This window comes from Amblyomma mixtum, chromosome 5 (assembly GCF_055824585.1).
Source record: "Amblyomma mixtum isolate Tamu chromosome 5, ASM5582458v1, whole genome shotgun sequence".
NCBI classification, from domain to species: Eukaryota; Metazoa; Arthropoda; class Arachnida; order Ixodida; family Ixodidae; genus Amblyomma; species Amblyomma mixtum.
The window spans coordinates 2,728,586-2,867,092 of NC_143016.1; the positions used below are offsets into that span (position 1 = coordinate 2,728,586).

The following is a 138,507-nucleotide window of genomic DNA, read 5'->3' on the forward strand; positions in this document are numbered from 1 at the left end:
TGAGAAAGCACAGAAGAAATTACAAGTGGATAAATCTAAAGTATGTTTACTTTTCCAGAAAAAAAAACGCGAGGTCTACAGGCCTAAAAAAAAAAGCAATAGAATCGGACTGTACCTTATAGCGGACGCCCGAGACAGAAAGGATCTGTCGTCATTTATCCTTGTCTTCCTTCGCAGGAGACCAGGCTCGCTTCCTTTACACATTAAATAGCTCCATATTTTATTCCGCTAGTTTTTCCATTCGCCAAAGCACAGCACCAGCGCTCGCCTTTTTGTGGTGCGCGAGCCCTGAAGTAAAAGAAAAGGCCCTGGGGTTTCATTCCAACGTCTTAAATGTTCCAGCCGGGAGAGCTATACCCCACTGATCACTCACGTTCTCATTCGTAAGTTTTTATTTGAGCTCACGCTTCTATGACAAATGACCACGGAGCCTTAACAACGTTTATTATTTTCCTCGCGAAGGGCTTACTTTTTCAGAAGTCAAGTGATCTCTTGAAATGCGGCAGCCTGCTTGTATTGAAGCTCTATGCGACGCGCACCAAACAGCCCAGTCTCGGCACTGTGACAGCCAATCTACGTTACGAAGGCTAAGCATATATATCTCCACTTTATTCTACTCAGAAACAACAGAAAGACCCGAGGAATTGTCTTTACCTCTACCATACTTCCTGCCTGGGCTGAATGCCGTCAGGAAAGTAATGGCGAGCAATAACGTCTGCGCTAAAACTTCATGGCGTTCCCGACATAGCGATGTAGAATACGCAGCCCACAGTCGACGAATCACACATCACGGTCATAAACATATCAGATCCGACTCGGTTCCAGCACTGCTCTATAGAACACTTAGTTGAAGGAATGATAGAGCTAACAGTCTCTCTTATCATCAACAGCAAGACTTGACGACCGCCTTAAATAGTTTTTCCCTCCTGGGAAAGTGTCATCTTACAATTGAATTAAGGGCATGGCTGCTAGGCAGGATGCACAACATAGATTTACTATTCAATGTTTTTGTTTTCATTTTTTAACGCGAAAGCCTTTAATGCCTCATCGTTGTCGACAGGAGGTTGTCAGCAGAGGTTTCACGTTTTTCTGGTCAGACCAGGAAGAAATCATTGTGCACGATGGGATTCGAACCACCATCCCTCTGTTCCGCAGCCGATCGTGCTAATGGCTACGCTACTTCCTTCCAACGCAAATGTAGTTCTCCTTGTCTAGGACGCTGGAGAGTGTTTGCAGAAAGGCATCAAATCAGACGGATGCCTCCCAAACGCCCTCCAGTGTCTCCAGCATTTAAGATTTACAAACAATTGTGTACTTAATTAACATCTTAACCACACATCAGTGACACAAGCAGTAACACCGCGATTCAGGCTTTCGCCTCACCGCACTTTAGGTAAACAAAGTGCCCCCCTGAATTTTTTTAGGTTTTTGTAATCAGTGGCGTTTCGGCATGCGCACTGTTCCGCCTGAATAAAAGCCTGTTTTCTGCAAACATTGCAGAAGTGTTCCAACGAAAAGGCCGCTGTCCGACTGAAGCCTTTTTCGGAACGACATACGAACTCGGTGCACCGAGCGGAAAGCAACGCTAAACTAACACAGAGCCCGTCGTGTCTGCGACCGAGCGTCCGCTGCGCGATACGCCTTTTCCGATGACGCATGCCGCGGCGTCTGCGCTGGTTTCCTACTGTTCTTTTTTTCCTGCCTCCGCGTGCGTATCTCGCTCGTCCTGTCGGCGAGCCCCGCGACCAATCTTCGCTATCCGCGCTCAGAAAGAAACAAGGCCGTCCAATGGCGTGGTTGTTTACGCGCAACCATTGAAGACAAGGCGACCGAGTTTCACGCCGCTCCCCGTCCGTGGAGTAAACACTTGGTGAGGGAGAAGGCGCCTGAAATGTTGCAACTTAAAACTCAACTTGAGCCGACTTCTATGGGGGCCTCAAAAAAATGTTCCTAGAGCGCAGGTTTACTTAAGCGTAGTGCGTATGAAACAGTCTGTAAACATCCAGATAAGTATAAGAGCGTTAAGTAATAACACACGGACTTGTTTTCGACACCACTCGCATGTTTACGTACGTTTCGCAACATGCAAAAAAAAAGAGATAATGATCTGCTGCTGCACTTGTGAATTCACTACAACAGATGTTGGGAATTGTGTGAACGTTTCATGACTCTCGTACACTTTATGACGTATTTTCTGTTTTTTTTTTTTTTTGCTCTAAGCAGAGGCTTTTTCGTTTGTATGCCGCTAGCAGTTTGCTCAAAAAAGCGCCCAATCGTAGCACTGCGCACTCATTTCAAAATCAATAGCAGCAAATGCACATCTCTGCTGCGTGTGATTGGGCGCACTCATTTCACAATCGATAGCAGCAAATGCTCCTCTCTGCTCCGTGTGATTGGCTTTAGGCAATAGGCACAGCCTTTGTGAAAAGCCCACGGAGGTGCCATGGAACGCACAGTTAGCAAAAGATGCCCAGTTAGTACATTTCTTAGAAAGCCAATATCTGCACAACTAGACGGCGAACAGCTCGCCCTCTCTTCTCAATTTGTGTAGTCAAGTTCGCGATATTCGCTCATCGTACAGTGGGCCGTGGTTATTACAGCACGCGCCGTTTACGAATCAACACTTGTGCCGCATAATTTATGAAACGACGTGGGAAAGCTAACACAACACCAGGAAAAGGTTTTCAGAACAAAAATTCGTGCTTTACTTATTTTCCTTGAAATAGAGGTCATTATCGCAGACGGCAGCGGCAACAACACTTTATCGCTCATTCAAGTTACGTCCGCTCAAGTGCATTTCACTGTACCAGGATACAACTAAAGCATATGTGGTATGTGGGGTTTATCATCCCGAATCTGTAGGTGGCCTTTACGAGAGACAACATTGTGTGAGAATCCAGACTAATTTCGATCCCGCGAAGTTCTTTAACGTGGGCTGACGTTGCACAGTAGATGAACTTTGCACGCAGCCTCCACCGAAATGCAGCTAATACGCTTGGACTCAGCAGCCGCGTATAGCGTCGAATGATCCCAGCTTTCGCGCTTAGGACATGCCTGGTGCCGATTTGTTTAATGAAAGTGGCAATCACTTTCTTTTTTCTATCAGCGCTCCGAGGATTAATGCGAGGCCTTTCAGCTCTTCCACGTCCCGTCAGCAGCGGCAGAACCTCTTCGCTGAGGGATCATTAGCGGTCCGCAGGCGTCGCTTACTTTACACAGACAAATAAGCTTGCGCGATGGTCAGTGGCCTGTGGAGTATGCGAGAGACAAGGCTCAGAAATCGGCGAGAGACATGTATTATAGTAATCTATTTAAGCACACTTAAGGTCATTGTGATATTGTTCATCACGGAAGGGTTGATGCCAATGCGGAAGCAGCACGCCAAAAAGATAGTGTGTATCTGATACCAACAGCAAAAAACAACTGCAGCAGTTGATATACGGCGACATCGCCGCCGGCATGCGCAGGGTAAATAAAAAGCTCAGAAAGAAAAGAAAACAATGATTGGAACCGAACGAACTTCCACCTCTCAAGCGAAATAAACACCTTTGCCAAGCGCTCTAAACACGAATAAGCCGTTATGGGAGTAAAAAAGAAAGTAAGCTCTCCTCTAGCATACACTTTCTTAGAGGCAGGGTATGTTGCCAAAGCGACGAAGTAGATTTCGATCACTAAATATACGGAATGCTGACTCCTACTAATAGCAACGGAGCCATATCTCCACCGCAAAGCGTAGTATCATGATATAGTTACCAATGGGAGGCGGCTTTTAAAAACGGCACAGGTGGTTTTGAGGTCCGCGAAACCTTGGTTAAACACTCCCTAACTCACTGAATTTCGCAAGTATTAAAGATGAAATTTGTTTCCGCTGCTAGCCGTAATTATTCTGCATTTTAACAGATTGAAATCTACATACCCCAGGACTTGGCCAGAATACCCTGCCCCCTATAAGTTAGTACGCTAGAGAGCAGCTTACTCCCTTTTTTACTCTCGTACAGTCAAATTCGTGTTTAAAGCGAGCACTGAGAAATTCAGTATTCCAAAAAATCCGTCTTCAACGTGAAACCAAAGAAAACCTTGTGAAACCATATGAAAGCGCGAAGGAATCACGTGGTTCCACAGGTGCAATTTATGTCGAGTAAACGTAATGGCGATATATGGCTGACTGACTGGCTTAATCTCATAATGTGTACGAAAAGTTTCCATTATCTCCGTTTTGCCTCTATCATCATCAGCAGCAGCCCTAGTAGCACAGCTCCATCCTTTGCGCTGACCTGCACTTAAACCTGTCTTACGATATTTGCGTGCACCCTGGCCCTCAAAAGCTTCCTAATGTCGTCTGCCAACCTATCTGTCTGCTTACACGTCGTATATGCTTACCAGCGCTTGGAATTAATTCCGTTATACCTTGAAGGACAGTCGGTTATCTTCCCTTACGGTCACAGGCCCTCTTCCTGATTTCGGCCGGGACAACATTAAACTCGCGTTTGTTCCCTGACCCACACTGCTCTCTTCCTGTCTTTTAATGTCACTTTTGTAATTTACTTCGTCATAACTCGCTGTGTTTTGTGCAAATTGCTTACAATGTTTTTCGTTAGCTCCAAAGTGTCTGCGACACAGTGCAGTGCTGGAGCATGAACTTCGTAGTGAGGTGGCCGTCTGTTCGGGTGCACGAAACGAACCTTACAACTGCATTCGTGCAGAAGTTACAGTGTCGTAACAATGGAGTAGTTTATGGCCACTTTTGGATTCGTCAAGCGCAATACTAAGTCCTTTGCTTTTTTGCTGCCCAGTGTTAAAACTTCGTTTTCTTTTCATGTTTATCCTCTGTGTCCCTTGTATGTCATTTTCTTAAGTCCGCTTGGCGAGACGAAACCCAGACACCTCTCGCTTGTCTATGGTCAGCTGCGGCTCCCCTCTGCCGACGGGATTCTGGGAACTCGAGGGAGAGGGGCCATAGGTTGAGACATGCGGAGAGCTCCTCCGTCTGGACGGGCAAGGGAAAAGGGCAGAACGAGCGGAGAGCCCCAACGATGAGCATGTAATTTTTGAAGCTCTTGCTCCCCTCCTAACGAATGGTTTGATTGTTTATTGTTTCTTGCAATATACGAAGTTACGTGAACGATAACAGTCTACTGTCACCAATATCGAACTAAATCAGTTAGTTTCTACACAGTGAAGTAGCAATAAAATGATCGGAAGTTAGAGCTTAATAAACAAATCCTAGAAACCGCTACGGCGCTGCTATAGACGATATTGGGATCCTGACGTCGCTGCAGCCTAATCTGGGAGCCAAACCATGTCGCTCATCTATTTTCTCCCTTAAAAAAAATGCGAGCAAGTCATGGCTTGAGTTGCCAGCACGCGAAAGGTTGGCGCGCGACGGTCGTCAGAAGGACAAGAAATGGCAGGAAGTGAAAGGTCCGAAAATGACAGAGCTGTGGTCAGCAAAGAAGCGATAAAAATCCGCGCAGCGTCAAACGAGAAGCGTCAAGAGACATCTGCGATGCGGGTAGTGAAGCGCGGGTCTCAACGGGGCGCAGAGGGCGGGCGCGCCGTTAATCGCGCTTATCGCATCTTCGACTCGTAGCGGCGGCAGAATCATCGAGCGCCTTCGAGCAGCGAGCATTTCTAAGGCGCACTCCTCAAGCGGCTTCAGTTTACGACAGACTGACTCTAAGGGTCTCGTTAAGTTTCGTAACGAACGCAACAACCATTCGGTCTTTCGTTAGTCTTCTGCGTAATTCTCGCTGGAACATGGCTTCTTTAGCGGCACGAGCTTCCGGTGCTTATTAAAAGCCGGAGGTCTGCTGGATCCCGCGGAAACGTCAGTGCTTTTACTCTTTGCGACAAACAACAGATTTCGCTTTCGACTAAAGTGCCGAAGCTTAACGAGCGCCCTACAGACTACGCTCAGTGGGCCATTATTTTCTAGGAAGCCGTGCGAGCCATTTTCGAACGCGTTTTACAGGACGCGCTGCTGCATGCCTGCATATCCTCTCATAGAGGTCGGTACGCTCCGCCAATAGCAACTGCAGGCCCGCATGGGGAGAATTCGGAATTACCACGGGGATAGTAGTTGAGTTAAGTTGGGTTTTATGGCGCATAAGCGACTAAGGCTATCATGCGGCAACCAACAGGGCAGAATTTGTTTGGTATACAAGAAACCTCTAAAATGTATTTATAATCTCATAGTTCGTTAAGGAGCTTGGCTGATTCTAGAAATGTAAAAACACAAGACATGTACACAAGTGCATTTTCTCCTAGGAGTAAACAAGGCCGAAAAGGCATATTTCAGAATAAAACAGCGGGAAATGTTTCTTCCTCAGTTTGTTCAGCTTTTCGCGTAAATATATACTCACTTCTCCACACAGCTCGCACTTTGGTGTCTCTTCTTTTGCAAGAATAAAACTGTGTGTAAGGTGTGTGTGTGTGTCCAATGTGAAGGCGGCATAAAATTCTTTCAACGAATATCATTCTTGGCGTGAGCATGACTATCATTCTGTTATGACAGGTTTTACTAGATGTAGCTTATTTACTTCAGTGTGCCATTTAGGCTGCCATTTATTGCTCAGCTTAGAGAGCACGAACTTCATGCCATCTTTTAGTAAATGTTTACTTTTTTGATTTCTTAGTTCCGAACTTGGGAAGCTTTCTAACTGCCACTGACTCTGATGTGGCTCTGAACCCAGCAAGATGTTGTATCGTGTCCCTGTGTTGTGGCTTTTGTTATGTTCTGTGTGATGATGCCAATTAGTGCATAACTAATATTTCTATGGTGAAGTGAGGTGAATATGCTTATAGAATCAGTGTAAATGTTACCGTTCCCAATGTTCTCATTTATTATTTTTTCTACAGCCACAGAGACTGCGTAACACTCTGCAATGAATATAGATGCACAATGAGGTAGCCGTGCCTTTTTTTCCAAAATGTTTGTACCAGGGCACTTCTAACGTAGCGAGATGATTTTGAACCATCGGTATAAAATGCTGTGTATTGCCTGTATTTATCGTTCAGTGCTAAGTATTCTAGAAATATATGTTCATGAGCTGTTTGTTTTTTCTGATAATGTGAAGCCGCATACAGAGGGAAGGCAGTAACAGTTGATCAAGTTTCTTGGCAATACTAGACAATGTGTCCTTTACGTCTATTCTTGGCATTTCTCTTCAAATTTGAGAACGAGTGGTCTGATTGCTTGGGATTTATTAGCCTAGATTGCTAGAGATGGGCACCTTGTAATTATTGGGTAACAGATAAGTTTTGGCATTGAACGGTTGTTCAGAATATATGAGGATGTGAGCATGGTTCTTCTGTCTGCAAGTGGTGGTTCATTGGTTTATCATGCAGACTCTCGGTGGACGACATCCTGTGCACCCCTGTTGAAAGACACAAACCTATATTATGTACTGGGTCTTGTTGTTTCAAGTATGACGGCTTTGCTGAACCATACACTATACAACCTTAGTCTTAGCTGGAGAGTACAATAGAGCGATAAATTTGTAGAAGGCGTGTCCTATCAGAACCCCAGTGTTTGAGTGAAAGAACTTTTATGTTCATGAATCGGGAAGGTTTCTTTTTGAGCACGTTTATGTGAGGCAGGAAAGTGAGTTTTTGTCAAAAGGTACGTCTAGAAATCTGTGGTTATTTTTTACAGGTAGTTTGGTTTATCCAGGTGTAGAGTAGGATCTATCTGCAAGCCTCATTTGGATGAGAAAAGAATGGCAACTGTTTTCTGTGAAGAAAACTGGAAGCCACTTCTGTGAGCCAATGTTGCCAGTTTATTCATTGTAAAATGTGCTTGTATTTCGCATGTAGATATGTTGCACGATATGCACGCTATTTGAAGACCATCAACATGGACTGAATCCATACCATATGGGCCTTAGGATTATTTTCCTAATAGAATTCACTTTTACAAAAAAAAAAAAGAGTGCTGAGCTTGAAATACATCCTTGAGGCACTCCATATTCCTGAATGAAATTCCTAAAAAAGTTGAGCCTAGGCTTACGTGGAATGAACGGTTAGAGAATAAGTCTTTTAGGCGGTTCAAAATCCTGCAGCGGATGCCCAGCTAAGCCAGACCCCAAAGAATCCCCAACTTCCACGTTGTGTCATGTGCCTTCTCGAAATAAAAAACATGTACAAGATAGTGTTGTTTGTGAAAAAGCTTATCGGGCAGTATTTTAAAGGCGAACTAGATGGTCGGTTATGGAGCTTGCCTTTTTAAAACCACATTGATGGATGTCAAGAAGTTCACGGGATTCAACGACAAAAGATATTCAACAAAGGATTTGGCGAGGCAACTGGTAAGGGCTATGGCCTACAGCTGCTAGGTTGGTGGCTTCCCGGGTATAAGAAACGGTACAATAATAGCTTCTTTTCTTGCTTCGGGCATTTTCCCTGGCACCTAGACTTTGTTAAAAACTTGTAAAAGTGCCTCTACGGCATCTTCAGAGCTTCAAACGTCGTGGTTTCGTTGGGATGACGTCCAGTGAAGATAACGAGCTGATCAGTACAGGTAGATGATCACTTCCATATGGGTTGCCTAAGACGTCTCATTTAAAATCTGTGAAAATAGAGAATGAACACAAAGGTAAATCTATACAACTCGTTTTTACTTGTCTAGAACAACAGGTTGGTTTACCGGTGTTTAATAGCCAAATGTTATAACACACTATAAAATCCTCAATAACATGGCCTCTAGAGTCGGTTCTCTCACTACCCCAAAAGCTGGAGTGTACGTTAACATATCCGACTATCAAATACGGTTCTGGAGTTGCTCTGAAGGCCATGGTTGATTATTTTAAGATGCTGCTCTAGATATACGCAGCGCACTGTAATTGTTTCAAATGTGTGTAGTACGTGTGTCCCAGAGATACTAATCTCATTTTAAGCTGATGTTCTCGAGGTGCAGCACCATTTTGAAATACGCGTATGTTCGCAACGCCACCCGAGAGCCGGGCTCGTCTGCTCTCAGTTGCGGCGGAAGACCTTATATAGTCTAAATGCGAAAACACTTTTTCACGAGGTCTAACCGGCCCATCCAGTTTGTGTGAGGCTTGGCATTGAAGGTGACCCTGGCAAAACGTGTCATAGCAACAGCCCATGCAGAAATTAAATAAGTATCGCCGCGACTGAATTTCGAACCTGCGGCGGCGTGAACAGATCAGCTTCGCCGGCCACTGCAAATTTCAATGCAATTTCAATGCAATTTCAGTGACATCCTACAACACTATCGTTCCAACAGACAGATATACGCACCTCCTCACCCTTCGCTATCAACCACGCAATCAACCAACTTTCTGGCGCAGGCTTCAAACTCGCACACTCCCATACCCGATAGTCATGCACGGACGCTTCCCTGACCTATTCTCCTCCTCCTGTCGACTATGTGGCAAACCAGGCGACTTTCTGCATGTTCTGCTAACCTGTTCCACTTACCCGCACCCCCCTCCCCCAGAGGTGGCACTCACTTACTGGGAACAGCTGATGTCCAGTTCAGCACTCCAAGACCAACGACTCGCCATCACCAGTGCCTCTAACAGGCTGGCCCTCCAGGGTCTGGCACACCATTTGTAAGGGAGGAACCCACTGTGTGGGCCACTCCCGCAGGCCATGAGGGGGGCTGTGCCCCCCACCTGTAATTTGTCGTGGCCAATAAAGTTTACACCACCACCCACCCGGCCACTGCACGAGGACTCGATGCTGTCGTTGCAGCCGATCACGCCTCGTGTTAAATTGCAACACTCTCTCGCTCATCGCACTGCACACCGTCGTCTTCATCAAGTCCCATCTGCGGGGCGAACGGATCATATCAGCTTAACTTCGATCAGAGCTTAACATGAGCTTAATATCGTCGCCAGACGTACCGACGACCCAGCAAAGCAAAACCATGAGCCAACCAGGCTAAACGCATGCTTTCGCACGTCTACTCGGTTTAGCTATGTTAAAACCCCACCACTTTTTTTTAGAATGTCTTAGTGTTTGTCTTAAGTTTGTCTCTTGAAACACAGGGCCTCAGGTGAGAGTGTGGCTAGTATTGATTTTATGGCATTTAGTCTATATAAAAGTAAGTCCTCTGCAGTTTCAGTGTACGAAAGCCATCGGACATTATATGTGCGTACAGAAAAAAAAAAAAGCTAGGTTTTGTTTCAGGCCCCGGGGTTTGGGGGGTTCTTTTGTGTCGATGCGAGGAGCCCCGCCATCCATCCGACGTCGACGCAGCAGAGTTCCTTCACTTGCGTCCATCGCACCGTCTGATCGCTGGACGTCAGTGCAGAACAGCAGAACGCACAGGTGTGTTTGTGTTGGGTCTCGCCGTGTAGGGAGAGGCCTTGGGGCCCGCTGACCTGGAGGTCCGTGCAGCCAGTTTTTTGGGTGGCAAGGCAGCGCTAGCTACTGCCTCATAGGACACTGGTGGCTTTGCTCCGGGCTCACTATGTGTGACCTGGGCAGGCGCCGAAATCTGTCGCGATGCTGTGTCCTGTTGCACCGCAACGGAGTAGCTGTAGGTTTTGTGCATCAACAAAACTCGTTTCCACGCTTCTCTTAAAGTTTTGTTTTCTTTTACTTTGATTGCAATAACCTCCTCCGCTTGTCTCCAAACTGGGCATGCGCGCGAACACATATGATGGCTGCCTTCTCAGTTTAAACACAGGTGTGGTTCAACTTCATTTTTCTCAGAGTCATGTTCACGAGGAGCACGCTTTACACATGTTAGTTCGCCCCGGCAGCTCTGAGAGCTGTGGCCGTACCATTGTCACTTGAAGCAGCGTCGTAGATTCAGTATATATTGCCAAGTTGGAGTTTTATGTAGCCAATTCTACGGAGTCTGGAAACAAGCCTGATGCGCATGTAAGGACAGTGTGTTTTGTGGGTATTTCGTTAGTCTCGTCTCATTCGTATTCTACACACGTTGGCCACTTTCTGATTCTTTAGGGCTTCTCGAAGTACTTAAGATCATCATCCGAGATCTCATACCCTTCTCCTATGGCATTTCTCAAAGTCCTAGTAACAATGAACGGTGATACGAGTCGAGCGGTCTTCTCTGCGTGTTCGCTGTGAATGGGAAGAATTTAGATGCCTCGGTGCGCCCTTTTTTGCGAGGGAGGTCAGTGTGAAAGAAAAAAGAAGACATAAAATGAGCTTGATGTGCGGTAATGGCGCCAGCCACCCACCACGGAGCCCAATATGGGGACTGGACAGGAATTAAAAAAAAAAGCCCTGCCCACGCCAGCTCTACACCACTGCTACAACCGAGTACGGCGTAACACAGGTTTGTCAGCCACACAAGGTCAGCCGCAGCCATAAGGAAATAAAGAAAAAAACAACAAAATTAGCAGATAGGACAGTTCTGACAATGATAGGGAAGTGAAGGATGGGGGGAAGAGAGGAAAAGGCGACTGCCGATTTCCCCAGGGTGGGTCAGTCCGGAGGCGCCGTCTGCAGGAAACCGTAGGCAAAGCGGTTTGTTGCCTTCGCCGAGGGGCCTTACAGGCCCAAACGCTCGGCGTCGGTTCAAATGCCAGGATCTCCTCTACCCCGGTCACGGCTATGCCACGCACGGCTAGCTTGGGTGCTCAGGGTCCGTGGTGTCGCACAGTACACACAAACATCTGCTTTAACAAATGCCTCTTGCAGAGACGGGAATAGTAGCTTCGAGCGCATTGAGTGGTTACTCCCAAATAATGAGGGCAGTTTCCTGGTGTATTTGAAAACAGACAAAACGCGCAAGTAATCGATACATTTCGCCATTTACCATCTGTGGAACAGGAATTAAGGTGCGTAAAAGGTGGCTTGAAATGAGAACGGGAAATTGTCGGCGTTATGTTACCAAAAAATAAGGACAGAAACTTGTTTTTGAGGACGAAATTGGTTGGACGACAGGGGAAACACCACAGAAGTTCCGGTATACATAAAAATCATGACGTGCATAACCATGTAGCCATCAGACTTTATCAAAATTCCATGGCATTCTGTGCACTTCGCTGCCTTCAGAATGGGTTTCTGCACAGAGTTTAGACCCATTTTTGTCGAAAGTTGCAACTTTGCTCCCTTATCTATGGCGAGTGCAGGTAGTGCGCGGTGTAGGAAGCTCGTTTCACGCTTACGATTTTTTTGGTCTAGGAAATGAAAAAGTAATAATCGCCTCCCGGAAGTAGAACCGCGCGCTCTCGATGGGTACCATGTATTGCACGCGTAGACTCCATTCCTAAGAACACCAGAACCAGATGATGGCTGTTGTTCCCTGACAACAGCCATCATCATCTTTATCACAACGAGGGCAGTCCACCGACTTGGAGCAATTATTCGTGCAGATAAACCCCGCATAGGCGAATCAAAAAGTGAGCGATGTTCAGCTTTGTTTTTTACCAGCGAAACAGTCGTAAGGCAGCCCCCGTGTATAGCCCTGATCTGGTACTCTCGCTGAAATTGAGGGCAGCGCATCTTTCAGGCTCGTCGCTCCTTCGAAGCTATCCAGCACGCGATGCAGCAGCCACTAGTGCCTAAATTTCTTAATTCTATTTGCTAGCGTACAAACGGGTCCTTTGGTGATAGATAAATGTCAATTTAGCTAGAAAGTGGCGTCAGAGAAGCATTTTTCTCTTAGAACAGTAATTGGATGCAGGGGTCCTCACTTTCCGTTTAGGACCGAAGAGAGACTTCATCACGATTCGTGTACAGCTGCACAGCATCCTGCCGAGAGGACGAATTTATCGCAGTAATTTCAGCAGTGCTTGGTCAGCCATCAGCAGGTATACTTGGCCGTTTAGGCGGTGACATTGTGGAGCTGTCTTCAGTCATCCACGATGATAAGTGATAAATCCGCTTGGGCGAGACACACAGCGTGGCGCGAGCAGACACCGAGCAACCGCCATTTACCGTAATACGAACCTCGTGTTCAGTCAGCATCGTCATCGTGCTTCCCAGGCCGCATAAAGTCTCGGGAACGTGGACACGGTGACTCGGATCCCATTAGCAGAGCATGCTCGCCCGCGGATTCACGTCCCAGTGCACAGCGCAGCACCAGATCCGGGAAGTTTATTGAAAGCGGGGCATCCGTGTCTCGCGCCGAGCAAAGTGGTTCACGAAGCCTCTGCTCCCTCTGCCCGCAGGGCCCGATATCGGTGCCCAACGCTTAAGTGTTCCTCAGCCGAGTTATTGGAGTCCCGCGCTGGGCGGCTGACCCGAAAGCGCTCTCGCGTTTCGAGAGGACGCCGCTTTCTGTTTATCTGCCGCCTTTACTTTTGTTTTCTTTCCCTCCCACGCATTGGGCCCTTGCGATGCCGCAGCGGGCTCGTCCTCCGGGCTGGCCTTCTCGTGTTGGGATCGATGGGTGCGAGACCCATGTCTCAATCTGGCGCATATACTACGCGGCGGGCCACGCCTCGTCTGACGCCGTTCGCCGGTACTTTCGGTTGCTGCCTTATTGCTTCGTGCTTTTACTTCCATGTCCGGCGCGGATGACAGTCACTTCGCGTGTCGGCCGCCAGGAACAACACACCGGAAAGAAGGGTTCCTGGAAAGCCACCACGGTGAGGTGGAGGGGAGAGAGATAGATAGATAGATAGATAGATAGATAGAGAGAGAGAGAGAGAGAGAGATATAGAGAGAGAGGTTCGTGCCGTCTCTGACTTCGTTTATTAATGGAGGTGAAGAAGTTTTGGGTCAAGTACTTCGTCGTCTTATTTCTGCGTGTATTGATCATACTGTGCTCCCCGATATGAAGCGGGAGAAGTAACAGTCGCCATTAATCTATCATTACGGATACCAAGAACGGCAGGAGGCGTCCTTGCCGATATTATCCGTAGTACAGGCTAAGAAGTTATCGTACCTTCGTAAGCCAACGATTAGCGGCGCTAAAATAGTTTTCACGCAACGTAACCATATTTCACCATAAGTTTCTAAGTTATGCGCCATTAATAACACTTTAAAGAGTGTGCGCAAAACTGCAGTATGACAAGGAAACGCAGCGCAAGCAGTGCAAGAGATTCGAGCAGCACAGTGTTATTTGCCTTAGGCACTAAAATAAAGAAACATTGACCCATGTGGGGTGTCTTCTGCCAAAAATGGTGTGGACTTCACTGCACGTATGCAGACTGCAAGTGGGGCTCCAGAAGAGAGCTCAGGCCGCCTTTCATCCGGCAATTTGTGGCGCTCAGGATGAATGGAGCAGCAAGAAGGATGTTTACTGATTTCGCTGTCAAAGAAGAGTTTGTGTCAAAGGTCGCTTAATTCTAAGCTTTAAAAAATGTCGCAGACACGCGATGATTTGTAGCGGCTCGGCAGCACACCCTTGCATAGATTTCCGGCAGGTTGAAAAAGAAAACTCGCATAAAGAGAGGGAACGCTGGCAGGCGACAACACTGGGTGATGTCTTTTTGCGGCTTTTTTGTTCCGCCAACTAGCCTGCAGCTATGCCCTCCTAAGCTACTGGTACTCCCTGCTTACGCCCACACAACAAACAACTAGTCCCGCCCTCAATATAAACGCTGGAAATCTAACCCCTGCATACGCACGCTTCCTGCGCCCTAATTTAAAGCGTATTAAAGCCCTTATCTCACCTCGCATAATTTCGTTGTTAAAAAGCAGAAACGTATTTGTTTAGTGTCCGAGCTCTAAAACCCTAAGATTTCGCCGGCGTTTGTCTGTCCGAAGCCTCTCTCCGTGACCTTCAGGTTGCTTAGAAAAAGCTAAATGGGCCTCAAAAGACCTACCCGTGGCAGCACCTGCTATCGCAGGGCGTGGCTCATCGCATAACCGCTGCAATACTCCGCCAGGAGTGGCATGAGAGCTACCAGGTACCTATGAATGTAAAGTAGAGGATGACCAATTGCGAGTTTAGGGGCATTAAACCACTAGCCTGAGTCGCTTTGGGACGTTAAACCCCACTAAGCCATAAACCGTAACCACTAACGCTATCGTGTCATTATGCCTTCCAAAGATACTCTGTACTCACTGCTAAAGCCAACTCTCCGTGTCATGATTCAGCACATTCCTCAGAAACCCTACATCTTTCGGGGATCTTAAGTGTTAATTACGCTTAATTGCCCATTTTCCATCTAATTTGACACGCATCCGACGTTTTCCCGACCATTCTGTGACAATTTTCACTATGCCATGACGACTTGCGGTGGATGTGACGTCACACCGTTCCCGTGGCTATATCGACGTCTGCGCTATTTCGACACAATTTCGACATTTTTGCCTATAATTAATTAACTAATTACTCTACAGTCTTAAAACTTAGCTTCTAGGTTCATTTTTTCCTCCTCTATCTGAAGCGACCATTGGTTTTCTTCTATATTTTTTAGTTCCCGAGTTAAACGCGTGCCACACGATTTGTTAACGGACGGACGACAGCATGAGCCATTAAAGGCTTTCGCCTTAAAACGGTATTACGCGGCGGAGAGCCCTCTTCACTTGACCGCGCTCGTAGCCTAGCTTGCCGCTTTTACCCCTTCGCGTTGCTTCGCGTTCTGACCACTCCTTCACTAAAACATTCTTCCTATTGCAGGGCCGCAGCGTGCGGGCTGATAGGACCGCTTGTGATGAGATTAAAAATACAGACGCGCAGAAAGGCAAAGAGAAGGATGACTGAAGCGTCAAGAGATAAGAAGAGAGCAGCAAGAAATATAAAAGCAAAGAAAGTTGACCATACCCTCATTGAAATCTAGAGTGAATTTAGGTGGGATATGTCACCTGTAAAGCGAATGAACAAGGATATGATATATCAAAGGGAAGGAAGGGAGAAGCTATCAAGGAGTCGTCGGCGATGGCGCAATAACTGGTGCTGCAGTTGTGAGGCTTAACAATTATTTGTTTATTTTACATGTTTACCAAATACTGCAGGCCCTTACATGGGCCCCAGCAGGAGGGGCAAGAAGAACAGAATACTGCACAATATGAAATCATCTCAACGAGAGCCAGAAACATAAGTAACAAGTCATCTGGAATGGGACATGTCGAACAGTAACAGGAGAAAATTTATACAAATGCGAAACATCACTGTGTGTAAGAAGTAATCAATTTGTCAATTGAGCAAAGGGTCATAATCTTATCAGAAGGTAGCTTGTTCCATTCTTCAATTGTGCGCGAAAAAAAAAACGACTGTTTAAAGGCGTATTTTTTTTTTTTTTGCACGGTATAGAGTTAGAGATTCAGCGTGATGATACCTTGTGTGTCGAGTAGTAAGGGCAGAGATAATATTGAGGACTTATTCTCTAAGATACGGTGACTCCGGCTGTAGCCTAGTTAGCAGAAACTCCCTATGAAAAACCCCTGTCATGTAGTGCATTTAAGTCGTGGCGGTTGACCAGCCTGAAGTTGTAATCCACAGCCCATGACTATATCATCGCTTAGACCCACAACTACTTTTTAACTTCTTCATGAAAGAAATGGGGACTGGACAAAGATGTCATTCTGACTTTTCTGAACAGTGTGCAATTACACATTATTCGATCCCACATTATGCCTGTGAAGGGCGTTTTTGGCTAGCTTCAAATTTCAGATTGTACGCAGGCCATTATAACGATTTTCAACAAACCAGCTTTATCGTAGCCGACCGTAGAAAAACTTAAGTTTGATACCTTCGTGCTTTCACCTAATTCTAGCTTCAAGTCTACTATGAGCCCCAAAACACATAACAGGATCCGCCGATTCGATGAGACAGTGGATTGACTAACAAATCGCATAATGGACTTTCTCTGAGATATGTATCACGGAAATCACGTCTGTGACATCATTGGAACTGTTGGTGTTGCGAGCCTCTTTAAGAGAGGTTCATAGAACGTGCGTGCGTCTAATTTCAGAAGAGTGACTACTCAGATTGGTCTCTGCCCGTCATTCGGTAAGTAATTCAACATATCGTTTTTTCTCAAAGCATGCAGGTAGCTTTTTTCTGAGTTTAAATGCACCATATGTTACCGCAATTCCTTAGCTACAAGACCCCATTTTTCACAATCTCCGTTCAAGTCTGTCGCCTTACGCCACCTGTCTGGGAGAGATTGCATGCCTTTATGGGACCACTCTACTGGTCTGTGTCTAGCCAACGTCTTACTTCATCAATAACAACTTCCTAGTCGTTGCTGTGGTGCTTGCCGCAGAGTCCATTTTTCAGTGGGCCGAAGAGATGGAAGCCCGAAAGTGCGAGATCTGGGCTGCAGGGTGAATGAAGTAGAAGAGGCTACTGAACCCTTGTGATCTCCTTTATGTGTTTTCTTGCGTTGTTATAACGAAGAAAAAGTTCGTTCACATTTGTATGCCGAAGAATGCGCATGAATCGTTTCTTCAGTTTTGGAAAGTCTTACAGTTGACTTTGGACTTTATAGCTTCATGAGGGAGTACGTCGATCAAAATAACCCCTCTAGAGTCTCAGAAAACTGAACATCAATTTGCCAGTGCAGGGTACAGTTTTAACTTCTTGTTGCGAGGGCGGTTTCGGTTTTATGGGGTTTAGAGTCCCAGAGCGGCTCAGGCTATGAGGGACACCGTAGTGAAGGACTTCGGACAAGTTAGACTCCCTGGGGATGTACACGTGTACATCGGACAGTATACGTGTCTCTAGAATTCCTACCGCCGAAGCCGGGGATCGAGCCGGCGTCTTTCGGGTCAGCAGCCGAGCACCATAACCGCTGAGCCACTGCAGCAGCCTCGTTGCGAGCAGACGTTGTGTGGTACCACTTCTTGAATTGTGTTTTTCTTTTCTAAGGCTCGAAGCAATAAACCCATGTTTCATCGCCTGTCAGAATTTTTTGCAAGAATGGGCACTTTGAGGCTCATGACGGGCATGTAAATCAGCATAGGCGCTCTTTTGGTCTTTGCAATCCCCTGTTTTGCTTAATGGAACCCGGATGGCACGAACTTTTTTGGATACCCTAACTATTGGAGTAATTATGTTGCCAACTTGTCCAGCGAGTTGTTTCCTTGTCGATCACTTCGAATAAGAATGTGCGCAAGTTGCAAAGGGGAAGGCTTCGCAGTTGTGCGCACATGGCCGGCTATCGGGAGATCAGATTTCCTTGTCCTGATACACGCTTCGCCCATTGGCTCTCCGCGCTTTTGTTCTCAGCCAGGTCTCCGCAGACATTCTGTAAGCGCCTGTATATATTTGGGATGACTTCGTTTTCTGCCAAAAGAAATTGAACCACAGCTCTCTGGAACGTACCGCCGTTACAGACGCCATTTTGAAAGCTGATTACAGCACTGCCATCTCGAAAGTTATTCCAAATTCATGAGGTGATCCCGTAATGTTCAAAAGATGTCTAGCACAAATTTTCAAAAGTTTTGAGCGAAAATCGGTAGAGAGCAAAATGTGTTGCACTCCTTATTGAATGCTTTACATAGTTTCCAAAGGAAGGAAGCGGCACGTCAGAAACAGGACGTTGCAAGAAAAACCCGACGCGTGCGCTATTGCGTTCTTTTCCCAACGCCCTGTTTATGTCACGCATTCCTTCCTGTGCATCTAATGTACTGTAAAGAAAGGCTGAGCGGTGCCTGCTGCATAAACTCGATGCAAGCGTTTTCTACGCCCTGATTCCCGTGACGTTTTAGCCAGTTTGGTTTCCCCAGAGAGGAATACCTCTTTAATGCAAAAGCATTACTAGTCCCATTATGAGAAAAGCCGGCGGCGTGTGTGTGTGTGTGTGTGTGTGTGTGTGTGTGTGTGTGTGTGTGTGTGTGTGTGTGCGCGTGTGCGTGTGCGTGTGCGTGTGCGTGTGTGTGTGTGTGTGTGTGTGTGTGTGTGTGTGTGTGTGTGTGTGTGTGTGTGTGTGTGTGTGTGTGTGTGTGTGTGTGTGTGTGTGTGTACTCGGATATGGTACAGAAAATCCCAGTGATGGTAAGAAAAATAGGGTGGCGTCAACAAGCAGCCATACGACGCACACAGCAAGCCGAACACCGCTACTTCAGGCAATCCTGTACATGTAGTTTATGTACCTATACAAGCTCCGCCGCGGTGGCTCAGAGGTTACGGCGCTAGGCTGCTGACCAGAAAGACGTGGGAAAAACGAAATTCTAGAGGACCCTATACTGTGCGATGTCAGTGCACGTTAAAGAACCCCAGGTGGTCGAAATTTCCGGAGCCCTTCACTACGGCGTCCCTCATTGCCTGAGTCGCTTTGGGGCGTTAAACCCCAATAAACGAAACCAATAAACCAAACCTATACTCGCCACGGGCCGACCTCCACGCGGCGCCAGTTTTCCCGGCTACATTCGTACCAAAACTGTGACGCAACCGTTTGTCGTACCGCGTTTCGGGGGGTGTCATGCGATTTCTCGTTCAATATAGCTTACATGCGCCGGTCAAGTTGGAGGCTAGCTTGAGACAGGTATTCGAATCGATGACATATGCACCTTCATATGTACGCCTTCCCAGACTTTCATATCAAAACTGTGATGCAACAGTTCGCCGTGTAGATTTCCGGATGGTGTCATACGCACCCAGGAGCGGATAATAGGTTGAGGTAAAGGAGAAGCCTCGCCCGCACCACTGATGATGCGCCCAGGGACAGTAATGATTTCGGATTCCCACACACAAGCAGTCTTCAGTGTCGCTGACGAATTTGGTTATTTTTCGAATATGCAGAAAACAACACGCTATAAAATAGTGGGCTTCCATGTGCTTCCAGGTAGGCCGTAAATGCTATTAGATGCGATCATACAAATACGAACCTCCTGATTATATAACAATGGACTGTGAATAGCTTTTTCTCGCTGTTTATCACCTTATCATAAAAGTTCATGAGCCACTTGAGCACCAGGCACACTGCGAACAATCAAATGAGACTAAAGGTGCTCATTAACACCTCATGCAGGCAGTTGGCCCATGAGAACACTCATAACTTGCATCAGCCCACTGTGAATAAGGTGCATGTAAATTTCATTAAAACACCGAGCGTGTCAATTATTTCACGTGAATGAATGTCGATCAAAGGGTGCCAAAGATTACGAGTGCGTCTGCGACGATAACGTCAGCAGTGTTCGGTGTTTCCTCTCATCGTACTATTGCATCTTGGTTTTTGATGTGGTGCTTGTGAAGGATGGCAAAAATACTCCCTAGCTTTTGCATTCAAAGTCGAAACAAGCGCAACCTTTGAAAACAATAATATATTATCAGGTGCAAGAACTGGTCCCATTATCAAGGGTATATGTAAACAAGTTCTGAGGATTATTAAACGGGCTTGAATTTTATCTCCAACGTTCTTTGCATACAAGATTTCCACTGCAGGCAAAAATAACAATCAACCGCGACATGTATACTTCTGTAAAGGGCGTCACTCGTACGTTGCCCCTCGGCGCGATAGTATCGGGTTTCCCAGCAAGATTACAACCAACACATCACACTCATGGCAGAGCCTCACGTGCTACGTAACAAGTCGTGCACGCCGGAGCAACAACGAAAGCGCCTGTCGGGGCTGCTGTGGAAAGTCCTTGCGCCCTCCGACCTCCCCCTTTCGGAGCTTCCTTATCTTGCTCTCTTGTGCGAGGAGACCTTCGTCGCGGATGAAATAAACCTCGTCTGCGCATCTGTGCCGCTCTAAGAACCCCGTCTACGAGACTTGTTGATGTGGACGCGAGGTTCTCCCCCTTAGAATACATGTGGCGAGCACGCGAACAGTCGTGGAGAGAGCTGGAAAGAAGGAAGAGACGAGACAAGGCACGCACTTCAGCTGCAATTTCGCCGTTAAGACAAATGAAATGCGTCAGAAACAGCGCGACCAAGTGCGCACAATACATAAGCGAATGGCCATCGCGCCATTCCCGACCATGCTGCTGTGTACGATCAAGATACAGGAAGTCTTTTTTCGACGCTGGGAGGGAGGGGTTGACCCTGCTCTGATGTATTTATAACTTGTTTTCTTTTGCAATGCGGGAGGAGACGCTTGTGTTCTCAAATTCAAGAGTTCACAAGCACTGGCGGCATTTGTCGTCTATTAGGCCACCAGTGCTTCTTTACTGTGCTCAGGGCTCCCGTAATCTTCACTTATGCACCGTCCTGTCTGTCCGATGCAGAGTGCGCAGCAAACGAGCGATCTTCAGTACACGACAGCGCATTACAGGTGACGAACTCGTCAGTGTGCTTTTTGTGCATTCATTTCATTTGTCCGCGTTCCATATGTTACCCATCCCAGCAAGTTTTTTGGCCAACGTAAAGGCGGCGATTGGGATGAAACATTTTCGAGCGACATTGTAAAGATTGTAGGACGCCTGGCAAAAGGACGGAATGGCCACCGGTCCCATCCAGTGAAGTTTGCGGTCTCTCCGGCGATGCTAAGGTACGCACTGGGAGTCGTTGGTGAGGCCTTCAACCACTGAGGCAACCATTTCGTAGGCCTACACTAGGCAGGCCAACCTTTGCAAATGGAAGAGCACTTTGTAGCACATTTCATGTTGAGAATTAGTTTCCAGAGCACCATTTCTTTAGTGGTGCTCTTTGAATGAAAGAAAGTGAAACTCTGCCGCTTAAAATGAAAGGACATACGCCATCGTCGCCACTGGCGACACTATTGGCGACACTACTGTTGCAACTGTTGTGGGTGCTGTTTTCCTTTTTGCTTTGTCCTTCGTACATAGAGGGCTGTTATTTTTTTATCGATACGAATAGTTTTCAACCCACTAAACCGCAGCCTTTGGTGCAAAAAATTCAGGGGGGCACTTAATTGACCTAAAGACGCGGTGAGGAGAAAGTCTTTAGCGCGGTGTTGCTACTTGTGCCACTGATGTGTGGTTAAGATGTTAAGTACACAATTGCTTGTGAATCTTAAATGCTAGAGGCACTGGAGGGCATTTGGGAGGCATCCATCTGATTGTACGCCTTTCTGCAAACACTCTCCAGCGTCCTAGACAATTCTAACTATATACGCGTTGGCATGAAGTAGCGTAGCCATTAGCACGCTCGGCTACGGAACGGAAGAATGGTGGTTCGAATCCCATCGTGCACAAAGGTTTTTTTCTGGTCTGACTAGAAGAAGCGTGACACCTCTGCTGACAACCTTCTGTCGACAACGATGAGGCAGTGAAGGCTTTCCCCTTAAAATTGCTCTACATCATTCTCGCATAAAGAAGCTCATTTCGGGCTGCCGTAGTGCAAGAACACTGCTTGTGCAGTGGTGTCTAAAGCTTGCTTCAAAGAGGTCGCTGGACGTTGCGCTAAGGAGTGCTGGCGTCAGCCCGTCAGAGGCTGAGCTGAAGAACCCGTTCGCTCGTAAGAACATTCGTTTACCGGTCCGCGCCATTGCACACGCCGTTCATGGCAGCCGATAATGCGACGCCGCAAGGTGGCGGCCAGTCAGGAAAAGGCATTGAACGCGAATAAGAGCGCACTTGATGATTCATCCGCTCGCTCATTCGCCACTGGCCGCAAACGCCTGTGACGTAAAGGCTGACTGCTGGCCAGCACCGTGTATCGCCGGCTTGCTATTGATGGCGATTCTGACTGGTTGCAAAAAGAGCAAAATAATAATTAGGGAAAAGCACTGCTGCAAAGCATCGCCTTTAGGTTTTTATTTAATTATGCATCTGATTATCTGGTGGTCGCTGTATACTCGCAGAACTCTGCACGGCCCCCCTGAGACAGGAGTGTTGGTTTGCTATTGCAACCTGACCAGCGAAAGTAAACAGATAGACCACGAAACGTGAGAACGTTCAACGTGAGGGAGTGAATCGCTATAGCCCACAATGCGAACGGCTACCGCGGGTATAATTTTGCGTTGTACATCATGGCTCGTATTCGCCATAAAGCTGGTTCTATGTTCGAAACCTCTAACGGATTACTTCAGGGCAGTTAATTTATATTACAAGTCATATATATATATATATACTGGATACAATTGAATCATTGTTGCGCTCCTCGACATTATCTCCACGTTTCTTTGGAGTACAATCCTCTCCCTCTTTTTTTCCCTCCCAGGAGCCGCAAAGAAAGAATTAGTCTTTCTTGATATCACCCTCGGATTTGTGAAGTCAAGAGTGACATTTATTCTTCAACAGCCAACAGCGCGGGAACACAGAAATACGAAGAACACACAAAACAAGCCCTGATTACCTTAATTAATGCTGCGGATTGGGAAATTTGGCGCTTATTAATGTTTTAACAGGCAGAAGAATGCCACTTCATCAAGCGCTTGTTTGGCTGTTGCCCGTATTGTCGTGCCTTTGCGCACTGTTGAAACATGAATCAGTACCAACTTGCACAGATCGCAGCCTCAGTTAGGGTGAGATTTGTAGGGCCTGCCTTTTACCCATCTTCAATCCACGCACCCCTTCGCGCACTCGTCCCGCTCATCCCAAGCTGCCCCACGAAGTTAAAGAGAAGGACGACGTGTCGTCAGTACCGTGCTAACTAGTCTATGGGGAACCAGATCACGTACAAGGCGTTCGCGCTCTTCTGCTTTTAAAATATATTTCCTTCGTGCGAAAACTTCTTCTCGTAGCATGAAGTTAATTTTTTTCAACACTGAGGTCTAGCCCAATTAAGAGCCCTAGATCTACTCTATCCTTCCGTCTCTTCGGCAGCGACCGTCTATGCGTGTATCCCTGCCCTTCTCAATCCCGTCATCCTTCTTCCCAAGTGCAGGGTATGCAGCCACAACACCCTTCTGGTTAACATCCCTGCCTTCCGTCTTCCTCTTTATCTCTCTCTCTTTTCTAGTCGCTTCAACCTGCCGCGCATCGCATGCCTGTACTCATTTCCCACCTACCACTACTACTTGCCCTACGACGTCACCTCGCGGCCTGGAGCTCTTCCACCTTCCTACGATCACGGAACACGCATCTGCCTGATCCTCCGGTCGGAAGCATGGAGCCAAGTCTGCTTTTTAGAAGGCTGTCTGCCTAGCATGCCACCACGGTGCTCCGCCTGGATCTGCAAGCCGTCGCTTGGAAATGGAACTACGCGCAGCATCCCGAACTGGTGAATTCCTGTGGAAGGACCACACAATCCTTTTTGCCCAAGAAGAGGCCGCCGGTCACTGCCAGGCACAACGATCACGCCATCGGTAGCGTTGTGGTTCCTGAGGAAGCCATGGGCACCTTAGAGTTAGGGCCAAAATTTTGCACCCAACCACAGCCTAACAAAGCCGAGCTATACTATAGCGCTTGTCAGGAAAACCACTTCAAAAGCCAGCTCCGAGGACATTAAAACAGAAATTTCAGAAGACGTCGACGCCCTTCGAACTACGGAAAACAGCGCCAACAGCGTCAACACCCGCAAGGCTGTAGGTTCGCTGAGGCAAGCTGAGCTGAACCTTCTGTTGTCAGACAAAGAGGGTGGCTTCTCGCTCTTCTTGGCAGGGGAATACAATCTCAGGTCTCAAAAAGCTATGTTTGACAACTTTCGGATTCTGAAAGCCGCACGGCCAGCGGAGATTAAATAGGACGCAGTCAAGTTGTGCTATTCCATGGGGTTGACCAAAATGGCCTCACCTGTGAAGGACAGCCTTGACTTAAGCCTGCAAATGTTTTTTGTGCAAAAAAAAAAAAGCGCTCGTGTCGTTCCTCCTGTTCTCGCCCCGCTTTTTGCGCTAATTTTCAGTTGATGCAATATTTTTTTGAAAGCCAGTCATCATATACTGCTTCACATCAAAGTTGACAGTTCCTTTAAATAAGCCGGCAGTTTTAGTCACGCCGTTCTTATCCTGCTTTGGTTGTTTTCCTCGGCATGCGTCCACAGGCATACGTTCCAAAAATACTATTTGGCCTTCCTTTTTCACTCTATAGCTGGTGTTTGTTTTTTGTGGCTTGCACTAAGTGATCCGGAAGAAAAAAAATATAGGAAGCCAAGAAGCAATGCTCATAAGGGCAACATGCATTGAGGTAACGTCGAATGTAACGTGGAATGTAATGTAACGTTGAAGCGCCCGACCTACATCGGAGAACCGCTGTCCGAAGCGGACTGGGATTTGAGAACTTCCCTGAGATTCCCGTAATAAAATCAAACGTTCTCATGCCGAGCGAGTGTGGCAGGTTGGATGAAGTGCTGCTTTCTTGCCATTGCCGGTATAGTACAGAGAAAAAAGGACTTAAAGTGACGGAAGAGCAGGCATGGAGTTGAGTGCTTGCAAATTCATGAAGAGCACTATGGAAGATTCTGAGTCCGTAGCCAAGGCTTGTGTCAGAGCTTGTGCGAAATGCTACCGACTGCAAGGGGACTGTAGGAAGTTATTTTAACATCACGGTAACGAAAGGAAATATTACATTCCCCACTTTGCTGCGACGAGAACGTATGCCAACAATTTACCGAGAATACATGTGAGGAAGTGTTTTTTTAGCAAAGTTCCATTTGAGTGCAGTGAAGTCGCATTCCTCTCTTTGTTTGTGACAAGCCTCAAGAAAAAACAAATGCGTGATATTCTGCGTTAAGAATGTGATGTAAGACATCAGTGAACGCAGTGGGGGGGGGGGGGGGGGGGACCAATCTAGTACATTTAGAACAATACTCAACACGCCTACAGACATTTATTGTCCACTTAAAAGCGAAGTACTAAAAAGCAATTGACAATGCGTTAGCACTACATTTATAATGAGCGTTGGGAAATAATGGCGACAGCGAAATCAAGGCCGAGTGCTGCCGTGGCCAATTCGTCGCTGGTGAAGGGTTTCTAAGTTGCACCCCGTTCATTTTTCCACCTTTAATGCAGTACTCGTTTTAGAAATTCCAATTCCTCCGCGTCATTCTTGGTGCAAACAACTGTTCGGCTCTTCTGTTCTTATGTCAACCGTGAAGCCGCCCCATCAGGAGCGGCCCGGGGCGTTTCCAGAAGTGTTTATATACATCAATGGCAATCTACCTACACTCGGAAAATAGTTATTTGCAATGCTTCTGTTATGGCTGAAACCTTTTAGAGGTTCTTTCTTAAAGAACGCGCTATTGTTAGTCCACCCTTTAGCGGCTCTTCAAAGGTGCCAGGACTGGAGCGCTGGCTCAAACCGTTCGTCGTTACGAAAGAGTACAAACAGCGTACTGCCATTGCTCGCAAAAATATCACTTTTGTTTGCGCACGATAGCGCGTCGCCAACCAACGCTGGAAATAGCCTTGGTTCCAGGTCATGTCTCGGCGTCCTGACATGTATTTTTCGTTTCCCTTTTCTTGTTATCTCTATTATTATGTATCAAATGCCAGTGAGAAAGTTGCTTTTTTCCCTACTTTTTAACAACCTAGCTCCTCTGCTCAACATCTACAGAAGCATGAATAACTTCATACTGCGAATGAGATTCTCGCCGCATATGCTAAATTCGCATGTACGCACTCAAAAAACTCGGATTTTGAAAGAAAAAAAAAACACCAAACGGGAAGAAATCGCTCGCAAATGCTCATTGTGCATAATTTAATATATTTTTCTGTATGCAGATATTGTTCCCCCATGGCTACGGCTCGGTGTTAAATATTTCTGGAAAGAAAGGCATTTTCAAACAAACATAAAAGGCCGCCGTTTGAAGCATTTGTAGCTTATTAGGGAAGCCTCGGTCTTCGCGTGGAGGCCACAGGACCTACTACACCCACATCTTTATTGTTTCGATCATCTTTTGCCGATGAATATTCGGGCCTGTGAGCGTTTACGCCATCGCACTGTGTTCGCACGAAAAGGCGAAGAGAGACCAACTGATATCACACTACCTGCCACACGCAACGCACCTCGTTGAAGTGGGGCAGAGCGAGGAAGCGTTCAGGTCGCGGGGTGTCATCTCTGGCAAAGCGTGACAGCCCGCTCGCGCATGGTCACGTGACCGCGTGTCGGTTTGGCAACACGGAACCATCGCCGCCGCCCCGCGCCGAGCAATGCGCAGGAGGCGCAATCAGCATGGGGACTCGGCGCGGCACACATCCCTGCGTGACTCCGAAGGCCCGAACACGGCCACTGCGGCCTCCGAGAGTGACAGTGGGCGGAGGTGACGCAAGGCGGCGAAAACAGCGCTCCCCGCGATAACAGCGGAGGAGGAGGACAAGCAGAGCGGAAGAGGGACGCACTCACCCCAAGCGGCGCCGATGACTCGTCGTGGACCTCGTCGTACAAGGGCAACATTTCGGAAAGCGGATTGCTGCGGCGGCCTCCGTCGCGCTCGTGCCGTACTGGAAGCGAGCATGCGCCGGCGCCGCGGGTAACGCGCGCCAGCCTCCTCGCTCAATCATAAAATAGCGTCCGGCGATAAGCGGACGTCCGCGGCGGGAGCACGCCTGGGCTGGGGGATGCGAAGAGACGCGGCGGGGAGAGGGGGCCACGGCGGCGTCCACGACTTGCGCCGCCACTCGACGACGACGACGATGGGCGAGGCGGCCGCTTGTCCCTCGATTCGTCTCGAAGACGCGGACCATCTGGAGCATGGGGAGAGCCAAATCGAGCGGCGTTCACCGGCGTCTGGCCGAGGGAACCGTTCGCTGCCGCGTTGGCCTCGGGCACTGCTTCGGGGGCCTCGAGAGGATCGGGACACTCGGAACGAGAATGCAAGGCTGTAACCACAATGTCATGTCACGTACCCACGCGACAACGCGGCTTAAAACTACGGATACCCGGTGGACTTGAAGACAGGAACGAAAGTACGTCCTGTCTCCTGTATGGAAAGATGGACAAGAGGCGGCGAAATCTGAAACAGCCGGCCTTAAGTGCGGCGCAGTTGGAAGTTAAGATACCTCACGGCTTTCGTGTGTACAAAGGGTGTTCAGATATACCAGATCTTCAAATAGAGATGACAAGTCTATGAACTGTGGCGTATTTATGTGTCTCGTTCAGTCTCGGCGAAAGTCACTCTGCTTCGAACACTAGACTGCCAAGTCCCCGACTCTAGGACAGACTCGCACCGCTAAACGACCTCCAGCTTCCCCCAGTCGAAATATTGCACCCAAGTAGGTGCCTGTTGAAAAGAAGGAAAAATTCTTGAGGGATCGTCCTGATAATAACCATTGTGAATGGCGACTCCAAATACACGTCCATGAATGGCGTTATTGAGTCTCGCGGCAAACGGATGCAGCTGCTGCAGTTATTTTAAGGAGCACTGCGATTTTTCGACGTAGTCTTCCAGGGCATTGCCTTTAACAGACTGACTCAGCCGCAAGAGCAATTCGTTTTCATAACCTTTTTTGTTGGGCTTCAGGGAGAACGCAACCAATCTGCGATACACAATCCTCAGGCTCGAACCGTTCTTGCTGACGCCATCGCAAGACTCGGAGACACAGAACAACACTGCCGCTTTCCTTGTCGCGTTTTGTTTGGTTTCGGGGTTCTATTCAAGTGTTTTCTATCTCACAACCATTAAAAGTCGCTCAGTGTAGAAGTCAACAGAGTTTATCATGATTAACGTCTGATTGCAACGTTTTTTGTGATCTGTCTTGATTCCAGAAAGCATCTTTGCAGGGCATCCAACAAGCACAAGCCTTTGAAGCCACAAACCGCCGTTAGATGATATTCTCACAAAACACTAGTATCCACTTGCGTTAAAACCTAAAAGATCACGTCACTGCTATTGCTAGTGAACTTATCATCTCTTACTTTGGTATAATACTCAGGAAAGCACTTCTGGCTAATTAAGGATGCTAGAAAATGGCAGATAACCCGCGGCGTCGCCTTCGCTTTTCACAACATCGGACCAACACCGCTCCCACTTCGAGGTGTTAACTCCGCGCTTGCCCTTCCTGGTTAGCTCAAATGGTAGAGCGACTGCACCGGTGAGGCGGTGGTCCCGGGGTCGAGCCCTCGCGACTGGTACGAATTCGTCTTTAACTACGAAGTTTCTATGGAAGTTGAATAGCTTTCCTTTTGTAGCCGTATGGCTGCACTTGGGTAGATGTCATTGACAAATCTACTCCACTTTGGGGGATTCCTTTAAAGCACTAGACCAACAAATAAAGAAGAGGCGACCTTGTTGATCGAGGAGCCATATAAGCACGTACGTTTTTTCCTTACTGACCTTCGGCCAGCACATAAATGCGAAAAGACGCTCGCTTTTGTTGTATTTCATGTGGAGCGAGGCTTCATCTGACTTGAACTCGGAACGCCCTCGTAGCAAATACGAAGAAGGGCTGGACAGCTGTCGCCGCTCTGACAACGTCTAATAACGGTTTTAATAAAGTAGGCGCCTCCAACTGGCAAGTTTTGCATGCCAGCAAAAGGGAGAGGGAAGCAACGCCCAAGAAAATAGCGTTGCATTGGGGTAGGACGTCAGATTGTACGCGTATATGCCACACGAATGTTTCGATATGAAGATGCCGCCACATGACACCACCAGACAGTTCCTTCGCCGGCGTCTTCCGACTTGGACGCCCGCGCTTTTCATTTCCGCGTGAAAATTCGCTGCGCACCCTCAAGGCGGTACCACGTGCTGCAAGTGCGCCGAAAGCATCTGGCGCAGCCGGGTTCTTCGCGACGCGATTATTACTTGCTGCTTTCGCACCAATCGTCTTTTCGTGAATTCTGCTATCGCGTCGTCTTTACTTGTTCGGTACACGGGCCTCGCTGTCTTATTTCTCGCATGCACTGCGATAACTATGGGAAAAATCTTAGGGATCAAGCGATTTACTTATAGTATTACGACGTATTGCGTTCATAAACATTGAGCAGTCTTCATTCTATGTCGTTCCCATTACTTCTGCGGCTACCCAGATATCATTGCACGACCCTTATTTATTTTTTAGCCTGCAAAACATATTGAAGAGCAGATCTAGAAGTGCAAGTAACACACTGTGCTTATATGCTCAAATATAATAAACACTCTTAATATAATGAAACGATATCCAAAGAAGTTGCACGGTTGGAAATCAGTCCTGGCTGCGGCAAAGACATCTTCATCAAAATGACATCAAGCGAGTGCTCTTTCTAGTACTGACGTTCATCGTACAAGTGTACCCGAATATACGAACATCGCTTTCTTTACAACAAACGATCTCACACGTCTCTAAAGCTGTTCATTCAACCGCTTTGCACGTGCCGGTCGTCTTCTTGCCTATTGCCCCAGAGTCCACCCCACAGGACACGTTACTGAACCCAAGGTGCTACAAATTAACCCGGAGCTCTCCACTGTGGCATCCCTGAAAGTCCACGTGCACTGTACGGATGTTAAACCCACATACCATACAGACATTAGAACATGCTGTACCATACGCTGTCGATCCCGAGACAACTACATTGTCAATACTGTTAGGTTTACTGAATTGCCAACACTTCAGACTCCTCTTCATTATTCCGTAGTTTGAAAACGAGCCGAAGTGGTTTGGTTTCCGTGCTACTAAACCGCAAGAGCGTTGCGCAGAGCAGCACATATCAAAGACGCGAGCCCAGCAGGCATAAGGTCACAGAGGGGATCGCACCGCGTAGCATACCGTACTCAAGAGCGTGATAAGCACCGAGCCTGCCGCTGTACAACTGTTCAGATAGATGTAATAGGAAAAGCAAACACGCGCCTTCTCCTCCAGAGATTGCGGCCGAGTGCAAGGAGGCGCTTGTTGCGCCACACGTCGGAGGCGCCGATGTCGACAGAGATCAGTGCAAGTGTGGCGCGTGTGATTTCTAGTGCAGAGCTATGCAGGGCCTCGTCGTTGTTGTGTTCCCAGGGGCTGCGAGAACCACCAGTAGAAATGGATTCTATCTCTGGGTCTGGGTATGAAAGACGCATTTATTGGCTCAGAAAACCGGACTAACAAGCTTTCTTTTGACTTAATTCAAACCGGCCATGTTCAAGACTGAAAAGGGCTCTGTTTTCACAATCAGGAGGTGAATGGCGGCGTAGCCTAGACTCAGGAATCGCCCAACTAAACATTCTTGGCGTCACCGCAACTCGCTTGCGAAAACCGCCGATGGTGTCGATAGCTGCTTTTCATTGTCAGTGCGAAGGCACTACTTCACTCGGTCAAACCGGCTCACCTGTTCGTGTGAAGCTTGACCTTGAGGGTGACTTTGAGCAGACCATAAATAAATAGAATAAATATTGCCGCGACTAGGATTCGAATCCGCGATGGCGAGACAGATAAGCTTTGCTGGCCGTGGCACGAGAGCGCTAGGCTGTCACCGCTTTTTGTTTCCAACATGCTGTTTAGCACAATGAGTGTCCCATTCATTTCTTTTTTCTCTTCTAAATCACTAGGCTACGGCCGCAGCCGATCACCCCTGGCGTTAAACTGCGACGTACTCTCACGCTGTTCAATGGACATCGTATTCTTCATCAACTAATATACTATAAAACTAATATTCGCACTTTGAGCTATGTGGCGTGGCGTTGGCGGGGACAACCTTGCGGCACAAACAAGGCACTACAGCAGCCCGCGTTGGCGTTGACAGCATTGCTGCAGAAACATGACACTGGGGCGCAGGCCGCCGGAGTACATTGATTAAATTGGCATTGACGATAAAAAATTTGAAGATGCGAATAACTGACTCCCTGATTAAGTGGACACCTCTATCGCGCTTTCATGTAAATGGTGGTGGTGTCAACATGCAAAAAACTGCTTATAAACCACCAGCCTGTTTTTATTTCCCCTTTAATTGCAGCCTACAGTACTCCGTTCTAAGTCCAAGTATACCTTTCTTCATTAGAACGCGGTAATCTATTGATACGGGCCAACATAAATATGCCCGCAATGTTACTTCAAACGAGAAAAAAAAAAACGAAAACAGCGCATGGAAGAGAGCGTCACAAGCCACATACAACGACCACAGAGAAGTGGTGTTTCTTGTGTCCCTGTTTTCCTTGCTGCTTTTTTTTCATCCCTTTAAACAAATCAATGAAACATCAAGCAACTCATTCAGTAATTCTTGCAAGCCTCATCCTTGCGGCGGACTCTGGTTATGTTCACTTGCAGGACAGTGGGTGCGGTGTAGTATGGCGCACCATATTTGGAAACTTTCATGAAAGTAAGGCAGTGCATGTGTCAAACCGTCGCAATGCGGAACATCTCTACGGGACAAGAGCATTGTCGGCACGGTTAAACGTTGGACGACATAAAGTAAATATGCAAGAACGCTCCACGGCGTCCGCTTTAAGAAGGCTGATAATGCATGGTTTCATGATCTCTCAATACCGGTCTCCGCGAGCGGCTTGGATGCTTGCACATGAACGTGTAAATTGCCGTCCGCTAAGCAAACGAAAGTTGTTTGTGCAGCGCAATATATCCCCAGGTATATTGGGGAGTTAGGGTATACCTGAAATTCGAGCTTGGGCTAGTTGGTTCATATTTGAAACATTAGAGGGCGGCGTGAAAGTACGGCACAGAACAGAGCACAAACAGAAAACACAGGACGGGTGCTGACTACGAACGGCAGTCAGCGTTGGTAGTCGGCGCCCGTCCTCTGTTTTCTGTTGGTGCTCTGTTCTGTGCTGTTTTTTTTTTGTTTGCGCTGCCCTCTAATAGGGTATAGGAGTTATTCATGTGACGTCACGAGCGCCATTTTGGGGTGTAGCTCACAGCTTGATCAATGTAAACCAGAGCAGAGGCCGATAAGCCGATTAGATATCCCTGCAGGCTTTCGCATTGCTTCATGCACCACAAAATGGCGGGCGCTGTGACGTACGTGCATACTATCTATACCTGATTAACACAAAGAGACCATGTGGGTTCACAAACAAAGGCTTCTCTTACAACCTTAATATTGGGCAAAGAAAAGGCTACAGGAGAGTGGAGGCATGGTGACTGGGGGGAGAGAGAGAGAGTAAACATGGAATGGGAGGAACATGAAACATGGAATGGATTTGTTCCTGCTGATGGTAAAGGTTTGCTTCCCAAAATTTGGCAACTGGTGTGCTGTCTTCGTAGTTTTTATATGTGATTTATTTTAATTCATACATTTCCTTTCGTATTCGTCTTATTCGCTTGTAATTCTTTGGTGGCTGCTGCCTTAAATGACCGTGGTCAAGGTGCAGGCCACAGTGACTAGAACTGACTTTAGGAAGCAACATTCGTGTATTCATTTCTGACCTCTACGGCTGAAAGCCGTGCCCGAGACACCTGTGGCTGTGACGAGACGACAGAGCACGTACTCTTTACACGCACTGTATTCAGGGCTGAAAAACGGTCACCATGCAGCGCTCAAGACCGTGGTGATGCTCGTCTACTGACGGGGATGAAAATCCTGAGACAATGGCCGGAGCGATCGTCGGCTTTGCAGGCTTACCATACATTGTTCCTCTCTCTGAGGGCTGCGCGCCTCTGCGACCGAAGAAAACGTACTTAGTTGATATCCATCCTTGTTTCTTTACTCGCTTGTCCCTGACACAACGTTAGCACAACGATTGCGCACCTTATGGCTGAACTGGGTAGTGATAGCGTCAATAATACGGCTTCGCGCAGTATCGAGCACTCAAATTGTTCATCTGCTCGACGACACAATACACTCTCTATAGTGGTCTAGAGAATCTGTATAAAAAAACAAGTAGAGCCTTCATAAAAAATATGGAGTCCAAAGGTTCGCTTCTATCCCAATATGTCTGCCTCGCTATTTAAAATGGCAGAAATTCTCGTCCTCCAAAAGTTGCGATTTCCATGGCATGAAGGAGACCCCACTACCCGGCTTAGAGCCAAACTGCTTGGGATCTTTGCTTTTGCCAAAGGCTGTAGATTGTACTCCTGAGTCACATATTGAAAACCATATTGAGAAAAGATTGGAGAGCGAATCGAATTCCATGGTGAGGAATGAGAGGAACCACACTTTTTTTGAAGAGAACGACATAGACTCCGAGGTGGTAGAAGATAATTAGTGAGGCAAACCGACCGACGTTGACCACAACGCCGCCACACCATTCGCACCTGGAGTGAGTGTAGGAGGCGACGGTGGCCGGGCCACAGGGCCGTTCCTCTCTGCGATCGAGGTTCGTGATGGAATGTGGAAGCAGCAGGAGCGTTGAAGGCGCGGATTCCGATAGCACGAATTCCCGGGGATCCGCTCACCTCTGGAGACACAAGAAAGAGAAAGGCGATCGGTGATAAGTTGTTACTGCAGAAACTAGGTACTTTTCGCGCAAAACAAATGCGAAGAAACAAGCACAATGACAACACAGTGGTCGAGTACCGTGACAAACACGTTGTTCCCATAGGGCAGCAGCATTGGTTAAACCGCGCAAAGCCGTTGATATACGCCCTATGTTGGCATGTAGTGAAGGAAACCAGCACAGCGTAGTCATGGTGATAATAGAGGCTGGATATGAAATACTTGTAGAAACTAAAACTGATTTAGCTCTTCGTTGATGACAGTAGACTGTTATCGTTTATGTAACTTCGTTTATTGCAAGAAACAAGAAACAATCAAACTGTTCGTTAGTAGGGGAGCAAGAGCTCGAGAAATTACATGCTCATCGTTGGGGCTCCCCGATCGTTCTGCCCTTTTCCAATGCCCCTCTTGCTGGAACAGCTCTCCGCCCGTCTCAACCTTTGGCCCCTCTCCCCTCGGGTTCCCAGAGTCCCGTCGCCCGAGGGGAGCCGCCGCCGGCCATAAACAAGCGAGAGGTGTCTGGTTTTCGTCTCGGGAGGCGGGCTTAAGAGAATGACATACAAAACACACACAGGGTAAACATGAAAAGAAAACGTAGTTTCAACAATACTGTTTCCTTGATATTTGATTTATCAGAAAGTGCGCATCCAAAAGTTGAATTTCTTGGGCGTGCGCTGAATAAAGTAGCGAATTCTTATAGCGTTTTTTTTTTTCAATGGCAAGAAAGAATGCTTTTTACGGTGTCTACCGATATAGAGATGCTATGCACTGAACACTTCGTCACCACGAAAACCTTAGCAACGGATGAAGCGGGGGCGCCTGCCGGTGCTACACACCTTGCACTTCGGCCGTCCAAAAGCGGCACCTTGCGTTTGTAAGCAAAAAGTAAACGGGAACAGCCTATGATAAACACTTTCTTGAAGAGAGTCGTTGAAGGTTTAGTACAAATTCCTCTGCAATCCAAAACTTGCGCTGTACACGCGTTTTCTAAGTGAACCTGCAAACAAGTTGGGCTCGCAACAGGACTGGCTGCGTGAATTCGCCAAAGGCACTGCGAGAAAACAATGCGTGAACTAGTCAGCTGGCCTTCTAAAGTCACTGAATAGCGTTTGATAGTTCGTGTCCTCCACGCTAATAGCATGCCGAGGTTGTGCATCGTAAATCTCTCGTGGTATGCTTATATGTTCCAGCCAGAGTAAAAAATGAAACTAAAAGTAACGCTTCCTTAAATTATACCAGTTCATTCACGTCATATGCATGAATACATCACACTGTAGCATGCAGCAGTATCAGCGGCGCTGAACCAAGCATCACTTTGAGTGAGCGTGCCGATTATTTTTTTTCCCCATGAGCGCTTCAACTTCATTGTTAAATGTATCTACGCATTCAGGGAGAGAGTGCTGAGCTCTAAAAGACCAAGGCTCATCTATCGTAAGGAGTCGTTTGATGCCTGCACCACTTACTCCACGTATTCGAAACGCGCCAATATTATTCATGCATCTGGATGCTGAATCCTAGCCACCGCTTTTCAGCTATTTCAGCGTCAGTACTTTTAGTCGCCAGTGCTGCCTTTTTAATCAGTAGGGAGCGAACTGTTGGAGACAAAAAATGACATATATTGCCTCGAAAAATTATCCTTACCAGACTGCGCGCACGCCATTCCCTTCGCGTGCCTGTTTTCGCAGGGCGCTGTAATTCGAGAGCACTTCTACGCGAGATCTGCCGCACTTGCACTCATAATTGGGGCGCCTTTATTCTACACATGGCCATCAGTTACTCACCCACTCTATTCAGTCTTTGTTCTATTACTCCACCGACGGCATGCATTTTGCGCCCATTCATCAGCTATTGTTTCTCACGCATCATAGTTTTGATCGCCGTTCACTCAGCGGCAGAATTCGTTCTCTCGAAAATGCCAGACGTGGAAACCTGCAACTTTCAGAAAAGAGATAAGAGAGAGAAGCTGTGAAGGCGCCGCTGCGCTGATTTCTTTTCACATGTACAGCTGATATAGTCTTTTATTCCGAAGAAAAAGCTCGGCATATAACACTTCATGGCACACGCTCTCTGTCTTTCCTGAGCACTGCTCACTGGAAATAAATGCAGCCTGCTTAAAGAGTGAGTTATTCCCAAGCTACGATAGCGCAGGTCATCCCAGACCTGTTTTTTTTATTATTTATTGATACTGCAATCCCGTAGTTGGGATTTTAGCAGGGTGGGGATACAAATTAAACAGTTGAACGAAACTGGCAAAAGTAAACAAAATGTAACAGTGCACGTTGAAGCTCTTCTGCACCGTTGGGAATGCAACAATAAACATATACAACAGAACAGGGAAATAGCAAATGCAATAAAATCTAGGTGATATGTTGCGAGAACAACGTCAGCGACGGCTGCAGCACTTCAGTGTTAGTAAGGTTATTCCAATCGGAAATAGTTTCTTGAAGTTATTTTTGTTCTGCTATTGATCCAGCAGTGTGTTCTCGCGGTCGTTTCAAAATAATGGCTCATACGCACGTTAGGGGCAGAACAAGAAGCGAATGTCAAAATGGTGCACCAAATAAAAAAACTCAGATATTGAAAGCAAAAGTGAAAATAAATTAAAGAGCAGCTCTATCAGCCTTAAAGTGAGCAAATTTGAGCCTTTCTCCTCTGTTCGTAAAAACAGACAACAAGTACTGTTTCTATACTTAGTTATATGTAGCATGTCGCCAGTTGGCATCAAAGCGTCAACAGCCCCTCCGGCGCATTTTTTTTTTTGTTGTTGCAAGATACATGTAAACTTCGAACCAACTTGCTCAGAACTTACGTGAGTTCCGCTCTTGCTGTTCGGATTTCAAGATTTCAGGGACTCACAGTGCAGCGAAGTACTCTCCATATAGTAGGTACAGCCACCAGCAAGCATAGCAGGGGGCGGCAGAAAGTTAGGTGGACGGATGAGATTAAGACATTTGCGGGAATACGGGGGCCGCAACTGGCGAAGGACAGGGTTAATTGGAGAGACATGGGAGAGTCCTTTGCCCTGCAGGGGGCATAGTCAGGCTGTTGTTGATGATGATGATGACTGAGGCGAAGCGTGTTGTGTTTCATGCACGTGCTTCATCCACAAAGTGTCTGTCTTTTTTCTGTGCTCTGCAGATGCAGGAAATACTCTCAGTACTTATACTTTCTGTGAGCCTGCTACGGTTTGTTTGTAACCTATTCAAAACAGCTGACGTGTCTTGCAAGAAATAATCTTATTACAGGAACTACGTCAACTCGATCAGCTTGGTAACGCTACAACCAACTATGTAGCATTCTGGTCGTTACGTACTGTGAGGTTCATTGTGGGGAGGATTACTCCTGATGTAACCATGAGCAATGCAGGGAAGCTCTCCTTTAGCAGCATTTGATAGGTATTTGGGCGCCACTTTAAAGCAAACAAGTGGTACAAGGCGGCACAGTAACATGACGAAGCTATCATTACAGAATTCTCGAGGCTCTGACAGCGTTAGCCACCGCTGAGAGGCTCACATACCACGTCGTTCACGCGAAACCTGCGCTACGGCAGCGGCCTTCGGTCGGCAATTTAGTTATACCCACGCACAGCCTTGCGGCTATACGCACAGGTAAACGAGCACAGCTTATAGTATGCACTTTTTCTTTCTTTCATGTAACTCACTTATAGGTCTTACATAAAATTTATTTTTTGCCTCTGCAGAGGCCCTTAGCGTCCAGTGAGCAGCAATTTTTCTGAGGAACATGCCAAAATTGCACAGAAAATAATCCCACCGTAACAGATGATTAATTACGCAATCTCTGTCAGATCTTCATGTCTCCAAATTTTTATTCGACGCTGCTTTCAGCGTAACGTTGCTGAACGATGCTTTACATAACGCTGCTCCCTGTGGTTACGCAAAACCTCAATAACTGATGATTCTTCCAATGAATGAAATGTAGTTTTGTAATCCATTAAGGCTATCTATAGGTGCTGGATATATCCTGCACATTTCTCTGCAACCTAGTGTGAATACGTGGTATTAGCAAGTAAACTTTCCGAAAACATGCGTGTTCCCTTGATTTACTGAAATCAAAGGTTGCTATGACCCAGTTCGTACCTGGTAAGCACCTCGCAAGCAACGAACACTAATCCAATTCACTATTGCACAACTATTGTACAAGGACGCAGGAATAAGAGATGGCCTACGCGTACCCTCTTTTTCGCGGCAAGGCACGTGCACGCCCTTGCCAGCTAGTGCTGGTAGACTGGTCACCTTCATAGCATTCCCTCTCCGAGGTGCAATACGAAGTCTAGCGCCTTGCTGCCCCCAAGCGTTACGACGTGCTGGATACTGAGGCTCCGTAGAGCAGAGTGCGACTTCCACGGGCGTCGCGTCAATCATCGCAGTGCGTGACACCGGTGCTTAAGCAAGGCACTCCAGTGCGCGCAGCACAGCTCTGAGAGGAAGCCTTAGCAGGCACGATGGCTTCATCTGCAAGAGACCCTTCCCACAGCCGACATCGCTGCTTTTCAGTTGGGCTCTAGCTGTCGCGGAATTTCGCGTCGCATTTCCCTCACGATGATGTCAGTTTTATTCAAGCGTACGAAAGCATGCCGTCAGCTTCGTATTCCTTGAGAACTGACGACCTAACCGTCAGAGCGTTGCCTAGTGAGAGGAATGCAGAGTAGCCATCTTTTTTTTTTTTTTCAGATCTTCACGTGTTTGCTCGCATCTGTACATGTACAGGTGGTAGCCGAAGAGACAGAGGGCCAAATTCGCATTTTACTCGGCCCTTGCTTCTTTCAAAATGGAATTTTTCCGGTAATGCCAAATGCAGAAGTACAATAATCCGTAGAATAAAAAGGGCAGAAGCATTGAATACTGCAAGCAATACGGGGATGAAAAACATAATCATAGTACAAAATTATGCGAGCCAAATATTTATTATTATCTGTTATTTGGTGAAGAATTAGTGTTTGCGACGAATGTACAACGTAAAGCAGGTTAATGATTCTAGGGTGTGGTTGTACAGCCTATGTATAATAAATCTATTGAAGAAGGTGGTGTTTGGAGTCACGTTTGATGTCTGTTGATAGTGCGAGCTGTAGGAATATGCCATGCTTCTTTGTGCGTTCTGTTGCAACTGTTAGAATTTATCGTACAATGTGATAACCTGCCAATATTTTTTTTTTCACATGGTACATAATCGTTTCCGATAGATGTGGGCGAGCTTTAAAAGAAAGGCGTTGAAAAAAGGCTTCATATATGCGTCATATGGAGAATCTGTAACAGCGCGCCGGGCTTTCTTCTGCAGTTAAGAAAGTTTCGAGGGGTACTAGATTATGGTGAGGCCACAGTCATTGGTAGAAGAGTAAAAGTGAAGAACAGCAACTGGTAACCGTGGCCCACACCTCGCTCTGTTCAGAATTACTGTGCGAGCCAATCGCAGCAGTAAACGAAAACAGCGTTCTAACATTTCATAACATGAAACATCTCCGAGGCATCAGTACTCTTGTGCTGCTAATTGCCTTCTTGTGATATTGCAACAAGAAAACCTTCGAAGAACGACCGATTTCCTTGTTGCTGAGAGGTACTGTGTGCCAGTCATGAATGTTGGCGGAGGTTTAGTGCAGGCTTGACTTCTGTCCGACCACAGGAAGGAATCATGGGCCCAGCGCAAGACAAAAAAAAAAAACTGAACTGATGTAGCTAGTCCCAAATTACGAGTGAGCTTCTTTGTAACTAAGTATACAAATATTCCAGCGTAAACAATTATCAAATACCCCAAAAAGCATTGAAGGGATGACACAAAATTAATAAATGTGCAGCCAGTTAGCAGATTACCAACCGCTGTCTCTTTTTTTGTTTCTCGGTTTAAAAAGCACAGCCTGCTTTTTTTTATTATGTATGACAAGTGAATATAGTAAGTTGCATCTGTTATGGCTAATTAATGGAACATTCGCAACATGTAACAATTTATTGCTCTGGCGGATGTAAAAAAAAACTAGTTTCGCGATACAATACGACAAAATCAGGAGCATAATCAATATTTATTCCTTCATTTATATAAATAGCAATCATCAAAGACACGAAGACATTTCCATGCGGCACACCAGAAAAATGTCTAAATTCTCTGAGCGATTGTTCTCACGATTCTCTGCTATCTGAACTCTAAGTAACTTCTTCAGCAGACCAGAACTTCCTCTCCTGGTCGCCACTTCTTCTTGCTCAGTTTTACGCCTTGAATGCATTCATAAGTGGCGGCAAGCGACAGACGCGTGTGCCCAAGAGTCCAGTCCAGCTTTTCTTTTCTACGCTGTTTTGTTTTGCTCTCGGACCACTGCGGCAGGATTCAGTTTATTATTCAGAAAGCTGACACGTGTGCCTGGAAGTGCAGGCCATACAGCTTTCTTTATAATAAAAAAATCTATTATAGCTTGATAAGCGCACTGATAAAAATTGGTCCATGGCGACAAGCAGTAAAACATGCTTTTTGTGTATGTTTCTGCGGGTACATTCTTCGCAAGAATTCATTGTTATGCAAATAAAAACAAGTAAAAGTTCATTCGTAATCTTTCGCCGAGCCGAGGGAAGTGCAAATACTTGCCGCGAAGCGTAGGTTGTGTTTGCTTTCTTGAAATAATCCTGCGATTAGCAATTCTGCGCTTTCTCCCCGCGGTGGAAGGAACGTAAGTGGCATGGCCATCCCCGTTATAAAGTGCAAGAGGAGGCACAGAATTCGTTCTTTTCTAGACGCTTGTTTTCCCTTGGCAACCTTCAAGTTCTCAAGCAGAAGCAAGGGTCCTTAAGATTGATCTATTAGTAAAGAAAAGCATCCAAGATAGATCTCACAGCAGAGGCACAGGTTCGAAAGGCGTCTTGAAGTACGTACGGTGCTTCAGTAAAAATAAATCAAACGAATGGCTGCCACGGGCATCCAGCAGACAGTGGACTTTCAAGTCATGTGCTTCGCTGACTACTTACATATGGTCTCTAGTCTATTCTCCGTATAAACAGAGCCGGTGTATTGAGACTGACTGAAGTCTTGCATGGTTTTAGTCACGGCTACGATCGTCCATTTTATTACGATGGCATACATGCACAAGTAAACTCTGCATCCATTTAGGGTTGAAGGTGCACATCTTTTGACCACTACCTTAAATTTCACTAAAGGATTAGTTTCCTATGAAAAGAAATATAAAGATGATTGTTAGGTTTTCCAGAAGCATTTAACTCTGCAATACTTTCTTTTTATTTATACGTGAAGACATCAGCATTTGTAAATTTCTGAGGCCTGAACCAATAAGCATGTAGCTTTTGAACGCTCCACGGACAGGTTTCGCATCTCGTACCTGACTATGCGGCACAAAGTCTTAACGCTCTGCGGCGTGCTCGGGAAAGCACTTACAACCTGTTCATGTAAATATGTAAATCTGCCCTTTCCACTCACGTTAGCCTGGCTGTTATTGCTGGAACCTGCAGAAATAGGAAGGAAGCGGTGAACTTGTAACAAATATCATTCGCGTTGAGCGCACATTACTCGTCGTGCTATGTACCTGGACAGCGGATCAGTCCCTCTCTTGCATGATGCATTTTGCAAAAGGTGAAACAGGCCCCAAAGAAGTGCTCTCAGAAGGCGTTCAAACATACCGTGAGCTGTAAAAATGCACATCTCTGCAGGGCGATTATGTAGAAGAAATACGGCAGTTGGTGCTTCTTGGAGTCGAAAGCTGTTTGTGAATAAATTTCAGACCTTACAACTTGAGTGCACTTCGCAAATATAGCGTTAAGTTGAACCTTAACCTAAGACTAGAGCTTCAACCCTGTGGTTTATTACTACAGTTAAATTCCTAAGCAATTAACACCAAAACACGAGAACTTACTAAAAATATGTTGTTAAGTGGACTTATAACGTAATACATAGCGTCCACGCACTTGAAGAATTATCCAACTTCCAGTTTCTAGATCTATCCAGCGTCGGCGACTCCACGAGTCATGTAAAAAAAAAAAAGAAACCTGTGAGACTTAGTTGAGAACTTTGCCTAGGAGCTTAGGAGCACGTTCTGCTAGCCTTCCTTAAAAAACCGTCCTTTGCCTCCCTCATGGTCACTCGGCTACTTTCGTCGCCCTCCTGCTAGATACCTCGCTTTGTGAGCGTCTGTTTCCCCACAGCTGGGCTCATCACCCTTTCATAAAGGGGGCGCAACACCAACATTAGCGACGGCTGCTCTAGGCCGGAAAATATGCGGAGTGGCGCCTCTCCGGTAGCGCGAGCCACGCAAAGGGGGTCGAAGCGATAAAGAAGCCCCCCGGCGCTTGCAGCGGCGACGTCGTCGACAGACGCCACTGTTTGTGACCCTCGAGGGCCCGACAAAGGATTACCTCTAATCTGGAGTAATGCACGGGGTAGGGGGCTCGTTAGAGACTGTAAATGAGCTCGACCCCCCCCCCCCCCCCCCCCCCCCCCCACCCCACCGCCAGAGGACACTTGCAGCTGCCTCGGGGTCACCGAGAGGGAACGGCCAAGTGAACCCTTGGGCAAGCGCGTAAGCACTGCCGCTTCCGTGCGTGCGGGGACCGGGGTTGTAAACTCGCCCCCTCACGTCAGCAGGGGAAGCGGTCGCGGCTCAACCGCGAACACGACAGCGGCCGCGGCTGCTGCTAAGCCGCAGGCGGTTGTGCCTGCTGGCTCTGTATATAATAGGGCTGCATGACATACTTGTGCGTTTATGCGTTCGCCACTATCTTTCCTCGGCCATTTTATTGGTGACAACCAGTTGCAGGGACTTCAAGTGGAGTGGCGAATTCGGTCATTGATCACTGATGCCTATCGCATTGAGTTAAACAACTTTTCTTTTCTCATTCTTATCTTGTTTCGTTCGAAAACTCGCCTCTCGTCATCATCAAATTCTTCGATGTTCACGTAGTTCCGAACCATACCGTAGAAACAGTGAATGACAACCGTATCACTATAATCGTGGATAGCGAGTTTAACGTGTGAGGAACAAGGTGTGTCAGGGAACAAACGATCTTATCAAGAAGCTGTAGAACATGCATACGGTATCGAAATCTTTAAAAAAGAATGGAAGGTATAAAGACTAAAATTTTATTTAACGAAAAAATGTCGTGGAACGACCACGATGTATTTTGTTTATTTAGTTACCTGCGTCGCCATCTAAGCATTAGAGCAAGGGTGATTACATTAAAAAAAGTTATAAAAAGTACATACTCAAAGTGCGGTAAGAAGGATCTGCGACATATCGTGCAGTCTGTATGATATATCAAACAATTCGTATGATATGTCATACAGATTGTATGGTGTGTCATGCGGATTGTGTGGTGTTTTGTGATGGATGGTGTGTGGGGTTGTTGCATCATAGAACTTTTTTTCAGCAGGGAATGCTATGTCGGTTCGAACAACCCTAATGTATTGCATTTCTGTACCATTTTTGGATATGATTTAGTGTGTATTATTATTTTATTATCTGTATATATTTGCAAGAACTGTTTATGATGCGTCTGTTGTGTAAGTGATGGCAAAGACAGCCTTTTTTGTTGTATAATGCAATACCGCTCCTGCTGCTGTACCCAGGCGAGGACAAGACCCAGTCAGGAGGTTTAGCACCTACTTTTGTCTTGCCTCGTGGGCAATACCTGTATGTTGCCCGAAGGAGAAATAAAGAAAAAAAAAAGTAATTTGTAGAACATCAGAGAAGAAGATTAATGGCACGCGATTTGTGGAGAATTGTGGACAGTAAATTCTTCATTTGATTTGAACATTAAAACTCTGAAAGCTCCAAGTTCCGTACAAACACAACGCGTTCGAATGTCACTTTGATCACAGCGCGTAGTCGGCCCAGTCGGCTGTAGCAGTCCAGCGTCGGAGCCTTGGGGTTGCATCGCGGGAGCAGGAAACGTTGGCGTAAACGCTGTAGGGTAGGTGTAAGATCTGAGTGGGAAGGGTAGCTTTCATTGCTCGGGTTCGGTGCTGCAGATGCGATCGACGGCCCGGGGGACTGGTGCTAACTCGAAGGAGCCTTTTGTAGCGAAAGCTACACTGCTAGAGCTGCGGTGCATTTCGCCGTGTCCTTGAAAAGACATTGAGATAAGTCATGGCTAGTGTTACTATGCGCATATGCCTAACCATGCATGTGTGGTCCACTTAGTGGACGACCTCTGACCTTGAACGGTGACCTTGACCGTTGGCAAACGCCACACATTTTGCCTTGAGCCTCTTTATGACCTTGAAATGATCTTGAGAGAAGTAATGGTTGCACATTTGCCTTACCATATGTGGTCCAGTTTCGTGCTGCACCACTTGACCTTTTACCTTTCAAGTTGTGGGTAGAGGGCGGTAAGAAGCCATGCGGTAATCGCGTGGTGTCAAGTGGTTCTGTTTACAGTTGTGACGTCATGATTTGGGGTATATAAACCACAGCTGCGCGCTCTACTTTCGCAACGTAAAAACTTGGTTCAGCAGAGTTGAACCAATTGCATTTTTTTCACGCGTATAGCGTTGCCTCTGCCTGTGGTCATTGCTCACGCAGGAGCGTCGCCGTCGTGGTGCATGTTCGATTCTCTCCGCCACGTAAGCGAACGCGCCAAGTATCCGCGGCTATGACTTCGTCTTCCTTCCTTGCACAACTGACTGATTTCTCTCCTAATCACTTTTTTCCTTCCCTCTTGTCCATATGTTTTCTCTGTCGTCTTTTCCCTCTAATTTGCTCGCTTTTTTGAACTATAGCCATATGCAGAACGTCTGCAGAGTCACCAATGGTTTAGGCACGTAGGAAGCCAGCTAGAAATATCGCAATGAGACTTATGGAAATAGCCGAGAGCAACAACAAAAAAATAATGGAAATAGCCGAATGGTTAGAGGGGTCAACCTAGTACCCATAAGGTATGGGTTCGAATCCCAGTTAAACATACCCAGTGTCTTTTATTTTCGCATGTTTTTTAGTAGGCTGGATGGACGGGCGGACCAAATAAAATTGAATAAAATTGGAGGCAACAATCCAATTCCGCCTTAAGGGCATGACGTTAATGGGTTAATGCCAATATATGCAGAATTGACCATTCTCTCTACTTAACGTTCATGGATCTCTGGGAGTCCTCGTATACCACTACTGGCGTAATGGTACAGTGGTTAAGCGATGCGGTACTGCCCTGCGATGGCAGGTCCTGCCGCCGGTGGAGCTTGTGAAGCCCAGGTTGCTATTCCCGAGTTTTCCTCTCACGACCAACCGTTAATTTAACTCCCACCTGCCACGGTGGGCAGTTTGCTCACAATCCGGTAGGCACGTAGTGATGACGCCACAAGATCATGTGACCTAGGGTAGCCTGCCGGCCACCTAGGTTGTTTCTCTGCAGAATTTTCGTGGATTTTTCGCTCACGGTCAACGACATCGGCGCCAAAAAACAGACGCCGACGACGACGTCGATTTTCCTGCGACACGGTCTCTTTAACGCTGTCGTGTTAAAATGCGCCCGGTAAATGCAATTCCTTCATTAAAAATGAAGTGAAGTTTGCTTTTGTAAACTCGGTTGTCATGTTACTGTTGGGTTCTTGGCTGGCCTGGTCGAGATGACGAGATATCACATGGTCTCAGTGTTTACAGTGCCGGTGGAAATGCTACTCAACCGCCGGGGTAGCTCGACCGTGAAACTTATTCGTAGAGCTTATGCATGGTTTCGCGCCACACTGAGGCGTGAACACCACTTTATATGCAGTGAAGAAACCAACTTACACCAGTAACTGCACTCAGCGGTTGATGGCAGTGAACGATCAGCGTTACGTTAGCAGACGACGTTTGGCTGCTACGTGGAGCCTGCGGTTCTGCAAAGGCATGTAATGAAGGCAGCTGAGCATTTCCTCAAAACACACACAACTGCGCTATTTAATCCAGCCGGGCCACCGTCTCCACACGGCCCTGACTTCCATATCGGGCTAATTTTTTTTCATTCGATCCAGTGTAATTCCGCTGGATAGACAGCTAGTTGCGGCATGCTTGTCAAGTCTACTGATCTTTTTCGGTAAAACAACTTAAAATTTTCAATTATGCGTTCGTCGGCGTTTTTGGTTTAATTCGAAAAGCCGCTACCGCTACATATACACAAGTCGGCCGCCGAATCGGACCAGACTGGGAAGCGACCCTGGATCGAACAGGAAGCAAAGCGCGTGTTGTGCAGCTACGCTGGCCTTCTTTCTGCGACAGCACCAGGAGAAAGGCCCGCGTTGTTTGCTGACAGAAACCACGGACATCCAAGCGGGTCCTCAGGGCCGGCTCACTCTGCAGCCCATTCGCCTCGGCACTAGAGCGGCCGCGTCGGGCCTCGCGCTTCTTCAGTGCATCTGTTCTTCTGTAGCCTGAAACAGAGGACAGCTTTACACTGCGGGAACTTAGGCTATCAGTTGCTTTGGCACAGCTTAGGGGCCGCATTTCGCGTGACTCATTTGGGTCGCGTTCTTATTTTGGATTGCATAAAAGTTTTCGATTTAGCGTCGCTTCGAAAGACTGGTTTTAAGTGACCGTGGCCCCAGCTTGTTCCTGCAGTGCATTGGAAGAGAGAGAGGGAGAAATTAAATGCCGAAATGCCAACCTTATTCCCGGATATACTCGGCTGGCTACGCTGCTCTTTCAGAAGGGTGATAAAAGCGCGGGAACATGGGAAGGAAAACGAAGATCACAGATCGCGCGCGCGCATATAGGCCTATATATACCGGGTGTATATATACCGGGGGCCTATATACCGGGCTAAATGTAACCAAACTTTTAAAAACAGGCGAAGTGTCCTAGTCCAGTGAAACCAACTGATGGTTGTTCATAGTCACGTGGCCTAGTCTTGAGTATTTTTTTCCATCTTCGAAGTTATTTAATTAGTTAAGTTTAATTAGCGAACTTTTTAATTGTTGACTTAAGAAAGAAAGCGTCAATGCAAAAGTTTTCGATCGCCTCGAAAAACCGCTAGTATACTGTTTCCGTCAAGTTACGATTTACGTAGCTTCATTTATTGGCCTTAAAAAAAAGTTGTCACGTGACCAGCTGCTCGCTCACTTCTCTACCCCAATGTGCACCCAAAGTCTCATCGAGGAGAGGACTTCAGAAAAAACGAATTTTATTCTTTAAGGTGCGTCTTGGGCCGTTGAAGGGGCACAGTTGTCATGTGGAAGCTTTTTTTTATTGTGCGGGTTATAGTTAAAGGCCGGTAAAAAAACTACTTTACGTAAATATTACTTTGCTGCAAATGTCTCAGTAGGCTGTTTCTCAAAGCGATCTACAACTTCTCTACTGAGCGGCAGGAGACTCCGGAGGCCGCATTGTATGAGGGTTGAATAGCCCACTTTTCATTTCGGATCCACTAGGTGCTCTGGCATTGGTTACTTTTGTTCGCTGATGTAGCCGCGGCGTTCAATCGCCCGTGGGAAGCGATCGGATCATTGGCTTCTTGGTGATCGAACCTCTCTATGGGCTGCGCATCGCAGCCAATGGTTAACCGGTGCGTGCGGAGAGTGTCGAAGGCCATCATCGACGTGGGAACCACCTATCTTATGATTTCTTGCAGTGGCTGCTTGCTGTTTTCGACTGATGCCACCGTCACGTTGACGTCAATCCTAATGAAATGAATAGTGGATATCCATTTCAAATGGATCGTTACAGAATACGGCCCCAGGTTTCTAATATAAATGGTAACGGGAAACGACGTAACGGGCTGCAATTTCCCGGCACCCACGCCAGGCACATTTGCGACCTCTGTAGACACAAGTACTAATTCTTGGAACCTCTCCGTAATGAAATGGTGTCCTTGGATGACTGTGATTAGATTCTACGAGATGGATTTTGCGTACTTAACCGTTTATTTTTCTAACAAAATTGCTTGCTTCGAAGTGCAGCACCTGTCCTCTCTCCTTTGGTCGCTGTTTTTTTCATGTCCTTTGTGTGTGTGTGTGTGTGTGTGTGTGTGTGTGTGTGTGTGTGTGTGTGTGTGTGTGTGTGTGCGTGTGCGTGTGCGTGTGTGCGTGTGCGTGTGCGTGTGCGTGTGCGTGTGTGTGTGTGTGTGTGTGTGTGTGTGTGTGTGTGTGTGTGTGTGTGTGTGTGTGTGTGTGTGTGTGTGTGGCGAGCGCTTGGTATCATGAATGCGAAAGAACTGGCTCAAGCAACCATCCTTTTACGACAGCCTTTCATTTTACATCACACACTTGAAGATTTCTACCTGCTATAAGCAGGCACATGCTCGTATGAGTGGTGGTTGCTTACTGAGCTGCCGTAGGATACACATATCTGTAAGGCCTCCGGCTGCCTTGGCTTCGTTTCAGTGTACGTTCGCAGTGGCAAATATTTACTTAACTTCGGTCGGCAGCTTTGGGAGACTTGTTTTTCCTTTCGCGTGGTGCTGACTGATCGCGGCTACGTTCACTGGCCGTTATAGCTGGCGAGCACCATATAAGGCGAGAACAATTTAGCCCGCGCTTCAAAAGCTTAATTTTCTTAGACGTAGCTCTCCCTTACACTTTTATTGCTACCGCTCCCAACTGTACTTCTAGCTATGCTCTCCCTTTTCCTTTCATTTCCTCCGGCCGCAGCTCCCTAAGATATTAGATAGCAGTTGCGGCGGCCGGCAACATTCTCTGCGTCGTTTTTTTATTTTTCTTTAAATAAACGACCACTGCTACTACTGGGCGGGGAAGTCTCAATTTATCTTAGTCAACGACGTTGGTCATGCGTTATCTGAAGCAAGTCCGTTTTTAGCGTTAGCCTCGAGTACTGAGAAGCGAAACTTTGAATGATGTGACTATATAGTCATTGACTATCACGGAGTGGTCAATGATGTCAACTTTGAATTGCTTAAGGAGTCTTACAAAGGTTGCGAAGAAACGGGAATTTGTGTAAAAATTGTTACATTAGAAAATTCGCTAACTTATGCTAATTTTTACTTTCCCATTAGAGCTATAATTGAAATCTCTGAGCGAACAGTAATTTATGACGTCATCACGTGCTTCGCAACGTTTTATGTGTGTCTCTTCTTTTTGGCACAGCTCGCTTTACGAGCATGGCAGCAGCCCTTAAAAGGCTAGTTTCTTTTTAAACTTAAGCGTTGATTTTGTTTCGAGATATAGAGTTCTTCATATATATACCATTTATAGCACGCGAAGTATTCCATGTTAAAAACACTGATCGCCACAGCACAAAGCCTTCAACTGGCCCACCTTCATCTATCCGGTAAGCTAGCTTTCATCAGTCTTCCCAGCATGCATTCGTATCTGTTATGCAGCCGTGTTCATGAACAGAGGCCTCGAATCTTGCCATAATGTTATGCTGAGGACAGCACATAATGTACAGTCATGGACAAAGTTAACAGGATGAGGACGCTGGGGCAATAATTGTTTCCGTGTGGTTAGACGGCCTAGTTAACTGAGAAGCTTATGAGGGAACACGCATGCTCTCCATCTGTGGAAACCAGCTGATTGAGCCGCGAGCCAACGCAGCAATACTTTGTTTTCGCGCAACTTCATCCCTTGAGACTCGGGTTCACGATTGCACGTACTCATCCTAAAGTATTCACGATGTGGCCGCACCAATTAGAGTCGGTCGGCCGGTCAGGGAATCAAATCAAGCAACCAGTTTAATAACAGATGCCAGTGCAACACAGGCCCCTTTCTACTGCGCCGCCACCTGTCGCCGTCATTTCGCCTTGGCTGCCCGCGTGTGTGCCGTCGTACGATAAACTCGCGCCGCTATTCAGAGCACAAGGGGCCGCCCCTAATCACGCGCTGATTCAATTAGCCGGACAAAAGCCAGTCTTGGCAAAAGCGGTCCCAGCCCTGAGTGGCAGGCAGCTTGTCTAAGCGGATTACGCAAATGAGATGGCCACTGATGGCCGGCGGTTCGAGAGGACCGACCGTAATTGCTGCGCCGCCTTTTTGTCGAGAAGCTGCTGTCGTCAGGACTCCCGGCTGGGAATGGTCCTTGTCGGTCGCGCATGGGCCACTTGGCTCGTTTTCTTAGCTTCGACGGCGAGCGCAAGTTGCGGGTTGGACACGATGAGAAAAAGAGAGAGCATTTCGTTTGCTCTGCACCCGGTGAAGGCACTTACTTTTGGTGTCGCCAGCTATTTCGGAGGAAGAGGAAACGCTCGGAGAAACCTGGCTCAAGATGAGAGCAGCGAACGCTGTCATTTGGCGCATTCATTGGCGCTCGGAACTTCTGGAGAAATAAAGCGCGTTATCAGAGAAAACGGAAGGCGCAACTTTTACAAGTTGACATCTGTAAGCTGGCACACTGAGCCTATATAAAGCAGAGCAGTAGCCTGGTTAAGACAGAAATAAAAAGCCCACAGAGCCGCACCTCTCCAGCTGGATATTGTCTCTCATGTTTCATAACACGAGCAATCACGAGGAAGTGCGTCGGCGTTAACTTTCCTAAACTTGCTTTGACGCTGACTAATGGTTTAAGTTTCGCGCTGGCTCGCCCGGAACCGCTGAAGTCGCCGGGGAGCTTAGTGGACACAGCTCCGTCTCCTTGCGCCTCACTGGTTTCTTGTTGGCTTCCAAATACTAACGCGCTCACGTTAGTATACACTTTCCGTCACTATCGTCTAGAGCTTGTGCAGAGCAGGCTCCAAAAGGTGAACTTAGCAGCTAAAGATCTTCACATGATCTGTGTGTCCAACTTCGCGCAAGCTCTAGCGCTTGAAATTAGCGTCTGTGACTGGCTGCGTGTCGCTTTGTATGCGAAGTAATGTGCCGCTCTAACACCCCACACAAGTATGATACCGACAGTGCACATTGTGGCGAAAAGGAAGCCGTGATGAATGCGCGTCGCCACGGCTGGCAGCAAAAGATCGACCCGACGGTTGGCCCGCTTCTCCTGCTGCTTGTCATTCTTGCTGCCGCTCTTCTTGGCGGCGCACTTCACGATGCTGCAGTGCCGCTCTGATTACAGAAGAGGTTGCGGATACTCTCCAGATAGAATGCTTCACAAGTGCACGTGAATAAGTGTGCCATGCATAGTACGTCCTTTCTACGTGCGTCCTTTTGTATGTCCTACAAAATAAGCTTGCCGGACTCTCGAAGTGCAACTTGCCTGTGAACGCATTCCAACAGGCTTCGCTTAGGGCATCTTGTGCTCGTTAAGCATAACGTTGCGCTTTGGTCCGTGGGGAAATCCGCCAGGTGTCGTGCGCACGTTCGGTGCGTGATGCCCGCCGTGCACGCCGTTGCGCCTTGGCCCCATCATCGTTTCTTCATCCTGTACCTTTGGTACTCAATTTGGCGGCGTTTCGATTACACCCCGCTGCGCACTCCGTTCTACAAAACATGCGCACTCAACCATGAAGCAACGTTAGAAGAAGTAAACACTATGTACTGGCACTGTATCCCGCCGGACGGACCAGCAATCGGCGTCCGCATTTGCTTGTGGACACTTCAAGCGCACTGCAGTTTTACAGAGCTGAGCACGCTTTTCTATAGAACACTCAAGCGGTCCAGAAAGAGAGAGACACGAACACGCGCTGGTCCTTCGTTTTAGTTGCGTTTCGTTCCTTCAAGATGCAATACCAACTCGCCCACAATGCTATGATGCTAGAAGTTACTCGAGCGGTGCTCTGCGAAAGAAAGGAAGCGGCATTTCTAAGTAGTTGCAGAGTGCCACAAATAATGATTGCGCCGAAGCGTAGCCCGATAGACGTACAAATAGAGACGGCACAAGCATCTTTCGCTACGCAGCCGCCTCCCCCCCCCCCCTCCCTCCCCCTCTGATTGTTCTAGACAAGCGTACTCACCTCTATACACAATGTCCGAGTACTTCAGGATTCTATCGCTAATGAGACCTCGCAGTAAAGCACATTCGCGGCCCTTTAGTGCGCTTAGCTGGAGAGGTTAGAATCCCTCATAAGAACAGCAACGCGGGGAGGATATAGCGAGGTGAAGAGCAGCTGTAAAAATTCCTGATAGCACTCGCCTGTTTGTAAACTTCTGCTTAAGATTCGAAATTGTCATTCCGCTGACTGGCTGCATCGCGCTCCATTTCCGCCACGCTTCATGGCAGGAATCTTTTTGCACCCGCCACCGCATAAACTGGCCTTCAGGCACAATGGAGAGCGTCAGAGTCACCAGGAAACTCTCTCTCACTGTTTCTCTAAAAAATATACGCCACTCTAAAATGTAGGCACAGTATAGACCTGAGCTGAGTTTTAAGTATACGACTCAAGATGGGCATAAACACGCAGCTTCGGCAGTTATCGAGGACGTAATCGTCTTCGGTAAACTTGCTTCGAGGTTGCCCCCAACCACTGCGGTGCGCAGAGGGCCACGGTAGTGTATGCCTAAGCTGGAGCAACATCGAAAAATAATTGCAGTGCCCCGGTGGAAGTTTGCAAAGAAGGCAAGGTAAGCACGGCCACAGAAGAAAGCGGCTTTTGGACAGCTGGCTACCAGCTCTGCACAAAAGGAGGAAAGATGTACCTAGATTCTAAATCACGATGCCTTTTCCGTGACCCGCTTTCGAGGCCAGTGGTTAGTTATTATTTCGCAGCGCTGCATGCTGGCGTCTATATAAAAAACAGTGAAACCATAGGCCAGGTCGCAACCGTGCTCAGAAATGCGGTCGCGAAGAGGCGCCGCCGTACTGATTTGATTCCACGCTTTCGGGCTCAGCAGCTTAGCACCATAACTACTGAGCCACAGCAGCGGGTCCACGAAGTTAAGCAATTAACATTTCACGATGTGCCCTGCAAAGTTGTGACCCAGAAGAATTGGATTTGCACTATAATGCGTTGCCATTCGTTGCCTAAACACAGGTTGGTTTCCTGTGAGAACTCATATATTAAGGATTGCCGCTGCTGCTTCGGCCTGGCATGAGCTCTCGACAAGGCCGCCTGTGGCCGTTACACTAACCGCACATCGCGGGTTACATTCTTTTGCGCCGGCAGTGGGGGTCCCCGGCGGGCCTCTCCTAACACGTCTATGGAATGCGCATTTATCGCAGTCTGGCCGGTGCTTCTTGGCTGTGGAGGCGAAGAAAGCTTTCGATCACGCTGCGGCCTGTCCGTGCGACAATGCGCCTGGGTGGCGAAGAAAGAGCGATAAAAACAGCCCAGCGTCGACAGCATCGAGAAAGCGTGTGCATACCACCCGCACTACAGCCCGGAGCTGTATTAACATGAAGCATGATTGCGTCGGAAGCGAACCAGCACACATACCCTATGGTTCGTAGACAGTGACAAAGGATGACTAGGGAGGAAAAAAACACTGATTCTCCCTGACATGCGTTGGTAACAAACCCTTTGAAGAGAGGAAGGACGCAAGAAAAAGTTGATGTCTCTGAAATTCGCATAAATGGTCTTGTCCTTGATGCTTACATTCACACAGCGCGACAACGAACACGGACAACAGGAAGACAGCACGAAGCGCTTTGTGGTGTCGCACCCGAACTGTGCCACGTGTATATGTACAGGATGTTTCACGTAAACTGAGTTAATGGTTAGACAAAAAGCGGTTCAGCGCAGCAGGCTGAAACTAACGCCATAGTGTTTCCTGTCGTGTGGCACTAACCAGAATATATTTTGGATTATTCCTAATTAGCTAGTTACCCGAGATTAATTATGTCATATTTTTAATAATCACTTTAAGGTCAAGTGCGTTTCGTTAAGTTTAGAGTGTGTGCAGAAACGACCCATCTAGTTTTTGTAAAAATTTGCGTCCTACATGGTCCTTTTTTCCAGCATTCAAAAAAATCCCGGGCACCCCGCCGCGGTGGGTCCTTTTTACAACGCTCGGCTGCTGACCCGAAAGACGCGGGTTCGATCCCGGCCGCGGCGGTTGAATTTCTTCGGAGGAGAAATTCTAGGGGCCCGTGTACTGTGGGATGTCAGTGCACGTTAAAGAACCCCGGGTGGCCGAAATTCCCGGAGTCTTTCACTACAGCGTCCCTCATAGCCTGAGTTGCTTCGGGACGTTAAACCGAAATAAACTAAACTAAAAAGTCCCGGGAAATGCGAGAAAAAAATCACGTGATTCCGCGTTTGTGCTGCAGGATTGTAGCGCTGCCACATGCGCTTTGAAGGAATGAAGTGTGCGCGCTCAAAGTTTCGACGTGAGCCGCCGAGGTCCTTGTAAGCATAGTTTTGAAAGTGCGCCAGCACTTTCTTCCTGAACGCGAAAAGTGTGCTCCGAGATTTGCGATGATTAAGTAATAGGCAGCGCACCGACAGCTAATTCAGACGGAGTTTTTACTGCTCTATCGCACAGAAAAAACGAAGTGAGGAAGGAAAAGCAGTGAATTCATGTTGTTCAAGGTAGCCCCGCTTTTTCTTTCTTTTGTATCATTTTGCAACCCGCCTAATTGAGCTACGGACTCACGACCACCCCGCACATTTCGTTCGTCCAAAACGTGGTTGGGAACGCTGCATTATGGTGGTGGCGCACGAGAGCTGTCGCCTCGCATTACTTTTTTCACATTTCGCGGCCTTTCATTAAATGCTGCAAGAGATGACCACGCAGGAGGTACGTTGCCACGAAGACCTGAATCGGTTGTTTCTGCACCCCTTTGCAACTTCACGAAATGCACTTGGCCCTAAATTAATATTAAAAGTTTCTACGTAATTCATATTTATTATTAACTGATTAGGCACAATTAAAAATTACTCCGAGAAACGCCCCTTGAGGGCACACAGTATGCCGTTGGTTTCACCCAACTCCAGTCTCCCGCTTTTTTGAAATCCTTGGCTCAAGTTACGTGAAACATCCTGCATGTAAACCTATAGCGTAAAAACTTTACGGGGCGCGCGGGTTCAGAAAAACATGCATTCTGTAGAAGCCACTAAGCGCACTCTGAAATGAAAACCTGCAGCCTGTGCTTTAGGGCCGGAACTGTAGAGCCATTCTTACACTATTGGCCCATGCTAGACGGAAATCCGGCGACACGACTGGCCCACAAACTTCTGACGCCAGCTGTACATGTTGCTGTCTACGTATGCCAGAAACCACTACTTTCACTTCACTTGCTGTTGTCACATATGTAACCGCTGCTCGACAGCTGTTCCTGTGTAGCACGAAACTGCGAATGCGGAAGTTGAGGCGGATATTCCTCTCGCATTTACCCTTAGTATTTTCCCGAGTACAAATCTCGCCCTTCCTTTGTTGTTCGCTTGGCCAGAGGAGGGCTGTCACTGTTATTACCAGTGGCGAGTCTCGGTGGTCGACTCCACTGATTGGCCAAGGAATGGACGCGCGCTTCCTCCTCGCTTCCGGCACTGCTTGTGTTGGCGCTAGCTTCACTGGGATGGGAAACCAACGTCGTCTAGGAATTCGGCCGCCGACGCGATTGGAAATGCCTGGCGGCACCTTCCTGAATTACCGCCGTTCCGCAAATATCACGAATGGAGAGAGCCCAGGTTTCGGCAAGCTGTCGGGAGTATTAGGCACTGCTTCCTCGTGCGCATGCTATTTATTCATGGGCCGCCCATTACCCCATGGTGTTTCGGAGTAAAGCGTCGTATTCTGAACTAAAAGTTTGGCTGCTTAGTTTTAGAGTTAGACTACACTTAGACCGGTGAATTTAAGGGAAACCACCAGGTGGAGTGGATTCGAGTCAGGAATAATTACTGATTACCATCCATCCATAACGTTTTTTTTTCGAGGTGAAAGTTGGGCAGCATTACCCTGCAGCCGTTGGCTGCGCTCAGGTGGGTGTTAATAATAATAAATTCAAAATAGTTTATCTTTCTTTACTATAAGGAATGTAGCAGCCGTGATAAAGATGCTACAATCAGCAGCTTGACGGGGCGGCTTTAGCGCTTTTTGCAGCTGACAGCACGAACAAGGTGATACAAATTAACTCCTGACGTACATGGATAAATAAAGGATGTAATCATACTGAAGGTAGAAGAAACGCATCGTTTGTGCATCGGGCGACGAGTCTTGAAATCAATAAAAAAGTAATAAAAATAACATTATAACGAGTTAAAAACAAAACGCCGAACAGGAAGCAACGTTAACTCAGTATGTCATGAACTAGCCCGATGAAAAAAAAAAAAGGAATTTTCGCGTCACTGTGCTAGCTGAAATACATGGTCATTAAGGCTAATGAAATGACATTTTCATTTTAGAATTAGCGATTTTGCAGCCTATGTTTCTTACAGTCGAGTAATATAAATCTGATAAAGCTTTCAACCTGTGTGCAATAGCAAAAACACCGGAGGAAACATGCAAAAGCCTTCGTGGAAACATTCCACGAAGTGATTTAAACGAAACAATTAGAAAATTTTCATCATTATTTCTTAAGAATTAACTTAGCCAGGGAGGCATCATGAAACGAACTATCTGTTTACCGTACAGTCACTAACGTGCCAATGTTCGCGGTTATGAGTGCTGTATAAAACCACGTTGTAATGAACAGCCGCTAAGTGTGTTAGTGTGTTGTTTAAAAAAAGACCAAGTTTAGCCGACAAAGAAGAAAGACGTTAAATTAACAATTCTAAGCTGCTTAAAGAATGATCCCGTGTGCGCGAGATAAGGAGCTTCAAAAATTTATGGAATGACTCTTCTCTGAAGCAGCAATAAATTTGTGGTATTTTCTCTCGAGTTGTAGTTGCTCAACTTATGCGCAATAATTAAGGGGAGATGCTGGCCTTAAACTATTTTTTTCTTTCTCATGAATGACAGCATCCTTATCATAATCGCTGCGGAAGTGTGTTTTTAATCTAGAATCTAGATATGCAATTAGATTTGGCATTGTGCACATAAATTATGAGTTATAAGGAGTTTTGACAATTTAACTGAACTGTTCGTTACAGGCTGGCAGCCAAAAGATGTTTTTGAATCTTTAGAAATATATACAGAATTCCATCAACCGAGATGTAGATTTGCCGTGATGCAGTTTTAACATTTGCCTCAGTGAAAATTTTAAACAACCTGTAAATAGAACGTAAGAAATGGATTGCCTCGTAATTCAAAAAAGCAGCCAATTAAATTTAATGCATGATGTAAAAGTTGGGCAAAATAACCTCACCGCACTGCCACACTCCTCCCGAAAAAATTCAGGCTAAACTCATTTCATTTCAGTCGCTTAACTGAAACCTGAGAAAATCCCCGCAAAGCAGAGACAGTCTTTGCAAAATCAGGAGCTGATATAAAAAATTGCGAGGACACTTTAGTTGCCAAGCTGTGGACACTATGTCGTGACGACTTCCGGTGGATGTGACGCCACACCGGTCCCATGGTTATATCGATACCCAAATTGTCAGGGATCCCAAATTTTTCAAAGATTTGGATAGCCAAATCTTCAGGGATCTTGAGTGTTAATTATGCTTAATTACTTATGTTTTCATCTAATTTGACACAAATCCCACGTTTTTCTGACCATTCTGTGAAAATTTTCACTATGCCGTGACGACTTCCGGTGGATGTGACGTCACACTGTTCCCGCGGCTATATCGACATCCGCGCTATTTCGACGCAATTTCGACATTTTTGCTTATAATTAATTAACTAATTCCTCTACAGTCATCAAACCTGGCTTCTATGATCATTTTTCCTCCTCTATCTGAAGCAACCATTGGTTTTCTATCTTTTTTAGTTCCCGAGTTCAACGCGTGTGAAATGCTTTGTTAACGGACGGACGACAGTATGAGTTATTAAAGGCTTTCGCCTTAAAAAGGCTTCAAATCGGCGTCCGCTTATTGAGCGGCGGGAAGTCAAGCTGAAGAAAACGACTGTAGCGTTGCTACGCTGTTGTGATGCTATCTTGATAAGTGTGAAAGGGAACGGCGTGAAAATAGCTTTTAAACCATGGCACAATCGCGGCGGTCACAGAGCGGTTTCAGAATTTCGATCGCGTGAAGTGGAACGTTGTTCTTGTTGTTAATCTCGTAAAATGGCGCATGCCCACACTGTACGAAGTTACGCCTTTTCTAAACTCGCGTTCAGTTTTTGTCCCTCGCGATCCTCGAACTGATAATTCTTTTTGTACTTTGGAACTGTTTTGAGTGTGGATAATTTTGAGAGATATACTTTGAAGTGCATTTAGTTCGAAGAACTGTTTTTCCAAAAATGGAGTTTTTAGTGAAAAGAAAACATTATAAATAAAGCAAATTATAAGTTCAATGCGAAAATACTGTGCAATATCTGCGCATGGAAGCAATCGTGTATGAAGTATATGTACTTTGGAAGTACATATACTTCATACACGATTGCTTCCATGCGCAGATATTGCACAGGGGCACGGGTCTTCTTCTGGCGGAAATAAAGTTTCTTCATCATCATCGTGTATGAAAGCTTTGTAACTAAACATTCTACTTGAGCAACGCGTATCGCGTGTTCTGAAATATAAACACTGAATGTTTCAACATATTTTATGGCTTCTACCTGAATGTTATTGGCTATCAGAGGAAGTAGCTTGAATACCTTGTTTCAGGGGTTGCAGATTACGGCCTTTGTTTTGTTTATGTTAATTTTTAAGCTATTTGTACGGGCTCATTAGTCACTTTTATCCAAGAAAGTTTTAGCATGACAAGCTAGTTCAATCAAATAATTACCAAAAAAAGAAAAGTTCTATCATCGGTCTAAACAATGCTCATAGCGGAAGGATCTGTCTTGACTATATCACTGACGTGAAGAGGGAAAAGAATAGGACCTAAAATGCTTCCTTGCGGCGAACAGCTTAGCTGCGGAAGAGGAACTGTTGATTTCTACGAACCTGCGTAAGATGAAGCCAAGGAGCAGGCAGTGCCACGTAGACCATAGCGGTCGAGTTTATTGTGTGGTGTTTCGCGATGGAATCTCTCGAAAGCTTTAGATAAATTCGAGAATATACCGCAGTCTAGTTCTTTACCTTCAAAGTTACGTTATATATATTCTTTTTCGGCAACCAAGGTCAGTTCGGTTGACCAATTTTTCCTAAAGTCATACTCAGCTGCATCATCGTCCATCACTTCACCACGATTTTTTCCACTCATCGTCAGCCTTCTTTCCGCACCTCGGCCATCCGTTGAAAGTTGAACGCATCGCATGCCGTTCATCTGCATTTGCTAAGTCTTTGGTACAACGGAGTATAAGGCAGTGAAATAACCTACCAGCAAACGTAGCCATCGAACCTAACGCCTCTAAACTTCATGACCTAATACGCAGTGACGCTGGTATTTAAAAACCAAATTTCTGCTTTTTTTTTAGCGTCGTACTTTTCGGACTGTTTGTTGCGCTTTTTTTGTGTCCATTGGTTTCTGTGTGTTTGTCGTGACCTAATATTGTATCGCCTACCTAGGATTTCTATTCTAATGCTTATTAATTTTTTCTCTCTCGTTTTGTTTGTATTCCTGTTGTTACGTATTTAAATTTTACATGTTACCAGTAGCCTCTCAGTTGTACCTTTTTCATGTTCTTGTTGTTTATTGCTTTGCAACCTCCACCTCCCATGTAATACCCTCAATGAGGACGTTTAGGGGTATCGTGAAGTAAATAAAAGTAAACATCGTTAGGGTTCCAAGAAATTCTTCCGTCGGCACGTGACAGTGTGACATCGCGCCTACCTTCGTAATTATAGACCCTGCTAGGTTTGCGAAGGCGCTGGCGTGTCTTCTTTCGACGCGAAGGCCTGCCCTCTCGCCTGATCGTACACGGAGCGCCGGTTCTGCCGTCGCCAGTATCCGTACGCAGCGGATGCTACAGGAAGAGACGAGGCGCCAGTCAGTCCACGTGAACGTGAAATGGCGAGCTTCCCAGGTGCGGCAGCGTCGACGCCTCAGAGGGTGAAGAAAGCATCGCCGGCATCGCACGGGGATCGGCTTGCCGTTGCACGCCGGCTGAAAGAGAAAACGTACGAGCCGCGGTGGAGGAGGCCTAGAAGGTGCACGTCGATAGGACCGGACGCGCCGACAACACGATCGTCTTACGGTTCCGCAGCACGAGAAATAGTGGTCGCCTATGGAACGCGAGTGGCATGCGTGTCTCTGCACGGGAACGACGCGAAGAGACTGCCAGGTGCGAAGATACTTGAAACTTCGCACATCGAACCAGCTTGCCGAACAACAAGACCGCCACGCCAGATCAAGAGCCACCCTGGATGCCCGGAAAGGACAAGCCCCGACCTGCCGGACCAAGAACCAAGTCTCCCGCAAGCCAGCGATGAGTGGGTCCCAGTTTACCCTTCAGGCAGGGTTAATAATAATAAGTACTGTTTCTCCGGATTACCGCTTTGTTGGCTCAGTTCTCCTCGCCTCAGCAGGACCACTAGATTGCAGCTTATCCAGTTGCGTTGTGCCGCAAATGACAGCGGCGTGCCCTAACAATGATCACAGCACACGACGAAGCCGAAACCGAATGTCTTGAGTGTAAATTAAAGATGGATCTAATTTGAGAGCTGTACAGGGATCAACGAATGCGCTACTCCAGACACGGGGCATGTGTTTTAATGCTGGTCGATGCTTATAGTGCGAAAGGTCTCACCCGATATTTTTGGCAGTCTTCAAGTACTTAGGCATTATAGGGCGTAATACGTCTCTTTCCTTTCTGACCTTGGTGCATTCTGTCCAATGTGTGTCATCTGCAAAAGTGCATCTTCTATGTCGAAACAGCTGATGCTGTGGCTATTTTTTGTCCGAAGTATACGCATTCAAGAAGGAAAATTGGTGACGTCGCTAATAACCTCACTTACTGACAGTAAATCAGGATCTTAGGATGTTCCTGGACGACGCCGTATGGCACCTGGTTTTTGCTCTGGTGAGACTTCTATGCAATCGCGTAAAATGAATAAAACAACGGTTAATTCGACTATTGAAGTGAAATTTCTTAAAGGATGCCTGCATAGGTTTTAGAATTCTACTAGCTTAAACGGTCGATGGTTGAAAACTTGCAGGTAAAGCATGCGAAGTGCTTTTGGGCTAGCGTTTGAAATGGTGACGTAACCGCCGATTAAAATCGCGACGGCATTCAAGCTTCTCTGCAACGCGCAGCGCCATTTCAGGGGCGCATTATGACATCATCGATAGTACAGGCACATTTTCAAGGCATGAGCGCTTCCTTTAAAGAAAAAAAGCCAACGCCGCCGAATGCAAAGCCCACCGGGCGTTGTTTGGCAGCATCCAACGACGCACGGTACGGTTTGTTGACGATAGCGAAATTCTACATCTTACCGTCCGTGACGTCACACCGAGCTTCTTAGCACTCCTTCGATGCTGCGAGGAGAAGCACAAAATTTAATCGTCGGTAACGTCGCCATTTCAAATGCTGTCGCAAAAAAACTTGGCATGCTTTACCTACAGCCTATATAGATTTCAGTCCTTGAATCTCCAGAAATTCTCGAAAGTGGTGCAGTTGCCTTTCAAATCAATGGCTGGAAGAGATGCAGTGAAGTTGTATTCCGCAACATTGCTGGCTGCTTAGAGCTTTTTTTCTGAGAGAACATTTGGTCTTCTGATATGGCTCCAACATCATGAATGAGATCACTTTTACGGAAGGGCGTACCGACTTAGCTAAAATTATCCAGCTAACGAAGTTTGCTTCCAGCCGTACAGAGGAGCCTCTTACCGCACGTCTGAAGGCGAAGTGGTCCCGAAAGGTGAGATCAAGGATTATTCACCATTTAGAGATTTAGAGCTTGAGGGGTGCCGTAAGTGTCACACTGCACGGTTAAGGAACAGACCCTGCTGTCTGGCTACTTTTGGCAAAGACAGTACATTTGCTTCTGCATACAACTACGGAAGAAATCGACGGACGCCTTAAAAAGACGCAAAATCGCAGCCCTGAGAGTCAGCCGCCCTCGTAGCGACGATTTCACGGCGGCAACTCTTCTCCGGGGGTGTTTTCGAAAGCAACCACTAGGCGTCTTTCAGTGGCGCTACTACGGGCAGTTCGCGGGGCGTATTCCTGAATTCCTGCCTAGGCTAATCTGCGCGTGGCGTGCACAATATGATAGGCGTCACTCACGCACACTCTAAGAGGTGTAACGAATCCGTAGTACGGGTTTTACTGGAACACTTTACTAATTGTCGCCATTATTGGCAGTAATCGTCGCAGAGGACAAAAACGACTGATGTCAACTGTGCTGCAGTTTTTAGACATTGAGGCTGTCGATAGCCAGTGGCCGGACTGGCCATGAGTTCTACTTCCACAGACTCTCCGCAGTATCTCCGCTGTAACGTCGTTGCGTTTGCGCGCAATAATCGCGTACTTTTTCTGGCCGCCTACGCTGCTGCGCGTTACGCGAGGAGTTTCTTTGGCTCGCTTTAGTGCTTTATTTTACGATGATACTGGCGGCGTTCATTGGCCCCAATAATCCGCCGCGGTGGGTCGGTGGTTAAGCGCTCGGCTGCTAAGCCCGAGGATGCGGATTCGATACCGGCCGTGGCGGCAGCGTTTCGATGAAGGCTCAACGATGGACAATCACTTCACCAGCAGCCTATGCGAGTACCTCGCCGAAACTGGTCTACACTCCTTCTTTTAACTTTCTGTAATCTACATTCCACTCCCCCTTTTCTCAACTTATGCCTCAAGGCAGACTTCACGAATAAAAAAAAAATGCGCTCGCGTGTTGTGCGATGTCAGTGATGGTAAAAGAACCCTTGGGAGCCTAAATTAATACGGAGCCTGCCAATACGGCGGCAGTTACAGTTCACGTCGCTCTAGGAGGTTGAACCCCGTGTACCTACCATATACCAACTTCATTGTCAGTCAGAGTCAGAAATTGCGCGGCACTGCCTTCTTCACTAGCACCCCTTCGTGGCAAACACATAGCTGCCAAGTTATCTTCTTCTTCTTCTTCACCATAAGTAAATGGCACATACCCACGCGGGGGGATTGGCCAAGGTGCAGGGAAGAAGAAGAAGAAGGAGTCTACCAGCAGGGCGGTCTATGCACTGCGGCTATCGAATCCTCCACTATGCAGGCCCCCTCGGTCCCACTGTCCCTGACGAGCGTGCCCACCCAGATCGGGGTGGAGGCCACCACGACGTATGACAGCGAAGCGACGTCGAAGCAGCACACTTCGCTGTTACTCAAGGTGAGACGACTCCTCGCGACTGTAAGCGGCCAAAATAGAGGCTTTCTCACCTGCATTGAGGTGAGACCACGATGAGCAGTATACGGAAGGGCGGGAGGAGCCTTGACGCAAGAGGTTAGCGTGGACAGCTAACCTCCAAAATGTAACGTCTAACACTCTGGCTGTCCTCCAGGGCCCACATTCTAACTTGGATCCCCTGAGACGTCCGATTAGTCGGCGAAAACGCCGGAAGCGGTTGTAGCTTCCTGATGCGAATAAATGGGTCGTGGTGGGATCGTCTGCGCTCTCTAGGGCATAGAATTTCTACTATTACCTGGAAAGCTGGCACGCTGTACTTCAGCCACCATAGACGCTCAAAGCATCATGGGGCGGTGAGCGACTTGGTGCGGGACAGTCGGCTTTTTTCGGGAATATGGCGTGGCACTACTAAGATGTTTCATTCCGAAAACGCTGTTCTCCGTGGGTACGCGCGTACATGCTGCTTAGAGAAGAGCTGCCAGACGGCGCGCCCCACGGGCAAACAGCTTTGGCGTTAATGTAGTGCGCAAAGGGCATTGTTGCGAAAACGTAACAGCGCGGGACGCCAGAGATAGGTTTCTTTTTTTACGAGATGCCAATAAAACACCTCTTAAAGTATTTAAGCAACAACATTTTTTTTTTTTGAAAGCAGGTTTCTTTTTTAAACTGTGCCTGTTAAGTACGAAATATTAGTTTATTGTTTTCAATACTCGGCCAATAGGAGAGCAAGCCAGATCTCTTAATTCGGACAAAATTTGAATTTGCGTGCCTTTCTGCTTGTTGGTTGCAATTTATAGAGAAGATATTGAATGTTAGGGCATTATTCATTATCAAACAACGTCTATTTTATTATTATTTTCTTGCCAAATTTTGTGGTTCCGCACCGAGTAACTCACCGGTCATGGTGCTTTGAGCGCCCATGGTGGCTGAAGTGGTCTCGAGGGGCCTCCACGCAAACTCCCATAGACGGGGCGCCAGCTTTCCCTCTGGGTAATAGTAATAGTAAGAAACACTATGCTCGACGGAGAAAGCCGGAGTCTCGCCGCAGTTGCGGAAGCCCTTTTCCGACCTAAATGTTTAACACATTCTAAGGCATTGAGCTAATACAACTCGTGATTATCATCCTGATCACATACTTTTGGACATAAAATTTTTCTGGTTAACAAAAATAGTCACATTTTTGTTGCTGCTTTTAGCACTTTAAGCTCAGCTGCTATGCAACTCCGGCTACTTCCAAATTACTTTTATACGCCATGAGGCGATTTCTCCCGAACTGGCGCGTTTCCGAGAATTTAGGTTATCTATACCGCTGCGTGCAAGTGTGCGAACAGATACGAAATGAAGCTCGTATAAAACCGCAATGCACAGCCGAGCCGAGTAGGTATCGCGCACGCCGTATGACGCTGTCCTTGGGCGTAGTCGTCGTACGCCACTTACCTAAAGAGAACATGGAGTGCGGCGACGTTTCCGTTTGTACTCTTAATCCGCGAAGACAAAGATGACATGTTTCGCGGTTGGAGATATCCGAATAAACTCAGGCGACTAGCAAACGGCCTTGAGGCGCAAATCATCTCCTGCTTGCGATGTTTCATCACCTCTAATGAATTTTAAGTGTGCCGTGACTCATTATAAATTAAGTGCACGGCAATTAGGATCATTAAAAAGCATCGGAATTAGCTTCAGGCGAATCGCCTGCATTTGCGCTAACATTCGTGTGTGTTAGCGCTGTCGTTTTCTTTCTAGCGATTGCCAGATGGAAGACAAATGTTATAGCACATTCGAAGGTAAGCTGAAAAGACAATCTCGGAAATTTTATGAAGCCTAGACGCAAATACCCATCTAAATATAACGGCGGCCGACGAGTCCTGCGGCAGTTTGATGCACTCTCGCAAACAGCGGCGCCTCTAGCGGCCAGCGCTGGCCCTATATTTATTATTTATTTATTTGTACGTACTGCAACTTCATCTGGAACTAAAGTAAGAGAGCGAGCCCTCATAAAAGTGCATGTTAAAAAATGTAGGGTAAACATGCAATATATTCAAGCAGCAAGAACAAACAAGTTCCAAACATAGCCCATATTAGCTAATAAATCTTAATAAGGTGAGTGATTAGCACTGCCCAACTGCATCGATAAACTTAAGCTATGGAAGTGAGCGAAAAGAGCAAGGAACAATATTCTAAGCCTTGACGGTACGAGGTGAAAAAAAAACTATATTTAAATGGATTGCATCGAGCAAAATAAGGGGTGAGGTCAAGGTTATGGTAATACTTTGAGGTAGTGGGTTCAGGTCGGTAATATATAACTTGTGCATGAAGGTATTGATAATTTGTATGAACAATTTCACACGGAAAGTTCAAAGCCTCCATATGCCGGCGACTTGATAATGTTTGCTGCTATGAAGGAAGGGCGGAGTAGATGAAAAATTTTGGCGATACTAATGACAGAAGAAAAGAATAACTTGTTTTAACACTTTCGCTCTTGTTAATATCTGTTAGTTAATCATGTTGTTAGGGGAGAAAAGACCTTGGCATGCATCCCAGGCACTGCGTAAGAAATACAAAACGATTGAACATTGTATTGTTGCCATTGCCACCAAGCCCAATGTCAAGCTCCGGCGGGAGTTTCCGTGATCAGGAAGAGGCTTGAATGTCCCGGGTGCTGGTTATGTGCATTCAGAGACAAAACTTTGTTGGCCAAAAGTTTGGTGACATCCTTTAAAATTGGTTTTTGAGGGAAGGAAACGCCGCAGTATCTGTCTCACATATCTCGGTGGACACCTGAACCGCGCCGTAAGGGAAGAGAGGAAGGTGGGAGTGAAAGAAGAAAGAGAGAAAGCGGTGCCGTAGTGGAGGTCTCCGGAATAATTTCGACCCCCTGGGGATCTTTAACGTGCACTGACATCGCACAGCACACGGGCGCCTCTTGCGTTTCGTCTCCATCGAAACGCGGCCGCCCCGGTCGGGTTCGAACCCGGGTACTCCGGCTCGGTAGACGAACGCCTTACCACTGAGCCACCGCGACGGGACATCCCCTAATGTGGTGTATATTTGTAATAAAGAAGTATTACTGTGAGTAATTACTCCCTTATTACAACATTTTGCCCTTAGCTTAAACATTTTTCGTCGCGCCAGCTTACTAATGCGCATATCCGCGCTCGTGCTAAAGAAATGCCAGTATTGCAGTTCTCAGCGTTGTTTGTCTCGTGTATTCTTTAAAGAACCTGACGTTCATTCTTACATGCCCGACATCCTTATCCAATCGCTGCTTTACCGTCTCTTCGGTAATTTTAGCGACAAACTAAACCGAGAGTTGTAGTGCGTAACAAAAGTGCACCTCGTAAAAGTGTGCCTGCAGTTGGGCTTGACTGAGCAGAACCTCTCTATCCCCGACAGCTTCTCCGGACGGAGGGAAAAGCGCCCTCGGGCCCCGGCGACCTGTTCCGCCTGCAGCCGGCAACCAGGCGCTCCCTACTTGTCGGTGCTTCGGCGATGGCCTACCAGGTTCGACGCACGCGGCTGAAGCGGCCAATGGGTTCGGAGTACTGCTCATGGAGAACTAGTATATTTGTCAGGAGAAAATAGAAGCAGCGTGAGGGCGAAGACATAACAGCATTGGTAGAAACCTACGGATAGTTCGTTACAAACGATACGCATCTAATTTTGCAAATTATCTTTAGGAGGTGACGTAACAGATCTCAGGTCCTCTTAGAAGCCTTTCGAAGTATGCAAGTGAATTTCGTCTTGGAGCTTAGGGGGTTATAAAAGAAAAGAATTTGTTGGGGTACACAAGCAATTTATCGCGGCCCAAGCCAGACTTCCCGCGTTTCGATAACCTCGAGGGGAATAAGGTTTGAGGGGAGGTCTAACACTGCACACAACTTTTCACCGGGCGCCATGATTTAGGAACGTTTTGATGTGGCAGGGGTGCGCAATGGAGGAAGGTGGCAAACACGGCCACGTAGCTGCTGCAGATATACGTTGAACCCGGTGCGTTGTATACGAATACCGCTAAAGCCGGCGGAATGTTGTCCGGAGCCATGTAATGTTTCCTGTCAGCACGTCTTTTAGAAACGATCCATGAACACAAATACGTAAATATTGCCAGCAGCACACGTCTGGTTCGGCGCCGACAGTGAGGATACTCTTGATTTATGTTTCAAATTTTTTTTCGGGGTGTCTTTCGGACGCTAAGAAGAATGGGCGCCGATAATAAAGCTGAATTAAAAAAATTCGTGCCGCGTGCGTGCTCTATTAGCAGTGTTTCCGAACGAGCTGCGCGCGAACACAGACTCAAGGTGCGGCCTCGTGAAAATAACGAGGTGGTCGGTTCATAGGGTTTGTGACTTGCTGCACGAGGTTCTTGAAAAAAAAAAAAAAAAAAGCACTAGTGCCAGTTTGTAGCAGCTTTCTCAATCACAGTAGAAGTTTGCCTACCGCTGGAACTATCCTGACAACTAAACAGAAGCTGAGCTTGTTATAGTAATTAAGCACTAATCAATAGAGCACCACAATGTCGGAGAGCAGCTACAGATACAGCTAATTAAGCACTTATCAATAGAGCAGTAGAATGTGCGAGAACTGCTACAGGTACAGCTGGAAGGTAGATTTATATGTTGTGCAAATGGCATTCTTATGGTACTCAGTTTAAAAAAAAAAAATAACGACGCGCACTTTGTTGGGCAGACTTCTCTTTAACAGGGGGCATAATTCGTGGTTAAACTTAGGTTTCCCACTCGTGAACCCTGCCTTTGATATTAGAGTCGGCATCATTGGAGGCCCCCAATATACTAGCGGGGCAGCGAACACACACAAAAAGAAACGTTTCAAAATATATTCCGATGTCACTTTTCGTTTTATTGTACCTAATGATGAAATGCACAAAATTTGGCTCATCCAGCGCTTAGATGACAGTGTGCCTGCAGTATACAAGGCCCGGTCTTAAGTACTGGGGGGATGGAAAGAAACTGTAACAGAGATATCCGCTGTTCGCACTTCTTTTCATCACGCTTTTCCTTCGGTGGTAGCAAAAAGACGCTATAGAGTCGTCCGTGATGCATTCTAAGACTACTCTAATGTCTTTTTCTTACCACCCAGGTAAAAGCGCGAACAAAAGAAATTCGAAGAGCGGAGTGCGTAGGCGCCGCGTTGTTCGCGTTTCTTTCCGTCGCGACAGTACCTAAAGCTTCAGGGTTGAAATAAAAGGGGTAATTAATCACACAACAAAGAAAAACTCGGTAGGGCCTACGCCGTTGGCAAAATTACCGCCAAGGATAAAAACGCAGGACAAGACACAACCTTCAAGAGCAGCCATTCTCTCTCTTCTCCTGCGAAATATGTCTGATGTCAGACTTCTACTGTGCGCAACAATTGGCTGATCGGAAGAGGCATTCCGGTAGCAAAGAAATTGTGCGTGCCTCCCCGTAAACCCAAGTCTCCGCCGGGCCTTCAGGTGCTGCTGGTGTGTGGCCTGTACCGCGCCTGGTACGAGCCCGCCGACTGGTGCTCGGGAGTGTGGCTGCTGGTCGCGTGTTCGGCGGCCCTGGCAGCTTTCGAAGTCTTCCACACGCTCCTACACTACGCCTGGCTACGCAGACACGGCAAGCCCCTGCTCCCGCCTGCTGTGTGAGCACAGCGCCACAATTTCCAATTAAGCACTACCACCCAAGGGCAAAAATCAGGGATTTCATGAAAGCACATAATTATAGCGCCAATAGCAGCCTTTAGCATTATTTATGCGGTCTCGTTGTGGATTTAGCCCCACGGTTTGAACGTGGAAGATCACAGTTCGAAACATCTTGCTTGGTCGACTGTTTTCTTTGGCTCTTTTACGCTCAGAATAATTGCAGCCAAATTATTTAGGACGTTCCTTATTTATGACGTACCAAATTATTTATGACGGCAGAATAAACGAGTTTATTGACGACACATGTGGCTTCAATGAAGCCCCCTTAGACTCCGGACTCCCAGGTGGTTGCAGACAACTACACTCGCATCACCAGCCGTTTCTAGCTCACAGTGGTCTGAAGGAGCATGTGACACTAGCGCCGCTGTGTGTCGCACGATGATCATAGCCTTGGCTAGACCTTTCTGCGGCCGTGCGGTTTCGGTTTCGCCCGGTGAGTTCAGTAAATAAGGAGCTTAACGAAATCAATGAAAAAGTTTAAAATTCTATATTAGTACACCGTCCTGCTAGCTGGCACGTCTTAGATGTATTATGATGTTCTCCACTGATGGCAGTGCTAAGCCGAAGAAAGAGAACTTCTAACTAAACAGCGTACTTTTCAAAATTACAAACAGTCTTAGAGGAAACGCCCTGTATACGCTTCGCATTCAAGACTCCTGATCGTTTGCAGATTGTGGGTTGCCGAAGCACATAAGCTCTTGACCATCCGGTGGGGTTGACCTGTTGCGTTAGGAAGGGCTCCGCCCCTCGCACTGAACTATTCAAACTATATAAAGTAATGAAGTTTATTGCCTGTCTACAAAAAAGACGATAGTGCTCATTCGTGAGCAACACGGTGGTTTCAACTCATACATAGCTGACTCTTGTTGACGTTTTCTCAGCCACGAGGTATTTATCGGAATGTACGATCTCAGCTACTTTTCCAAAGACGACACGTTGTATCCAGTTTCTAATACGTTATAAATATACTGTTTATCACGATAAGCGAGCTTCTGTATAAGAGTAAACAAGAGCGACAGGTGTGTTGTCACAGGCGTTGAAGGGCTGCAAAAAAGTTCGATGGCGTGCTTTGATACTCGGAAGCATGACGGCACCGCAGGTACCGCTGCATTTGGCTGCTGACAAACCAGAGCGAAATGACTGCGCTGGTGTGTTTGTACTCGGGTGCCTAAAGAAAAGAAATAGTAACATAGTGCGTCTAGAAACAAAGTGCGACAAGAACTTCCACGTACGGAAAACAACACTACAGCTCGGGCTCGAGACGTTGCGATGCAGTAATGAGAACTTCCGCACCGTTTTCTGTTCGAGCTTTTGAAAAAAGCGCAAAGTGCCGAATTGAACCGTACGTAAGGCACCGTGTTTTTTTTTTTTTCTTTTTGTCGCCCAAAGTAGCCGTATTTCGCTTTAAGGTCTACGTGTCGTCTCTTGAGATACTTTTTTAGGCTGATATCCGCATTCGATGCCTCTGCCCTGTTGTCCAGGCTGAAGTCCGTCTCGTGCTGTATCGTAGCGGCGCTGCTCCTACTGGTCTTTTTGGACGCCCAGAGCAGCATTTTCAGACTCAACTCGCTCGGCGGCGTTCTCGTTACGCTGGTCATCGCCATCGCCTCGTCTAATAACTGGCACCTGGTACGTTCAGCGGAAGCTGTTGTTCTTTCTCGCTCCACATTTGCTGCAGTGCGCATGCTCAGGACGGCAGGGGTGGGTCTTCCCTGTCTCTGGCAACATTTTTATCTGCCGCGGTACGCGAGCTCATTGCGCCGTAGTGCGTGGCAAAGACAATGCTGTCAGCACATTTCTCGATGCGCTGAAACTGCGTACAAACAAAATTTACGCTCCAAAGATCACGCTCCTCTCTGCGGAATGTCATGAACTCTTCTACTCAAGAAAGCGATCATTTATTGGCATCAGGCCGCATATTGTAACGTTTAATTTCCAGTTAGTTTGATTCGACCTCGGAGCGAATCATGAAAGAAAGCAACAGGTAGTAGGAAGCAAACGACCAATGACAAGCGCACAGCCAGTCAGCCAGTCAGCGCACAGCCAGAAATTCAGCCGCGGCGGCTGAATTTCTTTGGAGGAGAAATTCTAGAGGCCCGTGTACTGTGCGATGTCAGTGCGCGTTAAAGAACCCCAGGTGGTCGAAATTTCCGGAGCCCTCCACTACGGCGTCTCTCATAGCCTTAGTCGCTGGCGTGGAGTTAGCGCCATGGTGTTAGATATTCTAACACCATGGTTACCGCTAACCGCCCTACTGCGTCGGCCAGTTCGTCGCACAGGCAGCGTACACTTTCTTTCTCTAGATGCAAGAAACGCCGGAAGAGCTCATCAGGCGTGTCAAACGCATCGTCGTGCTCCGTCATTCGTTGGCGCCGGCTTCGGTCCGCTAGAGTGGCAAGTGTTTATACTAGTAATTGGCATCGTGGGCGCGTTTCTTCCACGTACATCATAACGTCATCAACCCTGGTCATACGCCATCGGGAGCAGCAAGTGGTGGCGGAGGACCAACATGAAATGAAAACGAAGTGAAGCTTTACGAAATAAAGTGCTTGCTCTCTATTTTTGACACATTTCACGTTCTTCGGTCCCTGGGAGGGCGACCAGGAGTGTCGTCAGGCAACGACTGTACCTAGTGCTGGCTAACTGGGCGACGAAGAAACCAGGATATTCGGAGGATGGCAATATGGCGTATCGACACTATGGCGTATCGGCAATATGGCGTATCGATCAGTGGCGCTGTCACCATGCGCACTGGCACCCTTAGAGCGTGAGAGGTGCAAGTATTTTTTGTGTACCTTAGTCCTGTCCTTTTCGTAATGCATCGGTCTCCCAAACAGTGCTACTGTCATCTGCTGTCGGCTCTATTCCTCAGAAAGTGAATCCAAGAGTAAAGAACAATAACAAAGGCATGAACGAACGTCGAAAAACCGCCCAATTCCGGCACATATTTTGCCTGAAGTGGCAGAGGGTGAGGGGGGGGAGTGCAAATTTCCTGTTAGGGGCTCAGGCCACCCGGCTGGACTGCCTCACGTTGAGACTACCCTGGAGCCTCGTGCTGCACTAAGATATTCTGAAGACGTTATTCTAAGTCGAACATGTTGTCGGGCTGGTTATTCTTGTTCACTCCTATCCATTTTCGAGAGCCGCAAAAGCCCTAAAACTGAGCGCGTAACCTGTCCCAGTCTGTTGCTGAGAGGTGCTATGCGTTGACGAGGGTTGTGGGCCCCTCCGCAGATCGACTGGGTGCTGGTGGCCCGCAGCCTGGTGGCGCAGTACGCCATCGCGTTCCTCTTTCTGCGCTGGACGTCCGGCAAGGCGGTGCTCTCGTGCGTGGGCCGCCTCGTGACCCGCTTCTTCAGCTTCGCGGCCGACGGCTCGGAGCACCTCTTCGGCTACCTCACCACGGGGCGCAACATGGGGGCGCTGCTCAACTACTCTGACTTCGAGGAGCCCGTGGTGGAGTACGTCCGCCTGCAGCCCGTGTTCGCCTTCCAGGTGAGTGGGGCACTGGTCACCACTTGCAGCGGGCCGCGGCAAACCGATCTTTCCTTACTGGTTGGGTGCGCTTCGCGGCAATGTTGACGCGCCCCCTTATAAAAATGGTCTGTAGACAGCCTATAGACTTCTTATAGACTCTATTGCCTTCCTACAGATATTTATTTTTGTCTATTCATAGTCTACAGACTGTCTATAGACAGAAGTCTACTAAAAGTGTATGGCCTTAAATCTATAGATTGTCTATAGACTGCCCATACCACATGTATTGCCTACAGACTGCTCTCTAGGATTTGTCTATAGAGAGTCTACAGACTTTATAGACAGAAATCTATCGACAGTCTACAGACTGCGTAAAAATAGTTTATAAGAGACAGTTCCTGGAAACGTGTACAGATACCGTGCACGAATGCTCAAAAAGCGAGGGAAGGAAAAGAGGTTCGGTGCTTATCGCTGTACTGTATCATGGATAATATTCATGGCATCATTACACTAAAAAAAAGCATCATATATAAGTGCATCATGGCAATGGGACGGTACCGTAAGTAGTGTATTGCTTTCCGAAGGAGCACATTGGCTATGATGGGGAGCGTTGTGGACGGCTCTGGTTTAATATCGCCTATTTGACGTTATTTAACGTGCGATGGCGTCGCCCATAACACCGGCGCCCATTTTATCTACATCTAAATACGGCCCTGACGACAAGTGTTCTATCCTCCGACCTTGGGGTCTGCAGCGCAACGCCGAATCCAGTGAGCCACAACAGAGAAAATGGCAATCTTTAAAACTGTACAATAAATTACACTTAGTGTATGGCGCCATAATACGATCGAAACACGCAACCACCGAAGGACGCCCTATAATATTTCATCACTATGATATTCTACGAATTTATTCACCTTTCTAGCCGCTTTAAGGTTTTCGCGAAGTGCTCCAATAATATACGTCTCAAACTTGTAATGTTTAGACACGACGGGTTTGTCATCATTGACGTCCTTTCTGAACAATGAACTGAAAAGAATAAAGTTTACACTGAAATGCAGTTATACCTTTTCAGATGCAGCATAGCACCCTCATCAAATATGTGGAACAAATTTGTCGTCATCGCCAACGACTGTGGTTTTACGCTCCTTGGATATCACTGTATTCCATGAGCTGTGTTTGCCGAAAGCAACTCAGCTGTCATCCCTGCGATAAAGCAGGCCTACGGCTGAACGGGGGCTGTTGTCGCCACCGCTCGAGAAATGGGGAGATAACTTGCTTGACCCGAACCTGTCCCATCGCTATCCTCGCCTGACTGATCGCATCTCTCAATAGACTCAAAAGAGGTAAAGGCAGCAGGGTTACGTTTGGCAAGTTTTGTACCGATATATTGAAGTGCGGTCCAGAGGCGGGTAAAATACCTCAGCTTTGACACTGCCGCCCCCGTTTTACGTGCCAGTATTTGTAATGGTAAACCGGTATAGTATCTAACGTATCTTACTTGCCCGGAGGAGTTTTGGAGTGCAGCATTTCACCAGCCACTGTCTGTGGCCGCAGGTGTTCCCGGTGATCCTCCTGGTCGGGTCCATGGTGAATCTGCTTTACTACACGCGACTGATGCAAGCAGTTGTCTTCCGGGTGGGCGGAATCATCAGCCTCTTTGTGGGCTCGACCATCTGCGAATCCGCCTGCGCCGGGGCCAACGTGTTCATCGGCATGGTCAGTGCGCGACATTCGAACGCGGTTGGACGGAGTCCAGTTGGCGCCCATGGGCGTACACGAATAGCCATTAAGCAGAATGCATAACAGATTCATGTGGTTTATATGATGACGCTGCATGACTTAATCGGTTGTTCAGATTTTGGACGCAGCTGCTGTGTTTTTCACTAAACATGGCCCGACTTGAATCACCATGTCTGAAGAGATCAGAAACAGTAAGGGATTCCTCCGTAGCTGTAGGGGGGTTCTGCAGCCTTAAAAGAAGTTTTCAGAAAGCTGCGAGAAAAAGAGTTAAGTCCGGGCAAGTGCAATTCTGGGCACAAGTGTGTTGCGGTTACGACGAGAAAATAATAGGCGTTTTCTTTGTTTTTCAGCAGTTCCGAAGTATTTTTTTCTCCAGCGAATAACGCCACTGAATTACGTGACTGGTCTAATAGATGGATGGTGAGCGTTTTGTAGACTGAGAAAAACAACGCGTTCATTGGCTCAGGCGCGCTGCAAACGAGCTGGTTATTGGTGCCCTTCAGCAACATAGCGAACTGGGCGGGTTGGCCCTTATTAACAGAATAACAACTAAAAAAAAATGAGAATAGATAAATGAAGCAATATCCGTGCGCTGATTTGGTCCAATCGATGCCCCAGGTAAGAACGACAGCATCAAGCCACGACTGCCTACGTAGCTTGCAGTGACACGAGTTGTACCTACAGGTTTGAAACGTAGCTGCAGTATGTCGTCGGCGTTGGCGTGGCGACGCTAATTCTTTCGCGCGCAGACGCAGTCATCGCAGCTGTTGAGCCCGTACCTCCCGGTGATGACTAAAGCGGAGCTCCACAGTGTCCTCACCAGCGGGTTCTCCACCATCAACGGAAACCTGCTGGCCACATTGGTCGGCTTCGGGGTGAGCAATCCCTCAGTTTAAAGACCATCGGCTGTTAGGGCTCCGGCTGCAGACATAAAAGCAGACGGTACAACCAGCCGAGTTTTGTACGAAGGACGCAGTACATTTACCGTCAGCTTCGTCCTGCGCGTTCAGTTTAGCCGCTTTAATGGATATTGATGCCGCACAATTCCTCGCTTCAAGAACTCCGAAAAAGTTGGAACTAATATGGGTGCCGGCACACTCGGGGAACAGGGGAAACGAGTTGGCTCACAGTATCGCTCGAGGTTATGTCAGCCGAGCAGTGAGCCGGGTTGAGTCCCCAAATTTCACGAGAGATGCATTCATATCATTTCACGAATACACCAATCAGTTTAAACTGGAAAGGAGGATCTATCCGCCACCAGACAAAAAGCTCGACAAAAGCCAGGAGGTAACGTGGCGTCGGCTCCAGACGCGAGCCTTCTTTAGCCCGTCGAGACTAGCACACATGTATCCAACACAATACAACGCTACTTGCAAACAATGCGGCGAGATAGCCGGATACGACCACATTTTATGGAGCTGCAAAAAGGCGCCGCCACCGGCGGACCTACTACCAGTCCCTTCTCTAGAGCGGTGGGAGGCTATACTGGCCAGCTCGGACCCGTTGACGCAAGTCCGGGCCACTGAGTGGGCTCACAAGGTCGCCAAGAGCCATGGGCTCGAAGCCACCTAGTATAATGCCCACTGGGGCTCAGTGCTGACAATAAACGTTTTCCAATCAAAAATGCTCCTGTAACAAAAGTAGCTTTTACTGCGGTAAAGAGGAAAGCCGTTTTCATGCTGGCAAATGCAGTATTGAGTGGGAATGGGAACTCTGACGCGCGCAGCCTTGTCCCCCCAAGCCTCAAGTAGTGAGGCTGACAATTAGCCAACAGTTATAACCAAGGCAGCTGCAAAACTTTGCAGTAATCTTATTTTTTGATTCGCTCGAACGAGCTTCTTCACTTTCCTTTCGCGCGCGCCTACGTTCGAACAATGTTTGCCAAATCTTACGTAAAGATTTACTATGGAATTTGTAAGTTTCCGAATTTTCCAAAATTTCTGAAATAATTTTGGAGGACCAGACCCGCCAATTTTGAGACCACAGAGCTTTTCGCGATATTCTGCAAGGAACATGCAGTGTTAGGGGCAACAATAGCGCACTGGAGTACATACTATACAGTACAACTAATGCACGAATAGTTCACATGATTCGAGCTGGTAACTTTGTCTCACGTTTCTATACCATCATAAAATGTGTCCTTATGAGTGTTAGCAATGAAGTGCGAATAAGTAAAATCTTGCGATATAATTTTGCGGCTGTGTGGCAGGAAAAACCATTTGTGAAAATAAAGTTTTCCCTTCCTTGCGGCTGTGTGTGCACTCTATGGACAGCAGAAACGTTGAGATTTAACTGTGAAGTAAACGTGCGCCATGGCCGAGAGAACAGTGGCAGGAATAAGTCTGCGCCTGGATCAGGTTCCTAATGTCGACCTGTAACTGTGTAGAACATTTTTGACCGCTATACTAACTTCTCACTAATGTTCACCGCTTCATTATAGTTCGTTGTTGCATTCTGAATCTTGAGTTCAAGGTAACACGTTGTTTGCCGAGTTGGTCTTTCATCGTTAAGGAAAAAACTGCGTGAAAAAGACATAGACGAAACATTGGAGGAGCACGCACAGAATTTTTTGCAAACTGCGCTTGTCGCACTCACTGTCTCGTCCATGCCCTTTTTCCGCAGATGTTTTTTTAAAGATAAATGTTGAGTATTAAGAATGACAGCACACATGATATATACTTATAGGTGTTATCTTTGTGTGTCATGTCTCTATTTGGCTGGGAACGTTACGTAAACATTTTAACACAAGAAACGCGCCAAGTGGTAACGTTTAAGACCGAGTAAGTTAAGTGCGTATAATGTTACTTCAACATTAGCAGGAAATACATAATGCTATTAAAAATCTTTCACGCTAATTGGAAATGTGACAGCTTGAGGTTGCATACTACTTGCGCAGTCTCAATCATTGAAAAAGACCATTTACTCCGATTATTTGCTGCGAAAGTTGGAACGAAACTATTAAACTTTTGCATGTAATGCCAGTTTGCAGCCCCTGGTCGCCATCTGTATTTGTCTGCTTTTTCTTTTTCCCAACCGCTGTGGTGCGTAGCTCAGCGCCGACTACCTGCTCACCGCCTGCCTGATGAGCGTGCCTTCGTCCCTGCTCTGCTCCAAGTTGTTCTACCCAGAGTCTCAGGAGCCCCTCCCGTACATCAGCCTCGACATGCTCGCCTGGTACTGTTCCCCTTATTGGCATGTGCCCGGCCTTTCCTTCCAGTCGGCCTTTGTTTTTCTCCCTTGACGGATGCATTTTCCCTCTCCTGTTATTGAACAACGTCCGCAATGTGGGCAGGACTCTGAATCTGTTAGTACCGCAGTAATGCCCGCACCGTGTCAGCAAAAGAGAACAAAAATGAACTGACGCTCAGATGGGCTGATGCGATGAATTAAGTAAGCAGAATGCGCTTTTAGGCTGATGCTTTCCATTTGATGTTTTTTTTTTCCTGTTGTCGCAAGCCACTGCCTGAAACTTGCGCCAATTGATTTCGCTTTAGTTTGACCTGCTTCTACGGCTCGCTAACGATTTTGATGCTTCAAATTTACTGCATTTACATTTTTCTTTACTTTAGCTGGCGTTATGACTCGTTAATGATATTTTAATGTTTTTACATTGGTTGTGTTATACACATTTCTACTTGGTGCATAGCGTTCGATCAACCGACGACTCGCGCTCGGTTTTTGCGCCGCTTTCCCTGTCTCCGCACTCGCTGCTCGCTTGGGGGCGTCCCTGTATCCATTTCTCCACCTCCGTCGATGCAGATTTTCTCTCTCACTTCTCTTCAAAGGGTAGCTTTCAGCTCGGCACAATGCATGTGCCAGAGCTTCACTCGGTGGTCACGCACAGACACACGCCGGCACTTTCATCAAATCGCACTGATGCTGCTTAAGTAGTGCCATTTCAAAGCAGTAGACGACACCAAATACGATTACCGAAATGTTGTTAACTGGATTAGAATAGAACCGTGTAGCTATGACGCTTCATGGATCCCTGATAGCCAAATTAGACCAAGAAGCTCAACACAAAGCGTTATTAAAGAGCTCGGGAACCGTTCCACTCACTGATTCAAACAAATAGTGGGATATATTACATCCTCTTCATTAGGCATTTGACGCGAATTCCCCGCTGTTTAACTCAGTGACATTCTTACTGGGGGTCAAGGCACACTATAGAAGTGCAATTTTCGTGCGTCTTGTGCTGCATCGGTAGTCGATAGCGCGCTACGATGTAAATTCAGGGAATTGAGCAGCGTGGAGGAGGAATATTAAGCGAGCTTTCTTGCAGTGTGTGGTCTTTTTTCTTCCAGTGAGTAAAGGTAAGGTCACTTGCGCGCCACTGCTTGACGCCACCGCTTTCAGTATTCGCGGGCCGCAGGAAAGCGCAACGTGCAGGTGAGCGCTCCTGTCAAAGGATAGCTCGACAACAAAGGAGCAGAGTGCTTAAGGAACAGTTTTTCACGCTCCTTGGGGCTTGCACAATCGTACGATCTCACTCTAGTGTCGATGGAGAAGACCACGCGTGAGGCGGTCGTTTCGCTCTTCGAAAGCGGCTGTATGGACGCCACTATAATCAACCTTTTTCACTTGGCCGCTCTGCTCACGCGTACCTCTACTGCTCCAGCTCCACTGGTTGAAAACAAACCGCCAGTCCTGCTGCGCACGCGCAGTTCATGTTAGCGACCGGCGCAAGCGATAGATATGGGAAGCTGCCAAACATACACTTGACACTTCGCAGGCCTGCGTAGTATACGCGCTTCTGTCACATGCGTTTGTCTTCAACTAGTTTTGGCCGACTCCCCAGAGGGCGCTACATCTTGCGAAAAAGGCGGACTGCGCTTGCTGTCCAGAGCGACACGCGCTCTCGTGCTCCCCTTCACAGATATTTTGACGGCACTCTTCCTCTACGAAAACTGGCTAATTACATTGGAAGTTTCGTTCCAGCTGCACAGCTGGAATGATCCCGCTGCACAGAGTACACCGACGTATCTCTCCCACCTCTTTGTGCGCGTCTCGTGCGGAGCCGAGAAATTGAGATGCGGTCTTCCACCGTATAGAAACAAAGGACCCAGCGCGCCGGCAAAGAAGAGGAACTATGTAGGAGCAGTTCAGGAGGTAGAACCAAACGATGACATAGCAAAGAATGTCTGGGCTCCTGGTAAACTTTTCTTCTCCTACGCCGGTGTCCGCAGCACTGAGTCGTCCATGCTGGAGGCGTGCGTGGTGGGCTGCCGCCAAGCCATACGCGTGCTGGGCAACATCGTGGCCCTGTCCATATCCTTCCTGGGTTGCATCAAGACCTTCGAGAGCGTACTTGCCTCGTTGAGCGACAGCGTTGGCTTGAACGACGTCACGCTCGAGGTAAGCGCCCCACCTGCGGTTGTGAAGTGGACAGTGCTGTAGTATATAAAAACTAAATTCGGTGGCAACTTTTCTTGGCAATGGAGCAAAAGCTGCAGAGCTCTAACGCGCCATGTCTTCCTACGCAGCGGACTGCAGTCCTCTTCTAATGAATTGTTTTCTATTTGAACATGCTATATTGGTAACAGAGTTGAATCTTGGTATAACGAAGTTGAAGGGGCTCGGCGATTACTTCGTTATAGTCGTAGCTTCGTTATAGCCCGTGTTAACCGAGCTTCCAGGAGGAATCGTCATTCCTTCGTTATATCAATCATTTCGTTATAACGAGGTTCGACTGTACTTGTTATTTAGGTAATATTTCTAATATGACTGAAGACGTTCGTTAGAGACTCACGCCAAAAACAGTGATTTATTACAACAGATTTTCGAAGCACGTTCTGTTGCAACGAAGCTTCTACTGACGGCGCCCGCTAGAGCAGCGACGGAGCGAAGTAACCGCGCGAGGCGGTCAGGCGCAGCGCCCTGCGACCAACGTATTTGGCGGAGTAATACAGTTAAAGGCGTCCCCCATCCCTGCAGCTCTCTTCATTGACAAGAAAAGTCGTCGCGTAGTAGAGCGTCCCTTTCTGCCTCTGTGAGCTAATGTGTCTTCCTTGCGAGTTTGCTACCCTCCGCACGTCTCTCAAACGGGCACACATACTGATGGCAGGATTGGTGCATGTCGAACCACGTTCCTGCGTGAAAATTCTATCTTTGTTGGATTTCTAGTCGTCGATGCTTGTCTTTCTCTACCCCGATCTGGAGCGTCATAGTGCTAAAAACGCGGTATCGCTTAAATGTACGTACTGCTGTGTAGCGAGAAAAGAAGAAAAAAAAGACGGGAGTGCCCATTTTTTCGGTCACGGTTTTGCTGCAACCACACGAGCCACATGGATTTCAAGCTTGAGCACGCAGGTCAAAACAATGCACGGTTTAAGCGTCCTTGCAGCATAGATTCTGTGGAAGGCTTGACCTGCAGCTTTTGATCTATTTCGCTCTCCTCGCTTTCGAAACGTTCTTCAAACAGTCTATAGACTGTCCATAGACTTTTGTCTATAAAGTTTCTTGACTTTCTATACACAAATTTTATAGACTAGTATATAGGCAACGCAAACCTTTTAGACAGTATATAGACAATATATAGATTTATGTTCACACACTTTTAGTACAGTTTTTTCTACAGACACTCCATAGACAACAAATATACAAAACGAAATGCTTATAGGAAGGAAACGGTCTATAAAAAGTCTATACAGATTATAAACCATTTCTATAATTGTTTCGACAGCTGAGTGCGCTTATGTGGCACGATTTTAGCTAGCAAGTGGAAACAAGCCCGTCAGGCGTAGCATAGAAGCGTTGGCAATGGATCGCCGATTTGGAACAATATCCCGCACAGCAAATTACGCGTGGTGTCCTGCCTGCATCTTTGCTCCTATTTCTTGCGCTATCTAGTGTGCAGCCAGAAAGCACCTCAAAAGGTCTTCAGCCTTATGAACGCTGTAACCTGGCCGCCAGCAGTGGAGTTTTAAATGTCCGATGTGCGCAACGATTTCAGCAGTGAATAAGAGTAGCGTTAGGTTTACTGGGCTTGCTGAGATACAAGTGCGGACCTGAAAAATCCAAGGAAACACTCAGAAAGGTGCAACGCTTTACTCAGGTTCCTCAATATCTGAACTTTTCCTGATATATTAGTGCCCTGTAAAGCGCATCTGGCAGTGAATATGTATATCCTGCTTGCTTGTATTGGCCACACCTGACTGCACAGGCTTGACTTCTGCGCCGCCCTTTCTGGACAGATGGCGTTCGGGTACCTGATGACGCCGTTGTCGCTGGCCATGGGCGTTTCTTCGACAGACAGTCTCACCTTCGGAAGGCTGGTCGGCGTCAAGGTCGTCTCGAACGAGTTTGTCGCCTACGTCATGCTGCTGAAAAACCTTAAGAACCTGCAGGTGAATACCTGATTAGGATTATCGTGAACAACCGATGTGACGCGCAGCTCAGGAATTTCTTCCTTTGTAATTACGCTCACCGGGTTACCTTGCGGCGTGAGGCGGTGTTTATATTACCTCCTCACCGCCATATTCCTTCAAGATCTTGAAAACATGTCGCATGGAGAAATTTCCACCGCTTTAATAATTCAATAATTCAATCAATCAATCAATCAATCAATCAATCAATCAATCAATCAATCAATCAATCAATCAATCAATCGGTCAATCAGGCAGTCAATCTACCGACCTTTTGATGAATCAGTCAATTATTGCCGCTATTAACACAAACATTTGCGACGCATTATGGGCGTGTTAGTATTCTAAAATTTCGAATATCGAATCGTATTGTCTCGTATTCGATTCGATGAAAGAATCAAATAGCGAATGTAGTCTAGTGAATACTAGAAATGAATCAAATTCGTTCTCATGTTTTCCAATAGCTTTCGAATAACTGGCTGGAAATTCAATTAGGGCGCGCCGTATATTTTTCTACGATCGTTTCAAAAGCAGGGCCCGCTATACGATGCCGCGCAACTTACTGCCGCGATCTGTCTGTGCAGAAAGGAGGATTCAACACCGCGACTTGGTCCATTCATGTGGTGGTTTTCATAATGCCCATACATAGGGCCTTGAAGATAGCGCGGCGTGGCAAGGTTCAGAAAACACTGCCAGAATGTCGCACCACGGAGGTTGTGGCTCAAATTCTCATCCCCCTCATGAGCGGGGATTTAATGCTGGTTTGTGCACTGTCGTGATCAGTAGCAAAAGGTAACTTTCCTATGGGCACTAGAGAAAGGCCACAGAGTTAATCGACACCTTTAGCATACCGTGTACAGTGCTGCCGTTACCGAAGTACCGGGATCCCGCCCATCGCCGGTGAGCACGCGCTAATTGGTCATGATTAGAGATGTGAAGGCCTGAAAAAAATACTGCAATTTAAAAAAAAAAAAACGTTTTTTTTTTCGTTTTTTTCAGACGAGGGAAAATGGAAAGAAACATCGAAAATTTCAATTTTCAATTTCAAAATGCAATTTGAAGGTTTTATGGTTACTTGCTTTCAGTTTAGGTTTTTGTTTTTGCTTTGAAAACCATTACAGCATGCATCGCTAAAAGATTGAAGAGCAGTCGTCATCGCCGGTGCCAGGTAGTGCTTTTAAAGCGTTCGTGCTGCGAGTACGCGGGTTGAAGGCCAGGTCATATATAAGCTCCAGGCTTGACTTAAAAACACAAAATGGCTGAAAATTCTACAGCGCTACACACACGGCATAAATAACACAGGCTGCTGTGCACGTAAGCGGATTTAGCCAAATACAAGCCTAGCTTCTTGATTTCCATCGTAGCAGAGTTACAGGACATCCGCATGAATTTGGTCCAGGACAGGGGTCTTCAGCGAAGCACGTGGCCCCATTTACCTGGTGGCAAGACCTTTGCACCAACCAGCCGCTAACTTGTCTGGCTTGCCGGCTGCTGCAGATACCTCCATCATCCGCCAGCTACGAACTAAACTAGTCCCGTTTCGGAAACGTCCATACAAGGATTCGCAACAGGCTTTCAGGGGAACGCGTTCGAAAGCTTGTGTATGTGCAGTCGAACTAAGCTGTGGACACAGCTTCAAACCATGCTGCTGCGCGTAGTGCAGCATCCAGCGACAGTGACTCTCCGATGTGGAGTGACTTAAGATCAGTTTTCATGTTCCCTTTCTCGGTGCAATAGAACAAGAAGTTCGTTCCACAAATATGACATTTATATTTCCATATTCGCCTGAAGTGCAAATCATTATTAATCTTCTCGGTGCAACAGAAAAAGAAGTTTGTTTCGCAATATGACATCTATACCTACATATTCGACTGAACTTCGGAGCATTATTATTGATCGTCGTGCTGTTGCAAATAAATCTGTTTTTGTCATGTTTTGCAATATTTCCAATTTTTCATGAAAAAAACCCTGAAAAAGAACGGTTTTTTTCATGCCATTCAAAATTTCATGAAAATTTACATCTCTAGTCATGATGCGGCAGGCGTGCGTCCAGCTGCCGGGCACCTGGCTACCTGGCGCTCTCGAGGCGATTTGTGCATGCGCATTGGGGATGGGCGGGCTCCAGGTACTCCTGTAAGGCTAACGGTAACATGGTACACGCTATGCTAAAGGTGTCTAATATGCAGACATCGTGTTGCTTCTCCTCTTGTCGGCACCGGTGTTGCGTCTTTCGACAGCTAGAGCTGTAATTCCGTGACTTCTAGCGTCGCCGCTAGTTCATCTCTCTAGGTGAACATTCGTTTTTTACGATTATTCGCACAAGTAGCGAATAATCGCTCAAAAATTCGATTCGTAATATATTCTGCTTTTAACTACACTGTTCGTGTTATATTCGGTGAGAAAGCCTCCCTATTCGTATTAGATTCCGTTTCAAAAAGAACTCTTCGCGCACCTCTACAAAATTGTGCTTGGACCAGAAGCAACAGGCTAGTTATGAGCCCAAAGCCAAAAAGTGCGCAGATAAAATTAATCTTAGCGGAAGGAACAATTACGGGCCTGTATATTAACAAAAATTATTGCGATCAATAAAAATCACAGAAACTCTATTCACAGATGCAGATAGCGCAATACAATTCAAAAAGAGCGGAAAGGTATATGAAGTTCAGAGCGACTACGCAAGATACGCAAGGAAAATAAAATGGGCCAGCATCACACAGACCTTAAGCCTTCTTTCATCACTTGTACATGCCACTGACCTGTGCTTATCGTGACTGTTACAGGAGTGAGTAAACAACGGCCACAAACTACGGTACACGCGAACTCCTTTAAGCGTACATCCTTGTCTTTCGTGATATCGTGAAACGTCCAGCTAAAATAAAAAATTCAGGGGCACTTTTACTGTCTCAAGTGCGTAGAGGCGAAAGCGTTTTCCGCACCACTTTGCTTATGTGACACTTGTGACGTCACCACTGTATGACGTCACACATAGCTGATGACGAAGCAATGAAAAATTACTAATTAGTGGTTAATTACTGATTAATGACTAAATACTAATTAACTGCTAATTAATGACGCTTAAGCTTTTCCTTTAGGAGCGGGAAGCGACAGCGTGTTGTAGCGCTGCCAGGCAGTCCACGGAACGGAACGCCACCACCTGTTCGGCGCGATGCCTTGCCCTTTGAACGCAACGCTTTTTGAGGAAAGGCAATGGCGCAGTAATTCACTGTCATCTCGGTGGACACCCGAACCGCACCGTACAGGAAGGGAGGAAGTGGGAGTGAAAGAAGAAAGAGAAAGAGGGGCCGTAATGAAGAAACTGAAAATTGTGTTTGAGGAAAGGAAATTAAGCCGTAACTGTCTCGCATATCTCGGTGGACACCCGTCAAAACGCGGACACATCTGCCGACCCGGCTGCCGACACGGCTGCTAGCGACATTATGAGGCATTAAAGGCTTTGGCCTTAATATTCATTTCAGTCGCGCGCGCTCCTTTAAATTGTACTCTGTGCCATTGTGCATCTCACTGTTAGACATAGCACTTTATCGCATAAACCAAATGACGTGACATTTCCCGTAATGAGATGCTCTTCAGGCGCACGAAAAGAAAGGACATATGCAATAGGCCTTCAGTCATTTCCGCGTCGCATAGCCCACACTACTGCTGTAGCGAATAGAAATCCAAGAACCACCCTGGAAGTTGTGGTTCTCCGCATATAACTGTTTGTTGCCTGCATATATTACCTAGCGAAACATCCTTTGCTCTACACGCGCGGTGCTGCTGTTCCTCGACTGTGTTTTTGTTGTTGGCCTTTCCTGAAATGGCACATCATCACTGGGGGAACTGGCCAAGGTGTGGCGAAGAGTGCCAAGTAATTGATTGTAAATATTTATTGGTAAAGGGAGGCTGTAAACATCGCAGGAGGCAAAGAGAATTAATGCAGACATGCATTCTTTGCCTCTACCTAGCACTTTAGGAGCTGGCCTGGCGATATTGCATTCCCCCGTCGTTTGAGGTGTGCTCGCCCTTTGTCCGCTAGAGGAATAGATGGATGAATGAACTTTTCGGTTTAAATGAAAAAAAAAAAAACATACGACAAACTTAGTTTTCCAAATAAGGTTTTAACTGTAAAAGGTCAGTATTCATGGCATGCATGCATAGCTAGCTGGCTGTTGAGTACGAGTTGCACTCTCTCAAAGTTGAAAATTACCAAAGTAAATCCGGTTTTGAAATCTGCACCGAAAAAATATCTGCCGAGTTTTCATAAAGTAAAAACCGAAAACTCTAACCCCAACCTATATACACAAAATGTCTAGCCGCCCCACTGAAATTGCAAGGTCATCCTGCGCCGTAACATCGCCTTGTACGTCATAAAAACTCCGAAGACCAACCCCACCCCTCACCGCTAACTCTTAACACCCGAACGTGTTTACTTATAGCCTCCTGTGGCTTACTGCACCCGGCTACTCGAACAGCCGCCAACATTTTGCTCTTAGCCGTGATCGGCGCTGACATCAAAATATGCCAACCATCGCGCTTAGTTCCGGCGCTTGCCGCTGCGAGGCGCTGCCATCTGTTACAAGACGCTCTTGTAGATGGCGCCAGCTGTACCGGCAACGCACCCTCCGCTTCCTCCGCTGTCGGAGAAGCAGCCAGCCACCCCCGCAGGCGATGCGCCCAGCCGCCGAGCGCACGGGCCCGACGGCCGCCGTCCTCCTCACCCTCTTATATACAAGTGGCAGACGACTCGGATTCCACGGCGCCCCCACTTGAACAGCTACGCAGCAGACCCAGCCATGTATTCCTCCTAATCAGACCTATGTAGCCCAGACTGTAATAAACGTTCAATAATCACCATCTAAAAGAAGTCCTCAGTTACTAGAGTCATCCTAAATTAGACAGGCACGAAACATGGAGTCAGAAGTGTAAAATTACCGCCAACGCCTCAACATGGAGAAGATTCCGCCACCTGCGAAATTCGAAACCATTGGCAACGCAGCGGAACAATGGAGAGCCTTCAAGCAGAGCTTCACGCTGTACCTCAAAGCAACCAACACAGCGAAAGCACCGTCCGACCGGCAAGTAGCACTTCTTTTGACCGTCGGAGGCTCCACGCTTCTTGACATATATAACACTTTGGACTTCGGGAAACCAACAGGAGCAAGACCACACCCAGAATTTGACTACACGCATGTGATAAGCCTTCTCGACGCGCATTTCTTACCGAAGCATAACGAACTGTACTCGCGATACGTCTTCCGCTCACGAATGCAGCAACAGGAAGAGCAGTTCGATGACTTTCTGACCGACCTGAAATTGAAAGCGCGCGACTGCGGGTTCGGGAACGAACGAGACAAATTGATCCGCGACCAGATCGTCTGTGGAATTTACGACGAGAGAGCGCGAGCGGACATTCTAAAGCTCGATGACCCAACCCTCGAGAGAGTTGTCAAAGTGTGTCTTGCTCATGAGGCTACAAAACACCAAATGAAAGCATTTAAAGAGGGATCAGCTGCAAGCAACAGCGAAGTTCACACTGTGAAAAAGCAGCACCGTCGCAACTATGCCAGTAAAAGTCTAAAAGAAGAAAGGAAACCTCCGTTGATGGCGAATCTTCCGAAATGCAAGTACTGCGGAAGGAGCCACGAACGCAAAAGAACAGCCTGCCCAGCTTGGAAACAAGTGTGCGTTAAGTGCAGAAAGCCAAACCACTTCGCAGCAGTGTGCAAAGGCAGCAGGGCAGTGGCTAGTCTCGAGGTCGATAGCGACGAAGAGGACATTTTGGCAGTTAAGAGCAAAAAGCCCAGCTCAGTCTACACGCTCTTGGAAGTGAACGGAAACAAAGTGAAGTTTCAAGTAGACAGTGGAGCGGCAGTTGATGTGATTACAGCCAAATACGTCCAGCCACAGCAGCTGAGAGCGAGCGCAACGACACTGCGGACATGGAACGGAAGCACAGTTTACTCCAAGGGCAAAGCCCAGCTTGAGGTCACTGCCAAAAATGGAAAGAGGCATGTCCTGGAATTCGTAGTTGTTGCTGATGAGCTCACACCCCTCATTGGAAGGAAGACAGCAGAAACCATGGGTCTCATAACAATCGATTATGATCTGGTAGCTACAGTTAACGCTCCAGAGGAAGACTTCACAAAGCGCATAGTGGAAAAATTCCCAGACGTCTTTGGAGAAGCACTAGGGACGCTGCCGGGAACAGTACATCTGGTAACAAAACAGGATGCAGTCCCGAAAGCGATAACAAGCTGCAGAGTGCCTGTCAGCATAAAACCACAGCTTGAAGAAACCTTGCAAAGCATGGAGAGAAGAGGAGTAATCAAAAGTGTCACCGAGCCAACCGAGTGGGTGAGCCGAATGGTCGTGGCGATGAAGAAAAATGGCGACATGAGAGTGTGCATTGACCCACAAGCGCTAAATGAAGCGTTAGAACGAGAGCGCCACACATTGCCCATTCTCGACGACGTCTTGCCAGAGCTTGCAAAAGCCAAGATCTTTTCAAAACTAGACCTACGAGAAGGGTACTGGCAATGCTGCCTCGATGAAGAGTCAAGTCTAAAGACCACATTTCAAACGCCCAACGGCCGATATCGATGGCTGCGCCTACCATTTGGGTTAGCGGTCAGCAGTGAAATATTTCAGAAGAGACTGCAAATGGCACTTGAAGGACTAAACGGAGTTCTGTGCATAGCAGACGACATCCTCGTCTATGGAGTTGGTGAAACTGAAAAGGATGCTCTTAAAGATCACGACAGAAAGCTCGAAAACCTAATGCAGAGATGCAGACAGACTGGAATACGTCTGAACAAGAACAAGACGCAACTTCGCATGAGCACAACAGTCTTCATGGGACACGTGCTGACAAAAGAAGGACTGAAAGTGGATCCAGAGAAAACAAAGGCAATTCAAGAAATGCCTCGACCAACTGATGTCCAAGGCGTACAGCGGTTTTGCGGAATGATCAATTACCTGTCCAGATTCCTACCCGGAATTTCACGAGTGTTAGAACCATTGAGGAAGCTCACAGTGAAAGACACACCGTGGCACTGGGGAGAAGAACAAGAACAAGCGTTCCAGAAGGCAAAAGATGCAGTGACAAGAGCTCCTATTCTAGCATACTTCGACACGCGAAAGCCAGTTGAAATACAATGTGACGCCAGCGACCTCGGACTTGGAGCGGCTCTCATCCAAGAAGGAAAACCTGTATCTTTCGCCAGCAGAGCACTAACACCGACAGAATGTCGCTATGCCCAGATCGAGAAGGAAATGCTAGCAATCGTATTTGCATTGCAGAAATTCCATCAGTACACCTTCGGAACAGCTACAACGATCATCAGTGATCACAAGCCTCTTCAGTCCATCATGAAAAAAAGACTCGATCAAGTGCCAAGACGACTGCAAGGTATGATACTGCAAACGCAAAGATATAACATCAACATCGAGCACAGACCAGGGAAAGAACTACTTCTAGCTGACACGATGTCGAGGGCATTCCTTCCCAACCGCGACAGTGACAGTGAACTAGAAAGCATCAACGTTGTGAACTACCTGCCAGTGCGCAAGGAAACCTTGGAAAAAATTCGCAAAGCGACGGAGAAAGATGACTTCCTGCAAAAGCTTAAGTCAATCATATTGTCAGGATGGCCACAAGAAAAGCACCAAGTGCCGCGAGACATGCGCGTCTACTACCCATTCAGAGATGAACTCACAGTGGAGGAGGACCTCATCTACAAGGGATTACGACTGCTCATCCCATTGTCTCTGCGCCGTGAGATCAAAGAGAAACTTCACGCATCGCACATGGGAATTGAGAGCTGTCTTCGGCGTGCACGCGAGTGTGTATTCTGGCCCAGGATGAACACAGAACTGAAGGATTACATCGCAAGGTGCGAAGTGTGTCAGAAGCATGCGCATTCCCAACAACGAGAGACACTCATCCCTCATCCGGAACCGAGTTATCCGTGGGAAAGAGTCGGATGCGACATCTTCGAGTATAAGAGGAAAAACTTTCTCGTTACAGTCGACTATCTCAGCAACTTTTGGGAAGTAGATCAGCTGAAGACGACAACTTCAACCCAAGTGATCCTAAAGCTGAAAGCTCACTTTGCTAGATACGGGATTCCAAGAATTCTGGTGAGCGACAACGGACCCCAGTTTGCGAGCGAGGAGTTCGAAAGGTTTGCTAAAAGCTGGAACTTCGAACACAAAACGTCAAGTCCAGGTTATCCACGTTCGAATGGAATGGCCGAATCAGCGGTAAAAATGGCAAAAATGCTATTGAAAAAAGCGGAAGAAAGCAAGTCAGAACCGCAATTGGCATTCCTAGATTTTCGAAATACACCCCTGCAAGGATTAAACGCCAGCCCGGCACAACTGCTCATGGGTCGCCGCACCAGAACGACACTGCCGACCACAGCAAAGCTGCTGGAACCCGAAACGATAAACGTGACCGGCAAGAGGCAGGCAAGAAGACAACGAACAATCTTTTATCATGACAAACATGCCAAGGACCTGCCAACACTGAAAGAAGGACAAGATGTGACTATCCGACCGATTAGAAGCGGACCATGGTCTAAAGGAACCGTGACAAAAAGAGTTGATGACAGATCGTATGAAGTCAACGTGGGAGACAGCGTTCTGAGAAGGAACCGCGTATTTATAAGAAGCCCACCGAAGAGTGCAACCAGAAACAAGGAACAAGAACAGACAGAGCTTGAGTCCCAAGAAGGAAATGCTGAAACGGGAGACAACCAAACCAATGACACTGAACAGCAAGAAACCGAGCAGCGCCCTGATGTGACTCGCACGCCGGCACGACCTCAAAGAACAAGAATGCTCCCAAAGCGACTTCACGATTACCTGGTTGGATGACAGCAAGCTACAAAAAAGGGAGGATGTTACAAGACGCTCTTGTAGATGGCGCCAGCTGTACCGGCAACGCACCCTCCGCTTCCTCCGCTGTCGGAGAAGCAGCCAGCCACCCCCGCAGGCGATGCGCCCAGCCGCCGAGCGCACGGGCCCGACGGCCGCCGTCCTCCTCACCCTCTTATATACAAGTGGCAGACGACTCGGATTCCACGGCGCCCCCACTTGAACAGCTACGCAGCAGACCCAGCCATGTATTCCTCCTAATCAGACCTATGTAGCCCAGACTGTAATAAACGTTCAATAATCACCATCTAAAAGAAGTCCTCAGTTACTAGAGTCATCCTAAATTAGACAGGCACGAAACACCATCCATTTCAGTTTAGAGTTACTGTTAAAGCTATACACTGATTCTATTCCACTTAACAACTAGCAGCTCTACGCGTTATTCTCGATTCTGCGTGAAAATGCTACTGTTTCTGAGGTTTTCATGCTTTACTGGGGCTGGAATAGCAGCTTACGGCACCAGCAGGAGCGAATACACGAAGGTTATTCAGGAAATGGAAAAAGAACGTTTTTCGCTGCTAGGCAGTGTTTAAAAAATGTAAACGAGTGGAAGCTGCAGAACGCTACCCGGAACCTGTGCCATCTCTCGAGCGATGCCAAAACTTAGCCGTGGCCTCTGCGATCGGCTCCGGCGGTGCGCCGCGCTCGTCGCTATCGCAGAGGCCACGGCTTAGCGTTCAGCATTAGTTATAAATTCGATAGATGGCAGCACCAAGGTCATTTCAGTTGAGGCAAAAGCGCCAGCGGAAAGTGCTCATTTCACGGTAGTTCAAAAGGCACTGCTGTATGGTTTCAAGCGACGCCATGGGGTGCCTTGGACGCATAGATAAAGAAATGATTCATGTACTGTGTGTAGTAGCTCTCCGGAGACAATTAAACATATTCTCCTTAATTGCCGTTACCAAGGGGGCTTATATAACCTCCTCGGTCGTTTTTATCCCGACGTCGATGCCGATCAGAGCATGTCTGAGGCATTAGGGCTCGGGGATAAGGAAGATAATGTGATTGTGTCCACAGCAGAGGTCAGAAAGAACTGTTGGTAAATTATTACAGCGTTTTTAGGAGCCAAAATTGGTAGATTCTGAAAGGAATCGGAAATTCATCTTAAAAGATGGATGAATTCTGTAATAGCGATTGGGTCAAGAGAAGGTTTAAAACTGAAATGTATCCTGAACCTAGTGGCGCCCGTCACCGCCCTTTTTTTGAGGGTACATCCATCCATCCGTTCGACCATCCGTCCATTCGGAAGTAAGAGCGGAAAAGCACTTTTCTCGTGTCAGTGATGCTGGTGGTATATTTGGAGGGGGGAAGCCGGAGAGATTTCTTTTAGTGTTTTTTTTTTTAATTTTGATGTACAGAACTTTTATTTAGATATTACAATTTGACCTTTGTTCAATAGAGAACACTGTACTCGCTGATTCTTTTATTCTATTTCACTGCGTGGTTTCCGGCCTTCTCTATTTTCTGCATGCATAAACGATTTTCTTGCATAGCACTCCTAATTGCTAGATATTCTATTCATTGATAAGGATAAGCAAAAAATAAATCTTCAGCGAACTTCTGTTCATTAAATTTATACAAAATTCTACAAAAAGTCTATATATTATTTGCTTTGTTTATATTAGAAACATAGAAAAAAATTACACATGGGCGACAAATGAAACACCATGAAAGAAAGAGATATAGAATGCATGTATACAATTATACATGTACTATGCGAGGGCTTATTAAGCCAGAGTGGAAAAACATACATTTTGGCAGCCACAGCAGGGGGCGCATTCATATGCGAGCGCGTCCATTATGCGCGTAAATGCGGTACTCCTTCTGCGTAAACAATTTTGCGCTTCTTCCTGTCTAGGACTGCACTGGAAACGTCTTTGATAGTGCTACACTCTTGTAGTACCAGATTTAATCAGTTATTGCTGCAGTGTAGATGCACAGACCTTTACTCAGAGTCTCTAATTCTTTTATGTACACCTGAAAAAACTGCCCGACATTTTCGCCGCCGCATCAAATTAGTGGCTACGTAAACAGTGAAAGTCAACACCGATGCACTAGGCCCTGGATGGCCGAGTGTAGTGTCTTGGCTCTCCTGTCAGGCGCGTTATATTGGCCGAGGTACTCTTCCCGAAACGTAGTCGTCTTACTCTGCACCTACCACTGACCTACCACCTACCACAACTGCTCGTTACCATTCGGTTCTGCTATCAGCGATGGTAACGTAGAAAAGACTATACTTCACGGCCTTTAAGATCTATCATTGTGTATTATAGGCCGTAATATCTGTAAGCTCATTCTGCACGTTGCTCTCCACCCATCTGTCCCCCTAAATCATTCGTCTTAAAGGGTAAAATACAGCCCCATCTTTCCTCAAATTTCTGCTGACTTGTCCTCGTCCTCGAAGAGCTTGACCTGCGGGGCAGACGTAAATAACTTACAGTGACAAGTAATAAAACCTTAGCCTCTCCCTGCTGTTTACTGCATCGCTGCGACAGGATATGGAAAAGAAGAATGCCTCTCTGATGTGACAAATGTTGGCTGACAGACTCCAAGCGAAATTGGCACGTTAAAGGGCAACTGAAGAGGTTTCAGAATTTGATTAGTCTAAAAGGGGTGAATGTGTGAAACATTCAGGTAAAGCCTGCGAAGTCGTTTCGCACTAGCATTTGAAATGGGGGTGTAATCGCCGAATAAAGCAGCGTCGGCGTTCAGGCTTCTCTAGCACAGAGAGAAGCAGACACCCCGACAAAAACGTCGCGTACGACGGCGCAGCGTTTTTAGCGAAGAAACGGTTATTTCATGGAAGAGAACCTACGCCATGAAAGGTCAAACTCAAGAAGAATTGTTTGGTGGAATCGGACGACACACAGCAGCATGCGAGCGAAGGAAGCGGATGTCTGAAATTTTGGCAGCAGTTATGTCACTAAGGGTTTCGCCGCACTCCAACACAGTGAGGAGGAGCCTGAACATCGTGGCGTTTTGAATCGACGATTACGTCGCCATTTTAGATGTCACTGCAACAATACTTTTGTATGCTTTAGCAAAAAACTTCATAGATTCGAATTGTTAAATAACCTCGAATTCTAAAAAAAACTTTTCAACCTAGCCTTAATTAAGCTGTTTTCTCCGCCATGCAAGTATTTGCGTTCTCGTCAGGCTCGCCGGTGGGGAGCGGCGCGATGGCGCCGGTTTAGCGAGAAGGTCGTGCCGCGCTGCCATGTTCACAGGTAGAGGTTAAACAGTGCCGCTCGTTCAGCGGACTCTGCTCGCTTTCTGCTTGGCAGGTGCCGCTGTGAGTCACCTCCAAGCAGCCGCAGACACTTATCAGAAGTAGCGGTCCGGCCTTTGTGGCTGTCTTCCCAGCATTGCTGTGCAGATGCCCAAAAAAGCATAGCCCCGGAAGGGTGCTCGTTCGCAAGCCTCGCCGACGCCATGATTTTGTCCGCTTTTAGACCACCGGTGGTCAGAAGGTTCACCACCCGGCTGCTAGGTGGCTTGTGTCGCTCTCGCCTGCTGTCACACCGATGCCAAGGTTGGCGCCTAACCAGCTCAAATTCGCAACTGTCTTCCTTTGTCGCGGCGCAAGTTGTCAAGAAAGCACTGTCGATCACACAGGCAGTCGCTGGATGCGAGAAACGTATTTCTCGGTATCTTTCAGCATTCCGCACTGTTCTCCAGCACAAAACGTCACACTTAGCATGCAAACCGATGTATATAGTGAGCGAAAGTAGTTCAGTTTAGCGGAATATTCACATTCACGCTAAGTGCAACCTTTCTCAAGACAAGGCGCGTATAGCGCAAGACGTCACCATACTGCATTTCTGCAACAGCGAGGCTTCAACGGAGCAAAAACTTGCAGTGTTTTTACCTCCTTTTTTTCTCGCAACGTGCTGTCCCGACCGCATATTTGTTCTTCCCCAGCGGCGGACGGTGATGCTGGCTACCTTCGCTCTGTGCGGCTTCGGCAACTTGTGCGCGGTCGGCATCGCGCTGGGCGCGCTGGGGGCGCTGTGCCCAGACCGCCTCCCCACCGTCGCCGGTCTCGGCTTCCGCGCCATGTGGGCTGGCTGCACTGCATCGCTGCTGAACGCCTGCGTCGTGGGTAAGCGTGATCACATGACTCCAGGCCGTTATTCCTTTGACGCTACAAAAACTGCAGCATTCATCATTCATGTCGGGTGAAATCGGCGTGTATTAGCGATACCAGTCGAAATGCCTTATCGCATGCTTCCTATATTTATCGAATGGCCGACCAGAAATATTTAGGACCTGCCAGGCCTGCCTCACGCGTCACCTAACCTCCTTTTATACTGAGAAGGTCGCGTGATTCTCTGGTCTTGCCGCCGTCCTTTGCGGTTTTGCGCTTACCCTTTACTTTCTGCCTAGACCTCTTCCAAGTCTGCGCTCGGTCCAGTGAGCCCGCGCGATGCAGTGCACGGTTAGCGGTGGTTTCTAGTGTGGGCAAACGCTTCAGCGCCTGCGCTGTAGACGTCCGCATTGCAACCGAGTGCGCTATTGATTGGAACAGTATTTATCCCATGAATGTAACTTTCCACATTAAACGCTGCTCATAACTGAGGCATAAAGTGGCAAGCCATTGGATTTTTTTTTATAATCACCGACAAATTTTGTCTCGTGTCGGGGGCAAACGACAATGAACGATGGGGCTCAAGGAGGCAACCCACAGGCAGTGATATCCCAATTCGAGAATTTGGCCCTTTTTTTTGTTATTTTCGGTCCAGGGCCTAAAAGAAATCTTCATGAGACTTCAGAGTTTGAAGAATGAACAGGGAGATAGGGGAATCTTTTTCGACTAAAGGTAGCACAAACTGGCTCGCTAAAATACTGCCTTTAATGTGCGAAAACTGCGGCGCTGCGAAAACCTGAGTTGTCTCCGAACATTAACAGGCCGACAAAAAGGCGATATTATTGGGTCCTTTGCTGTGCACTCAGAAACAGCGCTAGCTGTCTCCGGCGGCGTATTGCTCACGACGGTGCTGCATAAGAGAGATGCTACTCGACTTAATCGCATGTTGGCGGCCCATACCACACTCTAGCTTCATTTTTACTTTTTTTGCCTAGTTTCCCGAAGTTAGGTCGTCGACCTATGACTAGTATCCACGGCGGTCATGTACAGGGAAAACGGGCCTAGGAGTTAGTCACGTATTACGTACGACTTCATGCTAGTCATTTGCGTGCTTGTTTCATTCGGTTCCACTAAGAGGTACATTCTAACTGAATAAAAGCTTGAAACTGGATTCCTAGCTTTTGCTTTTAACGCGTAGCCTCAGGTGGGAATCTCAGCTGCGTCACAGTCCCTGGGATTAGCTTGTCATATGACGGTACCACTGTGAACAAGACATTTTCTACTCGACGCGATATGTGCCCACAGCTTAAGTACACATCGGCTAAGTCCGATCACCCTCAGCAAGACGCATTTTTTTCTTGTTGCTCAGCTCGGCCCTCTTCGTATGAGAGCGAGCGCGGAGTGTAAAATGAAAAATGGCCACCCATCATGAAGCTTTTCCAGACGCCACAAGCAAGTACTGATGATCCGAATACCAAGTCGAACCTGCCGGTCTAGGAGCGAAATGCATAGTCTCTCAAAGGAATATGCATGATCAAAAGTAATCTTCAAAATCACATCTACCGAGCGAACGTCTGCACTATTTTATGGAACACGACCGGAACCGAAGAATTCGCTATTTCCGCTACCGATAGCCGTATTTTCTTACGTGATTGCATTTGCAGTAAAATAGTTCCTTTTTTTTTACTTCATGGCAATGAGCGATGTGGCACGTCACAAATGCAGGAAACACCCTCCCATTAATAATGACATCGCAACGCAATCATCATACCAGTGCTATTGCGCAGCGGATTTGCTTTGTAAAATTTCTCCGTTCAGTCTTAACGCCACTAGTTTAGTTTGGTGGAGAAAACATTATTTTGTGTAATTTTGTTTCATATGCGCTTCATCTGTTTGTATTTCCAGGTAGCCTGATCGAGTGAGAAACAAGTGTTTCACTGCCGCATCGCATCAACAAGCGATCATTTAGTTAGCACGCAAATGCAATACTGCACTTAATATACACACAGGGCTCCTTAATATTTCTTCACAGAACAGATAATTAAACGAGCGCTTATGCCACCGGGTCCTGTTATTAATTGTGCATGTATAAACAATACAACACGACACACAACAAGGCGTAACAAGACGCCTCACCTACCATAGCAAAACACTTCGATCCGAACACAGATGGGCGCTGCCCGCACTGTGGAGAGATCTGCGATATATTTCACATGGTGTGGGCATGTACTCAGAATCCTCACCTTCCCCCACTCCCACCCGAGAGGCATGGGAGACTGCCCTCCTCAACTGCTCCACACTGGAGTCCCAAAGGGCTCTAGTAAAGCGGGCGCGAGACGGGGCCTCGTCGTGCGGTGTCCCGGACTAAGGATGCCGACCATGCAGCAGGGTTTTTTGACCCTCAAGCTCTCTTTGATTAAAGTTTTTCACCACCACCACCACCACTTGGCTCCTTGTCAAGCTAAGCGTCTTCAACAAACGCTACCCCTCACATGAGTCCATACCAGGAAGTCTGAGAGAATGGAATTGGCGCTGTTGTCTCAAGACGGGAGCACTAGCAGGACCCTTCTTAAGGCAGTGGATGTAATCCGCAAAAAAAAAAAAAAAAAATCATGTGCATGCATTGTTGCGCCTATGCATTAATTTTTCTTGGTTAAACTCTCTAGCCGCGGCGGCTTAGTGGCCTTGGCGTTCGGCTGCTTATGCCATGGTCGCGGATTCGAATCCCGGCCGTGGTGGGAAGCATTTCGGTGGAGGCGAAATGCAAACACGCATGTGTGCTGTGCGCTATGGGTGCACGTTGAAGAACGCTATGTGCGGGCAGTTGATCCCGTGTCCTAGCCACCACGACGTCCCTCATAGCGTGTTCATGAAGTGGCGTGCAACGGCGCTAATTCAGGCGTGTTTCGGAATACTTTGAAATGGTGCTTGCTGGTCACCAGTCGTGGCGGGCCATCGTTGCCCCGTGCACACGTGTTCCGGGGATGTTTTTTCTTTCAAGTGCGCTCAGTTCCCCGGGCTTCTGGTTTACGTTGCTCCTCATGATGCAACGTTCCTCAACGTACTGCTCTATGATAAGCTCATCCCTGCAGCATTCGGCAAGTTACCATCGTTTAAATGCGAAAATTTCTAATGAAATGTCCCTCATACCTCGTATGATAAGCAACACCACGCACGATCTATAGGGAATATAAAGACTACGAAATTAAGATTATTAGAAATGAAAGGACGCGCTTAAATATATTACTAATCCATATTGTGTACTTGTTGAGAGACAGTCATTCGTCGCTCTCTTTGTCCTCCACGCGGTGTTAGGCTGCCCCAGCGCTGCCTTGTGGCAACCTAACACAACTACCTATATAGACGCTCTTACTGCGTGGACGTCTTTTACTTTTGCACAAAAAATATGTATGAGAATTATCAAATAAAAATGAACCAATTCGGCTGCATAAATTCATCTCAGTGTTGCAGGCAGCCGGTCGAAAAGTTCGGCCTGGTACTGTTGAAAATAAACGAAGCTTCTACTCCCCGTTTCATCGAAAAAACACTTCGCGAGGTTCAGGCTCCAATTCTGCACGCGACATCACAGTAATTCGGCCTTGCGAGTTCTTCTAGTTTTGAGGAAGTCACAGGGAAGCACCATGGGCGTCCGGAAGGGGGGGGGGGTCGCCCCTCCCCCCCCTCCCCTGGATTTACGGATATTATTTATGCCCTAGTAGAAAACAACTACAAACCTACCGCCTCCCCCATCCTCGGACATCGGGTTCCCCCCCCCCCCCCCCCCCCCCCCCTGGAAAAAGTTCTGCGGACGTCATTGGCGGCCGGCCAGAATAGATCTGGCCGTTATAGGTCACTGACCTAAACTCTACTCTTTAGCTGGACTTCCCCCTAAACACACCCTACTCTCAAAATTGTGAACGCACTCTATTTGACGCAGTCACGTCGCTCTCACGGTCGTCAGTCCGTCCGGTCCCGGTCACCACGCGTAATCCCAAGGGCTCCTAAACATGCGTCTGCACCACACGGCTATCAGCTAGCAACCTACAGGGTCTGTCCTGAAAGTAATGAGACAAGCCACAATGTGGCGCGTGCATGCGCTAGATCGAGGAACCACTTTTGGAAGAACGAGGGGGAACCTTCAGCTTCGCAATGCAAAGACCTCAGTTGGCTTCGAGCAGGTCAAGCGAGTGGAGGTGTTCAAATGTGTACCCCTCTTTCGTCGCTGCTTCGAGGAAACCATGGAGCGAACGTTGGAACAGCGCGACGCGGTGAAGCTTTGTAATAAACTGGTTTGGTTTGGTTAGGTTTGGTTTATTGGGTTTAACGTCCGGAAGCAACTTTAACGTCCGGAAGCAACTCAGGCTATGAGGGACGCCGTAGTGAAGGGCTCCGGAAATTTCGACCACCTGGGGTTCTTTAACGTGCACTGACATCGCACTGTACACGGGCCTCTAGAATTTCGCCTTCATCGAAATTCAGCCGCCGCGGCCGGGATCGAACCCGCGTCTTTCGGGTCAGCAGCCGAGCGCCATAACCACTGAGCCACCGTGGTGGGGCTGTAATAAACTTTATAAATCACCGACCGAGACATTTGGCAGCATGTGATAATGACGCAATGTCCAGATAGCAAGGGTTTCAATGGCACAAAGCATTTACAAATGGCCGTGAAGACGTTCAGGACCACACAGTCAACATTGCCATCCAAAACCGTCATCTACGGGCGCCTGGATCGTTGCTCGTCGTGAACGTCGTCACGACCGTTTGTAAATGCTTTGTGCCACTAGAACACGCGACGTGGACACCGCATTGTTCCCACACGCTGTCTTGATCACGTTGATTGACTCCGTAGCTGACTTACTCAGTTTATTGCAAAGCTTCACCACGTAGCGCTGTTACAACGTTCGCTCCATGGTTTCCTCGACTCAGCGACATGGGTACACGCTCGAAGCTGCCCACTCGATTTGCCTGCTCGCAACTAAGCTCGTCTCATTGTGAAGCTGAATGTTCCCGCTCCTTCCCCCAAAAGCGGTTTCCCGATGTAGCGCGAGCACGCGCCACACCGCGCCTAGTCTCATTACTTTCAGGACAGACCCTGTATGCAAACAACAGATGGAGCCACTAACGAACGCCCTTTGGCGGAAACCCAGAGCACGCGGCTTTCGGTTCGCCGATTTCGAGGCAGACGATTACGGCTTTGCATCGTTCGCGGCTGAACCAGATAAGTGCTGTTGACAAACTTAGTACGAGACAAAAGTTACCGCAATACCCAATTTCTGTCCCCAGTTCCAACGTAAACTAACCAGCGGTTGACGCAAGTCTTCACGATAAATATGCACAATATTGTACTACCGTGCTCAGTATAAGCGACAACACGCGAGCGCCCGGGCAGGCTCTAGAGAGTTGTAGCTCATACTGAGCGCAATACTAGATTGTCGAGAATTAGCAGGCATGTCGAGAATTAACTTTTATTGCGCAAGGCAGTCTGCTTAAAAGCTCTTTCGCTGGAGGTACAGTGGACTAAGATTGCTCCTGGCTCGAGCCAGAGTCAAAAAGCCGCCGTTTGGCCGACTCCTGAAACTTGGGGCCGCAGGTTTTTGAAGCTGACGTACTGGTGGATACAGCTTCATAAGAAGCCATGTCGCTTTCAGCATTCCCTCCCGAAGAGACCTGTGGTTGCGGAGGGGAGAAAAAAGTGGCGTCACATCACAGAAAATAACATTTAGGCGTCGTTCTGGACTGTACTCTCACCAAACATGGGCATTACAGCTTCCGAGTACCAAGATGCACGCATAAATAGTACCGTTTAAGAATCATTACCCGAACCTGGTCGAAAACAGAACCAACCTATTACCTGTTGGAGCTGCGAAGAGCAAAATACTTGTGGTACAAAGGGTCATTTAAAAGGACTTACGAGTAGCTGCATAAGGCCTGCTTTTAGTTGCGCTGCCTGGCTGGGAGAAGACACACTAAACACCGAGCTGATATTATTAAGGCGGAAACCTGTAATGCCTCATCGTTGTAAACAGGAGTTATCGACAGAAATGTCACGCTTTTCAGTTGGTCGAGATGGTCGTGACGTCACAGTGCGTGAATTTCAAACGGCGCCAATTGTACTTTGGCTACTAACCATGCAACCACCCGCCGCGGTGGCTCAGTGGTTACGGCGCTCGGCTGCTGACCCGAAAGACGCGGGTTCGATCACGGCCGCGGCGGCCGAATTTCGAAGAAGGCGAAATTCTAGAGGCCCGTATGCTGTTCGATGTAAGTGCACGTTAAAGAACTCCAGGTGGTCGAAATTACCGCAGCCCTTCACTGCGGCGTCCCTCATAGCCTGAGTCGCTTTGGGACGTTAAACCCCAATAAACCTAACCATGCAGCCAATTAAAGGAATGGTACGCAGGCTGCGAGCGCGCTCCTAAAGTTGGACTGAGGTTAGTTGATTGCATAATTAACCGAGTAGCCTAATTAAACTTTCTAGTCAGGCAAGATAAATAAATAAAACCGAGCAGGAAATTGGTCGAGTTGGGGAATTGAACCACAGCCTCCGGAGTGCGAGACGAGCACGCTACCACTCCGCCATGCCAGCTCGATGGTTTGGAATGAACAAAGGCGCGTCTAGTAAATACGGCGTTTTCGTTCACTCCCATCTTCCTCCCTTCCGGTTACCGCGAGGTTCAGGTGTCCACCAAGATATGCAAGACAGATGCATTTCCCTTCCTCAAAAAGCAATTTACGGACGAGCAAGGCGTAGAGCCGAACGGGCGTTGGCGTTCCGTGGACTCCTTGGCCGCGTTGGAAGACGCTGTCGCGTTCCATTCTTAGAGGCGAAGCTTAACATCTTAACCATACATTAGTGACAAGCAGCACCACCGCGCTTAAGGCTTCCGACTCACCGCACTTTAGGTCAACAAAACGCCCCCCTGAAATTTTTGTTTACATTTCCTGAAAAGTGAGGATGCTACTAGATGTGAGGCCAAAAACAACGAAAGTACTGTTAAAAAAAAAGAGGGGGAGAGAACTGACCAAACAACTATTTCCCTAACGTTGTGCGCACTGCATTACACTCACCCGTGCGTCTGGATCGAACTCGTCCTGAGACAGCAGGTTTACGTAGACCAACCACCTCTTGACATAGACGGCGCTGGATGCCGTCCTCATTGGAATATGGTACGACCTTATAAGCCACTGGTGTAGGTTGCATTTGGTAAGAGGCAGCAACTTGCAACCTCCATTGGTACAGGGCGTCTCGTATCGCTCTCGTCCATCCTCCCACCCTCTAGATGAAAGGCCAGGACGGGCGGGTTTGAAACTCGTGCGATCTATATGCTCCCAGCAGTCTTCTTCGGGAACATATGATGCGATGCATTGACAATGCAGTACGCAATCACTCGGGTGCAATCCTTCGGGACGCTCCTCCCATCTGTCTGGCAAGGCGGGTGCCGGGTCATCTGGCGGCGGAGGTGTTGACTCGAGAGACATGGCCGTGTCCAGTGCCATTTAGAAGTCGATGACGGGGCGACGGGCTCTAGGTTGGCGTGGCTTCCTACCCCGATGGAACACGGCGTCTGTAAGCTGGAATGCCGGCGCGTGGCATGGCTCATCTTCTTCTTCTCTTCAGTAAACCTGGCGTGATGATGATGATGATGTAATCAGGCTTAATGGCTCGTTCGATTGATTTCTTCTTTGTCGCCCAACATTGCCCTTCGTCTTCCTCACCCATTAAGTCGGTAGGGGCGTGAAGAATCAAGCATAAGCTACAAAAATAAAGTGATTAATAATGCAAAAGCATCATACGTCCCATTAGGAAGTCCATGGCATGAAATTCGGATGATGTCAACACGCCGGTGTATGAGGTCCCACAACACTTGTAAGCAAACGTATTATTTGTTGTCCTGTAGTGTGAGCACGGTGCGCGAACTTTCACATCTTTCACCTGTATATATCCATCATCATCATCATCACTCGTCTGTGTTCACAGAATCGCTCGCAGAGTGCCAAGGCGTCCTGCAATCGTTAGTTAATTATGATTTGAGTTTAATGGCGCAAGGGCAGCAAGGTCAAAAAGCGCCACAACAATTTTTTAAAGTTTGTGTAATATTAAATGAAATGAGACAGATCGTAATATGTTGTGTATTACAAAACGGTAAAAAACCCAATGTTAACGACAGGAATAAATTAATAGCATCAAAATATGTTAAATACAGACTAAAATTTGAATTGTATACACAGGGTTTAAACGGAATCTAAAAGCTGGGTATTTGCCAGAGACAAGAGGCCGAGGGGTTTGCTTCCACCGTGCTCGGCTACAGGGCCCTCTTGTCGGTGCCAGGGTACCCTTTTTTTCGCCCCCGCTGCGGTGGCTCAGTGGTTACGGCGCTCGGCTGCTGATCCGAAAGACGTGGGTTCGATCCCGGCCGCGGCGGCTGAATTTCGATGAAGGCGAAACTACAGAGGCCCGTGTACTGTGCGATGCCAGTGCACTTTAAAGAACCCCAGGTGGTCGAAATTCCCGGAGCCCTTCACTACGGCGTCCTTCATAGCCTGAGTTACTTCGGGACGTTAAACCCCAAAAAAACAACCAAAACCAAAGCACCAATTTCGGCAGTAGCCGTGAGATAAGTGCTCTCCAAATAATTTTGTGCCTCAGCTTTTCTTAACCTTACCCAAAAGTAATACACTGCCTGCGTGTTGCTAAAATCCGTCCATTTTCTTCGGCGAACACAGCTTTTTAAAAGTAAACTACAGATGGCTAGGCAAGATCGATCGGAAATCGCGGCAGAACGGATTTTAAGAATGAAATGCTTTTAGCTCCCGTTGTCGGCAGTGTGGTGACGTCACGCCGAGACCGAGAGCCACCATCCGGGCACTCAATTCCACTCATCCGGGCACTGATTTCCACACATCCGGGAGCTGAAACGAGAGCATTCGGGCACTGTAGGAGATATAACGAGACTCTTTAAGCCCTCCTACAGGACCGGCATACAAGCGCCGGTAGCTCTCCAAACGAGTTACAAAAAAATAACTGCTTCCAATGTCTTCTCAATGTTCATCGAGATACACTCGACCTGTGCATTTGATAATGCACCGAATTATTATTTTCGATTTCTAATAACGCGTGCAAAAAGCACGTCCATGCCACGATACGCTTCGTTATCATACGTGATCTGTTAGGGGCTTTGATAGAGAGCCGCTTAGAGCAAGAGGGAAGCTCCAGGGCGAGAAGGGCTTTGGGCGGAAAAACTGCTTCCGCGCCGTTCCCAAGGATGGCGCTGCGGTCCAGTGGCTTTAATACTGACGCACGTAAAAGACCGGCCGCTGATCCTTCAGCTCAGGACGTTTCCCCGTTTGTCAGGCAGATGTATACACGCTCCGGGAGTATTCGAACGCGCCGTATATATATTCTTGTCAGGCCTGCGTCTCGTCGTGCCCGCGTACGCTTCTGCATCGTCCTGCATTTCAATGCCGCCACCGTCACAGCTGCTTAAGCCGAGCAATGGAGCAAGATGAAGGGAGAGGTAGGAAGCATAAACATTTCATGCTTACTCTACTCTCGGTTATGGGAGAGGCAGAGATTTTTTTCTTCAAGGCGGATGCAGCCGTAATTGTTGACTTCCACAGCATAACCGCTGAGGCCGTCTCTACATATTTAGTATGGGTGATTGTTTTGAACGGAGTCGGATATATTGCGTGTTTTCTGGAGCAGCCTGTCCACGCAGGGAATGTCTTTCTTCCGCTCCACAAGAGCAGAGGGTGGGGGAATAAGCGGCAATCTTTATCTCCTTAGCCGCTGGTCCAACCGCCTATGCAGCAGGTGATCATACTTGTTGAATTTCAGCTCATTGTAGAGGGCGAAGCGCTGCCATACCGCTTAAACGCTCGGAAGTTCGATAAGAATGACACCTCTTGACAGGGAGCGGCTGCATGAGCTGTTATGGTTGATCGCGCAGTTAACGACGCAATTCAAACTTCTACTTCTAAGGAGAACGACTAGCCATTACTGAAAGCCATGAATGGAATGACTTGTGAAGAAAACAATAACCGGACGCACTGCAAACCATTCTACCACCACTTGGAGGAAGGAAAAACTGATTTTCCTTCCTCCATGTACCACCGTATCCAACGAGATGCACACTGTCGTCCGCACCGCGGGACGACCACCACGACGCAAGCGTCGACTGCACCGCCCTCGCGCTCCCTAGGAGCAAGCCGATTTTCGAAACTGAAGCTGTTGTCGAAACCGTAGGACCCTAATTGTTTCAGAAACGGAAATTCAAATGAATCAATTGATCTTAGCCTGGACTTGCCTGGAATAAGAGCCAAAAGCATTTCATACAAAAAATATGTTAGCGGAAAAGAAAGGAAGTGGTTGAAAAGGGGCTGAGTTTGTTTTGATTGGAAGACAGTGTCGACTACCCAGAAAATGGAAGTAGATAAGAGTGTCCCGAGGAAAGCACGAAGGGAAGGCAAAATATGTATTAAAAAAAAGAAACTGGCGAGTACGGCTCTGCGTTCTGCATTTTCTAACAGGCGAGGACCATCTTCGCAACTAGTAAACAAAACAACCACTGCGCATTTCTCTTCCGGAGGTGGGTTCCGAAGCACTACCTGCAGAGGTAGGTATAGGCTAGAACTTTATTTTGAGAGCTTTTAGGGAGCGGCTGGAGATCAGATGGCTGCAAGCCAAGCTGCATTCAGTACTAATTACATATTAAAGCACTAGTTAAAAATTACAATTATCGATTCATTACTAATCACTAAATAGGGCAGTAATTACTCAAAAATTGTACGAATTTAACAGCTAGAAATGTGCTTTCCAATAGTTCTGAACTAGCGTTGCATTTGTAGATTCTTATTTTCTGCACAATGTTTCGTGTAACTGACTGTTGTTCAACCTACGACCGTTCTGAACAAAATTGTACTGTCACAATGGGGGTTTGGCGCGTTCGTATGGACCACTTTTGTGGCCCAGTTTTACCCGCTGAGTGAGGCTTCCGGAGTGAAGCGTATAGCTGCAGCTCCTAGGGTACCACCACGCCTCCATGATATCCATGATGAAGCTGAACATTCATATTTTTCGGGAGATATCATCAAGATGCCCGATGGTGTGCCTCGATACAGATTTCCTCACGAGAGATCTAGGAAACACGGAGATGCGATGACATCTCGGCGTCAAGCTAGACATCATGCAGCCTTTTATTTCACTTCCTTTAGGCAAGAGGGCAGCACGAAGCCAATGCTTTCATTCTTCTGTCTGTCGCGCTTTGTGCGGTGGTTTCGCTGCCGACTTTGACCGTGTGCTGACATTAGACAACCTCACGTACTTAAATCCATGGCATTAGTTTATTGATTTCACATGTTTAGCTTAGGTTGGTTGCTTTGAGGGGATTAACATCCCGAATAGGGCAGGAGGGAAGACATTGTGGATGGCTGCGGATTTAGATTGGTTTATTGGTTTATTGGGGTTTAACGTCCCGAAACAACTCAGGCTATGAGGGACGCCGCAGTGAAGGGCTCCGGAAATTTCGGCCACCTGGCGTTCTTTAACGTGCACTGACATCGCACAGCACACGGGCCTCTAGAATTTCGCCTTCATCGAAATTCGGCCGCCGCGGCCGGGATCGAACCAGCGTCTTTCGGGTCAGCAGCCGAGCGCCGTAACCACTGAGCCACTGCGGCAGGGGGCTGCGGATTTAGAGCACTTGAAGTTAACCTATAGACATGCACAGCACAAGGCATGGAGGAAGGAAAGCTTTGGAGAGGCCCTCGCTATCCCAGCTGAATGATAATAAGTGCTCCGAAAGTCGCATATTTTGACAGGGAGAACTAGGAGTCTTTGGTCGAGGGCGCAGCCAATTGTAATGCTGGGAGCAGCGGTGCCGTCTGCTTGATTGTTGACTGCGCATGCGCAAGTTCGCTGAAAGGTGGATTCCTTGCGTTCGGCTTCAGAAAATGGGATGTAACGGCCTTTCGTAATTGTTTCCCTTCCTCCATGGCACAAGGACATTTTAGCATTTCACCTTCACCTATATACGGCTATTGTATACGAGATGCCCAAAAATCCGGCGAGCGAAGCGGATTCGCTCGCCGCAAAAACAAGGACCTGTTCTCACTTGTTCACGCGCGGGCGAGGTGGATCCGCCGCGCCGCTGCTGCTTCTCGCTTTTCCACACCGCGTCGCTGCTAGCGGCATACACAGATATAGTAAGAAAAGAGGATAAATTTACGCTGTCTACGTTCCATAAGCGTAAGCATGCTTACGTACGTTAAATGCAGGCGCATTCTCACTTTTAGTTTAGCGTATGCTAGCACAGACGCAAAAATAAACTTAGCATATTGTGGCGCCATCTGGTTTTCAGGAAGGAAGCCATTACTGTCAACAAACCGACTCTGCTGTTAAGCCTACAAGCGGTAGAATCGTCACTCTGAATAAAAAAAAAAGCAAATTTATCACTTATACGTTTTCTTAGAGGCGAGGTGAGACGAAGCGAAAGACCTGTGCCGCATTTCTGGCCAGTGAACGCACTGAAAAAGGCAGCAACAATGAGAATTCAATCCGAAGCGAGGGGTCCGGCTTCGAAGGGCACCGCCATATTTGTCGCCGCGCGACGGAAATCGGTCCAGCCCGATCTCCCTCGCCGCGCCGCTTTCCGCCTCGCTCGGCGTCAAAAGCGGCCGATTCCGCTGCGCTCGCCGGATTTTTGAGCAAGTGTGAACGGGCCTTTAAGCTTAACACTCGTACTTAGTAGCGACTGAGCTGTCGCTGCGGGTGCACATTGTGTTAGGACCGATACCTAAGCGAATGAATAAATTTTGCTGTACGTATTTGGGCTGATAAGACTATGAAGTATTCCGGAGCAGGACTACATGCAAACAGACTCCCGGGAAGCTATTAGCGTGTAAGAACGGCCCCGTAGTATAAAATTGTGCATTGATGAAGCTAAATAAAATAGGCATGTTGGGCCTCCTTCGTTTTAGAGTTCTTATTTTTTTTCTGAAATCGGAAGAAACGGGGAAGCAAAAATAGGGCGCTACTTGTTTTCACTTTATAACCTGATATGAACCGGTGTGTAATTAAAGTTCATAGTTCGCGTTTTTTTCGGGTTATATATCTCCAGCAAAAACAATCGATAACTATTAGCCCTCGTTTTCGTACCGGACATGCTCGCTTCGTTTTTGTATTTAATGCGCTTCTTGCACTACTCGCATTGCTGGCTCTGTTTTATCCATTACGCCACCAAAGTGTTAAGATTTTCCTTCTTTCAAAAGGGAGTAATTACTCATTGGCATCCACCCGAGCGCAGCCATACGGCTACAAACGAAAGCTATACAGCTTTCTCAGAAACTTCGTAGTTAAAGAAAAATTCGTCCTGGTCCGGGGTTCGAACCCAGGACCACCTTCCTTCTTTATTTTCGTTCTTATTGGTGTTATTTGATTGCATATAACCTTATCGCCATGTCTAGAATTTTCGTGTTGCAGCAGTACTGTGCACTGCGAAAACATCCATTCAACGTCGCCACAGTCATATGTAGCGCACAACCGCCTTGGAGAAGGCCATTAGTAGTTTTGTAGCGTTTGATATAGTAATAGCAGCAAGACTTGCGTTTAATACTTCTCTTTCAACCTCTCACCTCAGAAACAAACTTTTCGCATTTTCCCTCAGATTTAGCCATCCCTCTGGCAAAAAGCTTTGAAAAGAGCACTAAATTCGACAACCATTAATTGAAAACACTGCTCCAGGATAACCACACGACGACCGCTGGCTTCCGTGCGATGCCTTGATTCCTGTTCACTGATTGTGGATTTCTATAATCAGAGTTTTAAACCAACTGATTAGGAGCAAGAACTGGACGAAACCGGTCATAAGCCGACAACACAGGGCCCTATGTAAACAACAGATCATGGTCTCTGAAGGATGCAAGTCCCTGATCTGCGCCGGAACCTCCAGCCTCCGTAAATGCCATTTTACTTCTGATGTTTTTTTCGACGAAGTTCGCGCGGCAGAAGGCGCCACAGTGGCGCAACGCCCAGCTGGAGATACGTTTAGTGAAGAACAGGTGGGCGGCGCCTCGTATCTGTTGAGGCGAAAGCAAATGTGATCAACAAGTTGCAAATACCATTGAGCGAGGAGGACTGTGAAAGCAGCGACGCTTACATTTCAGCTAAAATTGCGAAAACGTTCATTTCAGTGCCACTGTTCTAACTGCAGCATTGCAGCATGCTTGCATGGGTATCTACATGAACTTGCGTGCTCCAATGCCTGAAGTCGCGTACTTTGGGATACCCGCTCAGCCGCGGATACCATCGGCGCGGTTTTCTTCGGCACATTTTGCTTCAGGAAGGAAACACAAGCATTCAGACCCGAGATTGGGCCGTGATCTGTCAAAAGAGTGATATTCCATGCTTGATGAAGCGTTTATTTTCACGATAACCGCATTCCCGTGCCCAAATTACTGCGCACTTTTTCTTCGATGACATTTAGATGGTCGTGTTTTGCCTGATTGGTCTAGAGCGGGATGTCATCAGCCCCACCAATTTTGAAAATCTGAGGACGAGAATGCTAAGTACCTTCCATTGGATTATCATATGAGATTATACTTTAGCAAAGCAGACATTTGGGCTAGTTGGTGTGAATTCATGGTGGAAAAAAACAGCGCAAACTAAGACAGGAAACACAGAACAAGAGGGGAGACACTACAGCCCTTGTAGTGTCTCACCTCTTGTTCTGTGTTTTCTGTCTTAGTTTGCGCTGTTTTTTTTCCACCATGAGATTATACTTACCTGACCCGCTAATCCACATTAATCTAACACTAGTCCACTCAGATCCACCCCAAATCGCCACCAGTCCACCATAATCCACCAAATAATCCCAACTAATCCAAGTTAGTTCATTTTCTGGGGTGGCCCTACTTCCAAGATTTTGGGGTCGTGTAGAATGTTCAGTGGTGGGCCAACTTCCAAATACTATCGAATTTTGTTTAAGAATGTCGGTATCCCTTAGCGAAAAGAGGATGTGCTAAAAATGCATTTCAAACGTATTGTATTAATTTCATATTTATTTCGCATTTTTTTGTCCCTATGCTTAAACTGCAATACGAATGCTTTCTAAGTATACTAGGAATAATATTTTAAACGTTCTTAAAAATACGTGAAAAGTACATTTTTGCCCGCTTAGCATATTTATAATGCATTAAAAATATAATAAAAATATACATTAGAAATATACTAAAAATATACATTTAATACATTAAAAATGTGTTTACTCGGGCTTAAAAAAAAGTCTACTGGGCGGCTCCATGGAATGACACGGGTTAATTCATCAACTGGAGAACAAATCGTACACGGGTATTTATCATTAATCAACAGGAGTCTGATATTATAACGTCACGTGATTGAATGGGAACGGCAGATAACTACATACAGCATACCAAGACGACAGCGACACAGCAAACAAATCCTACGACAAACGCTAAACTTGGCTTGCCGTATATATACCCAGCGAAAGCGACGCACTATTTTGCACGGTGATACCTTTTTTTGCGCAAATACTGTGGGCTTCCAAATTACCGCAGAAGTACCCTACTGGTCGCGTTCGAATCTGGGATTAATTGAGAACGGAATTGCTAGTTGAAACTTGCGTCAGGCACAGGTCAGGAGTCGAACTGTCAACTAACAGATACATGGGCGTGTAAGGGAGCCGGTCTGCCCTGCCACACGGGGTCCTTTCCGCTGGCTTATTCGGACCCAGAAGTACCCAAGGCGCTTTTGCTGGTATAATGCTATCACGTTCTCACACGGAAATGTTCGAATGACATTGAGTGGAATGGCATTCGAGAATAGGAATGACATTCGGACTCGATGGACTGCCGCGGTGCTGCACGACACTTTCGAAACGCATTCGAAAGCCTCAGCTCGTTTTCAGTGTACAGCGACGACGACGACGGCGGTCACACTAGTCCGACAACGACAGTATATATCACGCTGAACAACAGCATGTAATTATAGTGAAATATCTAGTTTACTATAATATGATTCTAGAGGGACACGTTTTTCAGGCCAACGACACCGACGAATCCGGTCGGCGGACGGTCAGCCTTGTCGGCGGCTGAGCGAGAGCACGGTGATGAGGCGGCGGTGTGTGCATGCTCGCGCTTCTAAATGAGCGAAACGAACGGCTATATTTCACGTGTGCATACCTGAACACTCACCAGCGATAAGCGCTTGCCAAATCAGTTTCAATCGACGACGGCTCTGTTCCCTTCCGCGACGACTAGGCCCAGCGAGTTCGCAGGGTTGGATCTGCGATTTCGGCGGTTGTGAAGAGCGAATCACAAGCTTTAGCGAATGCAAATGGTCACCAGGTGTAGTTTTGGCAACAGTGACCTGAAATCAACTATTGCTTACATCGCAGGGCACGCGTACGATGAACGGGAATCGCCGGTGTGACCCAGACTGCCGAGCCGTGCTTTACGGCCAGCAGCAGTCGTCGCCGTCGCTAGCTTGTGGATAACAAGTTAGGCCGTTTCAGTTAAAGCGAACAGTCGCCATACATACTTCTGGATAAAGTAGTTTAAAAAAAAGTACTGGTCACGTCGGAGAAAGCCGGGACAAGAAGCGAGAAGCGCCAGTCCTGCGCGATGCCAACAACCCGGCTTTCTCAGGCGTGCGATCGCATCATCGCTTCCCACACATTGTAGCACTGCGTAAACAATAACGAGTACAACCAGTAAAAAAGAAAACAGATTGTTTATTAGAACCAAAGCGCAGATTGCGTTTTATGTTATGTAAACAAGCGATGTAAACAACAGTATGAGTGCAGTCGTCCTCATCGGCGCACTCCCGGGGAAATTTCATGCTGACGCGGTTAATATTCATTGGCGTAATATTATCTTCAAGCACTCCCTTAGACAGAACACATGTAGCATCGTTAGATGACATTCGGCTGGAAGGCATTCGAAGCGCCCGTGTAGCAGGGGTATAAGTGGTGATCACCTTCCTGCTAGAAGTTACCATAAACGAAAGGATGACAAGAAAGGGAAAGTTTTCACTCTTCGCTGAAACGTCATTTCGAGCCCTAGATTGTTCCACGGTAGCTTGAAGTGTAATGCAAATATGTTTACGCGGACAACCCATTTGTTAGAATTTAAATATACTTCAGACGGATTAATTGCGTATTTACGAAAGTGCACTTTAAATAGATGGCCATCACCAAAATGCGATGTCCCGAAACTCGATTTTGAGCATTAGATTGTTCAACGACAGCTTGTAGTGCGCTGCAAATATGCTAATGCGGACTGCCAATTTGCTAGAATTTCAGTGTTCTTTGGACGAATTAATTACGTATTTACGGAAGTACACTTCAAATACATTGACGACACGCAAATGCCATTTCCCGAAACACGATTTCGAGCACTCGACTGTTCATGGCAGCTAGAAGTGTGCAAAGAGGTTTAAAAGGACTGCCCGTTTGTTAGGATTGAAATATATTTCGGATGAATTAATTTCATATTTACGAAAGTTCACTTTTAATACATTGACAAGATGCTAAAACTGCATGCATATACGTTTACAAGGGCTGCCCGTTTTCTAGAATTGAAGTATACTTTCGATGAATTAATTTCATATTTCCGAAAATACACTTTTAATACACTGACAAGATGCTAAAACTGCATGCATATTTTTTCATGTATTTGAAAAGTGCTCGAAGTATGCTTTAAGTGAGGTATTTTTGGCACATTTTAAAAATATATTTCGAATACCAAGCATGAAATTTCAGAAACGTATTTCCTACATATTTTTAGTGCATTCATGAATACAAAATATGTTTAAAATACATTTTAAATAGACCTCCGTATATTCCAAACGTATTAGTTTTTGCTAAGGGTAAGAAGGCCGCCAAGCGTTATTTTATTTTTTTTTTCCATGTTCTCTCAATATTACTACACATACTGAGTTTGTCTTCTAGGACGGGATATCCTGCCAGAAGTACAGCCAGATGTTTTTCATGCGTTGTTAGTAGGGGCCCTGAAAGTATCATTTAAAAAAATGTCTGTCCGTGCGGTCAAATACCGGCTGTAGTAAGCTGTAAAAACATGTAGACCGTTATTCGTGCGGCAGTGAACCGCTACTAATTGATACCACCTGATCAATATGGTTATAGAGAAATGTGCAGAATATGACCAGCTCATACATACAGCCCTGACAGATTACGAAAAAGCGTTTTTTTTTTTGCCTTTGAAACTTATTGAAGGCATTGAGTAATCAGGATATGCCATGAGGATTAAAGTGCTAGAAAACGTCTGTAGGGACCGCGCAGCCATCGTAGCCTTATACAGGAAAAGTGAAAGTGGGCAGTCTTTCATCCGCATTCCTTCGGCTTTATCGACGTGTTCGGCCTCCTTAGCTGCCTTCTCACATTAGCGCGCGGAGGCGGGACCTCCTCATGCCATCGGCTGGCTGTGAGGAGCAGCCATTGCATCTTCTAGGAACTATTAGTCGCTGTGCCGCCGCGCTGAGCTTCGCTTAAGTGCATGCTGTGGTGACTGGCGCACTAAGGACACCGTGCTTCCGTTGTTCCTCCCAAGTGGCTTCCCGCTGCGCGCGTTCATTTTGCGCTCCGTTTTTTGTCCTTTATTCTCAGTTCTTTTTTGTATTCCCCGCGGTGCTTTCTCGAGCGAGGAATTGCGTTCGGGAAGCCGGAAACCTAATTACTCGGACCGCCCTTGAAAAGTGGCTGGCCTACGAGCCGGCATGTACAGGCCGCGGGGCGCGTATTACTTTGTCTGCCTCGAGCCTGCATCAGTGCACGTTTGGCTCCCGCTCCTCGTTGTGTCGTGCCTTTGCGCGTAGAAAGCTGAGCGCCGGCGGCAGTCGTCGGGAACAGATGACAGAGAGGGGGCGTCGCTGCAAGAGATCAAATGCAGCGAGCATGCATAATGAGGCCCCAGCGGTCGCTGCCCAGAGAAGGCCAGTCAGCCGGGGAACGATACACGCCACCCCAAGCGTACGAGGACTCCTAGGAAAGTATTAGCACTCGTTAGCCGTAATCTCCACACGGTGACACTTTACAGCCTTTGTCATCGGCGTGCATCCGTGTCGCGTCAGTCTCCCAAAGCCCTCTTTCGTGCAAGAATTCTTGGCCGGTCGTTCACCGGGCTCACTCGCAATCCACCACCACTTTACCGGCTTTCGAGGACCCTAGACCTGTTCCCATCGAGCTTCTAATCTTTCATTCACACTCTGTGGTAATTCCCCGTAAACCGAGAATCTGGCACCAATCGGCTTAAAGCAATACGCCCATTTCTCCCTCCCACCTCTCTCAATAATTGCTTTGCTCCCATAATCAAGCCCCTCTTGTGCCTTGATATTTTCACGGTTTTGTCGTCCGCCTGAGGTCTGCACCGTGCTCGCCGACACCCGGAAGACTGGACCCTACAGTTTCGGACAGTGAGCGCGAAATAAGATACGGACTCGCTATCTCGGTTTACCGGCCGTTGGATAACAAATTCACGAGCCGTTGGTCCAGCTGATACTCGAAACTTGGGATTTATTTCTTCAAAGCGAAATTCCGTTATCTCAACGGTACGTACACACAGCTTCATCGAAGCACCAGGCAGGCAGCCAGACAGTCAAGGCCAGGTAGTCAGGTAGCCCGCAGGTAGCAAGGAAGGCAGCCAGGTGGCCAAGCAGCCGGATAACCTGGCAGGCAGCCAGGTAGCCAGGCAGGCAGAGGCAAGCAGGAAGCCAGGGCCCAGGCAGGCAGGCAGGCAGGTACGCAGGCAAGCAGAGGCAGACAGGCAGAGGCAGGCAGAGGCAGGCAGAGGCAGGCAGAGGCAGGCAGAGGCAGGCAGAGGCGGGCAGAGGCGGGTAGAGGCGGGCAGAGGCGGGCAGAGGCGGGCAGAGGCAGGCAGAAGCGGGCAGAAGCGGACAGAGGCAGGCAGGGCAAGACAAGTGAAGTCAAGGTAAGGCAAGGGAGACGAACGGATGGACGTATGGATAGGTGGGTGGGTGGCAGGTCGGCAGGTAGGTAGGGAGGTAAATAGGAAGTAAGGTAGGTCGGCCGGTGGGGGGGGGGGGGGGGGGGGGGGGGGGGGGGGGGGAATTGTGCAAGGGTATGTAGAGCTACCAGTGTCCCTATAGGGGAAGGAAAAAAAGGCGGGGGTCTAATTTACGGCACCCATTTCTTTTGGTTTGGTTTAGTTTGGTTTGGTGTTTATTTCTTTGAAAATGAAAGGGGAAGACAAAGCAAAAGGCGGTAGGCCTGACTAGGCCTTGGGTTCCTGATACAGGTGGCAGCGCACACCTTTAGCGCCTATATAGGACGAACAATGACACGAAATAATATTAGCAACAATATGACACAAACAAGCATGAATTGAATATATCAATGACACCAATTAATACAACATGACACAAGCAAACATGAATTCAATACATCACCTGATACCTATAGAAGCCCATCAGAAAATACAAATAAAGTAGTAGTACATATATACCTCTTAGAGTGAAGACAATACTGCATATGCATCACTGACAAATTTTATGCCACAGGACGTTTACACGGAAACAAAACCACTAGTCAAAAACCCATATTATAGCGAGTATAGACCACGAAACTATACAGGATTTTCTTCCAAATATGTTGTTAAATACCTGAGTTGATGTCAAGAATTACCCTTCTAGTCAAGTTTGGCTGATGCCAAACGGCACCCGGAAAGTCAATTTCTCTTTCCCGTAGTTAGGCCGAGTGATGGGTACAATTTTTTATTCGTGTTCTCAGTTCGTTTCGTCTTCTTGAACTCCCGCAGTCCTTCGTTAGCTTGAAAACATGGTATCTTAATATTCTTGGAACTTTGCTCCGAATCCCTCTCAAGTGTGTCAACCTGTCTTTTGTATCGACGACAGGAAAAGGAAGGTTAGACTGGCTCCAAGTGTCAACCTCACGCAAGAGTTTTGATAAATTCCGAATCAGACAAAAATAACTTACATGCACCGCCTAAACAAGGAAGTAAGCTATAATTTTGCGTGAGTGTGTGGCAAAGGAGGGGGGGGGGGGGGGGCGAAAAAAGGAAAACGATAATAACCCTGAAGGTGATTCGCCGGGTGGAAATTGCCCACAGTGCGTGACATACATGCTTCGTTTTACGCCTTTGTTCCCTTTTGCGCGCCAAGCTATTTGCTTGCAAAATAAGAGGCGTTGTCCCAGCTGGCTGAAATACAAATTCGCATCAAGCGAAAGGAGAATTACTGAGAACACAAGCCCGGTAAAGAGAACAGAAACACAAGCAGGTGGCATTGTGCGTCTAGTGCTATTTCAGGCCTCGGGTCTTCGCTTTCATTGTGTTGACGGGAGCGGGAGGTCGTGAAAGCCTTCTTTGTTTGAGCGGCATTCACATGCGCTGGCCTGAGGGATTCTCATTAGGCTCGCACATTTGCACACAGGTCTTGCAGTGAGTTCGTGCTGCTGGCGCACAGACGAAGAAGGCTGACGGGCGCTGCTAACGAGAAAAGATCTGGCCCGACGAAGGGCTATGAGGGAACGACAATGGTCATATGGACGCAATTCCCGGCAGGGTCTGGGGCGAGACTTAAGGGAACCAATCATCACAGGCGTAAATGAGCCCGTGTATAGCTGACAGGAAGGGAGAAGTAGAAGAAGCAGGATTAAAACAAAAAAGGTCCCCCTTCGCCCGTTTGGAACATCTGCGTGCATTCACGGCTGAGTTCTGCGTAACTCTCGAGTTACGCAGGGGGCGGAGGTGTAAGAAATGTGACAGTGTCCAAGCTCATCAACGTTAAATCGACAGAGCTATTCGGTGAAAAGAGCTGGGCTGGAAGCCCACTTTGGTCATTTTGTTGTCGTCGACTGGGGAAGTCCCACATTAGCTCAACGACTAACCATTACACTAGCCTTAGGCAGTTTCTTCATACAAACGCCACAACTATATAAGTGACGAGCAGTAAAACAACTGCTCACTCTTCTCCAGCACTGTGCTTGGCCACAATGGAGAGAGGCTGACATCGATGCTGCGTAGCTGGAGGGCACCCTATTGCGTTTAGAGTCACAGCCACTTAGAAGGCATTTATTGCACATTTCAGACGCCTACTTCTCCAGTCTCCCAACTTCTTGCGGCAGTTCTTGTGATGAGGTCTAGCACTGCGGATAGTCTCGTTTCGCGGAGGTGTCAGTAGAGACTGTGTTCAAGGTTGGCTACTGATATTAATTAAACAGTGGATGGAGTTTACTAGAAATCTCGCTGTCAGTGACACTTTTGCGTTGACCTTGGTAGTTAGAAAGGTTAATTGAGAGAGAGTGCTCTTTGATAAGAAACAAATTTTAGACGGCATTTAAGCAGCGCTGGCATACTCCTCCACGTCAGTGAAAGCTTTTTGGCGGAGAAAAGTGGTAAGGCTGCAGAAAATAGTAAAATAAATTAGAAGAGAACAAAATATATTGGCAGTGAATTGATGTACGTGCACATCAAAATGTAGCAAAAAGGTTTAAGATTACTGACGGCCAATGTCCTGCAGGTGGGCATTGATCGTTAATAGCTATGTTGACTAAGCGGTTGGTAAACGTCGATTTTACATTGGCTGATTAAATGTATGAGCATCGCTCTTGCACTGCTTACTGGGCCGGTAATCGGCCCAACACTGGCCTCACAAGATTTTGTAAAAATTAGCCACACATCGGCCCTATGTTGCGTGTTGGATTGCCCGACATTGTGAAATATTGGCGGTGCTGTGGCTCTATTTGCTGGATGATGTCTGAACATGAACACTACTGGCTGTTAGAATGGCTAAACGTTGGCTCCAGTAGCACTTTGCCCAGATGTCAATAAAGAGCCTACGTCGGTGTCACTATTTGCGTACGTTTAGCCGGCGTTGTTACAATGCTGGAGTGCAGTTTTAAGAACCCGCGTTTGACGCTGTCAAGGTCCATGCCTATTCGCCGCGAAATCTGCAGAACGCTCCGTCTCAGAACCCACTTTCAAGATGCGCTGTACTTCCACCTCGAATTTAGTGGACGTTATGAGAACAGGCAGCCATCATAGGCAACCTTCGGTGCCCAGGTGGCGCTGAAATTGTTCCTCTGCACGCCTAAAAATTGCTGCCATCAATCTCTTCGGTCGCGATAAACGCGATACTACATTTTGAACGAGTAGAGGCGCACGTTTGGTTGATAACATCCCTTGTCTATAGGGGCCTTCGACGTAGCGCACACGTTGCCACGTGTGGCATCGACCTAGCGCTGAAGCTCATGTCTCTAGCTATGTAGGTGGCCTGCAAAATCCCTGCGGGTCCGCCTAAAAAATATTTCCGCTCTTCGTTAGGCTGTAAATTACAGCGCTGTGGTGGCCACGGAAAACTTCATCGCAGTTTAGCTGCACCTGCTGAGCTGCCTTCAATAGGGGCCTCATATATTCCCAAGAGTTTGTAACGATGCGTACCTATCCGCCCTAGCATCCTTCCACCGCCGCTAAAATTGGGGACACAGTCAGACTAAAGCCACAAAGTAATGTCAGCTCGGGCCACGTGGAAATCAAATGCTGGCCCTTTCACCATGAGTTTTTGTGCTCGGGTATAAAAACGAACGCCAGAAGAGGAGCTATGGTGGTTTTCAAATATTTTCTTCTCTGCCTTCGCTATCAAATGCTTACATTCAAGTGAAGAAATAATGTTGTCGGATATGCACAAAAACACTTTCTGCTTAGGAATTACTACTTGCGTTAAGTTAGCACTCCTCATGGTTATATCAGGTGCTTCCAAAATGGCGGATACTTCAGTTTCGGGTCAGACAGCGAAACACTAAATTTTTTACTAGTTTTGGTCCCAGTCTGTTTGTCAACTTTCCCGTGTGTGCTGTCGTTGCACTGACGTAGATGCAAATATAGCTTCGACTCAGCCCTGCCATCAGCAGTACATGCTGTATCTTCGGAGAGCATATAAACTCGATTAAGCTGCACGTAGCTGCAGCTTTCCCGAGAAAACAGCGAGGGCGCACACAATACTAATGCGAGTAGCGGCACTCGTTGAAGGCTATACGCTCAGCACCACCGAAACACGAGACCCGTCCTTCCTTGCGAGCGTCCTCGGCTGGGCTGAAACGCTGCGTCTTTTGACTCGCGTGTCCCATGCTCTCCGTCCAGCGTAGGCGTAACCTTAGCCGCCTTTTGATCAGTGCCGGGCCTCCGCTTTTGCTTGTTCGGCGCCCCTGCTTTCTCTGGACATGCGCAGCGGCTTCTACACCGCCATCCGCGACCCGACGCCGGGGGCTCTTTCATTTTCCTCCCGCTGATCTCTCGGGGACGCTGTTTTCCTTGGGCGCCGTGTTTATATGGGAGCTCGCAGCCGCGATTGCTGCATGGGCCCCGAGGACGCCTCTCGGCTCTCGCAGGTAGCAGCATGGCTATGACGTCGGCGGGGAAGAAAATGATTCGCGTAGCCGGTGGCTAAGTGTCGTTATTCCCTTCCACCATCGCCATCGCAGTGCCAAGTTGTGATGATAATGCGCCTTATAGAAAGCTTGTAGTGGCCCAAGCACACTTGTTTACCGAAGTGATTCCGACTATTTGGGGGCACGTAGCGCTAGTAATTGTTGTAAACAGACGTCACACCTTAGTTACGGTGGCGGGAAAACTGCCCTCGAGCCTTTATTGACGCTTGCTATACGCTCCCCCTCTGGGAGGCATGATGAGAGAGCATGTAGGGCGCAGAATGTCATACAGCGCCACCTACACTACAGTAATGACGCTCACGCGAGGCCGGATAGTAGGAACCACATGTGATAACAACCCGCCAGAGACCGAAGAAGAAAAAGAAGTTTGGTGCTCGCAGCAGTCAGTGGTGGCGTGAGGTAAATTGGAAAGCGAATTAACTTTAAGGATATGTCACTAATGTAGAGGGCAACCAAGGCTAGAAAAGCAGCGTGCGTTAAGTGAATGCAGAACGCAGTGCAAAACAGAAAGTCAGTGACATAGTAATGAGCATCACCAAAGAGACTATATTAATGATGCCCAGTTAGGATATAGTCGGGGGAAAAGATTTGTTTTCTGTAAATATCAAACAACGGATGCTGTCACTTTACGCCTTTAAAGAAGTAAACAAATTGAAGGGAACACTTAACCTCCGCCTTAATTAAGGGCATGACGCGGTAGCGTTGATGGGTTAATACCCATTTATACCAAATCGGTCATTCTATACATTAAATTCATACATCCCTGGGAGTCTTCACACCACTCCTGGCGCAGTGGAGCAGCAGTTAAACGGTGCGCATTTGCCCGGGAAGACACTGGCGAGGGTTGTCGGACCCAGGTTGCTCTTCCCGGCCATAGAGTTTCTTACTATTACCTAGAGGGAAAGCTGGCGGCGCTGCACTTCAGCCCCCATGGACGCCCAAAGCATCATGGGGCGGTGAGCTACTTGTTGCGGCACAGTCGTAATTTTTCGTAAATATGGAATGGCACTACTAAGACGTTTCATTCCGAAAACTCTGTTCGTGTGTACGCAGACGACTTCCGCGCGAACGCAGTGTGCAAAACCCATAGTAGTGAAAACGCGACGACACACGACGCCAATAAAAGGTTTCACTTTTCCGAAATGCCATTAAAAAACCTCTTATAGTATTTAAGCAACAACATCTTTTTTGAGAACATATTTACTTTTAAAAGTGTGCCTGTTAATTACGAAATATTAGTTTTTATAGTGTTCATTACTAGGCCAATAGGAGAGCGAGTCGTCTCTAATTTTGGGCAAACTTTGCACTTAAATGCTTTTCTGCTCGTTTGTTGCAATCATTAGACAAGATATTGAATATTAGGACGTTTGTAGTTATCAAACAGCTTAATTTTTCTATTATTTTTTGGCCAAAAGTTGCAGTTCCGCAACAAGTAGCTCTCCGCCCCATGATGCTTTGAGCGCCCATGGTGGCTGAAGTGGTCTCGAGGAGTCGCCATGCAAACTCCCATAGACGGGCCGCCAGCTTTCCCTCTAGGTAGTAGTAAGAAACTCTATGTTCCCGGGTAACCCCTCGCGACCAATCATTAATTTAGCTGCCACCTGGATGGCAGATGTGCCACTTGCGTCACGTGACTTCGCTGCGTCGTCACAACCCGCCCACCGCAATGTGAGCAACTTGCCAGCTGCCACAGTGGGCAGTTTGCTCACAATCTTGCAGGCTGTGACCACGCAGCCAAGTCACGTGACCTAGGTGGCACACGTGCCACCTAGGTTGCTTCTCTGGGGATATCTTCGTGGATTGTTCGCTTACGGCCGACGACGCCGCCGCCGGTTTCTTTGCGACACGCGCTCCTTAACGGTGTCGCAGTTGAAAGATGCAGGTACATAGTTTAATATATTCACGGTTCGTAGACGCGTGAGACGACAATGATGTGGCAATGACTGTGCGCGGAGGATGAAGACGACGTTGCAGCGCGTGCATTTGTGAGCTGACTTGGTGGCTTGGTTTGCTGGCTCTCAAACTCGGTGAATAGCTCTGCTTTAGACTTCTTCCCTTAACATTCTTAACTACAGGGACGAGTGTTACGGGAAATGGGATTCTTTTCTTTCACTTTTCTGGAACCTGTCGTTCGCGCTCTTTTACATGACAGCTTTTATATTAGGGGGAATTTTGTGAGTCCTGCCGCTGTCGCGGTTGCAGTGCTGCCGCGCCTATAGCAGTTCGCTTATTGCTCGTGATCATGATGCAGTTCGAACTGCATGAATTCAGTAACGCATACGGCAAAGGCCCTTGCGGTAGGGGTTTAAAATCCTGCTACATTCGTCTTAAATTGGGAAAATTGGGTTCATCATGCAGTTACTACTGGACCCGGTTTTCCTTATTTGTGAATTCTTCTGTCTAAGACGGGCCTACACTTGTTCTATTCGAGATGGCTGTCCTGTGAGGGCTCATGTCCAGAAATTTTGGACGAAAATTTTGAAAATTATAAAATTGTAAGATACTTTTGCGAAAATATTGAAGCTGATGATTCATTCTTCTGATCTGTAGCCAAATCTTTCTTTTAAAGTGTTTCCATTGATCGCATCGAACAGTTCAGCCGCCCACAGAAAGCCAAGGGGTAACGGTTTTGACGATGGCAAAAACGTGAGTAGAAGAAAAAGATTCAAGACTGCCGCCGGGTGATCTGCTGATGTATGATTGGTGTAGTGAAATCTTGCATTATGTGAAAAAATTGCATTCATAAAAGGTTTCCCGCTCAGAACTGCTGGGAATGAAAGCTGGCGTGCACAGAAAGGCCCATTTACAGGGCAACAGCGTGGGGCACGATGTAAACTCGAAGGGACAAAAAAAAAAAAAACACTTCTAAATATGCGCCCAAATACTGCCAGTCATGACTTCGCGAATCACTTCCGACGAAACAAACTCCTCACTATTCGTGCCTTCGCATCTGATCGCCGGTGAGCCCCATGGTCCATTGTATTTTGGGTCTGTGGGCCTCCATGGAAGTTGTGTTGTCATTTCATGCACAAGTCTGTCTGGGTGTCTCATTGCTCTCTAGTCGGTGCTCTTGCTTCTCAAGGTGCAGCCGTCTGCTGAAACATTTAGCACATTTTCCGACCTATAAAAAGCGCTGTATAACGAGAGCCTCTGCGAGCATCTGCTGGGGTAAACCATGATCCTATAAAATTAATTGCAATAAAATTACCAAATATCGACGTTACCAAAGAATAGCTCCAAAGTTTCGCTTTTACTACTCTTCCCGGGATTCCAGATCATGATGTGTTCTTTGGAGATATACGTTTTAGAAGCTCGTCTAACTTCTTACAAGTGAATTCGAACTCCTCCGCTCTTTATATATTGGGGGCTCCAAATTCTTAAAACAAAGAAGAGCATAAAAAAGCGCATTTTCACATACATGCTGTGTAGCTAGAGTAATTGTAGCTAGGGTAATTGTGATAACAATTAAACTCGTTTATTCAAAAAATCCCTTTTTATTCACTGCACTTAACGTGCATGCTTGTGTTGAAAACTAAGTAGTCTTATATTCGCCTCCAAAACTGCCACCCGGTTCGTTCACTTATAAATGCGAGACTACGGAAATCGTTGTGAAGCTCTTTTTAGGCGTCACTCAGCGGGTCTATGTTTTCATGCAAGTCAAATTATAGTGCTTCCTGTTCTACCACTGTTGCCACGTACTTATGACCATGACTCGCTCCTCCCTGGGGTGCGGTCTTGGAATGTAAGCGAGAGCGAGCAGAAATATCAGCGTGAATTTTCTCTTCGCTTATGTTGACCGACATATTAATCTAGGAGAAACGCGATCAAGCAAATGCATATATGGCCGGCACTTTTTCACGTTTCGTCTTCCCCTCATTCCATCTTATTCGGAGCTTAGAAAATGTAGCGCGTAAAATTTTAATGCCTGAGCAAGGTTTACACAATAAGCACCTAGTTTTCTAGTCCGTTTTTCCTTTTTTTTTTCTTAGCTGCGTGCTTTATTCCTGCCGCATTCGCCACAAAACGCTGGCGCAGCGTCAAAAGCAGCGGCTATGCCGATGGGGAATAGGGCGTCGCTGCGGAGATAATCATTTGCCGACGGAGGGAAGAAGTTCGTCGCTTTGTGTTTATACCGTTGTAGGTAACTTTCTTCCAGGAAGCGCGTGTGCAGTTCTCAGTTTGTTTTGACTTGCGAGCGAGCGGACTGCACTTGTGATTATCTTCTTCCTCCTTATTTGTTCTTACTGCGATGCGCACAGCAGCGGCGCTGCTGCTGACGGCATGCCGCAAAATTCTTCAAGCACTCAGGACTTGGAGGAAGGCAGCGATGAACTCGGGAAGAAAATTTCGTTCCGAGAACTTGCCGCCGTCGTTAATTTCCGAGAACGGCCGTAGTGTCACTCTCACACATCTGGCGCCTGCGCGTCGCTCTTGCCTTTGTTTCGCGCTGTTGCTGAGGCATGCGCCTCAGGGGCCTCCCTTCCTGATGAAATGTTGTCGGTGATGGATCCAGCACCGCTATGCGCGCGGAAACTTTTGCACGTCTTTGCAACTTGCCTTCTGTTTTGTTTTTTTTTTAACCTGACTTCTGGTGCATTCCTCGGCGTATAGTACGCCCTGAAACACGGCGTAGTTTTATACTGGAGCCTCTCCATATTTCTACGGTCTCACATTTTCTGCGCAGGTCATCTACGACGATCTTCTAGCTTAATTTTGAAGCGGTCCCCAGGCTGCATTCTTTTCTGCATGCCTTCACTGCGAATACCGATGTATGTGTTACCTGAGGAAGCATTAACCAGAGAACACCTCTTCTGCAATGGCTGCTTGCCTTAATATACTGACAGAAAAGGACGGAGCCTGTCATAACGCAGCATGTTAACCCTGCCGTATGGCCAAGTGCTTATGCGCCTCGGGGTGCAGTCAGCCGGTTGGACGAGCCGAGTCTGGAGACCCGGCTTTGAGCGGCGCAGCGCGGTGTCCGACTGCTCGTCGGTAGTGATTAGGGGGAACGGGGTGATAGGGCAGGCACATATGTTGTGGGATAGGGTAGCGTGCCCACGCGGAATCTGCAGTTAGGAGAGTAGAGGGTGGGGTAGATATGAGAGAGAATTGAAGATCAGGGAAGGCGTGCGTTTGGAGCTGGCGACAGGAGATTTCGTGCGTGTGGGATAGGGACATGTCGGCCAATGGGTAAAGGCGATGGCCGAGATGGTAACATTGGATGTCCTCGTGACAGGTGCTAAACCGGTCACTCGCTGACTGCGCTGCATGATGGGGGTAGGGCTGGAGGGGGTAGGAGGCAGAGAAGGCGAGCGGCCGGTATGGTCCGTAATCACGAGCTCAAAGGCATCTCGGTGGCGTTCCTCGGCGGCATCCATATATGCCGCCTTCTGGTTATTGCCGTACCGTTTGCGTGAAGCCTCCGCTCTTTTCCGTCGTGGATCGGTATGCAAGACAGGTCCATGTTACTGGGAAGGGGGCGAATGTTCAGGTATTGTTGGACTGAAGGGGGGGGGGGGGGGGGCGAGGTTTTGGGTGGAAAGAGGGATTCGTAGCGTACATCTACAAGGCAGAGGAAATGGCGGCCCGTCGTCCTGCGCGAGAAGAGTTCATATTGTCCGCTAAGCGGATTTCTGTGCGTTCCGCCGTCACGGCTTTGCAAGTTTCGGGGAGGTGGGTGTCTATATTACCGAGAATCCCTGTCGAGAGGGTGAAGTACGGGGGGGGGGGGGGGGGGAGAGCAAACAAGGCGACTTAGGATGAAGGCGTGTGCGAGATGCACGGTTTCGCGCTCTTAGTGCGCAAAAGATGTAACGTCTTTATCTGCATGAGAAGGGATTTCGTCCCGTTGTCTTGTGCTCCATAATAACGAAGACCTGGTCAGAGTGGCACCAGTTAGAGACGGCACATTATTTGTGCCAGTTTTCTTCAGCCTGCACCACTGAGATTTAGACAGCCTTTCTTAGCGGAGCGCTACAACAAAGACAGCGCCCACAACTTTGAGTGCAGTCTTCCGCCTCCTAAGTGCAGTCGAGCGACGCAGAGGAGAGAGCCCAGCAAGAGAGAGCTTCTTAGTTTTTTAATGTCGAAGCTCAGCAGAGCAAGGGTGCTGCGGGCAATGGCACTCGCGTTGTCCTGTTCTTTTTTTTTTTTGTTCACGCAGCGTATCTTCTCGGTCCGATGTGTACCGAATCTGCTCCAGCTTGAGCCTTCGTTTCTCTAAAATGCTCGGCCGTAAACTTCTTTGTGCAGTTCGTGACAGTACCTTTGTGGTGATCTGAAAAACAATACCAGCCGAAATTGATTAGGCCTCTCTCAGCATGGACTGTCACATTTTCCATCGTTGAGCCAGTGAAGCTATACGTTTTCTGACGCAGAAGCAATGCATACCCCATAGCTGCCTCAGCATCCACAGACCAGTACGAAATTTTTCTCGAGTGGCCTTTCGCAGCCTTTATGATATTTCTGAACAATTGCCTGCGTCGTACTGTCCGTCTTTTGTCTTTCCTGCGTGCAATTTTTCTTCGTGAACCAACAATCCTGGCCTAAATTTTTCCGTTCCACTCCCTTGCACGAAATTCTGGGCCTCCATTAGAGTTCTAGCACTTCCTTCATCGCGCTGTGTTCGCCATCAACGAATGTTCTTTTTCTTTCGGTGAACTAAACGGCAAAGCTACCACAACGGTACGCAGAGTCCAATTCACTCACTTTCGCGTCACGGCGGTAATGAGGGAAAAACACTGTCTCGGGTCCACTCCAATTTTTCGTATTGTACATTTGCTTCGAAAACTTTAAGCTCAGTCTCTTCGGGTTATTTTTTGCGCATTTAGAGCAAGTTTTCTTGATTGTTTTCTTTTTTCTTGTCCACGAAACCATTTCCCAAGCAAGCCGGCGCCATAAAACGCAGCTTGATGAGAGGAGAAAGCTTTTAGGCACACCGTAGTTTCAACGCCACCTGCCCGCGCTTATAGGCGTGGACTTGTGCGCTCTGTCGAAGCCAAACGTGGCGTGCGTTAGCTAACTAGATTACGGCAAAGCATCTAAGGAAAGACTGCTGTCAGTAAAATGCGTGACTCAAATGATTCAGAATGTGGTCTCACGCTTGTCACGGTAGAAGTGACCGGCGGCAGCAGTTTTAGGCGTGCACTAGAATTATTACAGCGTTGCACGGCGCTGCCTATTGCTTCGCCTTGAGAAGACAAGCCCAAATTTGAGCGAAAAGACTTTGCGACTTGTTTTCTTTAACAAAAAACAATCAAAATGCAGCTGTGACTTGTGCTATGTATTAGAGTAGTATAATAAAAATGTTTGCCAAGAGAAATTGAAAATATGGCGGTACAGTTGGCAAGGGCAATGACCGTAACACGACCAGTACACGGGCCTCTAGAATTTCGCCTCCATCGAAATTCGACCACCGCGGTCTGGATCGAACCCGCGTCTTTCGGGTCAGCAGCCGAGCGCCATAACCACTGAGCCACCGCGATTTCAGTGCGCGTTAAAGAACCCCAGGTGGTCGAGATTTCCGGAGCCCTTCACTACGGCGTCCCTCATAGCCTTAGTCGCTCTGGGACGTTAAACCCCAATAAAACCAAACCAAACTTAATACGACAAGATGTCAAACAATTCTGAGCGAGATGCTAGGTTCCTCGTCACTACACTTTAATACCAGCCACTCAGCTGTTCGTGCACAGTTCGACGAACAGTAGTTCCCTAAAAGATCGTTTTCATTTTTTCGCATTGTGCTCAGAAAAAAAAAAAAAAAAAAACCAAACCTTTGAAATGGTGCCCCGTCTGCTGCTCTCCATTTACCTGAGGAGTCAGAAGCTGCGCAGCGTTGGTGTGTCCAGCAAGGCCTTTGTGTTCAGCGTAATAAGAGAGCTTTAGAATAGCTAATGCGTACTATAAATGCAAACATATTGTGGCACCTTACGTTGTATATGTCATATCGCCACATTTAGTATTGTGGCTTTTATATTAACATACGTGAAAGCACCTCAACCACATGGCGCCGTCTGTCTGGTGGTTCTTGCAATGTTAACCATTCTCGTCACCAAACCGCCGTCTCTCGTTAGGCCTTGGAGGTGCCCAGTCATCGAACGAAATAAAAAAATAGGGCAGATTTATCGTTCATATAATTTGTAATGGGTGAGATGAGACAAAGCGAAAGCTCAATGCTCTATTTTGAGCCAGTTAATCTATAAGAAAAAGAACTAACAAAGTCAGATTTATTCTGAAGCGACGGGTCCTTGCTCCTGCATAAAAGTGCGCCGTAATATTGGCAGCGCTATCTCCTTCTGTATGTAACAGCCACATACGCTTAGCCGGGGGCTTAGCCTAGCGAAAAAAAAATGACCCCCGGAGCATGACCGTATAAGCTACGGCTCGATGTGAGATAAGGTTTGGCGCATGCGCATTGCGAACCACGCTATACAATTAAACAATTTCGGGACTTAAAATTCCCGGAAGCTCCGTAACAACTCCCTTTTCGCCAAATTTTGCCGATCAGTTCCCTGCAAAGGAGAAAATTCCCTCATCGACTTACTATAATGAGTCAGGTGAGCAGCTTGTTTCCTTAAATTAGAAATTCTTAGTTGAGAAGAAAATTGTTCCATTGAAGAGGATCGCATCGCAGCTACTTTTCTGCGGCAGTCGATCTCCAACCGGGCTAAGCAGCAGAGCAGTATAGGGGCGAGGGAAAGAACGAATGTCTTCCACGAAAGTGTTGGGCGAATAAGACCTAAAGTTGGCAGGGGAAATGAAGCTTTTGTATATAAAACGACTTCCTTGAAACCAACGTTTTATCAGGAAAAAAAAATATCACCAAAAAACACTTCGTTTGCATTACAAGCGAGAGCAAGGGGGGCGTTTAGAAAAGAAGTGGTAAACAAAATTGATCACATCCCGCCTGGGACCACTAAAGTAGTGCAAGTTCCGCACATTCTCCAAAAGAACTTTACTTTTTGTCTTCGTTTCAATGTTCAAAAATGTACGACAAGACTAAGTTTCTCCCGCATGAAGCAATGGCTCCCACAAAGACGACCTCAGAACGCAATTAGTCACGTTCATACATCATTCTCTGGGGGCCTTAATTGCTTTGCTCAGCGAGCTTCCAAATTTTATGGACTGGCGAAATTTTTGTTCAAAAGGAGGCAGTCAGTGCGAAATAAAGAGAGGTGACGCAAGCAGAAAATTTGAAATCAGCCTTTGTCATGTGACCTAAAGTGTCAGAAATGCCTCTTATTACTGCAAAACCTTCCTCGTCAAGACGTCAGCAATCCGGTATGAATGAGTAATTAGGGGAACGAATGGAAATATGGCAGGAGAAAAGAGTATATTCCAGATCCACAGCCCTCTTCCCTAGCGCTGTGGGCCTGACTAGCCTCATATTGGCTGACTGGCCATTTGGCTTTGGATGCCCTGGCTCACAATATCCTCGATACTTAAACTGTGTGCCACCCTACACTTTGTTTCTTTCTCTCTGGTATGCATTTTTTGCACGATGATTTCGTGGTGCAGAGAGCGAGCCTGTTCACACCAACAGGAGAATTTCTCACCACTGTACACGGAGGCGTCCACGCAGTATGTCGTAAAACAACTCTTAGCTTTCTTCTGCAAGGTTTTTGCCTAATAGTCCTGACAGATGGCGGTGTCACGACTCAGCCGGCGAAGAGGTCGGGCAGTTTTTCCGCGTCCTTCAGCGCCGTTAAAAAAGGTTCTCCCACTTAAAAAAAAGGAAATAAGAAAAAAGGTGCGGGCAGGGCACCTTTTTTCTTATTTCTTTTTTTAAAGCCCAAACTAATATCTGTTGAATAGGGTATAAACCAGGGATTTCTCATGCCTGCTGGATGGTATAATGCTCTGCAGCTACGTTCGACGACTTGGCTGCGCGCGATTTCAAAATGACAAAGGACAGCTCCATCCGATTTTCCTCCTCGGTAAAAATCAATTGCACGGCTCCTTCCGGATATATTGGCGTCTATCCGTCAGCAGAATACGCATTTTTTGCCGGGAAAATTGGATTTAAATTCTTCCCGCCACTCGATTGAAACTCGTGACGTCCACACCGAAAATGACTCAGTGATCACTGTTTGGAAGTGAACGGCAGCGTATCCTAGCCTCGGGGATCCACGTTAAAGAAACTGTCGCTGCAAACCGGAGCTTGCTTGCGAGAATAGCCAGAAGTGGGGCCACCTGCGTTTCAGTTTTAAGAAATCTTTTCTGAATTACAAAAGGTCCGTTTTCAGTGACAATAGCGTCTGCGTCGTTACAACGCGGTGATCTATCGACGCAACTTGAAGGCTTGTAGAAAACGTTACACAGGAGAGCTACGGACCTAAAAATTGATTTAGTTTTATGGGCGTTAATGTGACAAAACATTCAGGCTATACAAGGGACACCGTAGTGACGAGCTCCGGGTTATTTAGACCGCCTGAGGTTCTTTAACGAGCATGCACTGGCATCAGAGAGTACAAGGGCATCTAACATTTCGCCTCCATCAAAACGTGCCCGCCGCGGCCGAAATCGAACGAGCGTCTTTCGAGTCAGCAGCCTAGCACTGAGCCACCGCGGCGGGAAGACCAGAAAATAGGTGAACACACAAGCGCCAAGAGTAAAAATGCATACCAATTCGAGTTTTAACAAAGAAATTAACGACGCAAAATAACATTCCAGACTGCGCGAAAGTACATGTGTCAGTTGACAAGGAAAACACGAATAAAATGTTGGTGCGCGAGATTGAAACATTCAGCTAACAGCGCTAGCTAGCTCTCATTACTTCGGGACGGTGAGGCGTTCCGTGCAATGCTTGCATGAGCGCTGAAGAAAACTAGTTCAACCCAACTCGGCTCTGTTGCGGCTCGCTTTGTCTGAGAACCGTGGATCAGTAACGCGAATCGCGAAAAGAAGCAAGAAAAGACATACAAGGATCGCATTCACCACCTTCGGAGACTTACGGCTGCCTCATTTCCACCACGTTCAGCAGACGTAAAAGCACTCACCCGCACAAATGCCGTTCCTGGTTGCTGCAAAAAAAAAAAAAAAAACATAAAGCTTGAAGTTGTCATTCACGCGCAAGTAAGAAACGCCTCTCTTTCTTGGTGAAAGCTGCTCGTGAATCCCGGTATGCCAGACTGCAGGTCCTCCTTAATAAGGTGGACATGGCTCAAGCAACTCTTCCTTACCTCGACACGATAATGCTAGTCCAGTGAAACTAAGGCTAGCCGTAGTTGTGTGCTCCCCGCACTCGACAATAAACGGTGTGACGCTCCCTCAGCCTTTCGTTTAAGCATCGTCCGGTTTGCCCAACGAACACCTTACCACATAACGACAGGACTGAGCCCACAACCCGTATGCTTCTCACTGGCTCAACATCGCGTAGTGTTTCATGTTACAGGCGCCATGTTTGCGTTCGCCGCCAGAGATGCGGGCGGAAAAGCCTGGAAGGACGCGGCCAGCGGCATAAACACCTTACACCGTACCTTTGGGCAGCTCTCTTCAACCGGCGAGAGTGTTTGTGGTAGTATGGGATCACCTTAATATTCTTTCCATCCTCTTCAAATTGACGCGCGCTTCGCCTATAGCTTCTGTATTTGTTCGAGCCCTCTTGGTCGCAACCTGCATAGCTATGCCGGCGAGATGAAAGCAAGCCTTTAAGACCACATTCACGCACCGGGAACAACGAAGTGCCTTTTCGCTATGCAGGACGTCATTCGCGTGGAACCTCGCCACGTAAGTTTCGTAGCAGTTTAAGCAGATTTGCAACAAAACGCTCAATGCCACAGAATTTAAGAAGACAGCACGTGGAAAACTATTGAGCGGTAGCTCTCCTTTGCGGTAATGCGAACTTCAGCGACAGCCCGGGCGGTCCGCATTGCTGGTGTGAGTCGTAGTGTTTAGTAACAATCAGTTGTAATTTAGAGTAGAGGTATGGGACGGGACCGCATCTGGAACGTAGCTAGGGACTTTGGCGTTTGAAGGAGCGTGGTTTAAATTAGTTACAAAAATTATTCATGACACGAGGCACATGCAGGTAGACGTCGCCCAAACAACTAATGAAGCTAATCCTTCATGCGAATGACCACACACGCTGAAAATACGCATACGCGCTATCATTCGTGTCCAAAAAGGCAATCGGCCCATTGTGAACAGTCTGGAAAGACGACCTTTGCTGCTGCATTCATGCCCCACTTACGGGTAGCGTTACAAGTGGCTCGTCTTTCCGAAATACAGATTCCACAAACGAATTCCTAAACTTCACGAAGGAACGTAGACCTCAACTTAATTTATAATTCATGCCCGCTTCCAGTGAAATTTCTGTGAATCAATGACCTCAAGAAACCATTACAGTCGCCGCGTGCGTCGATTGCGCCACTTTCGTCCGAAGTGAAGGCTTTCCAGTGCTCACGTCAAATCTATACGAAATGTTCTATTGTGGCGGGTTCCTGAATAGAGGTTCGGTAATTGCACGCCAGAGTGCCCGGCATTTTAAAAAAAGAATTCTGCAGATCTCGACTCGTCCCGTTGAAAGAGTGGCCGTTTGAACGATGTCTTCTCGCCGCCATTTAAGGTCCTGAGAGGAAATGCAATTAACCAGCGGAGAGGAACGCACTCCTACAGTCGACTGCACCGGCTTCGACTGCTTAACCCGCCGCTTGTACCCGTAATTAAAGGACACGTGGCGGACAAAAGCTTCTTCCATGAAGACCAGACGGCTCGCCTAAAGCTCGTCCCGAATAATGCAAATTTTAACCATCCAGTGAAAGGCGGCCATAAATTTTCTTCAACATCTCCCTAGGATCCGCCCCTCGTCCGTTAATTAAACGACTCATAGTAATGGTTCAACAGCGCAAACACACACAGACCAAGAAGGAGACAAGACACACACAGCGCTGAACTTACAACTGATTTTTTTTATTAGGAAGAAGCATGTCATAATATACACACACGAAAACAACACACATGAAAAAACAGCGCACATGCGCAATGTCAACAATCTCATAGTACTAAAAAAGGTAAAAACCGCTTTACAAGCACGTGTGTATCCACAGATCCACTATCCACTGTGTAGCATTTTCATTTCCCTTACAGATAATGTTACAGATGGCGCACTCACGCACCCTTTATCTTTCCTGTTAATGTGAAAGGCTTCAGCAATTTCTCTAGTGCGCTGGTCAGAATGACGAAACAACACATCAGTATCACCAAAAAACGGCGTGCATTTGCATGCGAAACAATGCTTTGCTAAGTTTGTTTCCTTGTTTTTTAAAGAATTAGCGTGCTCCATGAGCCGCACGTTAATACAGCGGCCAGTCTGGCCGATGTATGTTAAGCCGCAGGACAAGGGGATCTGACAAGGGGATGTGTGTCTTGTCTCCTTCTTGGTCTGTGTGTGTTTGCGCTGTTGAACCATCACTATGAATCTACACCAACTAGCCCAATCTGCAGTTCTTCTACAATTAAACGACTCCGCCCTCACGCTCAAGTTGCAATGGTTATCCCTCAGCTCATCCGCGGCACGCCTATTCTTAAAGGGCAACTTTACCACTTTTTGAGAATCGCGCATGTTCAATTTGGATTCAAATCTGTACAGGCTGTAGGTAAAACACGTGATTTTTTGCAGTAGTTGCTAGTATGGTGACGTAATTGCCGATTAAAGGTCATGCTCCTCCTCACAATGCCAGAAAAGTTCGAAAAAACTCGATGATGACGTCACGGACAAGGGTATTTCAAATTTCCTCTCTATTCATCCAAACCTTGCCGCGCGTCGTTGGATGCCGCCAAACAACGTTCCAAGGGCTTCGCTTTCGGTGGCGGCGTTATTTTTTTTTTTCTTTCCTTGAAAGCAAGCGCATGTGTGCTGGAAATGTGCTGCCATCGTAGAATGCGAAGTCATGGGCCTCCAACTCGGCGCTGGGCGCTGCGGAGAAGCCAGATAGCCGTCGTGGTTTCAATCGGCGATTACGTCACCGTATTTAAAATGCTAGCTCAAAAAGACTTCGCGTGCTTTACCTCCAAGTTTGACACATTCGAGTCTTTTAAGCCTGTCGAATTCTAAATCCTATGTAATCGTCCTTTAAAGAAGTTTACTTAGGTTCCAATAAGAAAGGGTGTCAGTAAGGGAGACATGATCTCGCCAGTGCTATTCAGGGCCTGTTTACAGGAGGTATTTTGTGGCCTGGATTGGAAACAGTTGGGGATAAGTGTTAATGGTGAATACCTAAGTAATTTGTGATTATCTAATGACATTGCCTTGCTAAGTCACTCAGAGTACGATGTGCAAAACATGATAAATGAGTTAGACAGGCAGAGCAGTATCGTGGTTTTGAAAATCAATATGCAGAAAAGCAAAGTAACGTTCAACCGTCTCGCAAAAGGACAGCAGTTTGCAATTGGTAGCGAGGTGCTGGAAGTGGTAAGGGAATACGTCTACATAAGGCAGGTAGTGACCGTAGATCTGGATCACGAGAGTGAAATAACTTGGGGAATAAGAATTGGGTTCAACGCATTTGGCAGTTTCTCAGAGGTCATGAATGGCAGTTTGCCAATATCTCTTAAGAGAAAAGTATAAAACACTTGTATCTTACCGGCACTCACTTATGGGGCAGAAACGTGGAGGCTAACGAAAAGAATTCAGCTTAAGCCGAGGACAACGCATCGAGCTTTAGAAAGAAAAATGATAGGTGTAACGTCAACTTGTCGGCAGCGGGGAGCAGTCGCAAAAAGCAGGGAGGAAACAAAAACCGAAACACGTTTATAGATTTTCTGAACTAAGGCAGAAAACGTTGAAAGTCTATATTATTGGGCATCCACTAGCATTTTGGATTTATAGCGGTTTCCCACAGTTGAATCCTTGCCATAAAACAGATGGACTATACAAACCACGGCTTCCCGCAGAGTTTTAAAGCAGCCATAATTAACCACGGCATGCCATGCAAAAACAATGGTTTTTTTACTCTCTTGGGGCCAGGTGACGCGAAGTGAGGCAAAGGAAGACAGCGTACGGTGGAACTACAGAGCACTCACAATATTTCGAGGAACTTTTTTTTTTTGAAGTGCAAGCAACCTTTTCACATTGGTAAATGTCGCAGACCTTAAATCGGCCTTGCTGCACGGGTTTACACGGAGTACAACATTGAGATTTATCCCTAATGAGCTCCGGCGCCAAATATTGTTACGTGAAGAAAGTGCTAACAACTTCCAACGATTTATGCAAAACTTTTGAACATGTCAGACCTGCGCTAACTAAAATGTCTGCTAGAGACTCTATTCTGTGAACACTTCTCCAAATTCATTAGCTCCTTCATTAGTTCAATCATTAGCTCCATTAATAGCACAGAAATGCATTCTTGGCTTGCAAAATGCGGCTGGCTTTTTTTTTTTTCGTCACAGTCGTTGTCATCGGGTGGGACGCGCAGTACTAAGACCCCGTCAAGCACTTCGACCCGCCTCCCTAACGCTTCGTACGCGTCTACAAGGCGGTTTAACCCAGACGCCAGCTGGGACAGGCGGTCGCAAGACATTGCTAAACGCTTCGAAGCGCCTCTGGGACTGTCTTTGACCGTCTGTATTAGATTTATAAGTGCCATTTCGCGCAAAATGTCTCCACATAGCATTTATGCGTCCATGGGCTTCAGCGGAGCGAATATGTGCTCATATTTTTGATTTAAATCTAAACTGGGGAGAAAAGAACTTGAATAACACCATCGTTCGGGCTAGTTGGTTGCGATCCATATGTGTCAGCAGCGCGAACACAACACGGGAAGAAGAAGGAGAAGAAGCTCTTTACCTTTTTCTCCTTCTTCTTCCCGTGTTGTGTTCGCGCTGCTGATACATAGAGAAAAGAACGTGGTAAATAGTACCACGTTCTATTTACAATCAGGCTACTTTCACTGAAAACACGGCTTGTAAGCATCGCCCTCATCGGCTGCGACGACATGACGGTTTCGTAAACAACAATTCTGGCCAAAAGCATTTTTGAGCGGAAAACCTTTTATGAACGCAATTTTTTCATATGATATAGAATTTCACTGTAACAGTCACTATATCCGCAGATCATCGGATGGCGGTATTGATTTTTTTCTCCACTAACCTTTTTGCTGTCGTAAAAAGCGTTCCCCATTGCTTGTCTATGGCATTCTTAATAGTTCGATGCGATCGATGAAAACATTTTAGAAGATTTTGCTACATATCAGGAGAATCGGCCATTACCTTCAATATTTCTGTAAAATTATCTTACGATTTTTCAATTTTCGAAATTGTTATCCGAAATTGTTGGCCAAGACGCAGATCACTGAGGCTAGGCTGCATCGGCATTCACTTCCAAACGATGATCACGGAGTTCATTACGGTATTGACATCACAAGGTTTTTGTAGAGATTGCAGAAAAAAAAAGGGGTTTATTTATAAATTTACTTTCACAAGCAATAAAAGAATCCTTCGTTGCCGAATACACAATCCCGTAGCTTGAAAGAGCTAGTAAATTAATTTCCACTTACAGTCAAGTACAACTTGGGTCTGCATTGAAACTCTCCCCACAATCCTGACCTTCACACACTGTTCAGCAGCGATAACGAAATAGCCCGGTGTTAAAGCTTTCCTTATTTCTTATAAACAAACAGAAAAACACTAGACGCACTTATGAGAGCAAGAATTTTGCTGCATTTGACTCGTTTAATAAAGTGAAATATCAAAATTCTGCTATTATTTACCGGTGTTGGTTGGCGCACTAATACAGCACCTGATGATATTTGGCGGTTCATGGGCCGTTGTTATCAAAAGGCATTTCCACAAAGCCGCTTATCCTATTAGAACAAAAAGTTAAAATCGTCTTCGGGGTCCCCTAATTCTGTATTTTTCCTGCTCCTGCTGTCAACCCGGATAGCGCTAGCGCCTTCGTTGCCCACGCCGGATGTACTGAGGGTACGGTTCCCCTCGTCCACCGCCTCAGCAGAGTCTTGTCTTCCCTCAGAGTGCAATGCTTGGATGTCGCCGCCGAACTTTCGGGCCTTAGAGGGTGCGTGCGCTTTTCTTATTTCATAATTTTCTCCCTGCTCGCAAGCTCTCTAAAGAAGTCAAGCGGCCTTTGACACTTCGCCATTCCATTCGCGTCCCGATACTCGCAACCGTCTCTAAAATGGCGGCAGCCGTCGCAAATGATTGCTCGGCAAGTTTCGTGCTCCGCCGAGTTTTTCGCGCCGACGTCGTTAGCCCGGCGCCACGCCACTCTTCAGCGAAGCGTGCGTTCAGTGCACGCTCGTCTTTTGTCTTCTTAGACTCCCCCAGCGGCAGTTCCTATAGCAACGAGGCTCTGAACAAAAACGCGCACAATGTGGCCGCGGAAGCGCAGACCAGTTTGCTTTGATTGCTGGGGTTCACCTATGCAGTCAAGACTGCGAAGCTAAAAGTAAGCATAAATATGGGGGAGGGCACAGTACTAAGAAGCGTGCGCCCTCTTGCGTACCCTATGTGCAAGCACTTCTTGGGACCATACGATGTAGGTCGAAAACGTGCGCACTGAGCGCAACAATGTAAGCCGCATACCACCGTGGCGCCACCTCGTCCGGCTCAAGGAATTCGCCAAACTAAATGACGGGCGGTGTAATTTCAGGCCTAATTTCAGGTGAGGTAGAGACAGAGCCCGATCCACCATTTATAGGCAGTGAACGTACCGAAAAGTACACTGACGACGACGAATCCGGTCTGAAGCGGGAGATCCTTGTTCTGAAGGTCGTCAAGACGTTGTCAATGTGATTCGCTTGACGTGCGCATAAAAATATTTGCTAAAACAAAACTTTCGCCATCCAAATGTAAGCAAGCAATGTTTTCGTTTTACTTCGTAGTGGTTTCTTTCTGGTGTAACATTATTCTGAAGCGCGTCTCAACCGCTGTCTATTTTTGTCCACCCTTTCGCCTAATGGCGACAATTGAGGTTTCAGTGTAATATGCTGGCGAAGTTTTTTTTGCCAGCTTAAATGTGGAATAGAAACGCCGTTAGGCGCTTACCACCTAGGGCAAAAAAATAAAAATAAAAACAACAACTCCAGGACGCGTGAACCACGTCTGAAGCGCATAGACCGAGAACACGTCTGCGGAGCAGAAACTCACTCTGCCTTCTCTAGCATGTGCTATATTTGGAACTGGCGAAAAGACATTCGTTTATAGAGAACCTGCAGCTGTACTGCTGGACAGCCAATCGCGCGTCAGGAGATTTTAGCCCCCATTGGAGAAGTCTCGGTGAAACGCTCTGAACGGCTTAATGAGGGCTGTAAGGCCAGTTCGCGACTGGGGCACAGAGAGATGCCCGGTCTCTTGATACTTGGCTTCGTTGCCTCCTTTAGCTGCACTGATAAAATGTTTTTTCTCATCATTGGTTCACCGGTTTCTCTTTGTCTATGCCTTATGTCTATCTGACAATGCTTTCGGGTCGGCAGATTGAGATGGACGTTAGGGCACATCGATCGGGCTCTCTGTGCCCCGGTGCAACCAGCCGGGCCCCGCGGCCTGGCAGAAGTTAGTTCCGTTCGCTATCGGGGTCGACCGAGATTCGGCTGTCAGGCACTAAATACGTGCAGGTGAGGCTGTTGTTGGATCTCTACCGGCACTTTGGCGTCGAAAGCACAAACGCTGAAAAAGGGCCTGCTGGACAAAACCACCGACATGAACAAGCGGGATGTGGGTTCGCGGAAAAACAAAAACATTTTTCCGCGATGAGGATAAGCAGGTGAATGAAAGCCATATAGTGTTATGTGGTGGCATGCGTGTTCCGTCTCCTGGGATGAACATGAGGTGACTGGCTAGCGAGACGCAGAAAAATTTAATGCGAAAGCAGCTCTCGCATTACATGGCTCGTTGAGCGAAAACCTCGCCGTCGTCAGAAACACGTGGCAGAAAACGCGGCACGTGAATGACGTCACCATCCCTCCTGGAAGTACCGCCGCCGCGGTTCAGGCAGGACAGACAAACATGCGAGTCTCCCCAGCCGAGAAGGGCAAGTTTACTACCGCGATTCATGAAAACTTATTTGAGGGCACCCCTCTTCCTCTTTGGGGTGGCTATACAATACCCCATCAGCCGCATAGCAAAGCAGGCCACGATTAAGATGGAAGCGGCAGGACTCCTCCATCGCACACACTGGGCGAGAGGCTACCGTCTAGCCCTACTTAATGAGGTACCCGTGGACAGAGATGAGGCACCCGTGATGAAGTACCCGCGCGACAGCGGCAACGAATCCTTCGTTGCCGCTGTCGCATCCCGTCAACGTCTGTCCATGACTGTGCGTGTAGCAGCGTCTTGCGATAGCCATCGACTTTTACTCTGCTCTGTCTGGCCCCAGTAAACGAAGAAATATTGCCACATTTGGCTCACGCCCTTAACCGCAGGAGGAGGACTTTGAAACGCAGTTTTCCTGGATATGGCGCGCTGCTTCTGGCATATTTCCATCGTGGCCAGGCTTGCTATCGTTTCAGATTTCCACGTACAATTACGGCCTTTAAAGCAACTGCATCGTTTCGCACAAGTGGTCCAACGTACATGTATTTGAGGAGGGCCTAGTGCAATTAACCTAACGTTTACGTTAGGATGGGGCACTCCAAGTGAAACAAGGCGATTTCGAAGTGGAGCGAGCGGTTCCCCTTTTAGGTGGTGCTGGGATGCTCTTCATTGTGTCCCTCCGCATAGCGGCCTAGGATCGAAACGATGCCATTCTATTTCAATTCCATAGTGCACTATTTTCCTCCCTTCGTCATTTGCCCAAGTAATGCTTCGCAGAGCGTCGCGTTATGCACCGAGCTGGCAGAACCAGCGGCACGGCTCTCTGGCAGAACCAGCGGCACGGCTCTCATCTTACATTATGCTCGCTTACTTTATTTCGT

The 138,507-nt window shown here is 47.3% G+C and overlaps 1 protein-coding gene across 3 annotated transcripts; it reads left to right on the plus strand.

Annotated features, from left to right (window-relative positions):
• The first annotated feature begins 7,684 nt into the window (after positions 1–7,684).
• Positions 7,685–96,206, plus strand: LOC149341140 (uncharacterized). Of its 3 annotated transcripts, XM_089543020.1 has the most exons (12): positions 62,704–62,875; positions 66,287–66,394; positions 68,343–68,515; positions 70,058–70,205; positions 71,811–72,071; positions 73,611–73,772; positions 74,546–74,671; positions 76,846–76,970; positions 78,983–79,151; positions 80,990–81,142; positions 94,019–94,199; positions 96,090–96,206. In XM_089543020.1, the coding sequence occupies exons 1-12, from the start codon at positions 62,756–62,758 to the stop codon at positions 96,104–96,106; spliced, it is 1,743 nt and encodes a 580-aa protein (XP_089399146.1). In that variant the 5' UTR covers positions 62,704–62,755; the 3' UTR covers positions 96,107–96,206. The 3 variants fall into 3 exon arrangements, with proteins under 3 accessions (XP_089399148.1, XP_089399146.1, XP_089399147.1); XM_089543022.1 differs by lacking the exons at positions 62,704–62,875; positions 68,343–68,515 and adding an exon at positions 7,685–7,759; XM_089543021.1 differs by lacking the exon at positions 68,343–68,515.
• Positions 96,207–138,507: the final 42,301 nt, after the last annotated feature.

Coding starts and splice junctions, on each gene's coding strand:
- LOC149341140 (XM_089543020.1), top strand. CDS start 62,756: ATGCAGGCCCCCTCGGTCCCACTGTCCCTGACGAGCGTGCCCACCCAG. Junction 76,971..78,982: donor AGCCTCGACATGCTCGCCTG/GTACTGTTCCCC, acceptor CGGTGTCCGCAG/CACTGAGTCGTCCATGCTGG. Junction 81,143..94,018: donor AAAACCTTAAGAACCTGCAG/GTGAATACCTGA, acceptor GTTCTTCCCCAG/CGGCGGACGGTGATGCTGGC.